General features: G+C 40.1%; 3 protein-coding genes across 13 annotated transcripts; 2 read left to right on the top strand and 1 right to left on the bottom strand.

Moving 5' to 3' along the window:
- Positions 1-1428: 1428 nt before the first annotated feature.
- On the top strand, positions 1429-27136 carry LOC124113008 (putative per-hexamer repeat protein 5). 11 transcript variants are annotated; one of them, XM_048398768.1, is made up of 25 exons: positions 1429-1586; positions 4067-4178; positions 7015-7142; positions 8083-8100; positions 8484-8594; positions 8839-9003; positions 12148-12258; positions 14394-14627; positions 14882-14992; positions 15280-15609; positions 15917-16027; positions 16340-16693; positions 16999-17109; positions 17516-17839; positions 18147-18257; positions 18584-18799; positions 20276-20392; positions 20987-21184; positions 22339-22400; positions 22443-22485; positions 23108-23218; positions 23676-23789; positions 23935-24021; positions 25603-25720; positions 26961-27136. In XM_048398768.1, exons 1-25 carry the CDS (start codon positions 1508-1510, stop codon positions 27085-27087), a joined length of 3603 nt encoding a protein of 1200 aa, XP_048254725.1. In that variant the 5' UTR covers positions 1429-1507; the 3' UTR covers positions 27088-27136. The 11 variants fall into 11 exon arrangements, with proteins under 11 accessions (XP_048254725.1, XP_048254727.1, XP_048254722.1 ...); XM_048398770.1 differs by having other exon boundaries at positions 8839-8885; positions 12144-12258; positions 22339-22485; XM_048398765.1 differs by having other exon boundaries at positions 20990-21184; positions 22339-22485.
- A 1564-nt stretch (positions 27137-28700) lies between these two features.
- Positions 28701-58006, bottom strand: LOC124116266 (translin-associated factor X-interacting protein 1-like). The gene is made up of 15 exons (XM_048398775.1): positions 57844-58006; positions 56444-56558; positions 54353-54598; positions 53517-53651; positions 53008-53077; positions 52143-52419; positions 51382-51493; positions 42785-42846; positions 41767-41856; positions 37983-38145; positions 37365-37493; positions 35036-35206; positions 34136-34378; positions 32801-32907; positions 28701-30996 (listed from the first exon to the last, which is right to left on the bottom strand). The coding sequence occupies exons 1-15, from the start codon at positions 57888-57890 to the stop codon at positions 30798-30800; spliced, it is 2166 nt and encodes a 721-aa protein (XP_048254732.1). The 5' UTR covers positions 57891-58006; the 3' UTR covers positions 28701-30797.
- Positions 58007-61403: 3397 nt separating this feature from the next.
- Positions 61404-109676, top strand: LOC124116233 (ran-binding protein 9-like). The gene is made up of 12 exons (XM_046477487.2): positions 61404-61610; positions 62648-62759; positions 89291-89343; positions 93903-94070; positions 94521-94543; positions 95192-95293; positions 97105-97187; positions 98023-98135; positions 99098-99664; positions 101001-101152; positions 103216-103327; positions 104552-109676. The coding sequence occupies exons 1-12, from the start codon at positions 61421-61423 to the stop codon at positions 104680-104682; spliced, it is 1806 nt and encodes a 601-aa protein (XP_046333443.1). The 5' UTR covers positions 61404-61420; the 3' UTR covers positions 104683-109676.
- The last annotated feature ends 3286 nt before the right edge of the window (positions 109677-112962 follow it).

The following is a 112962-nucleotide window of genomic DNA, read 5'->3' as shown; positions in this document are numbered from 1 at the left end:
CGTGATTCCTATTCGTATTGAAACTGGGCGCTATCGAAACTTCCGGGGGCACTGGTGGCCCAGTCGCTGTGCTGAGTTGCGTCCCTAGGGCACGCCAGAACCTATGATCGTGGGTTCGAATCCCAGTTCGCTCGGATTCTGTTTCTAGGTTTGTCAGCACCATGTCCATGCTCGTGGGTTTCACCAGTGGTAAACGTCTAAGACCTGTATGACTTCGGGCTTTCCTCCCACATAAAGCTACCAGATAAATGGTGCATCTCGAGTCATGGTTCTATGACGTCACACGTTATGCGTTATGCGCATCTGTTCAGACAACATACCAGTATGTTCGTTTGTGCATCGAACTAATCTAATATCTCTTGAATATGAGTTAGTCGTCATATATTAACCAACACGTATGGTATTCGCGTTTCTTTTGGTGGTGAGTATAGTTTAAGCTGGTTTTATTTTATCAAGCCCTTTATGTGCCAAAACCTGCAAACGTATTTTAGATAAACGTCAGTAATTCCTGTATCGAAGCTAGAATTCTACGTTTTTATTCTATTGTATTTTATATTCTTTTACTTTTGTCCCTTGTATATAAGATTTGCTGTGTTGTATTCAATACATTATAAACCACCAGTTATATATATCACCAATTGGAGTGGCTCTTTTTAGTTCCTGTGAATTTTATTTTATATATGTATATATGGAAAAATGAGACTTTAATAAATTGTCTATTTGTCTGTCTGTCTTCCTAACACGGCTAAGTGATGCAATTCAGCACTGTTTAAAAGTGGTTCTATGCCATATTTGGAAGAGCTGGAATCACTCTTTTAAATTTGAATTTTGAATTTTGAATATTTCCAACTACCAAATACTGTTTTGAATAAAACAGTATTTGGTAGTTGAAAATATTTTATTGAAGCAAAAGACAACGTGAATATAAAGGCTAGTATTCACTTTTGATAATTATATAAAAGACATCAGCTGATCAACATTAACCGACGTGTATTATATTACAGCCACGTCCTGAAACGTCAGTCACTCTGGTGACAGAAAATATAACGAAACGCGCTCGGTTCCATACTACCAAGGATGAATATACAGAAAAATACCTCGAGCATCTCTCTCTCTCTCTCCCCTCCCCCCCCCCCCCCCCTCTCTCTCATTGTTATAATTACATCAACATGGGTATACAAAATTTCCATGATTCTTGAGAAATATCAATAAAACTAATTGTAACATAGCCAGGTTTTACCTAGCACAGTTTCAGGACATACTAGGCGGCTGACCATATTTATACCGCTAAATAAAGGAGTGCCTGTCTGGTTTATCGTGTCATTTTGATAAGTACCTCTAGTGAGACCAATGGAGTCTTTTTTCTTTCAGTAACGGTACAATGTTTAAGCAGGCTTTGATTACGTCATTACTTTGCCAGACGTGCCTATCTCTCGTGCCGTCTACGGGTAGGTCTATATCAAGAGCAGCACACGGCGTTAAGTTAGATATCTAAGGTAACTCCAGTATGGCGTCCCGGATAATCGCCGTGCTGTCGTGCTGCCTCGCCGTGTCTCTCGGGGCCGACGTTGTCAGGCAGATCACAGGTTAGTTAGGTGACGTCACTAAGACATTAACTTACGCCTTGGAGAAAATTGCTGTTTGCGAGTGTTTACGTGTCACATATACTGTACGCTTAATGTGTATCTGACAAGGCGCGCTATCTTTTGTTAGTCATTGCAAAGCGATCAGGAGTCGAGAATATTAATTGTCACTTAATTTGGCGAACGTTCTAAGCCGGTAATTATTTTAATAATATAAAAGTTTCCTGAAATCGATTTTGAATGTGTATGAAATTATTTTGAATTTAAAAATTAACGAACAGTTGTTCCAGATCCAAGGATTTTAAATTGAAGCATATTTTAGTTCTTAAAGCCGTCGTGCCATATATGTTACCTATTTGATAAGAGTACATCTGCTTTCATATCGCAGGGTATACCTATTTCGCAAACGTTTTCTAAGTAGTATTCACTCACTCATTCACTCTATAAAAAACAGTGTACGGTACCCAGATAATGGTAGATTGCATTTGAAAGCAATGACACTTGCAAACCCACAATATAGAAATATTTCAATCAGTATTATGAAATCAACTCAATGGAAAATTATATGCCCTTGTCTGTGACTCTCCTAAGAAAAAACTGAAACATTTGGCTTTGCAAAAGCGGACATGTTTTGTTTAAAACAACTATGATTTTTTAAAGGTAAGGTTTGAACTTTGTTCATCAAAACACACAAAACCTTTTTCTCTCTTTTGACAATATTTAATAGATTACCCATTTGCAGTCGAGCTTTATGGAAATAATTAAGGCCTTAATATTTCAAGAAGACTTGCAAATGCATGGTATATGTGTCAGTATGTTCGTAAAATCTTTCTTAAAAAGACACTAATGGCTAATGTATCGCTCGTTTGTTTGTTTGTTGTTTAACGCCGCACTCAGCAATATCACAGCCATATGGCGGTGGTGCTAATGTTTTGTGACTCCCCATAACAAAACAGAAAAGCACACATTCCGTGGGTAATATCCGGTTGTTGCTCTTAATCACACAACTTTTCATGCAGAATGATATTAAGATCTTTTATATTTTTCACATAAACATTTTAAGTAACCGGTATCATACCATCATCACAGGGATTGAGTTCGTGAATGAATGTAGTTTTACGACGTATTCTTCAATATTCAACCTGCAAAGTATGGACAAGACAGACCAAGGGTTGATAGTATGAACAACAAACCTTTCCGACACAAAATCAACAGTTTTACACTTTGTAACAGCAACTCATTCAGTACTGGGAATGACCCTATGGACTGTTGAGTGGTATAACCAATGATCACGCGCGTAACCGGGTGTCCCGCGTGCGCTATCTCATCACGTGGGGTCAATGAGACACCAAGTCCCCGAGTTCTGGCTTGGGGAAACTTGACTTCAGAGTGAAGTTAATTGGTCTTTATCTTTCGGGATGATAAAATCCCTACATCCCATAAGATGAAGACACCCTGGTCTGTCCCTGCCGTCTCTATATGTATTCAGTTTGTGAGCGAGTGAGTGAGTATGGTTTTACGCCGCTTTTAGCAAAATTCCGGCAATATCACGGCGGGGGACACCAGAAATGGGCTTCACACATTGCACCCATGTCGAGAATCGAACCCGGGTCTTCGGCGTGGCGGGCGAACGCTTTAACCACTAGGCTACCCGACCGCCCCTATTCAGTTTGTAGGCGCACAGGTTGTACATTGGTTGTTTCCCTTGGTTGTACCAGGATTCGCACAATGCCCTCGCTGGTTGGTTTCACCAAAGTAGTACCGTCTAGTATCTAGTTTCGGTTTAACAAACCTAGTTTAAAGCCAAAAATCTGGTTTACATTCAAGAATCTAGTTTACATTTTACATACCCAGGGTACACACATGTATCTGTTTACATTTTACATACCTAGGATACACACAAGTATCTGTTTACATTTTACATACCTATGGTACACACACGTATCTGTTTACATTTTACATACCTATGGTACACACAAGTATCTGTTTACATTTTGCATACCTAGGGTACACACAAGTATCTGTTTACATTTTGCATACCTAGGGTACACACAAGTATCTGTTACATTTTGCATCGTCTAAGGCGCCGCGATTCGCTGTGCAGAGTCGCGTCCCTTGGGTACGCCAGAAACCTAAGATTGTGGGTTCGAATCCCGGTTCACCCCGTTTATGCTTCTAGGTTTCTAGACCTGCATCACTTCGGGCTTTCCTCCCACATTCAGCCGACACGCCGTGATTTAACTGGAATAATGTTAAAAGCGGCGTTAAACCCAACTCATTCCATGGTACGCATTTCTTATGGCGGTGAGTGTAGTCCATTCTCTGTGTACATGTATGTAGTTTATATTCTACGTATCTATAGTTTAATCCCAAGTATCGGGTTTATGCTCTCTGCGCCTAGTTTATGGTCTACACATCTGGTTTTCGTTCGGCCTAACTCTATTACGCTTTGTGTGTATAGTGGGCGCTATACTGTGTTTCAGTCTGTACTTACAAGGGCAAGACGTACCAACAGGGGCAGACATGGACTGAGGGCTGCGAGGAGAGCTGCGAATGTGTCGACGCTTCTAAAGGCTACTACAAATGCAAATCGCTGTAAGAATTTTCAGGCCTGAAGAATATCAGATTATCCTAACTTGTCTCTTCAGTCGGATATAATGAACCTTATTCTAAATTCCCAGCGGTAATCGACGTTCTTATTCCATCCGACCGCCTCAGTGGTCTAGAGAAACAGCGTCCGCCCGGAGATCGCAAGGTCCGGGGTTCGATCCCCGGCCGCGTCATATCAAATTGTTACCCTGTCTGGCGCTCGGCATTAAGGGGCTAAAACAAGGACTGGTCGGCTCGGAGTCAGTATACTGTGTTTGAGTGGGGTATTCATGTTAAACTGCGACAGTCCGGACTAGTACAAGCAGCCGAAGGCGACGTTAAACCAATTTGACCTCACCTCTTATTCCATCCTCGATTATCCAGTGTATTGTACCTCTATTCCTTAAGAATAAATATCCTGAACATTTCCGCAACTATATTCGAAAGATAAATAAATGGCAAAACAGATCTCTAAGCAGATTACTGAGCGAGAGAAATGCTGCGCTAAGCTGCTGATAAGTGAGACGGAGTTGGTGACGTCACTTCCGTAATGAAACTATAATGGCGAATGGGATGTCCAACGCACCCAGCAATGCTTTGTACACTTCCATGTATATTGTAAATATGTTACCATATTGTTCCTAATGACTTTAGTGTATCAATTTCATCTAATTATTAATTACGCGACCTTTGTATTAAAAGTGGTTTTAATTCCCTTAATTTCTTGCGAACTCTGCAGTCCAAAAGACCATCTTTGTCTTAAAAGGGTACTAGGTTCAGGCAATTTTTATTCAAGTCGTTTAGACACCATTTTGTTTTAAAGTTCATGAGGTGTGTTAATCTGGCTGCAAATAATTATGCTAATAAAAACACGATATCCGTGTTTCACACAAAAACGTGTTCATCTGAACTGAAAAAGTACAATGTACATTTGTGGCGCGTAGTCCCTCGTTGAGGTTCAAACCAACACCGGTGGCCCAGTTCGCCGCAATTCGTCACGCAGAGTTGCATCCCTTGGGCGTACCAGAATCCTGTTAATTCCAGATTCGCCCTGATTATGTTTCTAGATTTGTTAGCACCATACCCCAAGTGGTAATCGTCTGAGAGCTGCATCATTTGGAGCTTTCACCCAACGTCATCACTGTCAAGCTGACATGCCGTGATGTAACTGAGATTCTGTTGAAAGCGTCCTTTAGCCTCAATCACTCTCTCAACCCAACAGATACAATGACCTTTAGTCAAGAGTGACGGAAAGGTTGCCGAAGGATAGGTTTAAAGAAATATCTTATCTGCCCTACTGCCGTAACCGCGAGCTGCATATGTAGGTGTCCTTTGCTATATTTGAAATGCACTATCTTCACTATCTGTATTTTAACTCTGTGTGAGAAGGAAATCCGATAAACAGGTGTTTGTGAGAGTGGACGGGTTATGAAAAACCCAAAATGAAGATAGCGCATTTATAGTTGAGTGTAAAGAGGTAGAGTAAAATATGAAAATTGAATATATTTTTGATGAACGCAGAAGACATCTGCTAAATGTATTAGGAACAAAAGTGGAGAGGTCATAATGAAGGGCTATTTTCCATACGTGCGTATGTTAAATTATGTTAGAATATTGTTGTGAAAAATATGTATGTATGTCATAATTATTCTCTTTGTTTCAAAGAAAGACACACACGAATATGTCATTTGATAGCCTCAGCTCTATAAATAATATCATATTGGGGAAAGATATATGAAATTGCAGTTTATACATTAAAAATATAAACATAAAATTCAGTTTCTCTTTTCGAATCCGGCTTTGCCTTAAACATCGAAAAAAGACATAAATGTGATACTGGTTTCTAGATTTAGTTACTTTTTATTTCGACCAATATCTCTCTTTACATTCGTTTTCATAAGAATAAAGCGTTATGGGAGAGACGCCTTGTGTGGAGATATGGTTATTATCCTCAGTGGGAAATATTCCAAACTGCTTCTAAATCATCTTTTATTTATTTCCGATACCCGAAATGTTCTACTGATATTTACATGTATGCATGGCCGTATCATAGTGTACATCGCTCATCATGCTCAGAACGAGAGATATTCATTAGGAACTCCTTGTTATATGAGGTAGGCGATACAGTTTGAACCTGATTTAGTAATTCAATCATACCAAAGAAACATTTATGAATCAACAATGAGGAATCATGCTGTTTCCAACTAGTCTTTGATATAGGCTAGTGGACACGCTGGTGGTTAGAGGAATCACTGGGTTGTCTAATCGAGATTCGATTTTTTATAGGCCGCTATCATATAACTGGAGTTGTGCAAACAATCAAAGCAAAGAAGGAATCGGGTGTCTACACTTTGTCACGTGTGCCACGGCAGCGTTTCTCGACAGTAGTGGACTGTTGCTCATATTACTTTGCCTGGTCCAGACTCTTTTGTTTACAGACCTGGGCCCCGTTACACAAAGCGATCGTAGCGCTAAGGTGATCGTAACTACTATACTTAAACATAGACTTACGACAGTCGTAGCGCTTCGATCGCTTTGTGGAACGGGGCCCTGCATGAAATAGCTGGAATCATATTGATTGCGGCGTAAACCAATATGCACCCCCAAGTTTTTAAATCATAGACGTATGGGAGATTGATACATATACATTCCAAATTGCACTCATTAGTGACTCATTAGTAGCATATGTTCACGTGTTTTACAGGTGTACACTTGACTTGCCTTTGCATGTGTTTGGGACGAGTGCCACCTATGGGGCAGGATGCGCTCACTTTTTCGCGAACACTTTGTATCATCACTATTTGATAGTGATTCACAAATAAATCTTTCCTTAATCGTACAGATGCCAAGTTTACAGCAATCTGCCTCCGAACTGCCCCCTGACCAAGGCCCCAGGGGAGTGCTGCAGTAAGCCCTCGTGTGGCTTCACCGGTACTGGGGGCACCTCTACTGGCACTGGACAAGGGCAAAGTAGGTTTCCTAGCATTAGCGCCATGGTTAATCTATCGCCTCCATTTACTTTTTACTCAGTCGGACTCTCCTGACAAAGACATGGCCGCCGTGCCAACAGCTGAAATACAAGCCATTATACTCCTCTTCAAAAGTTAAGACTGCATAAGTTTAATTGTGCACCACCCTTTCTGAAGAAATATATACCATATTATATCAGTATTCTATAACCAGTTTCTTAATGTTGAGAAAGTTTGGGTAGATAGCTGAGATGATTCTCGATCATGTGAACGGAGTTATCGCGCTGCGGTCAAGGTCACAGCCAACAGGACGTTGACCACGAGACAGGAATTTTGACCGTCTGTCTGTTGAGCACGTGCCTGAATGAACTGATAACAATATGTATGTGTACTAGAATTGAACCGATGATAAGCTATGATTCGTGCTGGAAGATACTCCATTATCAGGATTCGTGGGTACCAAACCATTCCATATAACCATTCTTAAAGTTCATCAATGTACTGGGTACAATGTGTCAAGCCCATTTTTGGTGTCCCCCGCTGTTATATTGCTGGAATATTACTAAAAGCGGAGAAAAACCATACTCTCTCACTCACCCAACAATATACGTCCTCATCTATACATGCTGTTTACAAGTAAATACCTATGGAATTTATTAAAAATATTCTTATGATGAGAAGGGGCGGTTGAGTAGCTTAGTGGTTAAAACGTTCGCTCGTCACGTCGAAGGCCCGGGTTCGATTCCCCATGTGGGAAGCCCATTTCCGGTGTCCCCCGCCGTGATATTGCTGGAATATTGCAAAGAGCGGCGTAAAACCCAACTCACTCACTCTTATGAGAAGAAACGTTTCAATTTATAGAACTAAGCCGGTTATTAGAACTTAAGTCAACTCAGACTCTAATGTATGGTGATGATGAATTGTGATCCTCGTTGTTTCAGTGACCGGAACAGGCACAGGTAGGCCATTTCATAATCACAATTTACACACCTGGTCTTTCCCACATTTTGACCATAAACATGTTTAGCTGTTAAACTCAATCCTAAACACGTCAAAATTATGGGAAATGGAGGAAGTTTAGGTTTGTGTTTAGAATCTAAAACTTTTTTTTACGTGTAGGAGTCGCGTGAGTTTTCAGACATGGCGTTATATGGTGATCAGAAATACAAACGTAAAGTTAAAGTAAACTCGGGCTAGGTCTGGGACCTAAACTTCACATACCTTAACAACTATGAAGCTTTATGTTTCTTTACAAGGTGGCTATTTTCCAGCAATAGAAAACATGTCGCCATCATCGTATTTTATAATTTTATAAGACGTTAATCTCAGGTCTCTCCAACAGTCAACTGTGTGGATAAACTCACCAACTGCAAGACCTATGGCACCACCACTTGTAACGACCCTCAATACGCCACGTGGGCGGCCGAGAACTGCGCCTTGACCTGCATGAAATGTGAGTTCAGCCAGAACGGGTACAGACTTCTTGTCCGCTATCCTGTGACCAGTGATATTGTAGCCGGGCTAGTCTCTATCGCGTCTACAAGGTAATATAACACTGCTTCAAGAGCTTGAACATATTGACAGCCATCATGGTTAGACAGTTTAATTCACTGCATGTGTGTAAGCATGTGTTTACCGGAAAGATACTTCGAAGGATGACTACGTGGTAATATATATTCTATCCGACATTATCTCAGGTGGTACAATGACGGGAACTGGAACCGGAACTGGAACGATGACAGGAACTGGAACTGGAACGATGACAGGAACTGGAACGATGACAGGAACTGGAACCGGAACTGGAACGATGACAGGAACTGGAACCGGAACTGGAACGATTACAGGAACTGGAACAGGAACCGGTACTGAGCAGGACTACACTGATAATATTGCATTTAATGTATATAAACTAGTAAAACATTGCTCAATGGTTCTCAGACTAAATATCGGTGTCACCAACTCCACCAACTATTGCCCAACATTAATGTAAACATTTAGTTAAGTTCTCCAAATCCAATGATATCCTAGCGATGTTTTCTGGGTATATAGAAAGTAATCGCGGAGCTTGTTTTCGTATCGCAAATAATCATATAATATGAACAACATGCTATGCAAAATGTAAGACATATGTTTTATTCCTTATATATGATATTTATCATACGGAAAACACACGACTTACGTTTAAGACTTACTGCTGTTCTCTAGTGTAACTTAAGAAGCCGCGTAGGAATATAACACTTGAGTGAACCACCTCATTTATGATAGTGTCACACTGATTTGCAGCCATGCTTGTTTACATAAGCACTCACACGTCGCGAACCACTATTTAATCATTTAAGAAACGCTTTTTTGCGATAGTTATTGAGAAAGTAAACACCATGTCGATGTTCAGAGCTTACTAAAAGTAGTTTCTGCTACGTGACCTCATATTTATCTGATTGGTGTATCGCATGGATAACACCACACTCAAGCGCACTGATGACTTAACGCCCATAACACCACTGCCACAGGCTAATTTACATATCACCTGACCGGACTGGACTTTTCTCTTGTTTGTAAACAAACGCGTATATTCTGAAAACAAAATAGACTGGTCTAATTCAAGTCTTTTGGGGCGCTTTGCATATTGTTCACCATAGTTACATAATGTATATAGATATGCTAATACAACTGCGACAGTGAGGTGCATGGCAAAATATCTTTGTACATCAAAGTGGCCGTATCGCTACCTCGACGTATGGCTTCGACGACAGCACGTGGCATTCGTTGCTAACTCGTCCCATTCCTGAACAAGCCGAATGTAGACTCGTGCCCCTTTCTGAGCATTCGTGACTAACTCGTGTTATTCCGGGACAAGCCTTCTTTTCGTGACTAACTCGTGTTATTCCGGGACAAGCCGGATAGCGACTCGTGCACCTCTCATGGCCATTTTTGCGACCGGGTTCCGTCTTAGCGCAAACCGGCATACCTAAAACAATTGTCAACTCGTTGTGTAATGGTTCACATATATTTCCCAATATATTATATATATTTCAGATACAATTTAAAGCACATCGGGTCATGCGGAATTATACAATATGATTGAACACATTTAACTGTCACCGTGTCTTGGGTATATTTTTGGATATATATCAAAATTTATTTCTGAGGGATTCTTTGACGAAGAACTTGAAATCATACGCGCATTCTAATTGGTTTGTCGTATTTTTGCACATAACATTCATCGATAGGGGGACGAGTCTTTTTGTAGGTTACGGAAAGGGGCGAGTGGTGACGAATGCAAGCCTTCTTGCAGGTTACGGAAAGGGGCGAGTGGTGACGAATGCCTTTCTAAGGATTCTGTATTGGCGTATGAACACGAGAAATACTCCGAACAAGAACGATGGGGTGGCGAGACCGGCCATTTGGTTGACTGGTGCCATCATACCTCGACCGCGTGGATCGTTGCTTACAATATCAATTACTGGTTTGCCTGGTGGTGTCTCGATGATGTACGGTCAGCCGTCATAGAGGAGGAACTTTGCTTAGTGCGGCGTTAAACAGCACACAAGCTTTAATATTCAAAGCTTGTTCAAATTTGAGATGTTAAAAAAGGAAGCATTACAATCTTATCAACTAATGTAAAGACATGTAGCTTTTTAAAAAAATATGTGCTAGATATAACATAAATATCTTTAACCGATTTAATTGTGTGGGAGTAACATACGAGGCTCTTACAGGTTAGATAAACCAGAATATATGTACGTCACCCATTTAGGTAATTTAAAAGCCATAATATATATTAAATTAAGTTTTCATTAACAATTTCTGTCAATATTTAATGGTGATCTTTTTAAAAGAGCTTTATTTTCTTTTACAAACTTCGAAATAATTCGTTCGAATCTTATATATCTTTTCGTTTATTATTTGTGGTATATAAACCATCATGTGGTTGTGCATGTTAATTGAGGAATCCATTTTTCTTCTACCAAATCTGCATTTGTTTTTAGTTATCTCTTGTTAATGTAATAAGGTATGTGACGCGGATCTAACATCCATTAATTTAACATTCTATTCTTATTCTATTCTCCGTATACACTGCAGTGTGGAACCGAAATCTACATTTGTCCACATGTTATAAACAAAAGCGTTTTCCAAAAATTAATTTAAATACTCGGGTTGATATTGATCGAAGTACTCATATCCTGACGCGCCTTCTGATTGGCTTGCAGCGTGTCGACGCATGGCGGCCTTCGAGAGGGACGGGTCGGGGCGGGGAGGGGTCGAGTCTTGTTGTAGGTTACGGAAACATGCGAGTGGTGACGAATGAGCACGTGCAGCCGTAAAACCAATGTAAACAAAGGATAACTACGCAAATGGAAATAGCTTTTCGTGTTGAAGGATATTTTGTCAATGAAAGTTAACCTTTCTAAGACAAATGTTTATCTAAATGTTTAGACTCGTCAAAATTGAAACCGATTAAACACATATGCAATATCTTGAATAGATTGTAAGATGTGACGAATCGTCACATGGCGCTGGCCTGTGACTAGGGTACTCTGCATTATTGAACTCTGGGTAGGCGAGTGGGATAACACTAACCATTATTTGAAAACAATATTTTTTATCGCCCTAATCAAATTATAATTGTCCTATGGGTAGTGTTATTTAACAGTTTAGAATCATTATATTCATGGGTATACTAATTGATAACTATCAATGTTTCATCTCCAAATCTAAAAGAAAGGTATAATCATTATATGAGTTATTGAAGTGTTTTATACCATGTTCAACAAAGTGTTACGGCTGTACATACCCATATCTGATCATGTTTTAAGATTCTATGAAGTGCTACACGTATATACCTCATGTACCAATGTTACATTTATGTCTACTGAATTGAAATGAAAATATTAAAAAAAGAAGAAAAAAAGGTGTTACCGCTGCATTCGCTGTTGCTTCTGATGTTAGCAGATGTGCCCTCATGTCAAATTTCCGGATAACCTTATCGCATGTCTCTGCTACAGGCAACTGTGTGGACAAACTCCCCAACTGCAAGACCTATGGCACAACCACTTGTACCGACCCTAAATACGCCACGTGGGCGGCCGATAACTGCGCCTTGACCTGCATGAAATGTGAGTTCCACCTGATTCATATACATGGGGAGGGATGAACTTTTTTTTTATTATAAATTTTTATTCAGTCATATACACAGGATACATATGCACTTGGAAAGCAATACAGCTTTATGAATACAGGTACTTCTCAAAAGGATATGGTACAGAGGAGGCCTAAGGCATAATCCACATTATGGTACAGATGAAGGCATAATCCACATCATGGTACAGATGAAGGCATATTTATGTATACAATTAAGAAGATGCGGTATTTATGGTACATCAAATTATGTTGCAAACAACAAGTGAATAAGTTATTTTGCAGTTTGAGTAAACAAAGCCCATTTTCTATTAAAGGCAGAGAAGTCGTTATTTCTACGTGCAATATGATATTCAACGTCATAGATACTTCTTATTGTGTTCTTAAAAGCAACAAAGTCAACATTTTCATTCTTAATACACTGGACAAAGATAAATCTTTTAGCAGCTACAATCAAATGGTTAATTAATACATCAGAGGTACCAAAGAGGAGCTCGTTGTCAGTTATAAGGATTTTCCTATGCAAGATATGAGTCAAGTAAATACAGAAATCTGACCAAAAGTTCTTAACAACATGACATTCGATATAAACATGAAAAATATTTTCTTTGTGAGTATGACACATAGAACACTCATCGTTATCAATAAGTTTCATTCTTAATAACTCACGTTTAGGGAGGGATGAACTTATATGGCGACACGTAAAAGCTACGGCCTCGAAATGCAATGTGGTAATATGTAAAGTGTCTGCCGGTGCCTAGATGATACACATCCCAGTGCCATGTAATCCAGTCTCTCATATATGAAATGGAGTTTAACGTCGTCCTAATGTGTGTGTGGCTACTTGAACTAGTCCGGACTTAGGCCAGTTTTATAGTGCTAGCCCACTGAGAAATCACGACGCAGTTTGACATGGAAACCCCACTAAGACACATTATACTGACTTCGAGCAGACCAGTCCCTACAAACCAACTGCTTGTTGAACACAAAGATACTTGCTGTCTAATTAGTAGATGTACCTATTGGGTTTTTAATGTAGATGTTTCGTAGATACCTGTAAATTTCATTCAAAACTAAAAACGCGACATCATGTCTCCGTTGAAAATGAAAATTAAGAGGTATCAAATCTATATTGGAAACCTCTATTTGAAAATACGCTTGGTTTATTTCCATTCTACCATGAAACAATAACAAAAGGTCTCGATTTTGAAAATTAAGAGGTATCAAATCTATATTGGAAAACTCTATTTAAAATACGTTTGGTTTATTTCCATTCTACCATGAAACAATAACAAAACAACACAAACTCTTTGGTTATAGCGGAAATGATTAGTGATGTGGCATCGGTTGAGCCTTATATTTTCAGTCGGTTGAAAGTCCGATTTCAGGGATCAATGGCTTTAATCTACATTATGTCTGCTTTATGTACCCATACCATAATTGTCACCATATTACTTGAACCACTTCCCTGAGACACTACACAATCATGTAGGCAGGTGTCCAGTAAGCATTATTCAAACTAACATCACCAGAGAAATTGAAGCGACCTTTGTAATGTTTTGTTCTGAAGTACACACTATTACGAAGTTCTACAGATGGGATGTCTCAGCATTGTAGCACGGTAGACATGACACAGTACGTGATAGAGTAATGCCAAAGTCAAGCTGTGTTGATGTAACTGAATTGTACAATACGCTCTCTAAATATTTGTTCGTCAAGTTAATATATCGCCATGCTTGCTGTAAACAATGTAGGAACCACAACATGTTATTTAGCAACGTTAAGGGTGCAAGATCAGTATTAAAACTGCAAAATGGGCTGGATTGCGAAAGAAGTTGTTTTGAAAATATGTTTTCTTTCGCGGTTGTTCGGCAGTTAACGTAGATTAACGGAGAGACAAGGTCATGTACTAACGTAGATTCGATACCTCTGGAGGACCAAAGAGAATGCAGGATTTTAGAATGTCATTGTAGAATGTTTGCTTTCGTCATTAAACCTGTGGGTATTATGGTCAAGCTCAGTGACTTGCCAATGTCACCTATTGGTTTGAATTATTGCAATAGCTAACTGCGGCATTAAAGTACATTCACTCATGCTATGGATTCGGACACAGGTTATGGGATTGGAACTGGGACGGGTACAGGAACAGGAACAATAACTGGAACCGGAACTGGAACAATAACTGGCCCTGGAACTGGAACTGGTACCGGAACAATCACTGGACCTGGTACTGGAACCGGAACCGGAACGATTACAGGAACCGGAACAATCACTGGAACTGGTACTGGTACCGGAACAATCACCGGACCTGGTACTGGAACCGGAACCGGAACTGGAACTGGAACAGGTGCAGAAACGAATCAAATCTACTTCAACATTCCGTTGATTATATTTATGTTCTAAAATTTTGTTTTAACAAAAGTATGGCAAGCTAAAAATAAAAAATAATATCAACCTGACAGTGCACACATCAAAACGGAGGCTTAGTTTTACTTTTGATATTCCATTCTGATTTTGTTGAACTATTCCTTTCTCTAATAAAAGTTTTGTTTTAAGAATTTTAAGAAAAAAAGGGTTTGTCATGAGCGTTCGTTTTGACAGGTTACTGTGTGGATAAACTCACCAACTGCAAGGATTACGACACCAGCAAGGTCTGCAGTGGAGAGTACCAGCAATGGGCAATCGACAATTGTGCCTTGACCTGCATGAAATGTTAGTTTCGGTGATTTTATGACACATGCATATTTGTGACATGTCCTTCAAAGTATACATAGAATAGTCATACTGTTGTTACAAATACCATATTTATCTCAATGAGTGAATGAGAAAATACGAATTTACTATCTATCTCATTGTCTGTGATTTCACTGATAGATCAAACTGTTTCTACACCTTTACTCTGCCTGTCAAAGCTTTTGTCCTTATGTATGATTTGTGTGAACAATTACTTTTGAACGTTTATTTGAAATATTGTAGTTGAGTATATGGTTTGTATTTAGGTACTGGAACAGGAACAATTACTGGACCTGGCACTGGCACCGGAACTGGAACAATCACTGGACCTGGAACTGGAACTGGAACTGGAACAATCACTGGAACTGGAACTGGAACTGGAACTGGAACTGGAACAATCACTGGACCTGGAACTGGAACCGGAACCGGAACCGGAACCATCACTGGACCTGGAACTGGAACTGGAACCGGAACCATCACTGGACCTGGAACTGGAACCGGAACCGGAACCATCACTGGACCTGGAACTGGAACTGGAACCGGAACCGGAACAATTACAGGACCTGGAACTGGGACAATTACAGGAACTGGAATAGGTACAGAAACGATACGAATTTGATTCAACATTCCTGAGATGCAATGTTTTACAATTTTGTTTTAACGAAAGTATGGCAAGCTAGAAAATATAATATCAACCTGACAGTGCAAATACATTTAAAAGGAGGCTTAGTTTTACTTTTGATATTCAATTCTGAGTTTGTTTAAAAATTCCTTTCTCTAAAGAAGTTTTGTTTTAAGTATTTCAAGAAAAAAATGTTTGGTCATGAGCTACAAGGATAGCATCGACATCAAAATAGACAAATATAAAACTGAGAAAGGTCAGCCGAGCGTTTGTTTTGACAGGTAACTGTGTGGATAAACTCACCAACTGCAAGGATTACGACACCAGCAAGGTCTGCAGTGGAGAGTACCAGCAATGGGCAATCGACAATTGTGCCTTGACCTGCATGAAATGTTAGTTTCGGTGATTTTATGACATATGCATATTTGTGACATGTCCGTCAAAGTATACATAGAATAGTCATACTGTTGTTACAAATACCATATCTATATCAATGAGTGAATGAGAAAATATGAATGTACTATATATATCATTGTCTGTGTCATTAATGCACGTACAGGGGATTGATTTCACTGATAGATCAAACCATCTCTGCACCTATACTCTGCCTGTCATATATTTTGTCTTCATGTATCATTTGTGTCAGCAATTACTTCTGAACGTTTATTTGAAATATCGTACTTGAGTATAGGGTTTGTATTAAGGTACTGGAACAGGAACAATTACTGGACCTGGCACCGGCACTGGCACCGGGACAATAACTGGACCTGGCACCGGCACTGGCACCGGGACAATAACTGGACCTGGAACCGGAACTGGCACCGGAACAATAACTGGACCTGGCACCGGAACAATAACTGGACCTGGCACCGGCACTGGCACAGGAACAATCACTGGACCTGGAACCGGAACTGGAACAATCACTGGACCTGGAACCGGAACTGGAACTGGAACAATCACTGGACCTGGAACTGGAACCGGAACTGGAACTGGAACCATCACTGGACCTGGAACCGGAACCATCACTGGAACTGGGACAATTACAGGAACTGGAACAGGTACAGAAACAATACGAATTTGATTCAACATTCCTGAGATGCAACGTTTTACATTTTGTTTAAACGAAAGTATGGCAAGCTAGAAAATATAATATCAAACTGAAAGTGCAAATACATTTAAAAGGAGGCTTAGTTTTACTTTTGATATTCAATTCTGAGTTTGTTTAAAAATTCCTTTCTCTAAAGAAGTTTTGTTTCAAGTATTTCAAGAAAAAAAGTTTGGTCATGAGCTACAAGGATAACGTCGACATCAAAATAGACAAATATAAAACTGAGAAAGGTCAGCCGAGCGTTTGTTTTGACAGGTAACTGTGTGGATAAACTCACCAACTGCAAGGATTACGACACCAGCAAGGTCTGCAGTGGAGAGTACCAGCAATGGGCAATCGACAATTGTGCCTTGACCTGCATGAAATGTTAGTTTCGGTGATTTTATGACATATGCATATTTGTGACATGTCCTTCAAAATATACATAGAATAGTCATACTGTTGTTACAAATACAACATTTATCTCATCGAGTGAATGAGAAAATATGAAGATAATATTTATTTCATTGTCTGTGCCAGTAATTAGCGACGGAAACTGCTACAGGTGATTAATTAATCTCAATGAGTGAATGAGAAAATATGAATGTACTATTTATCTCATTGTCTGTGTCATTAATGCAGGTACAGGGGATTGATTTCACTGATAGATCAAACCATCTCTGCACCTATACTCTGCCTGTCAAATATTTTGTCTTCATGTATCATTTGTGTCAGCAATTACTTCTGAACGTTTATTTGAAATATCGTACTTGAGTATAAGGTTTGCATTAAGGTACTGGAACAGGAACAATTACTGGACCTGGCACCGGCACTGGCACCGGAACAATCACTGGACCTGGCACCGGCACTGGAACAATAACTGGACCTGGAACCGGAACTGGAACTGGAACTGGAACTGGAACCATCACTGGACCTGGAACTGGAACCGGAACCGGAACCATCACTGGAACTGGAACCGGAACTGGAACAATCACTGGACCTGGAACCGGAACTGGAACTGGAACCATCACTGGACCTGGAACTGGAACCGGAACGGGAACAATCACTGGACCTGGAACTGGAACCGGAACGGGAACAATTACAGGAACTGGAACAGGTACAGAAACGATACGAATTTGATTCAACATTCCTGAGATGCAATGTTTTACAATTTTGTTTTAACGAATGTATGGCAAGCAAGAAAATATAATATCAACCTAACAGTGCACATACATTTAAAAGGAGGGTTAGTTTTACTTTTGATATTCAATTCTGAGTTTGTTTAAAAATTCCTTTCTCTAAAGAAGTTTTGTTTTAAGTATTTCAAGAAAAAAATGTTTGGTCATGAGCTACAAGGATAACGTCAGCATTAAAATAGACAAATATAAAACTGAGAAAGGTCAGCCGAGCGTTTGTTTTGACAGGTTACTGTGTGGATAAACTCACCAACTGCAAGGATTACGACACCAGCAAGGTCTGCAGTGGAGAGTACCAGCAATGGGCAATCGACAATTGTGCCTTGACCTGCATGAAATGTTAGTTTCGGTGATTTTATGACATATGCATATTTGTGACATGTCCTTCAAAATATACATAGAATAGTCATACTGTTGTTACAAATACAACATTTATATCAATGAGTGAATGAGAAAATATGAAGATAATATTTATTTCATTGTCTGTGCCAGTAATTAGCGACGGAAACTGCTACAGGAGATTAATTAATTTCACAGATAGATCAAACTATTTCTACACCTATATACTGACAGTCAAAAGTTTGTCTTCATGTCTCATTTGTTTCAGGCATTACTTCTGAACGTTTATTTGAAATGTTGTAGTTGAGTACAGGGTTTGTATTAAGGTACTGGAACAGGAACAATTACTGGACCTGGCACCGGCACTGGCACCGGAACAATAACTGGACCTGGCACCGGCACTGGCACAGGAACAATCACTGGACCTGGCACCGGCACCGGAACTGGAACAATCACTGGACCTGGAACCGGCACCGGAACTGGAACAATCACTGGACCTGGAACCGGAACTGGAACTGTTACTGGAACCGGAACTGGAACAGGTACTGTTACATACCCGGGTGGAGCTGGTAATGATTGCACACTGAAAAACTGAGTATTTCTAGACAACATATGTTGCGGATAAACTGAAGACACATGTCGTTTCAAATATAAACCTATGCTTTATTACACATCCATGGTAATGCTATTCCGTGAACGGGTCCCCCCCCCCCCCCCCTTTGAAATATAAAAAAAATCCAAGACCACAATCTGAATAACATAGCTGTGATAGCTAAGGGAATCGTTTAAACGTATAAAATATGTATCTATTATGGACGTTACCACCCAATCAACTGTTCCTATAAATCTTCATAATCCTGTTGTGTCGTCATAATTCATGATGGCGCCCTCCCTTGACGTCCCATGTACATGACGCTACGAACAACAACTCTCTTGTGTATTCGCCTTATAGAAAGAATATCGGTTTACTGTGGCGGAATGTTGGTTTTACAACTGATATATTTCAAACTGTATTGTGCATGTAATCGAAGCATGAGCAGTGGAACTATGCCATATAAACACGCCTTCCCGAGGCAATTACGTGAACTGACTATAAAAGTCAAGTTTCCAATCGTGCCGATCTAGGCTGGAATTTCCAGGCTCGATCGAAGCGCCACCAGTGGATGTTACAAGTTATGTCCCCTCTATGTACCCCTATTGACCAATCAGATTCCAACTCTCACATCTCTTGCATTTGTTTTAAACAAAATAGCGGCGCCCAGAGAAGACGATTCCATAATCAAGATCGATTTATTGTAATAAAACGGGTCTTACCCCGCGAAGTGCATCACATCCCGTGAGCACCTTGATTAAAACATGAAAACATTTGGAAAATATCTTTCGACGCCTAGTTGACGGTACACATGCTTTGCAAATCCTGCAATCGACCGAAATCTGCACGTTGAAATCCATGTTGTTTATAAACCGGATGTATAGTTCGTTACCCTAGTTTGATTGGACTTCGCATAGACTCGTTAGTCCAGCCAAAATGTAACTCCGGAATTCCAGCCTAGTTCGGCGAGGGTGGAAACTGGACTTTTATGGTCAGTTAAACTCGGGAAGACGTTTGGAGCACTCTCAAATTGGTGTGTTTGTTTTGTGTATTGTTCAATCCCGTGACGTCAGTGAATTGTTGCAAATAATTAAATATTACATAATCTCTTACTCGTGACGTCATGGACATTTTCAGTAAACTTCTTCAAACGATAGATCGACTGAGGTGATATTTCTTCTTTTCTTAGATACAAGACTATAGGTATTCAGTTTATAGAATAACCATGATATTCTGGAAAATAATTAATTTGTTAAAAAAACAACCCGGTATTAATATTATTAAACGTTCACTGGATGTCTTGAAAAAGGTTTTGGGTCCTCACAAATCTATTTCGTTCCTCCTCTCCTTCTAAAGAATAACTTGCGTATTAATAAACGAAATATAGTGTCTCTAAAAAGCCCTATTTAATCTCCTGTTTATGCAGGCGCATGCGTGGACAAGATGCCGAACTGTGCTCAGTTCGGAAAGGCTGTTTGTACCCAGGCAATGTACGCGCAATGGGCGATCAACTCATGTCCGCTGTATTGTAACAAATGTCAAGGTGGGTACAACATATACTCAGAGGTAAAATTATGATGACATACAAACTACATAGAGAATTTGTCCAAAAGATTTACTGTCTTGGATGGAATTAACCACATGGAAAGAACAATGTCTGAAGTTCAGAGGCAGTTCACAGTCTTTAGCGAGTGTGTCCATTGCACTGATTCAGGCCTGACACTTTCGCCAGATTGAGGACTCTAGATGTTGAAGGCAGGCCTTGAAAAGGGCAATTCGTTGAGTTTCTACACAGAGACCTTACTGTATTCAGGGGAAACATAGGTTTCAAATATGCCATGTGTCAAGAGCAGACTGAAAAGGATCCAGTGACCAGGCTCAGTGGCTGATTGTGGGCCACTGTGCCCCCATCGTGCCCCGATCGTCACCTTGCTTTCAGCCACTGGGTCGATACAGTCAAGGATCGATTACTTACAGGCCGCTGTGATATTGCTAGACTTGCTGAACATATTAAAGATTGAGAATTAATGTCTCAAATATGTAACGGATCAGACTGAAAGAGGCTCCAAGATAGATGAAAATGTAAAGTCCTTTAATGTTTTTATGTAACAGCTTGAACACGTTTACCCTTTCATAGTAGGTACAACTGGTACCGGAACTGGAACCGGCACTATTATCTACCCCGGAACAGGAACTGGAACTGGAACAATAACTGGACCCGGAACCGGAACTGGTACTGGAACAGTAACTGGACCTGGAACTGGAACCGGAACCGGAACCGGAACTGGAACAATTACTGGACCCGGAACTGGAACTGGAACTGGCACAATGACCGGTAGTTTGATAACATTATCAGTGTGAACATAGAAGGGTGGCATGACATGTTTAGGATTTAAACATATTAAGATTCAGATCAGTTCTTAACCTACGCGATTTAGATAGAGGTGAAGTGAAATGGGGTTTAACGTCGCGTCCAAGATTATTGCATTTATATAGCGACGTGCATGCACGTGTGTGTGTGTGTGTGTGTGCGTGCGTGCGTGCGTGCGTGTGTGTGTGCGTGCGTGTGTGTATGGCTGCTTGTACTAGTCCGACTAAATTCTCCTTGAGTGTATTTGTTCGGACGAAGAAGATAGACACAATTTAATGGATAACAATTTCTTTAATACTGTGAAAAGCGATGTTTCGGTATAGATCCTTGACAACGGTATAAGGATCTATACCGAAACGTCGCTTTTCACAGTATTAAAGAAGTTGTTATCCATAAAATGGTGTCTATCTTGTCATCCGTCAACTTCTAAGTAATGCCTATCAAACAATTTCGGACGAAGAAGGCATATAGTTGTACACAACTAAGTACGTTACCAAGAAAGGGGCTAATAACGTGATCCGTACGAGGTACTGACGCGTCTTGTCAGCTTTGATGCTCATGTCATATAATTCTCTAATGCAGAGTTGCGTCCCTTAGTCGTACCAGAATCCGTTCCATTCCCGTGCTTGTGTGTTTCACCAACGCCTCGGACCTGCATCAACTTTGGTTTCCTTCAGCATTAAGCTGACTTTCCCTGATCAAACTGAAATACTGTCTAAAGTGGCGTTGAACCATATAAACTCACTCACTCACTCACTCACTCACTCACTCACTCACTCACTCACTCACTCAAAAAACCCTTGCAATTGGGTTCATAAAGTTTGTCGATTTGGTACGGACGGGTAGAAACATTTCCACACACAGTCAGATAATCAAACAAATGTTTTAGATCAAATAATGTGGTAGACAGATAGCGCCACTATTAAGAATTAAACACTGCTGAGGGGCGGTCGGGTAGCCTAGTGGTTAAAGCGTTCGTTCGTCACGCCGAAGACCAAGGTTCGATTCCCGACAATTTCTGGTGTCCCCCGCCGTGATATTGCTTGAATATTGCTTAAAACGGCGTAAAATCATACTCACTCACTCACTCACTGATACACGTAAGAGGATTTCTGTAGGCACCGGAACTGGTACTGGCACAATTATCTACCCTGGAACCGGAACCGGAACTGGAACTGGTACTGGTACCGGCACTGGACCTGGTACAGGAACTGGAACTGGAACCGGAACCGGAACTGGCACGATCATATATCCAGGTGGAACAGGTTATATTACAACGGGGCACAAATTAAACACAGGATACTTTTAAACACAAACCAGTCAAACGTCCTTTCTTCCAGATAGGAAAAGCATGTGTGATGTCAATACAGATTCTTACAGAATAGTTCTTCAGCAACCCATTCTTGCCATAACATGCGACTATGCTTGTCGTAAGAGGCGACTAACGGGATCCGGTGGTCAGGCTCGCTGACTAGGTTGATGTATGTCATCTTATCCTAATTGCATAGATCGATGCTCATGATGTCAATCAGTGCATTGTCTGGTCCAGACTCGATTATTTATAGACCGATGTCGATTTGGTACAGACGGGGAGAAACATTTCCACAAACAGTCAGATAATCAAACAAATGTTTTAGATCAAATAATGTGGTAGACAGATAGCGCCACTATTAAGAATTAAACACTGCTGAGGGGCGGTCGGATAGCCTAGTGGTTAAAGCGTTCGTTCGTCACGCCGAAGACCCAGGTTCGATTCCCGACATGGGTACAATGTGTGAGGCCCATTGTTGGTGTCCCCCGCCGTGATGTTGCTGGAATATTACTAAAAGCGGCGTAAAACCATACTCACTCACTCACTCACTGATACACGTAAGAGGATTTCTGCAGGCACCGGAACTGGTACTGGCACAATTATCTACCCTGGAACCGGAACCGGAACCGGAACTGGAACTGGTACCGGAACCGGAACTGGCACGATCATATATCCAGGTGGAACAGGTAATATTACAACGGGGCACAAATTAAACACAGGATACTTTTAAACACAAACCAGTCAAACGTCCTTTCTTCCAGATAGGATAAGCATGTGTGATGTCAATACAGATTCTTACAGAATAGTTCTTCAGCAATCCATTCTTGCCATAACATGCGACTATGCTTGTCGTAAGAGGCGACTAACGGGATCCGGTGGTCAGGCTCGCTGACTTGGTTGATGTATGTCATCTTATCCTAATTGCGTAGATCGATGCTCATGATGTCAATCAGTGCATTGTCTGGTTCCGACTCGATTATTTACAGTCCGCAGTCATATGGCTGGAATATTACTGATTGCGGCATTAAACAATTAACAAACAAACAAAAACAACTTGGTCATTACATGACCACCACGATTTCCTCTCTGAAAGTGGGACACTGAGGACTGTGTGTATAACCTTCATGCCCCATACCTACACAGGTGCTTGCACGGACGTGATCCAAAACTGTGCTGCGTTCGGCACGTCTGTTTGTTCTGAAGCTACCTACGCTGTATGGGCCAAGGCCAACTGCGCCAAGACTTGTAACCTTTGTTGTGAGTACTTTTTCACGTATCGTTTCTGAACATTTGTTGTTATACTTGGTAGTTTTACAATGTAACACCAAGGGTAAGGGCGAATGTATGCACTTGTTGATACCACCTTGTGATTAAAAAGTAAAATGTGGATTGCATTTTACAGCCCAAACTGGAACCGGTACTATGACGGGAACTGGAACCGGTTCTATGACGGGAACTGGAACCGGGAGCGGAACCTTTACAGGAACAAGTGAGTGAGGAATTTACTGTGGGAAAGTGTATATTTAATTAGTAATACTGATGCACACTTCACTTTTAATTGGAAAATATAATGTTTAAGTTAGAAAATATATGTGATACCGACCTCCCTTACTAAAAGCATTGCAAATGAACAGATATATTTTTGATCAGGACTTCAACATCGCCATTCAGTTTATCTGGTGACAGTTTTGTATTAAGGAAAAACACTTAGTATCTCAAATGGTATCTCTTAATGAATACAGATGTTATCAACAATTCATGCACCAAATATAGATTGAAATGCCCCGGGAACACAATGATTTGGTAACCACAGTAGGATCTCAGGTTCATGAGTGAGTGAGTATTGTTTTACGCCGCTTTTAGCACATTTCCAGCAATATCACGGCGGGGGACACCAGAAATGGGCTTCACACATTGTACCCATATCGGGAATCGAACCCAGGTCTTCGGCCACCCGACCGCCCCTCTCAGGTTCATGATCAGCGGACAGAGGCATACAGCATCTCGCATACAGTCATGGGCATGATGTGTACGAGGTGCTTGGAAACCTGTGGTTGGATGTATCGTGGCAGATCGTTGCAAATTATTATGAGAGAGCACAAGAACATTTGCTACTAAATATTTTGGGCTGCAGTACTTTTCACTCATGAATAGAGATACTGTCTAGACTTCAGATTTCAGGATTCCAACGTTGCCGAACATAACCACTATAGAGGGGGCTCAATCATGATTTGGGGGGGATCAGTAGAGCTTGAAGAACCGATCACCATGTCCTACAGCGGTGCACGATGACAGGTGTGCGCTATGGGTGATGACATTCTGGATGTATACGTGAGACCGTATGCTGGTGCATTTGGCCCGGAATTCACAGACTTCATCCTCATGGAAGATAACGCACGACCTCATCGTGCCAGTGTCGTTGATGCCTCCTTAGAACAGGAGACCATTGTCCGCATGGAGTGGCCAGCAGGTCACCAGACCTCAACCCTATCGAACACATGTGGAATGAGCTGCAGATCACGACACCCTGTTCTTCCGGCAACTCTACGGGAACTCTTCAAGGCTATTACTGAAAAGTCGTATTTTGTCTTGGCAACCATCCAGACACTTATTTGGAGAATGAGAGGACGGTGCCAGGCTGTGGTCGCGTCACTTGGATCACATACGTACTACTGAGAATTGTCGTTTTTTCACAATGAATTTGTTTTCGTGATTTTTTTACGTTTCAGTTTTGGTCAGATACTCTTATTTTGACGGGTGATCTGACCGATTATTGGTCACGTGTTGTTTGTTGGCATTGTGTGGCACATGACAAAGGACTTTTGTTCATTGAACGTGTCTTCACGCAATATTGTCTTTAGCCGTGTCAACAGATGCACAGATACCTTTTAAAGTGGTGATCCTTAGCAAAATTTGCGTAATATATTGCCATAGGTGGCAGGGTGGCGAGGTAGCCAGATGATTAACGCTACATGGTTACAGCATGTTACACCAAGGACGATGTTACAGTATATGTTTTAACTAGGGCATGGATACAACATATCTCTCAAATATTGTTAATCTCCCCCAGGTTCTGGCTGTGCGTTCAAAGGTCAGGTCTACCAACAGGGACAGGCATTTGTAGATGGATGCAAGCAGAGATGTACGTGCCAGGACGCTAAGACCGGCCGATATACATGTGACGATCTGTAAGTGCTTGATTGTTGAAATAATTACTTGCTTGTTGAAATAGATGCTTGAAATATAGGCTGGCTTGAAATAAATGCTTGATTGTTAGATAAGTGCTTGCTTGGTGAAATAGATGATTGCTTGGTGAAATAGGTGATTGCTTGTTGAAATAGGTGATTGCTTGTTGAAATAGGTGATTGCTTGTTGAAATATGTGATTGCTTGTTGAAATAGGTGCTTGCTTGGTGAGAGAAGTGCTTGCTTGTATAATGACGCTGGCTTATTGAAATAAGTGCTTGCTTTTTTAAATAGGTGCTTATTTGGTGAAATAGGTGCTGGTTTGATGATAAACTTACTCGCTTGATGAATACCACCTACTGATGTAAGTGATAAAATCATTATGATTTTTTCCATGTGTATATAATGGTGCGATATCCCTTAATGACATACCACAAGATACTGTCATCACTGCTGTGACACAAGTTACCTATGAATGTCTGCTGCTGGTGAGGGCACGTCTTAGACGCTGATATTCGCCGTCCAGAGTTGCATATCTTGTGCACGTCAGAAACCTTTGATCGTGGGTTCGAATCCCGATTATGCTTCCAGGTTTATCAACACCATACCCGTGCTCGTGGGTTTCAACAAAGTGATAAACATCAAAGAGCTTTCCTCCAACATCCAGCTGACTCCCTTGGTTGTTTGTTGTTTGTTGTTTAACGCCGCACTCAGCAATATTCCAGCTGTATGACGGCGGTCTGTAAATAAATCGAGTCTTGACCAGACAATCCAGTGATTAACGCCATGAGCATCGTTCCACGCAATTGGGATCGAGGACATGCATCAACCAAGTCAACTACCAAATCCCGTCAGTCGCCTCTTACGACAAGCATAGACACCTTTTACGGCAAGCATGGGTTGCTGAAGACCTATTCTACCCCGGATCTTCACGGGTCTGACTCCCTTGAACTGTAAAACTGTTCAAAGCATTTCACTCACTCACTACTACAGGGGAAAATGTTTGATGCTACAGGTCCTAAATATGTCTGCTACAGGTGCTATGTACGATGCAACAGGTGTTATGTACGATGCTACAGTGTTATGTACGATGCTACAGGTGTTATGTACGATGCTACATGTGTTATGTACGATGCTACAGGTGCTATGTACGATGCTACAGGTGTTATGTACGATGCTACAGGTGCTATGTACGATGCTACAGGTGCTATGTACGATGCTACAGATGCTATATCTCCTTCAGGTGCTATGACTTCACACTACCAGCATCATGCACCATGTTGGCTCCCAAGCCCGGCAAGTGCTGCAAGACTCCCAGCTGCCCCTCCAGTGTGACCATCAGCTACCCACCAGGCTACAAGGAGGAGTGAAGCATGCCCCCTTCACATTTTGTATTGTGCAATAAACTCATTAATAATTGCTCTCATTTTAACTGGCCACCTCATACCGGTACAGCAGATACATTGCCCCAGATGGTCAAGAGACAGTGCAGATGTGGCTTCAGATAGTTGTAGGAGTGAGTGAGTTGGACAGTGTGTATATGCTCCTGGTGGTAATTGGACAGTGTGTATATGCTCCTGGTGGTAATTGGATAGTGTGTAAATGGGCTGATGGTAATTGGATAGTGTGTATAAGACACAGATTGTAATTGGATAGTGTGTACATGGTCCTGGTGGTAATTGGATAGTGTTTATATGGTCCTGACGGTAATTGAATAGTGTGTATATGGTCCTGATGGTAATATGAGTGTGTATATGACACATATTGTAATTGGATAGTGTGTATATGGTCCTGATGGTAATTGGATAGTGTGTTTATGACACAAATGGTAATTAGATAGTGTGTATATGACACAGATGGTAAATTGGACAGTGTGTATATAACACAGATGGTAATTAAATAGTGTGTATATGACAGATGGTAATTAGCTAGTGTGTATATGACACAGATGGTAATTGGATAGTGTGTATATGCCCCTGGTGGAAATTGGATCGTGTGTATATGGTCCTGATGGTAATTGAATAGTGTATATGGTCCCGATGGTAATTGGATAGTGTGTATATGGTCCTTATGGTAATTGGATAGTGTGTATATGACACATATGGTAATTGGATAGTGTGTTTATGACACAGATGGTAATGAGATAGTGTGTATATGACACAGATGGTAATTTGACTGTGTATATGACACATATGGTAATTGGATAGTGTGTTTATGACACAGATGGTAATTAGATAGTGTGTATATGACACAGATGGTAATTGGATTGTGTGTAGATGACATAGATGGTAATTGGATAGTGTGTATATGACAGATGGTAATTGGATAGTGTGTATATGACACAGATGGTAATTGGATTGTGTGTATATGACATAGATGGTAATTGGATAGTGTGTATATGACAGATGGTAATTGGATAGTGTGTATATGACACAGATGGTAATTGGATTGTGTGTATATGACATAGATGGTAATTGGACAGTGTGTATATGACACTGATGGTAATTGGATAGTGTGTATATGACACTGATGATAATTGGATAGTGTGTATATGACACTGATGGTTAGTGGACAGTGTGTATATGCTAATGATGGTAATTGGTTTAGACGGTCAATGTATGACCACTTATTGTTTAGGACAGTCAGTGTATGACCCCTAAAGGTTTAGGAAAGTGTGTATATGACCCCTAATGGTTTAGGAATGTCAGTGCATGATCCCTAATGGTTTAAGACAGAGTGTATATGACCCCTAACGGTTTAGGATAGTGTGTATATGACCCCTAACGGTTTAGGATTGTGTGTATATGACCCATAATGGTAAAGGATAGTGTGTATATGACCCCTAATGGTTTATACAGTGAGTAAATGACAGGTCTTGTCAATCATGCATGAAGGTCGATGTTCTCTAGGCAGTTTCTGTAGGACATAAACACGAACCAGAAAGAAGGCCTTGTTCCAACTTCTTTGCACTTGATGAAAACAGTACACTTAACATATTTATTCATACCAACTTCGTTTTTAAATACATAGATCACAGTATACATATATATATTTACAACACTGACACCAAAACGAACAAACAATTTCAGGGGAAAAGATATAATACTGTTGTCACTGGGTCCTAGCTTTCAACATAGCCTGTTTAGAAGCCAGTCTTCAAAGAAGCACACATTCCGTGTCATAGCATCATTCCAGCAATATCACAGCGGGGTACACCAGCGGGCTTCACAAATTGTACCCATGTGGGGAATCGAACCCAGGTCTTCAGCGTTACAAGCAAACGCTTTAACCACTAGGTTATCCCACCACCCCGGCTGTCACGGAAGATATTATGTTTATATTTTGTATGGTGTATTTTCTGTACTCAATTAAGTTCAACAAATATGTTATATCATTAGTTTCCCAAGTGCCCTCATACCCTCATTATTTCTACAGTGGATTCTGACACTCACATGGTGAAGTCTGCCCCTACATGGACTGACCACATTCACCAACAGTCAGTAGGATTCCACAAATATAGTATAAACTACACAATCACAGTACATATACACATAGATAATATATACAGAGAGGCAAAAGAATGCATACCAAGTTTATTTTTTATGTGATTCAAAATTGAAAGAACTGTTGCTAATTTGACCATGCCTATTTAACCCTCCCTCATTCCTATACAGTTTGTAAAAAGTAATCTGTGGCTGGATAATCTTGTGTAAAAGAATATTGAGTCAATGAAGACTGGAGTACGAAATGAATTTGCTACCACTGACCCTACATGTTTGAAATTTTGTAAATTTCAGCTGAAATTATTTTTTATATTGATTTTCAAAGACAAGACACCCATTATCAGTTGTGTTCTATACACACAAAAAACATTATATATTTTTAAAAGTTTAAAATCAAATTATGTTATAAAGAATGAAACAATATGGAAGTATTATATGAGTGCTGACTAAGTTTGGATATGATATTGCTAACTGAAGATATTTTCAATCGAAAATCAATATGATAACACCAACAGAGAAGTATAGTTTCTTTGGCTCCTCCGTCCATCTCCTATTGCAGTGATATAGGAACGTTATTACAAAGCCATTAACACCCCAGACTTTGGTCAAGAATAAAAGCATACATGTTGTTCAATTAGACATTTTACAAAATGTCACTGGACAGAAAATGGATCTCACTTTTAAAAGCATAATAAATACACAAGTCTGTTATACACTTCTTTGGCAGTAATATCACATATCAACAAGGGAAGGAATTACAACGTAACTTTGGTGAAGACTTTCAAAAGTAGTGAAGTCCCTGGTATAATGCTGAATCTTTGGTGATAGAGCAATGACATTACTAAATAACACAAAGGACATAGTCATGTGAACTTTAGGTTATGTAATACTTAATTCATAATCAGTATACAAACAGAGAAAGTGTATACCATCAATAAAAGCTGGAGGAGATATTTAAAGCTTGCAATATTTATTTAATGGAAGTGGATTATTGTAAAAGTCGCTAAAATACATTAAAATGTCCAATAGTGTAAACTGAGCTTCATGTTCACTTTGGAGTTCAACATCATGAGCAGAAAGTATTGGTACAATATCATCACAGCCAGTACATGGCGTCTTTGGAAACAGGAAGAAATCTGGACCACATGGCTAGATCATTTCAGTTCAACATTTTTGTCTAAAGGCACAAGTAAAATATCACCTGAAAAGATTAAAGCTGCAGATAAAAACATCCTCATCAACATGTATAGGGTTATTTTAACTGTTAACTTCAAGTATGGCATCTTTTACCAAAACAATATGACTGTGCTTATCATATACTGTCGTGGGTAATAATTAGCTTAGAGATCAACCTCTTGTGACTTCATTCAGTAAAACAGATGGTACCAGTCCGTGCCTTCAACATCTAGCCAAAGACTCAGGCAAATATATGTTCTGTTGAGTAAGTAACTATGGCTTCAGAAGCAAAGAACATTGTTGGGTTCCAAGGAAAGGGTCACAGACTCAAGGAAACCTCCAACTTCTAGGGCCATAAAAACAGGTGAACATTATAAAAGAACTTGCAGGAATGTGGTTTATTACATCTTCTGGCCGACTCGGAAGACGTTGCCGTTCTCCAGTCTCTGTAAGATGGTGGCTTGTTCCAGAGGGTTGCAGTCGTAGACAGTTTCTGGCGGGACGCGGAATGCCCAGGCCAGATATGAGTCCATCTGCTGACTAGTGATCTCGGGGTCAGCCAGGCTCAGTGCTCTCTTGAGGTCATCAGGGCTCACAGGACTGAAATACATAATGACGTACGGTTGGTTGGAGGTGGGAAATTGGGTTTAACATTTTGTTCAAGATTATTGCAGTTATATAACGATGTGCATGCACGTGTGTGTGTGTTTGTGTGTGTGTGTGGTTGCTTGTTAGTCCGGACTAATGTCGATTTTATTGTGCTGGCCCAACGAGACACCATGCCGCAGTTTTAACATGAATATCCAAAACTCAGACACAGAATACTGACTCAATCGCCAGGCAAGGTAACACAAATACCATCTTTTAATGTCTTTTAGTATGACACAGCCGGGGATTGAACCATCACCATTCCACTCTCTGCATGCTCTCCCACTAGACCATGGAGGCGGTCTGGTTGGGAGGATATATAGATGGTAGGATGTATGGTTAGTTTTTGTTTGCTATTTAACACTGCACTCAGCAATATTCCAGCTATGTGACAGTAGTCTGTAAATAATCTAGTCTGGACCAGACAATCTAGTGATTGACATCATCAGCATCCTACGCAATTGGGATACAATGACTTGCATCAACCAAGTCAGCGAGGCTGACCACCCGATCCCGTTAGTCACCTCTTACAACAAGCATAGCCGCCTCTTATGGCAAGCATGGGTTGCTGAAGACATATTCTACCCTGGATCTCATGGTTGGTAGAATGTATGGTTGGTAGGAAATGTGGTTGGTAGAATGTATGGTTGGTAGGAAATGTGGTTGGTAGAATGTATGGTTGGTAGGATATCTCGTATGGTTGGTAGGATATGTGGTTGGTAGAATGTATGGTTGGTAGGACATGTGGTTGGTGTGATAGGTTGTTTTATTTGGCATTCATGTTATCTGACTGTGAGCTGATTTATATGTACATTTTCCATTGTGTGATTATTATCAGTTGGATTTGAATTCATCCATGCAAACTGTCCACTCTTTTCACATCAGCAGTCAGTTATCTGTTCACAACACTGCATCATTGGTTGCATTACCTTCAGATTACTGTTTACCATTTGTGTTTTCTCTTGCCTCGTTTGTTTTTTGTTTAATGCCACACTCAGCAATACTTCAGCTCTATGATGGCAGTCAGTGAATAATCGAGTCTGGACCAGACGATCCAGTGACTGACATCATGTGCATTGAGATACAATGACATGCAATAAACCATGTCACCTAGCTGCAACCTCCTGATCCATTTAGTCACCTCATACAACAAGCACAGGCTGCTGGGGACATGCATTCTTACCAAGAATCCAAACATTGTTTTTTCTTGAATGTAAGGAATTAAAATAGAGTTTAATTCTTCTTTGACAGTCCTCCAATCATATGAAAAGGTGTAAGCTTGAGGTGAGGGAAAGGTTATAATTACATGTCTCAAGACATTTACTTTGGTGCTTCCACCAGCAAGCCCTGCTGTTGACAAAGGACCACATCCATTTGTTTACAAATGACAGACCTTCATTAGCTCCAGTAAAGCAACAAATGTACATTAATCATATCATCCCTAAATGGTCGCCATCTTCCTACAACATTGTTTGTTTCTTGTTTAACGTCACACTCAGCAATATTCCAGCTATGTGACGACAGCCTTTGAAAAAAACGAGTCAGGACTACACAGTCCAGTGATTGATATTATGAGCAATGACCCATGCTGTCGGGTCAATGACACTTTCAACCAAGTCACCGAGCCTGACCACCATATCAATTACACTTCCTCTTACAACCGGCCTAGGTTGCTGGGGACCACTTCCAACTGGTAACCCCACAGGGCAACACAACACCAGTCATGGATGTTCCAGGTGTACAAGCTTCGACCTACTCTGTGTCTTCCAGCTTCACTTTGATGTCTTCTACATAAACTTTGCGCTCATCTTTCAGCCATTTCTTAACTGAATCCAAGAATGGACCAGTTCTACCTTCATCATCCTACAAAAAAATAAAAACAATGAACAAAATTTTAAACCTTCTGAAACACAAATTCAGCTACATGCAATAATATTAAACATGACGTGAGGTGAAATGGGGTTTAACGTCGCGTCCTAGATTATTGCACTTATATAGAAACGTGCTTGCACATATATATATGTGTGTGTGGCTGCTTGTACTAGTCCGGACTGATGCCTATTTTATAGTGCTAGCCCACTGAGATACCATGCTGCAGTTTATCATGAATACCCCACTCAGACACAGTTTACTGACTCCGAGCCGACCAGTCCTTGTGTTATCCCTTAATGCCGAGTGCCAGGAAGGGGTAACAACAAGTACCATATCTTAACCTCTTTTGGTATGACGTGGCCAGGGATTGAACCCCCGACCTTCTGCTCGACGGGCGGATGCTCTACCCCTAGACCACTGAGGCAGTCTTTATGAGCCATGAAAGATATATCTGTGATAATGGGAAAACATGTGATACTATTAACCTGAATATGTATGAAATGTTTTCAAGCTAAAGACAAGTATCATCAGAATATGACAAATACCCCCAGCCCCTACAATGGCAAATGGCACCACTTCAGCCACTGGTTAATTCCTGGTACATGTTCTAGTTTAGATGAAAACTCTTTTGCGTTTTTCAAGTTATGCTCTCGAAATGAAGTATGGAGGGACGGACAAATGATGACTATATAATGTAGGGGGGACGATGGGGCTTTAATGAGCTATAATGATCTCCTGCAATACGTTTGGTTAGACTGGGGCATCAGGGAGTTTGTGTTTGTGTGTTTGTTGTTTTACGCTGCACTCAGCAATATTCCAGCTATATGACGGTGGTCTGTAAATAATCGAGTCTGGACCAGACAATCCAGTGATTGACATCATGAGCATCTATCCACGCAATTGGGATATTTGACATGCATCAACCAAGTCAGTGAGCCTGACCAAGGGAGTTTGTGAGTCAATGTTGTTTACTGCCACAGTCAGGACAATAAAAACCAGTGACTGATATTATGAGTAATGTCACCTACCATTAGGGTATGCTATGACACTCAATCAACCAGGTCATCCTGCCTGACCACCGGAACCTAGTCACCCCTTTTGACAAACAATGAAGTGCTGGTGGCCTGTTATAACCTGGGAACCCAGGTTTCAGTTTGTGGCTGTAACTGACAAAATACACAACTTCTCATTCCCAAATAGCAAACTAAAATCTACTGACCTCCATGAAGAGATTCTTATACTCCAAATCAGGTGATTCCTTGGCATCCAGCTCGACCTCGGCGGCATGCACCATGGCTAGCACGGCTTCCTCCTCTATGCCAGAGAAGAACTCCTGCAGCCCCGCCCTGAAGTCCTCCCGGGACAGCTGGCCCTGGTTGCCCTGCTCCGAGTCCATCTTGGTGAGGGCTGTGATGAGTTTCTGGATGAGGAGCAGCTGCTTGTGGTAGACCTCCTCATCAACCTGACGAACAGGGAAAGGTCATCAATGTGGCAGGGAATTCTCTTTCTGCACTGGAGCTGATACCCATGTAATAATCACCATCTTGATTGTATTAAATAGAATACACCCATGAAGACTGTTAAGCTTGCTTCACATTAGGGTAAGTGAGTGAGGTTTAAAGCTACTTTGGACTGTATTCCAGATATATACTCCAGTCAGCCCACTGTGGGAGAGAGCCCTAAACAAAGCAGGTCTTAGACATTTACCAGTTTCATGACACACAAGCCTGGTATGGTGCTGACAAACTCAGGACCATTATCAAGGTGAATCAGGGATTCATACCCACAATCTAGGTTTCTGGAACACCTAAGAGATGCAACTCTGTAGAGAGAATTATGGTTCTCAAAGACAATATATTAGGGCTTCAAAAAGCAAGCATCACTTTCACATACTTGGTGGCACAGAGCCATAAGTGTCATAACAATCTTATCCGTCTATAGGTACTTGGGAACAAGAAAAGGATGAGAGGTTGGTGTTTGCTGGTGATGAAAATCTAATAATTAAATTACCCAGGCCGAATATGAACCTCTCATTAGGATCCAAAGTATGGATCACTTTTCTGTCTGTGGATGCATCATAAATCCTCAGCACATGATGCAGGAATTCTGCAAGACTTACCTCCCCTGTGAGCACCCCCCAGAAGAGTCCAATGTTGTCATCATTGGCATAGCGCTGCAGGGCGTCATGCAGGTTGTAGCCCCACTCCATCACCATGGTATCCAGGGAGAAGCGACGCTGTAGGTACATGTGCAGGAACTCTGCCATATTCTCACGCTTTCCATCAGTTTTCTGGGGAATAGAGTACAACATGGTTGTAGTACTTGGTTGTAATACACAGTTGTAATACACAGTTGTAATACACAGTTGTATTACTTGGTTGTAATACATGGTTGTAATACATGGTTGTAATACTTGGTTGCAATACTTGGTTGTTATACATAGTTGTAATACTTGGTTGCAATACTTGGTTGCAATACCTGGTTGCAATACTTGGTTGTAATACTTGGTTGCAATACATGGTTGTAATACTTAGTTGTAATACATGGTTGCAATACTTGGTTGCAATACATGGTTGTAATACTTGTTTGTAATACCTGGTTGTAATACTTGGTTGTAATACTTGGTTGTAATACATGGTTGCAATACTTCGTTGTAATACATGGTTGTAATACATAGTTGTAATACTTGGTTGTAATACATGGTTGTAATACATGGTTGTAATACTTGGTTGTAATACTTGGTTGTAATACATGGTTGTAAATACATGGTTATAAAACTTGGTTCTAATACTTGGTTGTAATACATGGTTGTAATACATGGTTGTAATACTTGGTTGTTATACATAGTTGTAATACTTGGTTGTAATACATGGTTGTAATACATGGTTGTTATACATAGTTGTAATACATAGTTGTAATACTTGGTTGTAATACATGGTTGTAATACTTGGTTGTTATACATAGTTGTAATACTTGGTTGTAATACATGGTTGTAATACATGGTTGTTATACTTGGTTGTAATACATGGTTGTAATACATGGTTGTAATACTTGGTTGTTATACATAGTTGTAATACTTGGTTGTAATACATGGTTGTAATACTTGGTTGTTATACATAGTTGTAATACTTGGTTGTAATACATGGTTGTAATACATGGTTGTTATACTTGGTTGTAATACATGGTTGTAATACTTAGTTGTAATACTTGGTTGTAATACATGGTTCTAATACATGGTTGTAATACTTGGTTGTAATACATGGTTGTAATACATGGTTGTAATACATGGTTGTAATACTTAGTTGTAGTACTTGGTTGTAATACATAATTGTAATAAATGGTTGTAATACTTGGTTGTAATACATGGTTGTAAAACATGGTTGTAATACATGGTTGTAATACATTGTTGTAATACATGGTTGTAATACTTGGTTGTAATACTTGGTTGTTATACATGGTTGTAATACTTAGTTGTAGTACTTGGTTGTAATACATGGTTCTAATACATGTTTGTAATACTTGGTTGCAATACATGGTTGTAATACATGGTTGTAATACTTGGTTGTAATACTTAGTTGTAGTACTTGGTTGTAATACATGGTTGCAATACATGGTTGTAATACTTGGTTGTAATACATGGTTGTAATACATGGTTGTAATACATGGTTGTAATACTTGGTTGTAATACTTGGTTGTAATACATGGTTGTAATACATGGTTGTAATACTTGGTTGTTATACATGGTTGTAATACATGGTTGTAATACTTGGTTGTAATACTTGGTTGTAATACTTGGTGTAATTTCATATCAATGCCTTGGTGTTTTTGTAAATTAGTTACAGAAGAATGTGGAAGACAAATATATATTGCTGCTCTGATATTCACTTGAATGTGTGGGGGCTGTCTAATGACATGCCATCTGGAAGAATGAGTGAGTGAGTGAGTGAGTGGGGTTTAATGCAGCTTTGAACTGTATCCCAGTCACATCACAGATGTGGGATGTAAAGTTTGCAGGTCTCAGACATTTACCAATTTGGGGAAACCCTCGAGCAGAGGTTTGGTGCTGACAGACCTAGAAACATAATCAGGGTAAACTAGGATTTGAACCCATGATCATAGGTTCCTGGCGTGCCAAAGGGATGCAACTCAGCACAGCAAATTGAGATGGCACACACACACATCCGGAATACCTCATCCTCAATGCAGTCAGCATTCTACAACAGCTCTTGAAAACCTGGCTGGGCAGTCTAGAGGTACTTGTATGCTTTTGAAGTAACATAATTGTGTTTGGTAAAAAAATTAGAGCGCCAACAACATTACTTTTGTTGTAACCAAACTAAGCACACTTTGTCATCCGCAGTATCAGGTCTCGGACAACCAGAGTTTCTCAATTATATTATAATGATGATGATGATGTGTTATTTTACTTTAATTGTTAAAACAATCACCTGGGCATCATGGGCGCCCTTTTCCCTCCAGATATCCTTGATGAGGAGTGAGCAGTCTCTCTTGCCAAGACGCCGGTTGCGGACCTGACCATCTGACCTGAGGTAGGCTGGAATGTCCGCACCACTGCCCTGAAAGGAGGTCAGGAAAAAATATAGCTAAACACTAACACAATGGACTCAATTTCAGATTGAAATCTTCTGCTAAATGTGATAATTACAGCGCTTTGCAAAAATAGCTGTAGAGCCGACTAACACCTGAAAACTTTCAGTAGCTTAAACCATATAAGTGCATTTTGTTTAACGTCACACTCATCAACATTCCAGCTATCTCATGCTGAAAAAATAATTGCGTCTTGTCCAGACAAGTCAGTGGTTGATATTATGAGCAACGACCCATGATGACTCCTTTCAGTGAAGTCATCACCTGATTCCATTAAGTTGCCGAAAGAGTACTTGGGACATAACACTAGGAAGCCAAACAGTTCAAACTACAACCAAAACCACTTTTAACACACATCAACTTGCACCTTTTGTTACATTTTTTCAGTTGATCTTCACCTAAATATTCTCGCTATATTGAAAGAAAAAAAAAAAATTCATCAGATGAAATCATTCCACCTTTGAATCGAAGAAGTCTGCCCCAGCGGAGTCGACAAGTCCACCTGACCCGATCTCAGTGAGCAACACGTCCACCAGCTCATTGCTCCGCTTGCCCTCCGCCATCTCCTTCCATCGTGCCAGGCCACCATTGATGTGGTCGGCACATCGGTCCCAGTCCGGCCTGAAGCAATGTAAGGGCAGAGTTCACTAAAATGTCTCTTTCAGTGAAGGAGTCTGTTGGGTTGGACACCTCAGTAAATGTCTGTGTTCATGTTGGTGTGAAGGCAGTGTGTTGATGTCTGATGTTGGTGTGAAGGCAGTGTGTTGATGTCTGATGTTGGTGTGAAGGCAGTGTGTTAATGTCTGATGTTGGTGTGGAGGCAGTGTGTTGATGTCTGATGTTGGTGTGGAGTCAGTGTGTTGATGTCTGATGTTGGTGTGAAGGCAGTGTGTTGATGATGTGTGAAGACAGTGTGTTGATGTCTGATGTTGGTGTGAAGGCAGTGTGTTGATGTCTGATGTTGGTGTGAAGGCAGTGTGTTAATGTCTGATGGTGTGAAGGCAGTGTGTTGATGAAGGCAGTGTGTTGATGATGTGTGAAGGCAGTGTGTTGATGATGTGTGAAGGCAGTATGTTGATGATGTGTGAAGGCAGTGTGTTGATGATGTGTGAAGCCAGTGTGTTGATGATGTGTGAAGGCAGTGTGTTGATGATGTGTGAAGGCAGTGTGTTGATGATGTGTGAAGGCAGTGTGTTGATGATATGTGAAGGCAGTGTGTTGATGCCTGATGTTGGTATGAAGGCAGTGTGTTGATGTGTTGATGATGGTGTGAAGGCAGTGTGTTGATGATGTGTGAAGGCAGTGTGTTGATGATGTGTGAAGGCAGTATGTTGATGATGTGTGAAGGCAGTGTGTTGATGATGTGTGAAGACAGTGTGCTGATAATGTGTGAAGGCAGTGTGTTGATGATGTGTGAAGGCAGTGTGTTGATGATGTGTGAAGGCAGTGTGTTGATGTCTGATGTTGGTATGAAGGCAGTGTGTTGATGATGTATGAAGGCAGTGTGTTGATGATGTGTGAAGGCAGTGTGTTGATGATGTGTGAAGGCAGTATGTTGATGATGTGTGAAGGCAGTGTGTTGATGATGTGTGAAGGCAGTGTGTTGATGATGTGTGAAGGCAGAGTGTTGATGATGTGGGAAGGCAGTGTGTTGATGATGTGTGAAGGCAGTGTGTTGATGTCTGATGTTGGTATGAAGGCAGTGTGTTGATGATGTATGAAGGCAGTGTGTTGATGTCTGATGTTGGTGTGAAGGCAGTGTGTTGATGATGTATGAAGGCAGTGTGTTGATGTTGTGTGAAGGCAGTGTGCTGATGATGTGTGAAGGCAGTGTGTTGATGATGTGTGAAGGCAGTGTGCTGATGATGTGTGAAGGCTGTGTGTTGATGATGTGTGAAGGCAGTGTGTTGATGATGTGTGAAGGCAGTGTGTTGATGATGTGTGAAGGCAGTGTGTTGATGATGTGTGAAGGCAGTGTGTTGATGATGTGGGAAGGCAGTGTGTTGATGATGTGTGAAGGCAGTGTGTTGATGATGTGTGAAGGCAGTGTGTTGATGATGTTTGCATGAAGGCAGTGTGTTGATGATGTGTGAAGGCAGTGTGTTGATGTCTGATGTTGGTGTGAAGGCAGTGTGTTAATGTCTGATGTTGGTGTGGAGGCAGTGTGTTGATGTCTGATGTTGGTGTGGAGGCAGTGTGTTGATGTCTGATGTTGGTGTGAAGGCAGTGTGTTGATGATGTGTGAAGACAGTGTGTTGATGTCTGATGTTGGTGTGAAGGCAGTGTGTTGATGTCTGATGTTGGTGTGAAGGCAGTGTGTTGATGTCTGATGTTGGTATGAAGGCAGTGTGTTGATGTCTGATGGTGTGAAGGCAGTGTGTTGATGTCTGATGTTGGTGAAGGCAGTGTGTTGATGATGTGTGAAGGCAGTGTGTTGATGATGTGTGAAGGCAGTGTGTTGATGATGTGTGAAGGCAGTGTGTTGATGATGTGTGAAGGCAGTGTGTTGATGATGTGTGAAGGCAGTGTGCTGATGATGTGTGAAGGCAGTGTGTTGATGTCTGATGTTGGTATGAAGACAGTGTGTTGATGTCTGATGTTGGTGTGAAGGCAGTGTGTTGATGATGTGTGAAGGTAGTGTGTTAATGATGTGTGAAGGCAGTGTGTTGATGATGTGTGAAGGCAGTGTGTTGATGTCTGATGTTGGTGTGAAGGCAGTGTGTTGATGATGTGTGAAGGTAGTGTGTTGATGATGTGTGAAGGCAGTGTGTTGATGATGTGTGAAGGCAGTGTGTTGATGATGTGTGAAGGCAGTGTGTTGATGTCTGATGTTGGTATGAAGGCAGTGTGTTGATGTCTGATGTTGGTGTGAAGGCAGTGTGTTGATGATGTATGAAGGCAGTGTGTTGATGATGTGTGAAGGCAGTGTGCTGATGATGTGTGAAGGCAGTGTGTTGATGATGTGTGAAGGCAGTGTGTTGATGATGTGTGAAGGCAGTGTGTTGATGATGTGTGAAGGCAGTGTGTTGATGATGTGTGAAGGCAGTGTGTTGATGTCTGATGTTGGTATGAAGGCAGTGTGTTGATGTCTGATGTTGGTGTGAAGGCAGTGTGTTGATGATGTATGAAGGCAGTGTGCTGATGATGTGTGAAGGAAGTGTGCTGATGATGTGTGAAGGCAGTGTGTTGATGATGTATGAAGGCAGTGTGTTGATGATGTGTGAAGGAAGTGTGCTGATGATGTGTGAAGGCAGTGTGTTGATGATGTGTGAAGGCAGTGTGTTGATGATGTGTGAAGGCAGTGTGTTGATGTCTGATGTTGGTATGAAGGCAGTGTGTTGATGTCTGATGTTGGTATGAAGGCAGTGTGTTGATGATGTGTGAAGGCAGTGTGTTGATGATGTGTGAAGGCAGTGTGTTGATGATGTGTGAAGGCAGTGTGCTGATGATGTGTGAAGGCAGTGTGTTGATGATGTGTGAAGGCAGTGTGCTGATGATGTGTGAAGGCAGTGTTTTGATGATGTGTGAAGGCAGTGTGTTGATGATGTGTGAAGGCAGTGTGCTGATGATGTGTGAAGGCAGTGTGTTGATGATGTATGAAGGCAGTGTGCTGATGATGTGTGAAGGCAGTGTGTTGATGTTGTGTGAAGGCAGTGTGTTGATGATGTGTGAAGGCAGTGTGTTGATGATGTGTGAAGGCAGTGTGCTGATGATGTGTGAAGGCAGTGTGTTGATGATGTGTGAAGGCAGTGTGTTGATGATGTGTGAAGGCAGTGTGCTGATGATGTGTGAAGGCAGTGTGTTGATGATGTGTGATGTGTGAAGGCAGTGTGTTGATGATGTGTGAAGGCAGTGTGTTGATGATGTGTGAAGGCAGTGTGTTGATGTTGTGTGAAGGCAGTGTGTTAATGATGTGTGAAGGCAGTGTGTGAATGATGTGTGAAGGCAGTGTGTGAATGATGTGTGAAGGCAGTGTGTTGATGATGTGTGAAGGCAGTGTGTTGATGTGTGAAGGCAGTGTTGAGATGATGTATGAAGGCAGTGTGTTGATGATGTGTGAAGGCAGTGTGTGAATGATGTTTGCATGAAGGCAGTGTGTTGATGATGTGTGAAGGCAGTGTGTTGATGATGTGTGAAGGCAGTGTGTTGATGATGTGTGAAGGCAGTGTGTTGATGATGTGTGAAGGCAGTGTGCTGATGATGTGTGAAGGCAGTGTGTGAGGGTGTTTGAGACATACATACCTAGGTGTGGAACTCCTCTTGAGAGTCTCCAGCTCCAGGTAGAACTCATCTCTCTGCTGTGTCACCTGCTTCTGTACATCAAGCAGAGCCCTGAAAACATGTGAGTCATGTACTAGTAGGTCGCACTAGGTCCCCACTAAAACAATAAAACACACTGCATACAGACGGGTTATTTCCGTCATCACATTTTATTCAAATTCAAGAAATAGTTTTACAGTTACAATGCTGACTACAGCACATCTCTTTAAAATATAGTGTGAATGTTTGAGTGAATGCTGTTTAACATCAATATTTCTGCTTACCATGGCACTTTGTACATTAACATGTCTGATTTGTTTGTTGTATAACACTGTAAATGATTGAGTCTGGACAAGACAGTCCAGTGATTGACATCATGAGCATCATCCAAGTCAGCGTCCCTGACCACCCAATCCTGTTAGTCGCCTCTTACGACAAAAATAGTCGCCATTTACGGCAAGCAATGGTTGCTGAAGACCTATTCTACCCCAGAACTTCACGGGTCTAAAGCAGTTTGAAACCAGTGACTGAAATCATGAGCAACAATCCTCACCTTTAGGGTTCGATGACCAGCAATACAACAAATTATAGAGCCTGACCAATCAATCCCCATTTTAACTGGCTCTTACCACAAGATGGGGTACAATGAACCTATTCTGTAGGGTTCTCAGTTAGGTGGTTTATTTGCTATTCATTGTAGACTTCACATCCAAGCAAATGTAATGAACGATGACAGAAGCTATTTGAAATAATCCTCCTCCTAACCTTCCACTTAACCTGACCCTGAGCACAGAAATGGATGCCCTAGGGATACAGAACCAAGGACAACAACCACCAGTATACAGAGAACGGGATGCAAACTAAACACTGGTGTTGTCTCCTTAACCCAAAGATGGATTGTGGACTTCTGGATATTGGCAGGTCATTTCACATTTCCTTGACAACAAGTTTAGACTCCTCTACAAGGAGGTCATCCCTGGAGTACTTTGACTACACTTACTCATGCTCAACCTGCAGTTTCCTGAAGTCATCCTTTGAGACTGCACTCTCCTCCTCCAGTTTCTGGAACCAATGTGACATAGTGTGATGACATGTGACATAGTGTGGTGAAATGTGACATAGTGTGATGACATGTGACATGGTGTGGATACATGTGACATAGTGTGGTGGGTGACATGTGACATTGTGTGGTGACATGTGACATAGTGTGGTGAAAGAAGTGACAAAGTGTAGTGAAATGTGACATAGTGTGATGGCATGTGACATGGTGTGGATACATGTGACATAGTGTGGTGACATGTGACATGGTGTGGTGACATGTGACATGGTGTGGTGACAGAAGTGACATAGTGTAGTGAAATGTGACATAGTGTGATGACATGTGACATGGTGTGGATACATGTGACATAGTGTGGTGACATGTGACATGGTGTGGTGACATGTGACACAGTGTGGTGACATATGTGACAAAGTGTTGTGACATGTGACATAGTGTGATGGCATGTGACATAGTGTGGTGACATGGTGTGGATACATGTGACATAGTGTGGTGACATGTGACATAGTGTGATGACATGTGACATGGTGTGATGACATGTGACATAGTGTGATGGCATGTGACATAGTGTGGTGACATGGTGTGGATACATGTGACATAGTGTGGTGACATGTGACATAGTGTGGTGACAAGTGACATAATGTAGGGAAATGTGATATAGTGTGATGACATGTGACATAGTGTGGTGACATGTGACATAGTGTGATGACATGTGACATAGTGTGGTGACATGTGACATAGTGTGGTGACATGTGACATAGTGTGGATACATGTGACATAGTGTGGTGACATGTGACATAGTGTGATGACATGTGACATAGTGTGATGACATGTGACATAGTGTGGTGACATGTGACATAGTGTTGTGACATGTGGCATGGTGTGGATACATGTGACATAGTGTGGTGACATGTGACATAGTGTGGTGACATGTGACAAAGTGTGGTGACATGTGATATGGTGTGGATACATGTGACATAGTGTGGTGACATGTGACATAGTGTGATGACATGTGAGATAGTGTGGTGACATGTGAGATAGTGTGGTGACATATGTGACATAGTGTGGTTATATGTGACAAAGTGTGGTGACATGTGATATGGTGTGGATACATGTGACATAGTGTTGTGACATGTGACATGGTGTGGTGACATGTGACATAGTGTGATGACATGTGACATAGTGTGATGACATGTGACATAGTTTGGTGACATATGTGACATAGTGTGGTGACATGTGGCATGGTGTGGATACATGTGACATAGTGTTGTGACATGTGATATGGTGTGGTGACATGTGACACAGTGTGGTCATATAGTGTTGTGACATGTGACATGGTGTGGTGACATGTGACATGGTGTGGTGACATGTGACATAGTGTGGTGACATGTGACATGGCGTGGTGACATGTGACATAGTGTGGTTACATGTGACATAGTGTGGTGACATGTGACATGGTGTGGATACATGTGACATAGTGTGGTGACATGTGACATAGTGTGATGGCATGTGACATAGTGTGGTGAAATATGTGACATAGTGTTGTGACATGGTGTGGATACATGTGACATAGTGTGGTGACATGTGACATGGTGTGGATACATGTGACATAGTGTGGTGACATGTGACATAGTGTGATGACATGTGACATGGTGTGATGACATGTGACATAGTGTGATGACATGTGACATGGTGTGATGACATGTGACATAGTGTGGTGACATATATGATATAGTGTGGCAACAGAAGTGACATAGTGTGGTGAAATGTGACATAGTGTGGTGACATGTGACATAGTGTGGTGACATGTGACATAGTCTGGTGACAAATGTGACATAGTGTGATGACATGTGACATAGTCTGGTGACAAATGTGACATAGTGTGGTGACATGTGACATAGTGTAATGACATGTGACATAGTGTTATGACATGTGACATAGTGTGGTGACAGAAGTGACACAATGTAGTGTCTGATGTGGATGTAACATCATGCGGTGTGGATGTGACATGTTGTGAGCTGTGGATGTGACATGTTGTGAGCTGTGGATGTGATGTAGTGTTGAAGTGATATCGTGAGATGTGGGTGTGACATGGTGTGAGCTGTGAATGTGACATGGTGTGAGCTGTGGATGTGATGTAGTGTTGAAGTGATATCGTGAGATGTGGATGTGACATGGTGTGAGCTGTGGATGTGATGTACTGTTGAAGTGACATCGTGAGATGTGGATGTGACATGGTGTGAGCTGTGGATGTGATGAAGTGTTGAAGTGACATCGTGAGATGTGGATGTGATGTAGTGTTGAAGTGACATCGTGAGCTGTGGGTGTGACATGGTGTGAGCTGTGAATGTGACATGGTGTGAGCTGTGGATGTGATGTAGTGTTGAAGTGATATCGTGAGATGTGGATGTGACATGGTGTGAGCTGTGAATGTGACATGGTGTGAGCTGTGGATGTGATGTAGTGTTGAAGTGATATCGTGAGATGTGGATGTGACATGGTGTGAGCTGTGGATGTGATGTAGTGTTGAAGTGACATCGTGAGATGTGGATGTGAGATGGTGTGAGCTGTGGAAGTGATGTAGTGTTGAAGTGACATCGTGAGATGTGGATGTGATGTAGTGTTGAAGTGACATCGTGAGCTGTGGATGTGAGATGGTGTGAGCTGTGGATGTGATGTAGTGTTGAAGTGACATCGTGAGATGTGGATGTGAGATGGTGTGAGCTGTGGATGTGATGTAGTGTTGAAGTGACATCGTGAGCTGTGGATGTGAGATGGTGTGAGCTGTGGATGTGATGTAGTGTTGAAGTGACATCGTGAACTGTGGATGTGATGTAGTGTTGAAGTGACATCGTGAGATGTGGATGTGACATGGTGTGAGCTGTGGATGTGATGTAGTGTTGAAGTGACATCTTGAGCTGTGGATGTGATGTAGTGTTGAAGTGACATTGTGAGATGTGGATGTGACATGGTGTGAGCTGTGGATGTGAGATGGTGTGAGCTGTGGATGTGACATGGTGTGAGCTGTGGATGTGATGTAGTGTTGAAGTGACATTGTGAGCTGTGGATGTGATGTAGTGTTGAAGTGACATCGTGAGATGTGGATGTGAGATGGTGTGAGCTGTGGATGTGATGTAGTGTTGAAGCAACATCGTGAACTGTGGATGTGATGTAGTGTTGAAGTGACATCGTGAGATGTGGATGTGACATGGTGTGAGCTGTGGATGTGATGTAGTGTTGAAGTGACATCTTGAGCTGTGGATGTGATGTAGTGTTCAAGTGACATTGTGAGATGTGGATGTGACATGGTGTGAGCTGTGGATGTGAGATGGTGTGAGCTGTGGATGTGACATGGTGTGAGCTGTGGATGTGATGTAGTGTTGAAGTGACATTGTGAGCTGTGGATGTGATGTAGTGTTGAAGTGACATCATGAGATGTGGATGTGAGATGGTGTGAGCTGTGGATGTGATGTAGTGTTGAAGTGACATCGTGAGATGTGGATGTGACATGGTGTGAGCTGTGGATGTGATGTAGTGTTGAAGTGACATTGTGAGATGTGGATTTGATGTAGTGTTGAAGTGGCATAGTGAGCTGTGGATGTGATATGGTGTGAGCTGTGGATGTGAGATGGTGTGAGCTGTGGATGTTACATGGTGTGAGCTCTGGATGTGATGTAGTGTTGAAGTGATATCGTGAGATGTGGATTTGAGATGGTTTGAGCTTTGGAGGTGACATGGTGTGAGCTGTGGATGTGATGTAGTGTTGAAGTGACATCTTGAGCTGTGGATGTGATGTAGTGTTGAAGTGACATTGTGAGATGTGGATGTGACATGGTGTGAGCTGTGGATGTGAGATGGTGTGAGCTGTGGATGTGACATGGTGTGAGCTGTGGATGTGATGTAGTGTTGAAGTGACATTGTGAGCTGTGGATGTGATGTAGTGTTGAAGTGACATCGTGAGATGTGGATGTGAGATGGTGTGAGCTGTGGATGTGATGTAGTGTTGAAGCAACATCGTGAACTGTGGATGTGATGTAGTGTTGAAGTGACATCGTGAGATGTGGATGTGACATGGTGTGAGCTGTGGATGTGATGTAGTGTTGAAGTGACATCTTGAGCTGTGGATGTGATGTAGTGTTCAAGTGACATTGTGAGATGTGGATGTGACATGGTGTGAGCTGTGGATGTGAGATGGTGTGAGCTGTGGATGTGACATGGTGTGAGCTGTGGATGTGATGTAGTGTTGAAGTGACATTGTGAGCTGTGGATGTGATGTAGTGTTGAAGTGACATCATGAGATGTGGATGTGAGATGGTGTGAGCTGTGGATGTGATGTAGTGTTGAAGTGACATCGTGAGATGTGGATGTGACATGGTGTGAGCTGTGGATGTGATGTAGTGTTGAAGTGACATTGTGAGATGTGGATGTGATGTAGTGTTGAAGTGGCATAGTGAGCTGTGGATGTGAGATGGTGTGAGCTGTGGATGTGAGATGGTGTGAGCTGTGGATGTTACATGGTGTGAGCTCTGGATGTGATGTAGTGTTGAAGTGATATCGTGAGATGTGGATTTGAGATGGTTTGAGCTTTGGAGGTGACATGGTGTGAGCTGTGGATGTGATGTAGTGTTGAAGTGACATCGTGAGATGTGGATGTGACATGGTGTGAGCTGTAAATGTGATGTAGTGTTGAAGTGACATCTTGAGCTGTGGATGTGATGTAGTGTGTAAGTGACATCGTGAGATGTGGATGTGACATGGTGTGAGCTGTGGATGTGATGTAGTGTTGAAGTGACATCGTGAGATGTGGATGTGAGATGGTGTGAGCTGTGGATGTGATGTAGTGTTGAAGTGACATCGTGAGATGTGGATGTGAGATGGTGTGAGCTGTGGATGTGGTGTAGTGTTGAAGTGACATCGTAAGATGTGGATGTGAGATGGTGTGAGCTGTGGATGTGATGTAGTGTTGAAGCAACATCGTGAACTGTGGATGTGATGTAGTGTTGAAGTGACATCGTGATATGTGGATGTGACATGGTGTGAGCTGTGGATGTGATGTAGTGTTGAAGTGACATCTTGAGCTGTGGATGTGATGTAGTGTTGAAGTGACATTGTGAGATGTGGATGTGACATGGTGTGAGCTGTGGATGTCAGATGGTGTGAGCTGTGGATGTGACATGGTGTGAGCTGTGGATGTGATGTAGTGTTGAAGTGACATTGTGAGCTGTGGATGTGATGTAGTGTTGAAGTGACATCGTGAGATGTGGATGTGACATGGTGTGAGCTGTGGATGTGATGTAGTGTTGAAGTGACATTGTGAGCTGTGGATTTGATGTAGTGTTGAAGTGACATAGTGAGATGTGGATGTGAGATGGTGTGAGCTGTGGATGTGATGTAGTGTTGAAGCAACATCGTGAACTGTGGATGTGATGTAGTGTTGAAGTGACATCGTGAGATGTGGATGTGACATGGTGTGAGCTGTGGATGTGATGTAGTGTTGAAGTGACATCTTGAGCTGTGGATGTGATGTAGTGTTGAAGTGACATTGTGAGCTGTGGATTTGATGTAGTGTTGAAGTGACATAGTGAGCTGTGGATGTGAGATGGTGTGAGCTGTGGATGTGATGTAGTGATGAAGTGACATCGTGAGATGTGGATGTGACATGGTGTGAGCTGTGAATGTGATGTAGTGTTGAAGTGACATCGTGAGATGTGGATGTGATGTAGTGTTGAAGTGACATCGTGAGATGTGGATGTGAGATGGTGTGAGCTGTGGATGTGATGTAGTGTTGAAGTGACATCGTGAGATGTGGATGTGAGATGGTGTGAGCTGTGGATGTGATGTAGTGTTGAAGCAACATCGTGAACTGTGGATGTGATGTAGTGTTGAAGTGACATCGTGAGATGTGGATGTGACATGGTGTGAGCTGTGGATGTGATGTAGTGTTGAAGTGACATCTTGAGCTGTGGATGTGATGTAGTGTTGAAGTGACATTGTGAGATGTGGATGTGACATGGTGTGAGCTGTGGATGTGAGATGGTGTGAGCTGTGGATGTGACATGGTGTGAGCTGTGGATGTGATGTAGTGTTGAAGTGACATGGTGTGAGCTGTGGATGTGATGTAGTGTTGAAGTGACATCGTGAGATGTGGATGTGAGATGGTGTGAGCTGTGGATGTGATGTAGTGTTGAAGTGACATTGTGAGCTGTGGATGTGATGTAGTGTTGAAGTGGCATAGTGAGCTGTGGATGTGAGATGGTGTGAGCTGTGGATGTGAGATGGTGTGAGCTGTGGATGTGACATGGTGTGAGCTGTGGATGTGATGTAGTGTTGAAGTGATATCGTGAGATGTGGATTTGAGATGGTTTGAGCTGTGGTGGTGACATGGTGTGAGCTGTGGATGTGATGTAGAGTTGAAGTGACATCGTGAGCTGTCGATGTGATGTAGTGTTGAAGTGACATCGTGAGATGTGGATGTGACATGGTGTGAGCTGTGGATGTGATGTAGTGTTGAAGTGACATAGTGAGCTGTGGATGTGAGATGGTGTGAGCTGTGGATGTGATGTAGTGTTGAAGTGACATCGTGAGATGTGGATGTGACATGGTGTGAGCTGTGGATGTGATGTAGTGTTGAAGTGACATTGTGAGATGTGGATGTGATGTAGTGTTGAAGTGGCATAGTGAACTGTGGATGTGAGATGGTGTGAGCTGTGGATGTGAGATGGTGTGAGCTGTGGATGTGACATGGTGTGAGCTCTGGATGTGATGTAGTGTTGAAGTGATATCGTGAGATGTGGATTTGAGATGGTTTGAGCTGTGGAGGTGACATGGTGTGAGCTGTGGATGTGATGTAGTGTTGAAGTGACATTGTGAGCTGTCGATGTGATGTAGCGTTGAAGTGACATCGTGAGATGTGGATGTGACATGGTGTGAGCTGTAAATGTGATGTAGTGTTGAAGTGACATCGTGAGATGTGGATGTGAGATGGTGTGAGCTGTGGATGTGATGTAGTGTTGAAGTGACATTGTGAGCTGTGGATGTGATGTAGTGTTGAAGTGACATCATGAGATGTGGATGTGAGATGGTGTGAGCTGTGGATGTGATGTAGTGTTGAAGTGACATCGTGAGATGTGGATGTGAGATGGTGTGAGCTGTGGATGTGATGTAGTGTTGAAGTGACATCGTGAGATGTGGATGTGAGATGGTGTGAGCTGTGGATGTGATGTAGTGTTGAAGCAACATCGTGAACTGTGGATGTGATGTAGTGTGGAAGTGACATCGTGAGATGTGGATGTGACATGGTGTGAGCTGTGGATGTGATGTAGTGTTGAAGTGACATCTTGAGCTGTGGATGTGATGTAGTGTTCAAGTGACATTGTGAGATGTGGATGTGACATGGTGTGAGCTGTGGATGTGAGATGGTGTGAGCTGTGGATGTGACATTGTGTGAGCTGTGGATGTGATGTAGTGTTGAAGTGACATTGTGAGCTGTGGATGTGATGTAGTGTTGAAGTGACATCGTGAGATGTGGATGTGAGATGGTGTGAGCTGTGGATGTGATGTAGTGTTGAAGTGACATCGTGAGATGTGGATGTGACATGGTGTGAGCTGTGGATGTGATGTAGTGTTGAAGTGACATCATGAGATGTGGATGTGATGTAGTGTTGAAGTGACATTGTGAGCTGTGGATGTGATGTAGTGTTGAAGTGACATAGTGAGCTGTGGATGTGAGATGGTGTGAGCTGTGGATGTGATGTAGTGTTGAAGTGACATCGTGAGCTGTGGATGTGACATGGTGTGAGCTGTGGATGTGATGTAGTGTTGAAGTGACATCGTGAGATGTGGATGTGAGATGGTGTGAGCTGTGGATGTGATGTAGTGTTGAAGTGACATAGTGAGCTGTGGATGTGAGATGGTGTGAGCTGTGGATGTGATGTAGTGTTGAAGTGACATCGTGAGATGTGGATGTGACATGGTGTGAGCTGTGGATGTGATGTAGTGTTGAAGTGACATTGTGAGCTGTGGATGTGATGTAGTGTTGAAGTGGCATAGTGAGCTGTGGATGTGAGATGGTGTGAGCTGTGGATGTGAGATGGTGTGAGCTGTGGATGTGACATGGTGTGAGCTCTGGATGTGATGTAGTGTTGAAGTGATATCGTGAGATGTGGATTTGAGATGGTTTGAGCTGTGGAGGTGACATGGTGTGAGCTGTGGATGTGATGTAGTGTTGAAGTGACATTGTGAGATGTGGATGTGATGTAGTGTTGAAGTGACATCATGAGATGTGGATGTGACATGGTGTGAGCTGTAAATGTGATGTAGTGTTGAAGTGACATCTTGAGCTGTGGATGTGATGTAGTGTTGAAGTGACATCGTGAGATGTGGATGTGATAGAATACCTCATAGGAAATTACGATAAACTCAAATCATAATAATGTTATTGTTCAAATACTAGTAATGACTTATATTATAGGAAAGTTATTCTAAAGGTTCCTTTGACCTGGTCCAATATATAATGTATCCACTACAGGGTATTGTTATACCTTATGTTTAGCTTCTAATGCCTCAAAGTCTCGTCGGGGTATCACGTCACCATAGTTAGCTACCATCTCATTCAGCCGCTGGGTCGCACTTTTCTCATCCTCACGAGCTTTCCTGTAACCAGTAGTATCAGTTATACATGAAACAAAGATACACCCCCAAGGTTCTGTAGCTCACCTCCATCAGGAGTATTTGCACTAATAAAGGTTATAATGAAAGGTGAACAAGAATATGCGGCCATAAGTAACAGAAGTTCTGATGCAACAAAACAGCATTAATATTTAATGACAACTTTAATAATATGATAGTAATGATAATAATGATAGACTTTAATAATATCCAAGTCCACATAAAACTGATGTCAACTTCAGTGTAGCTCCTTGTGAGCTGAGGAGAACTGGTCTGCAGACCTGTGGCTAAAATATGTCAAAAACAATGATTTTTAAGGTTTTTAGGGAAACAGCTGTAATATTTGAAAATAAGCATGTCTCTGATCCATGTTAATTTTCTTATTGCAAGTAAATAAAGAACTTCAAATATATTATAAGAAAATAGGTAGTCTTGTTTATCCATACTACCCATCTCACAATCTGAAGTCTTGATTATTGAATGAAGAAGTACTATGTCAACAGTACACATACACATAATTTTGGCCCCAATAGGTATTGCAATATGTATCACAATACAGCTCTCCGAATAGTGATATATTGCAATACGATTATGTGCCAATCCGCCAACCCTACTCGTAGTAACCCTATCTCACCTAAGTGCTATTTTAAGTGTGACGGGGTCTTCCTGGGCCTCCTGTGCATCCTGGAGGCTCTGTTTAGACACAAGATAGTCCTCCTGCTGGTAACGGAGGTCATTGATGTCCGACACAAGCAGTTTCCGAGCATCAAACTCATCCCGATATTTGCGGTACTCTTCTTGCAGCTTGTCCTGCAGTCTGACCACCTGTTCCTCGAGGTCCTTCTGCTTGTTCCTCATGGAGGAGATCTGCATCTGCAGTCCTGTGTTGTGTGCTTTCAGCTCGATGATCTCTGCAAGGAAATATGGTGTGTGAGTGAGTATGTCTTCAAGTCTTCCGATGGGCCTATAAAATTCCAAGGAGTCTCATGACAAAGTCTTCACAAACTCCAAAAGATAGATTTGGGATTGTCATTGCCTGTCCAACTGTATCTTATCTGGACTGCATGTATCAGTCAGTGTGTGGCTTTGTCACTCCTTTGAACAGTGTTTCAGTCATATCACAGAGTGTTTCCTTGATATGGGATGAAAGTGAGTGAGTAGGGTTTAACAGCGCTTTGAACAGTATTCCAGTTATATGACAGCATGTCAGCTTAATGTGGGAGGAAAGACTGAAGTGATGCAGGTCTCAGACGTTTACCACTTGGGTGGAACCTATGGGTACGGACATAGTGCTGATAAAATGAGAGCCATAATCAGGGTGAGTCTAGGATTTGAGCCCCCAATCATGAGATTCCAGTATGAGTAAGTGAGTGGTAAATGAAGCAGCTCAGACAAGAGTGCGTCCCCTGCCCCACACAACAGTCAAGCCAGGCTGCCAAAATAACTTCAAGTGTTTTAAAAAGAAGAGTGCCAGTTTTAGGCACAGATCGAAGTCCTACCTTGTTTCTCTTCTTCTCGGAGCGCCATGACTTTCTGGTCACACTGCTCCGACACTGTCACCAACATTTGCTGCAGGAAAGTAATCAGGTTGTTATGCTTGAAGATGTATGTAGTATATAGCTACTGCATGACATCAAGACGCCAACAAATGACTGTGTATTCAGGGATAAATATCTTGCTGGAAGGTATGCACAGTCACACTGACAAAACTCAACTGAAGTGGTTCACAGTCACAGTGTAAAGCGGTTCACAGTCACACTGACACAACTCAACTCGAAGTGGTTCACAGTCACACTGACACAACTCAACTGAAGTGGTTCACAGACACAACTCAACTGAAGTGGTTCACAGTCACACTGACACAACTCAACTGAAGTGGTTCACAGTCACACTGACACAACTCACCCGAAGTGGTTCACAGTCACACTGACACAACTCACCCGAAGTGGTTCAGTCACACTGACACAACTCACCCGAAGTGGTTCACAGTCACACTGACACAACTCACCCGAAGTGGTTCCAGCTCCCTGATCTGCTGCCTCTGACTTGCCAGCATCATCTCGTACTCGTTCTTAATGGCTGCCAACAGGTGGCGATATGTCTTGAAGTCTTCAATCAAGTACTCAAATACTTCACGATGGGCCTAGGAAATTACAAGGACACTTTCATTACAGTCTCATGATGAAATCTTCACAAACTCCAAAAGATAGAGCTTCAGGCTTGTCATGGCCTGTCCAACTGTATCTTATCTTGACTGCATATATCAGTCGGTGAGTGGCTTTGGTTGAGTCCCATATTCCAAGAATGAGCCATCTAATGGTGGCCATCATATGTAATGTAACATAACACAACATAACGCAATGCAACGTAACGTAATATATATATAAATCTTAATCCCTCTCTTCTTATACTGGCTTCCAATCAACTATTCCATATCAATCACTGTATTGTTTTACCCATCATGAGTTGTTAATGCTATTTATGTACATCAATCAGGCTCATACTTTATACTGCACTGTTGTGTAAACATCTTGCATAAACATCAATTATCCACGTGTATATTAAACTCCCTTCTTCACATATTTGTTCATCACTTGATTGGTAACAGTGTTAGTATCTTCACTGAAACATTGCAGTCATTGCAATAAAGAAGTTGTATATCCTTATAATTATCTCCCTTGTTCATCACACCAACTAAATGCCACTTAAAGAAGGTATTTTCCAAACTTTAGTGCCATTTGAATTTAATAATTATATTTACTGAAATCATCAAATTTTTACAAGGTCAAATATTTCATGTGCAACTCTACAAAATGTTAGTGTGTAGGTGAAGGTTGTATGTACCTGGAGCCTCAGTTCACTTGGTAAGACTTCTGTGACGCCAAGGGCTCTCAACTCCTTCTTCAGAAAGTTCTCCAGCTGTTCCAGGAATCGGGGCTTGGGGATCATCTTGGGTTTGCCGCTCTCATCCTCACTGAGCATCACCAGGCTCTTGTTCTTGGACAGCATGGCTGATGTTGCAGCCAGTGCCTGACCACTGGCATGTGCTGGCCATGTGTCCAGCTCTCCGGCCTTGGTGTCCACATAAGGCTTGAATGGATGAAATATGTAATGAGCATTGGCTTTAACAAGCGCTTCACGGGTAATAAATTAATCTGGTTTAAGGTAATACAGTTTTCAGTTTGCATTTCACAGGCCCACCACCCCTACTGAAAAGCAGCAGGTCAAGAAATAAATTGAATATGAAAATATTTATTTTTATTATGTCACCCGTTTGTAATATAGACCCTCTTATACAATAAAACATGTTACATAAATTCCATGTCTACATCACTATCATAGATAAAACATAAAATTAAAAAAGGGTGGCTTAATTAGGCCATATGAAATATTATATCTTTTCAAGCAGATACCAGAGATTGATGTAATGAACAATATCCCACACTGACAGTGTATGAACATGTTCCCGAGGCAAAGGAGTTAACTGACTGTAAAAGTCCAGTTTTCACCCTTGCCGAACCAGGCTAGAATTTCTGGGCTAGAAAGTTTCACCACCAGTTGCTATTATGAGTTATGTCCCTTTTATGTCCCTCCTACTGACCAATCAGATTCCACCTTTCATATCACTTGCATTCACTTCAAACAAAATGGCAGCATCCAGTCAAGACAATCAGATCGATGAAAAAAGATCTATATTGTCATAAAACTGGTCTTACATCGTGAAGTACATCAAATCATGTGAGCATCTTGATAAGAAACATGAAAGGAATTGGAAAATATGTGTTGACGGAACACATGCTTTACAAATCCTGCGATCGACTGAAATCTGCACGTTACGAGATTTTGATTGGACCATGCATTGACTTGTTAGTCCAGCCAAAATATAACTCCATAATACCAGCCTTATTCAGGCAAGGGTGGAAACTGGGCTTTTATAGTCAGTTAACTCCCTTGCCTCGGGAAGATGGGTTAGGAATTCCCAGTGTTCAAAATTAAGGGTGTCCTGGGGTTCTTAAGGCTGCATCAACATATATTTAAATCTAGAGCCCCTTCAATATTTAACTTTTAAAATACAGGCAATGATAAAAAACACCTTGGATGTTTAACTTTGAATGCTGACTGAGTGAGTAAAATGGGTTACATGACATTTAAACTGTATTTTGTATTTGAGTTATATCATGGCACGTCAGTTTGATGTTGGAGGAAAGTCCAGGTGGGGCCTTGTGCTTTTAGCCCCTAAATTTGAAAAAAGGCCCACATTTCCAAAAACAATGGGGCATTTTAACATTGTGCTGTATAGGTGTACCTCTGAATTATTTAAGATTTTCACAAAAAGGGCCCATGTCAGAAAATTCCTAGTGTGAACCCTGTCAGGTCTTAAGACTCTTTCCACTTTGGCAAAACCTACAAGCATGGGTATGGTCCCGCAGTTTAACATGGATACCCCAGTTTGATACAGTATACTGACTCCAAGCCTACTAGTTCTTGTATAGCCAATTAATGATGAGCACCAGGCAGGGTAACAACAAATAACCATCTTTTAACATTGTTCAGTATGTTATGACGGGGGATCAAATGACCGACCTTACATACTCCGGACAGACATTTAATCCTCAAGACCACAAAACTGGTCTAAATACGGTGAACTGGGATTCAAACACATGATCCTAGGTGCCTGGCATGCCTAAGGGAAGCAACTCTGCACAGTAAATTGCAGTGCCTTAGACTCCAGTGCCCCAATCCAGGTAATTGAAACATGTTGTCCTTGTTGAGCTGTCTACCATGCAATGCAGGATAAGCACAAAATATGAACATATAACTGACAATCTGTCTCCACCTGTAACTTTACACATCAAGTATACTCGTCTCTTGGGAATAACCACAGATAAATACAACTTCTAAACATATGAATAGGGAACACAAATTGACACATACCTTGAGTGCTTTTGGCAGGGGAAGTGGATAATCCTTGTTTTCTAATCTGTAGCTGGGGCCACCGAACACATCAAAACGATTGGTAGCTCTTGGTGATATGCTGGCTATTTTCCCACTGAAAGTTTAGATCATCTCATTTGTCAACGCATGTGTGTTTTGGAATGCCTCTAGGCATTAATGTAAACACTAGGGGGTAAACTTTATATGTATCTGTAAGAGTGAGTGAGTGAGTGAGTTTGGTTTTATGCCGCTTTTAGTAATATTCCAGCAATATCACGGCGGGGGACACCAGAAATGGGCTTCACACATTGTACCCATGTCGGGAATCGAACCCGGGTCTTCGGCGTGACGAGCGAACGCTTTAACCACAAGGCTACCCGACCGCCCCTTTCTGTAAGAGACTGACTCATGACAAATCCTGTGAATTGTCAGTTTTCCAAAGCCAGAGTCAAGTAAAATTTCTGCTTGTCCAGTAAGATCAGACAAATACTTGACCATACATTTAGACTAAATATACTGAAAATAATGCTAAAATACATGTTCGGAGTAGACTCAAAGGTTTTTCGGAACAGACTGCAGCCTAAAATTGTAAATATTGTATTCAAACGTATTGGGAAAATTCTAAATATATTTAATTTAATCCTTAATCATATTGGTGAAATATGTTTCAAAATATCATTATCATATGAAATCATAGAAATCTTATGTTTAGCATCTCTGCATAATGTATCAAATCTCAACTTTATCCCTGTGTTTTGGGTTTTCAGATGCCAAAGAAACATTCATAGTTTTCTCAGTAAATCACAAGAACAATCATAAAACATCTCACTCATTAAAGACAACTATATATTAAAATCAAGCCATCATCGAGTATTTACAATGTCTGTGTGAGGAACAACCCTTGTTATAATGAGTGTACTCGCGATAAAAACATGGCCGTCGGAAAACATATGAGGACAGAAAACATATGATCTGACGATAGAAATCGTTTTAGAATTGAATATTCCATTATTTTTTTTATATTCAGTCTGAACCACTAAAATAAGACTGCTGGTCTTACCTATTGCAGTAATGTTATACAATGACCAGTTACTACATCATCTTGTTCACAAGTCTGTTTACTGAGATAAAGATCTAGTCTAAATCAAACGCCATTGTGGTGATTTATTAATAAAAGAAGTTAATGAAATAACCTCATTAACCATATTTGTGTAGCAGGCTTTGCAAATTAGTTAAAACAAGTCCAGGTTTGTGTTTAAGGTACTGGCAACATCCATTATTGAACCACGAAATGATATTCAATGAATTCGCTGTGTAACCGAAGACATTTTGGAAACTTTTGCAGTTGGATAATAAGGGTCATAAACATATTGACCATACTATTTCTTCTGACCACTTACCCTGATAATGGTGGCAGTCTCGCCAAGGCAAATTTAGTTTCCGCCATTTCAATTGCTATTCCGTGTCAGTCATCATTTTGTTTACAAAACACGAAAGTTTTCGTAGGAATCCTACTTCGAAAATCACAACCTTCGACGATTGTTACTCGGCGCCATCTTGAATCACCATGGGAACTTTGTATTAACGACATTATGTCCCAGGATAAGTTGCCTACTATAGTAAATGTAATAATATCTGTTTACGATTTTACACATATATATAATATATTAAAGGATCATGGTCAAAGAGACCTTTTTTGCATTTATCGTGAATGCTGTAACAACAAAACAACGCACTCATTTTTGGCAAATATCATGTACTTTCCTTAAGCCAAAAAGCCTACTATCTATAACACCTAAGCGAACAACCAAAAACGCGTGATTTTTCATATCCCTTTTCAAATTCAAGTTAAAAGAACGGGGAAATCATTATCTGCTTTATTGGCAAACACCGTAAAATTTAAATAAGCACGACTTTAATGACTTGAAACAAACCTGCTTGGTCTGGTTCGACGCGAGTTAGACGTTTATATTTAACAGTCAATGGCTGAAATTTTCACTTTGGCATTTTACAAAATGCCAAAATATTTGAGTCATTTTACAATTATTTCCGTCAGATTGACTTCAGGTTATTAAGAAGTTGAAAAGGGTAAAAAACCCATCACATTACACTAATAATGCTAGGATTAGAAGCCAAAATATTAAAACAATATACATTGACTTTCGTTTCCTTTTAATCCTATCATTTTCAGTCACTTGGTGATGAAATAGAGCATAGAAGTGTTTGGAATAGAAGTGTTTGGAATTCGTTATCATAATATAATAAATGGAAAAATAATTGAAAAATTATTCAAATATTTTCATTTTACACATTGACAGTACCATAATATGTTATGAAATATATATTATAAACCACTGAAAATAAATTTACATAAAGTATTTCATATTTCTCGAGAGACATTAGACCATTCATTTACATGTAGATTTATTACCAACCGCTTAAAACAAAAGCCCACGCTGTTTCGGTCGACACCACTGACGCTTGTAACCTACGGTCAAAGGGAGACAATCCTGAAAGTGACGGTTAATGGGAGGTTGTGTCCTGCAAAGGATCATACTCGTTTTGTAAACATCTTACCTGTAAAGGACGATGTATTGACAAAATGACAACCTAGTCTAGCGTGGAACAAGCAAATCTGTTCTCACAAGGAAAGGGTTAGTGACACAGGAGAGCAGTATTTGGGAGTTTACAAACGTCGCTTAACACGATCTTAGCAATAACTGAGTTACGTCCCTTTGACCGTTCATCAACAATAATAGCAAAAAGTCCAATTCCCATTAAACCGTATTTATATAAAATTTGGCAACATCGTCTACACCTCACACCCAATATATCTACTAAACAGGCCCAAATCCGAGACCCAGCATTTATGATCATTTCACAATGCATTTAGAAACCAGATGTCTTATATGATCAATGGGGCACGGGTGGCCCAGTCGTCTAAGGCATCAGAGTTCGCCGTGCAGATCGTGCATTCGAATCCCAGAGTCGATCTGATTATGAATCAAGGTTTGTTAGCACCAAGTCCGAGTTCGTCGGTTTCATGAAACTAGTAAACGTCTGATACTTCGGGCTATGTTTCCAACATCAAACTGGCATGTCGTGAAATAACTAAAATTCCAAAGCGACCTTACCAAACGCATTTATTCTTAGATTATAAAACACAATTTTGGATATTTTGTGGGCGAAGCAAATGGAAACTGCGTTCATAAGTAACAGCAGATACAGAAACAGACAGATATTTGTCTCAGGGTTTACTGTGCTATATACATAAGCTTGTCGATGCAAACTGACGGGCAAAAGAAGAATGAATACACTTGAAAATTGAATTTCACAAAAGCTAATTTACAGGTGTTATCAAAACGTTACTAGGATGACAATACCAGTTGTGTGGTATTCATGGGTGCGGTGCATGTAATACCGCCTACGATACCCGTATCAAATACCAGTACATCACAATGGAATAACCAGTTCTTGTTTATTTTTATTGTTCAGCCACCATGGGTGTATCCTTTCTTTGGCCGGAAGTGTAGTTGCTCTTGTTCTCTTGCACACTCCGAAGTAACTAACACTCCGTATTCTACATAATAAGCGCCCAGGGCGCTCTCAAAATTAGCATAGAGGGCTCTTATTAGAATATTATTTTGGTGGGGAAAAAACCAGAGTTGAAAAATCGTTAAGTTCGTGATTTATGCTGACAGCCTGAAATGTTTATATACGACAGATATATTTTTCAAGAATTTAATTGCCCATAATTAAGTGTATATAACACATGGTCGAGTGTGTATTAAACACGAATGTCTTGTGTACATTGATCAATCGGAAGGGGTGCTAATTGGGATTGGTCACTTGCCCATACATCAGCAAATATCACCGTGCGCGCTTATTAGAGCGGGGCGCTTATTACGTCGAATACGGTATGCACAGTACACAGATTCAGACACCTTGTGACGAGGAAGGCCACAGTTCACCACTACCATCATCATCATTATTATCATTATGTCATAAGTAGATTTGAATAGTCCCAACGTACTGTGGTGATGAATTGGTTTGCTTGGAGTTTCAGATAAATGCCGATGGAACATTTTACGTCCATTTATTTCGAAAATTGTAACAGATTTTTATTTATTAAAGAAGCAATTTGAATGAAAACTTGATACAAATGCAGCACAATAATCACAGTAAATTTTAGTTGCACGCGTGTAATTGATTGTAAAAAGTTCTTGAATTAATTTACTGATTATTGAGCATGTACAGATTTTGACTGTCCAATTGGCCGTAAATACACAACATTCAGAATTCTGGATATGTTGATAAACTGCACACAAGCTGCATATTGGGATTTGTATATAGATGAATGGGAAACACCTGAACGTATGATAATTTACAAACGTATAATATTGTCATCTTTTCTGAAAAGCTACATTGTGATTTTTTAATTGTTTTACGATTAAGCCTATGGTATATCAGGTCAAATATATTTTTTACATTTAAAATCTCACTTATCCTTTAACTTTTATGTAACGTCAAAGTTAAAAGTTGGTTGTTTTGATGACGTAATGACGACGTCATATAATAAATCTTTGGTGGATGTAACAATCACCCAGAAGGCCACTATTTCTTATATGGCTATGGGTATTGAAGATGATACATATTTGATACCGAATGGGTATGAAGATAAGAACCATATGAGAAGTGTGCAAGTTCTACGGCAGATTTCACCCCAGACCATATACAGATATGGTTTCTGGTTTCGCAAATAACATGACAGTATAAACACAATACTTGTTCTTTTGACGATTAATAAGCCCCAAATAACTTCTACATAAAAGTACTCTTTATAACTTACCAAAACTCTTTACGTACTATTTGATTGGACTGTTGAACTTGGTCAACCAATAGAATAATGTGTTACAAAGTACACAATATTGAATTTTTGCGTCACATCCGGGTTTTGTTTCGAGTTAGTAAAGCAAGATGGCGACGACGGGAGAAATTTCTTCGTCTGAAAGCCCTAATTCTACCTCGCAAGATATGACAGATCGACTGAAGCTTCTTTACCCCGCAGTGAACGAGGATGACACTCCGATACCCCGCTCATGGAGCCCAAAAGATAAATACAATTACATCGGCCTTTCTCAAAATAATCTGCGTGTTCATTACAAAGGTATAGTCACAAATTCGACATTTAGGGTTACTCAATAAACAGCTGATAAATGCGACATTGTGTATGTAGTTGATAATATGAACGTAGTTAATACAATGCACTAGGAATGGTTAAGAATTGTTTTTTTTGCCATCTGTAATATCGCACAGCCAGTTTAAGTCTATGAAATAATGATTTCCGCGTCGGCCAGTCCGATACCCTGTGCTGTTGGCATAATTGATTCCTGAGCTTGTTTGGACATATTGACAACTGTGGTCAATGGTGAATGGAGATTCTCCATTCTATCTGGATCATTTGCTGATTTATGTGAAGATGACCATGGCTTGCTAACTTGATTGATACCAAATAGTTATTATTGATTAATTAACCTTTTATGTCATAGCCCATGTCATTATTTAGTCATTAAATGACAAATAGACATCCATGAAACAGAGCAGTTAAATTGATTGCCCATGTTTATCTTGTCTATGCCTTAGAATATACATATAACTTTAGAAATTCCTTGTATTAGAGTGCCAGCTGCAGTTGAAATTTTTATGGCACAGTTAATAATGTATTACAAGTGCCCGATGTCTGAAGGGGTCATGTAGTATCATATGTTTTGATAACAATTACCCTGTGAGGAAGTTTACCATATGACACCAATGATAGAGTTTTACACAAGGAAACTGGACAAGCACTTGGTAAATTATGACTATATGAATGTGCTTAGTTCACTGAATGATTTACAATATAAACAATATAAAGGTAAGAGCTCATGGTGAACATGGTGAAATGGCATTCAAATAGTTTCAAGATGGATGAAAACATATGACCCTTGTTGGCGTACTTGAATTCCATAGGGCACACCCAAATAACTTTATGAGTGCAAAGTTGTACAGGTGGAAACTAGTCCATACCATATTCAGATATCGCTCCTTATAATTTATGGCACATATGAAGTGAAATTAGTGAAGTGGCACTTTCGATAAGAACTTTGGAACTAGATAAGTGTTTTGTGTATACTTATTGTCCTATTTTGTGTTTATGTATTTTAGGTGTGGGCAAAACCCCTAAGGATGCTGCAAGCGTGCGCGCTACCCACCATATTCCTGCAGCATGTGGAATATACTACTTTGAAGTGAAAATAATCAGCAAAGGCAGAGATGGGTAAGTTTGTTATTAAACATTTTAGATATTTGAAAATGGTACAAGAACAAAACCATTTCAGTAAGCATATGGCATGAAGAAGACCACAACAACTTCATAACCGATATCCCTGTGAAGATCTAGGTTATAATTGGTCTTCAGCAACCCATACTTGTCGTAACAGGTGACTACAGGATCTGGTGGCCAGACTCACTGGCCTAGTTGATGCATGTCATCGTATCCCAAATGTGTAGATCGGTGCTCATGATGTCAATCACTGGATTGCCTGGTCCAACACGAGCCATCATATGGCTGGAATGTTGCTAGTGTGGCTTTCAACAACAGATAGAACATCACAATAGATAATAAAAAACCCATTAAAAAATGCATTCTTTTATTTAGATATAGAAAATGTATGCATGATGATTGATAATGCTATGTAGGGTTGTTAATCATTAATCAGTAGGTTTTGGCTCTGAGGCCATTTCTAAGTGAGTGATCATGGTAATATTTCTTATTTGTCTATTCAATCATTTTTCATGAATTCTCTTTCATCTTATTTACTGTTGATATGTGCTTGTAATCCAAGTGATAACGGAAAGGAGTGTTACATGCAACACAACCATTGGTTTCATCGGAGTAATTGGATGCACTTTCATAACTAACGCTGATTTCATAATGTTTGATATGTTGATCAGACTGAGTTATCATGGTTATATATGATGGACAGAATGAAGTTCAGTGAAAATAGTCACAATCACAAAATATATGTAGTGGAAGTCAATGATAGCTTCCGTGATAGCTTAGGTTGGTCAGTCACTTTATTTGCAATACATATTATATATGCTACAGTGAGTGGGTTAAAATTTAACGTCACATTAGCATTATTTCAACCATATAGAGATGAGAACAAGTTGATATAATCACAAGTGGTTCATGAATACAAAGTTATTATATGCTACAGTGAAGTTACCTGAGATCAATGGCAACAGGATGTTTTCATGACATTATCAGCTTTTGAAAGGACATTCTTCTATATCATTACCGACTGCCTCTGTGGTCTTGTGGTAGAGCGTCTGCCCAGAGTGAGAAGGTCGGGGGTTCAATCCCCGGCCGTGCTATACCAAAAGACGTCAAAAGATGGTACTTGTTGTTTCCCTGCCTGTCACTCGGCATTAAGAGGTTAAATCAAGGACTGGTCTTCTCAAAGTCTGTATACTGTGTCTGAGTGGGACATTCATGTTAAACTGCAGCATGGTATCTTGAATGCAACGTTAATCCCCAATTCATCTCACCTCAAATATGCCGCTGTTCAGCAGTGAATGGGGTACCGGGTAATAACGGGTCATGTCAGTGATAACCTGGTGCCTGATGAAAAGAAATCTTTGTAACTGATGATCAATTTGGTTATATGAGTCATAAGGCGTTGTTAGCTGCCTGTACAGGAGATTTGAAGCAAACAACTGTCTTGGGGTGCACAAGACGTTTTAGCTTGTAAAATCCTGTACACTGTGCTAGTGACCCATGTAATTCACATTACTGATTACTAAGAGTACCCAGTGATAGTTTGAATGAGTGCCAGTGTATCTAGGATGGAGTCTTGTTTTCTGTGATGTGTGCCATTCTTCAACCATGTTTGACTATTATTTTTTTATACAATATCTATTTATAATGAAAAGCAGCAATAGAAACTAACCTTTTCAGTCCACTAGTTCATAAATGATAACAAATAGCAAAACCCTTAAAAATGGCAAATTTAAACGAGTCCACGGAGTCCTTATGATACTTAAATATAGGGCAGTTTGGCTAGTACTATAGGACTAGTGCCAATTTCTAACCCTGGAAAAGGTTGTTGATGATGTTACTAAGCATGTGAAATTATTAAGCATTGATTCAATTTGTATGGGTAAACCTCATGCCTGTGTAAATGCAAGTGACCTGTTTGTGATGCTAAGGTTGCAGCCTTAGAAATTCTTTTTTTTTTAGACTTGTCCAGAGGACGAGTTTTAACTTCAGAGTTTGTAGCTAGTCTTACGTGAACAATTGTTCACTATGTTTACAATTTCTGTCTTTTTTTTTGTTCCTATTTTTAGCAAACTTGAAGCATTGAGAACTGGTTCAGAAATAAAGATATTCAAAGCTATAGATAGCTTTTGGTTATTTGGGTATTTTACCAAGGGATTTGATTTTGATTGGGTATCCAAGTTTTGAGGGTATTCAAATTTGTTTACCCACTTGTTTCTTGACATTTGGGTATTTAACTTAAAACCTGTTTAGTAACAAACCCTGTAAATTATTTAAAACTATGAGAATAGAAGTATACCCATCTGCGTCTGCTTGCAGCTCCCTATCCGGGAAGCCATTTTTTGTTTACAAAACCTAGCATTGTAGGAAAGGCGATATTGTTTTTATTACCAATCAGCGACTGATTAAAGTATGACATGTACATTGACTAGACAAGATGTGCTTTTCAATGTGGCATCTATCAGTATGTTTGTCTCAGAAGCTTTTCCAAATGTAGCTGTCAGTAAGTGAATTTGGCAATCGTCTGATACACAATCGTTTTATCTGATAGTCATAATATACACATTAATTATTTTTGAATAATGATTTATAGTTGTTGAGTATTTGATACGCTAGGATTTGTTTGTGTATTTGAGTAATGTAATGCATATTTTACGCAAATATGCAACTTATCTCAAGCTCTGATATATAGGATTTGTACTTGTCCTCAGCATAATTTAGTAGTCTTGGTCTAGCATGAACTGTGAACGCAGAGTTGGGACTGTTTTAGTTGGATGAGTAAAATTCAGGATAAGTTGATATTTTGATGATGTCCCTCTGTGTGAGTAGACTGTATTTGAATGTAATATCAAGTCCGAAAGGGTGTGGTCGTCTGGAGCACTGCAGTTTGTTGTGCAGAGCTGCGTCCCTTAGGCGGCCCAGGAACCTACTATCCTGAATAACGAAAGCAATTTGTTTCCCACTTTCAAATAGAAACAATTTCACTTTAGGCTGTAAAAGGGGTAGGGTTCGGTTCGTTTCCGGGCCATATTTTGAAAACTGTTGAACATATTTCAATGAAACTTGGGATATGCATATCTCATCAGTTCAACTTAAATCTGTCTAAATTTTATTTTGTTGTTACATTTCTTTGGAAACAGTTTGGTCTCAAACAACTCAAGGCTTGGTTTCTGAGCCATAACTCTGAAACTAATGAATTATTTTGCATGAAACTATACATGTGCAATGACCACATGCTTAACTATTGCCTTTTCATATTTTTCAATTTTTGATCTTTCCATGGAAACAATTTGGACTTTGTCTCAAACCAGTAGTGTTTGTTTTCTGTCAAATCTGTACAGCTAATGAATATTTCTGCATAAAACCATTATCTTTCCAGTCTTTAATTTGCTGTTATTGTTCTTTTGATTTGCAAACACATTTTAAGTAACTACTTTAACTAATGCATAAAAAAAAGGAGGGGAGACATATGTTTTTGAGTAAAAAGACTTTGTAGTTCATAATGAAGTAGCCAGGTGGGGATTCAACATCAGAATAGGCCCCCAATAACCCCATGTTTGGCCGTAATAATACTAACAATAACAATAAAAAGGAAGCTCGGATCGTGTGATATATTGGCTGATAGTGTGAATTGTTGTCATGCTGTTGACCATGAGTGTGCCAAGTCCAAACACTTCCAGTCATATGCACCTGTAGGAATTCAGTTTAACTTTCATTTGGTGATTTTTAGGGTGGCTGGACTGGATCCACTTGACAATCTTCTTAACAGGGCAAGGGAGTTAACTGACTGTCAAAGTCCAGTTTCCACCCTTACTGAACTAGGCTGGACTAATGAGTCCATGCATAGTCCAATTAAAATCGCGTGACGAAATCAACATCTGGTTCGTAAACTGACATGCAGATTTTGGTCGATTGCAAGATTTGCAAAGCATGTGTACCATCAACATACCGTAATCAGAAATTTTCGAAATTGTTTCATGTTTTTACTCAAGGTGCTTGCGTCTCCCTTCTCAGCCGAAATGGTGCTACTTCTATCAACAGGAAATCACCTCGATCACTTTTCCGTGTTGTTCATTATTCTCTATGTGAAATGTTGATAAGTATCTTATTCTGTTTGTGCCAATCGATAAATCTTTATTTTGATACATATTGTGGGATGTCAATTGTTAGATTAAGAAATAAACTCCATAAACAATAGTCAAAGCTTTCTTAATACCGTATTCACTGTAATAAATGCCCTAGGGGTGTTGAAAATTTATAAAGGTGGTGCTCATTATTACAAAGCACATGGAGTTAAATTTGTTGTCAGTGACTATTCAGTAGTGAAGAAATAGAGATGAAAGTTGATGAAACTAAAACTAAAAAGATAGAAAAAATCTGCACTTTTTCAGTAAGAAATCTGTAGCTTAGAGACTTTTAAGTTGCCAGAAGATCCATAGCTGCAAGTAGATATACTTAGCTGATATTAAATGAGGAATGGAAGAGGGGCAATCATAACTGCAGATGGAAATTTTAATCATGGGACGGATAATTTCAAGTGAGTTGAAGAATGACTAATATTTCAATTCTTGCTTGACTATTTATAAACTTTCACTGCACTAGAAGTACCTTGGCGTAGCAGTGGCTATTGTATGTTGTCATCAGGTTTGTGTGTGATGCCCCATGGGTCGATGACCAACACCTGAACTTTGACCTTCTGGGGTGGAGTAAGTAGCTTACTGGGTAAACTAGTTTGCACCTGACAATGGACAGCAATGTATGCCAAATATATCAATGTTTGCACTTGTGGCTACATACTGAGAATCTCTCCTGGGTGTCTTTTGATGTCAAATACAGCGTAAGAAGTTTTGCACTAGTCTTCTAGTCCTTGCCAAACTGTCCAATAGTTAAGGTATCATAAGGACCAGTAGAAATTTGTCCTTTTTAATACTATCTTTATAAGGACTATTACCTGTGAAGATACAGTTTAGAAAAGGTCTTCGGCTTGCTTGCTTGCCGTAAAAGGCGACAATGTTTGTCTTAAGAGGCGAGTTTGGGATCGGGAGGTGAGGCTCCCTGACGGGGTTGATGCATGTCATTGTATCCCAATTGTGTGGATCGATGCTCATGATGTCAACCACTGGATTGTCTGGTCCAGACTCGATTATTTACAGACCGTCGTCATACAGCTGAAATATTGCTGAGCGTGGCAATATTCGTACAAACAAACAATATAAGGACAAGTTGACTATAAATGTTAGTTTCTACTGCTGAAATATATATCAGCAAAAGTCAATCAAGGTTTAAAATGCCATGGTGATGATGCCATGAATGTCATCCTGACTGGTATTGATTAAATCAAGTGCGGATATTCTGCTGTGAAGGTTCAGGATTTAACTATCATGACTATGCAGTGTGGATCTATTCTAATAACCAGGATAATTATGTCTGCAGGGTTTGAAATCCCTTGTATTTCCTGCCAATGGCTGTCACAACTGTCATGACATGGTAAGATTAGGTTACTGCTTATTATCAGCAGATCAAAGTTATTCTTTAATTTGTTACACTTTTATTTCAAAGGGCACACCTAAATGCGTTCATGAGTGCTGCATGGCACATGTGGAAAAACATGTCTATCCCTGCAGTGGTTTGACAGGTTATTACAGGAGATCATGCCATCGACAGAGGTCATTCGAGGCAACGCCATTGGCGCATTCAATTTTCAAACGGCATACATTGAAATAACGAATGGGTCTTGATGGTACACTGTGTTTGACTTCATATTCCATCAGATGTTCTGAATGGCCCACATGTCCAGATAAACTCTGATCTGTTGACAGTGAGTGAGTTGGGTTTGACGCTGTTTTTAAGAGTATTCCAGTTATATCACGGCATGTCAGCTTTAATGTGGGAGGAAAGCCTGAAGTGATGCAGGTTTCAGATGTTTACCACTTTGGTGAAACCCATGAGCTCTTGTGACAAATAGAACTGCAAACAAACATTTTGTCGGACCTGCATATTTTTTTCTACATGTCTTTGGCCATCTTGACCCTGTGCAGTGATAACAGAACAGACTACTTCTCTGCTTTCCCATCACTAGTACACAGGTCAACTTAAATGGAGATGAGATAATTGGAGAATGTGAGCTGGCTGCTTGTATATTGTGTACCCTTATGGAGGGGATCTATGTTCATGCTATCTACCATTGGTTTCTCCATACAGACTCAGTTCTTTACAGTCCGCTGTGCTGTGGATACTATTGCTGTGGATACTATTGCTGTTGACTGGCAATGATATGGAAAGTAGACACTACTTCTGCCTTAATTGCTGACGAATCAGTCGTCCTGATCTAGTTATTGACCTGTTATTTTGAACCAATTTTTCACTTTCAACCAGCAGCACAAGGTATCATGTAAACATGCTGAAGCATTAAATCAATATTATGTTCCTCTGAACAGGTTGAATAGCATTCTCATTACCAAGCAATATGAATATTCATCTGCCAGTGCTGACAGCCCAGTAAGGATGTTCATGATGCAACACAATCTGGGATGCTGACATAATGTGCCATGCAATATTACCTGGATTGCACCTATTGATTTTTGAGAAGTTTCTGCGTGAAAAGTCAGCACTGGTGGGTTGTTAATCAGTCATTTGTAAAACAGGCTGCGAGTCTGGATCGAAGCCAGCAAGCCTTTACCCATGGTGCTCTATTCCAGCCATACTTCAAATTCATTGCTGTTCACCATGTAAGTACAGGTGAGAAACAGGAGGGCTAATCTTGGATCATGGGGTTTACCGTGTTTACAGATTAGAAAAACATGCATTGAGATCATTGATACAGAAACTTGGAATTCTGGTCATGGTGTTTTAGAAGCCTAGATTCTGATTGGTCTGACAGATTAGAAAAACATGCATTAGTGTCATTGAGACAGAAACTTGGAATTTTGACATGGCGTTTTTGAATCCTAGATTCTGATTGGTCTTTCAGATTAGGGAAATGTGAATAATGGTCATTGAGACAGAAACTTGGAATTTTGTCATGAAGTTTTAGAATCCTCGATTCTGATTGGTCCTACTGCAGTATGCTATCAATGTTAAACCATGATTAAGTTGGAGATCATATGTTGGAAAGAAATATTTTTGAAATGATGTAACAATCACAATGCTCCGAAGTCATCTCTCTGAAATATTACGTCATAATAGTGTCATATGTTCGAGAACTAAATCCTGTACCGTTAACTTCAAGTCTGTATGGTGGGTTGTATATGAATTAATTCATTGATTGGTGAATCTTAACTAATTGCTCCCTTGAAGAAAGGTGACTAAGTTAAACTAGTTGATTATTATTCAAAGTACTTCGCACGTTTTACCTACCAATGTAGATAACTCAGATCAATGTTCTGAATTTTCTAGAGACCTCCAAAGTTTAATTTTTAACATTAGGATAATTGCAAGGACTTTCATGCTTAATTTTGAAGAGTGTTTTTTGTTTAACAATTACGAAGGCAAACTCAGCCTTTTATAATGCTTTCGGAGTAACTTTTCCATCATTCTGAAACGCGAGAAGCCCTTGTCTTCAGTACTTGTTGAATTAGGAGCAGTGTGCTAAATTAGACATGCGAGTAGTGGGTATGGAAATGTAGGAGATGGGATTTGTGAAGCTATAGCACACAGCACCAGCAACAGGCAGGCGGATTGCTGACAGGTTTCAGCACTTGTACTTTCAGCTTGCTATGCAACTAGGCTGTGGAAGTGTTCCGCTGCTGGCTATTTATAGTGCACAGGTCAGAGGAGCAAGGCTGTACACATTACCCATCTCAACAGTGCAACTTTCTGAATGGTTCTGTGCTGGATCTGTGCAGCAGGGTTGTTCAATCAGTGTTTCATTCTTTGTGGTTCTGTAGACAGAGCCTAGTTTGGTTTCCTTGTATTAGCTGTCTTGTGTATTATGGCAAAGGATCTGTGTATGGTGGATTAAGTTCATGGCAGTTGAGTGTTTGCAGTGTCGTGATCTCAGATTGTGTGACCTGTAATTAGTAGTTCATTCTATTGATAGTGCCTACCGGTAGTTTAGTTTCCTTGTAGCATGGTTGGAAATTAATTTTTATTTTCATATTCTGCAAAAATGATCTACAGAGTCTACATGATAGCAGATACCATAAAATAATAGGACGGCCATCCCCACCAGTTTATCATAAACAATCATTGCTACAGTCTGGCATATAACTGATGCACCCTGCCACACTTCTGTTAACCTCTCGGTACTGCTGCAGATACGCAGTAGATGCGCACACATTCGCAGTTGACCATTCTTGTAACCACATAACCTTATTACATAATATCCAGGGCTAGAGTTAATTCCCTTAGCCGAGATTGCTCCAATCACCACCAGCGAAATCCAATAAAAGGACGACTCCTAGCGGATTACAATGATTTTTGTCTTATCTCTCATTAGCACATGTCAGTTGGCTGCAAATTATTCACTGAACTTGTGTGTCTTCTGGGAAATATGTGTCCTAACAAGCCCAGGACATTTATTTCAATTTACATTCGGCACAGCCATGGACGACTTCATTCGCCGGGATGGTTTTGTTTTGGACCTAGATATTTCACTTGGAGAACTCCCACACTACCACCAGGGGTTGGTTTTGGATAACTCTTGGTCTGAAGAGAATGACAGCGATGTTACTGCTGCCAATCCGTCGCTAATATTTTCCTAAAAAGTTTTAATCAAAGAAAAAGATAGGAAAAGAAGATATGACGACTGTCTAAGACATGTTTGGGTGCAGGTTTTCAAGGCATGCGATAAAAAAGAGTAAATGATCCGATGTCAAAAGTATTATACAATTTATTGTATTTAAAAAAAACAACAGTATATATATCTTATTTATGCACAATTGTATATCTATTATTGATAAACAAACTTACAAAATCTACTACAAACAGCATAGAAATTATGATCCGGTAAATTGCACATGCACTCGGGAAGTGAAAATAAAACTTGTCTAGTCGCAAGCAAGAGAGTTGTTACAGTTTACCATATTCGCAATGTTCACAAGATATATCTCCAGATTGTACTCATATCATATGATAAATCCAGGCTGGATTTACTTGCAAATATGCATGCATGGCCACTGGCTGGTGTAAATGCTTTACTATTAGCCTGAAAAATTGGTGCTATATTTATCAATGGATCTTGTCTTTTTTTTCATGTAAATAATGCTAATAGTTACAATGAATTAAAATTTCACATTAAACTACAAGCGTTGTTAAACGATTTTTCAATGTGACGAGAATGCGCTTCTCAAGTAATCAAGTGTTATTAGTTAATGCCAGTTTGGTGCTAGCAGTGATTATAAATGCTATTTGCCGGACTTTCATTTTTTTCAAAGGGAGGCTACTCTTAAATTCCAAAGCAAAGAGGATGATTGTAATTTTACAATTGTTATTTACTATTCCCCGATTAGTTTGAATAGCTCAGCATATTAATAATTAGGTCTTTCAGGTATAACAATATAGCTTCAACATGCATGGTACCAGATATACTGAACGTAATGTTTATAATTTTCTGAATTGTTTCGCCATGTTTCCAATATAGGTAGATGTATTTATTATAGAAAAGAACAATAGACCATCTATATCTTTTATTGAATGACACCTTCTTGTTGTCTCAAACTTCTCTTAGAGTAACCCTTCCGATGACTGGCGATATAAACTTCTTTTTTCTTTGCCGGGTTAGAACAGGTCTTCAGCAACTCATGCTTGTCGTAAGAGGCGACTAATGGGATTGGGTGGTCAGGATGCTGACTTGGTTGATGCATGTCATCGTATCCCAATTACGTGGATCGATGCTCATGATATCAATCACTGGATTGTCTGGTCCAGACTTGATTATATACAGACCACCGTCAAATAGCTGGAAAGTTGCTGAGTTCGGCGTTAAACAACAAACAAACAAAAATAATTAATTTTGAGAGTCTTAGCTGTCAATATGAGGGTCCTGTAGAGTAATGAAATGGTGAAGTGTACTGTACATTTTGATAATTACTTTAGAGCCTGGAAAGAATCAATGATCATGTGGACAGTAGTCATGATTGATGGATGAAATGACAGACACCCATAACTGCTCTTGATGTGCTGTGGGTACAATGTGTCTTATTACGTGTCCCTTGGGACTCAGTATATTGCCTTTCTGTGTCCAATCTCAACATTTTTGCATACTGGATGCTCATTTGTGAGCTAATGTTGGGTGGTATTTGAAATTGAGCATGAAGTCAAGGGATCCTTGTCACTGCTCTATTGAAAGTTAAAGATTTAGGTTATCTCCATGTTCTGGGAGAATATCTTAAACTCCTTGGCCCACATGCACAAAGTGATGTCAGTGCTACAACTATTGTAAGCCTATGTGAAAGTATAGGAGTTAGTTCCTCTTAGCTCTAAGATTGTTTTGTGCAGGTGGATTCAGGACCTCCTTAAATTTTGAACACTTGATCCAGTGATAAGCCCCAAAAGATGAAATTCCACAAGTCTGAAGGTTACGATGAATAGGGCGGTCGGGTAGCCTAGTGGTTAAAGCGTTCGCTCGTCACACCGAAGACCCGGGTTTGATTCCCGACATGGTGTGAAGCCCATTTCTGGTGTCCCCCGCCGTGATATTGCTTGTATAATGCTAAAAGCGGCGTAAAACCATACTCACTCACTCACTCACTCACTCACTCACTCACTCACTCACTCACTCACTCACTCACTCACTCACTACGATGCTGAATATTATATCTCTGGACATGGGACCAGCTGTTTCAGACACATAGGAGTAAGTGACCTGGGCGGGGCAGCCCGATTAACATGGTTGGTAATAACCAAATAACATGGTTGGTAATAACCAAATAACATGGTTGGTAATAACCAAATAACTTGGTCAGTAATAATCAAATAGCTTTGTCAGTAATAATCAAATAGCTTTGTCAGTAATGACCAAATAACATGGTTGGTAATAACCAAATAACATGGTTGATAATAACCAAATACCTTTGTCAGTAATAACCAAATAACATGGTTGGTAATAACAAAATAACTTGGTCAGTAATAACCAAATAACATGGTTGGTAATAACCAAATAACATGGTCAGTAATAACCAAATAACATGGTTGGTTATAACCAAATAACATTGAGTTGCTGTCAAACATCGGCAATCAATATCAACTCCTCCCATAGGCAGCGTTATAAATTGGCACAAGTCCTATAGTCCTTGCCAAACTGCCCAATAGTTAAGGTATCATAAGGATGAGTAGAAATTTGCCATTTTTAAGGGTTTTGCTATGTGCTATCATTATAAGGACTAGTGGACTAAAACAGTTAGTTTCTATCCCTGCATACGTTGATGCCTTGTGAGGCCATGGACAAACTTCTATAGTATCTGTTATAGCAGCGTTGTTGACAGACAGAAGCCCACCTCTCCAGGTCAATAAATACCAGATTCAGATGTCAAATCATGGGTTAATGTCAATACAGGCTGTCGTATCAGCTCTGGTTTAGGATATACCTTAATTCTTGTTCATAGACACAAGGGATGATCTGGGCTGTGTATCCAATCTACTGTATAATTAGTGCTGACTCATGCAATGTCATATAACCTGAAGGGCAGGTTTGTATTACAGGAAAAGGATTGTTGTGATGGAAAATGTCTTTTTCACCAAACACATGTTGCTGATCATCCAGTGGATAATTGTGAAAAAAAACATTGGAGTCCTTGTCAGGCGTAATGCTGTGTTATTTCAATTTCAAGGGCTTCTTGATTTAATACTTGACAGCTTATGTTAGGAAAAAGCAATTGTGATTTCATTATCAGTAATATTGTACATGAATTACATCTAATAAAACCATTTTTCAGGATTTAGAATTTTTTGGAAGTTATTCCTTCAATCTTGTAAATGAAATGTCTGATTTGCTGCATGCTGCATGCTGATTATCATGATGATGATCATCATCATCATAATATTTTGATGGTAATCATAAAGAATAGTAATAAAATATCAAATGACATGACTATCGCTGCATGTTGGCATAAGCTGAATGATCAATAATCCATTATTCAATTTGTTGGGATCATAGGAGACTGTTTACCAACTGATTATAAGGTTGACCAAGCCACAGCAGATATTTTAGGTTTATTAGTCGGTAATGTTGTGTTGTGTGAATACATAACCTGACCCAGTCGTGACTAAACACGGATCCAGGTATTCCTGTACCTGAGTTACCTGTCCCAGCCTTAATCCCCAGTACCCAGTTTTTTAAAAGGAAGACAAAATAGGGGATAGGTGTTCACAATAGTAGCTGAGGATGAACTACTTTGATGGGGAGGACAATAAATGACAAGCTCCCAGCTGTTATCTTTCTGATCATACTCAGGACTTGTTGCTTACTATACAGGTCAGTGGGCCACACTTAAGTACTTGGTCACTGTGATAAGCTGAGATACTGACACCTACTGCCACATAGAATCACTCATGTTTGTTTTGGAAGTCATATCTTGAAAAGTAGGGGTAGGTTTAACAACAAATTTGTATGTAGCCAGCAGGGCTTGCTCCTTTAAAAGTTACCAATGGCCAATGGGCCAGAAGTTAAATCGACCCCTGAAAAGTGTTTTAATTGTTGCTTAAAATCATCATTGATCATTATAACGTTCCAGAAACCTAGAATCTTAGGTTCATATTCCAGATTGTGCTTCTTGGTATGCATACTCTTGCAGGTTTCAGCAAATTGTTTGTAACACCTCAGACCTGCGACACTTGGGCTTTCTTCCAACATAAAGCTGACATGCCATGATATTGTTTACAGTGTCATTAAATCTCACTCACTCACTCACTCACCCACATTTTTACACTTTTTATAAACTTAAGTTTTACACTGACACAATATTTTTTCCCCATCTCAAAACACATTATCAGCTGATCATCTGCAAACACGTAACACCGGAAATACCAGTCAACAAATCTGAATTGAAGTAACGCAATTAATCCCATTATCATGCTATCTGGTTCATTAAATGTGTTCATTGTATATCTGGACTTATGTTTGTAATATATTTTATTAATATATTTAAAATTTCATTCAATATTGTTAACATTAATTTTGGTGAAATCATGTGTGAAGTGCACAATTCACTGTTATTTACAGCAACCATGGTCAGATTACCGCTATTGACGCGTTGAAACGAACTTTAGTTGCCAGAGAATGGATACACATATCATACATACTTGGACTCCTTAAAAGTCATATTTGTTGCAATGTGACTATTATATGTCAACATTACGTTTTCGCAATCAAAATACATGAAGCGCGGGAAGTCACTATGGTGAGTGGTCAAATTGGTCCATGCGTAAAAATATCCTGCAATAGCAATCAATAGTACCAAAGTGCTACACTTATGGTTCTTATAATTTTAAATATATGTAGTAGAACTAAAAGCTGCAACTTCCGATTATTGCATCAAAATTCTCTTGAAGTTGTCATTGGGTACTTTTTAACTGAATCACCGGTAGATTGGGAGAGAACGTGTGTACAGCTGATTGCTATTTCCGGCTTAGTTTACAAGACAATACACATGTTACCAGTAATCTTAATCTCAGCATATAAAAAAATGCCTTGGAGAGCAGGAAATAATATTTAAATGGTAAATCATCATGTCTAGCTGTGTTTTATATCAAATTTAATAAAAAGAATTTGACCAAGTTTGTTGTACCTGTTCGTTCACCTTAATTCGCTGAAGAGATACCATGTGTTTTTTTTATAGCGCACAACTGTCGATGAATATTTTTTCACACTATGAATAATAAACAACTATTGTTTTCAAACACTGGCAGAGCATGTACTGTTGTACTTAGTACATGTTGGTCATCTACCCCGCTAAGACTCAACCTCCGTTAATCCGCTGATCGTCTATAACGCTCATCAATTATTTGGACCCCAATGGTAGCGTTGTAACAAGTAATCACTGTAAATCTGAAATCCAGAGTCGGAAGGATCTGGTCTGGGCTTAACCATCCCCAACTTAAGTTCAGGATATCTCAAATCTAGAAGGGGAGGATCTGGCCTAGACTGAATATGCCCCATCTTATGTTCAGCATCTATAAAATCCAGAGTGGAGAGGTTCTGGTCTGGGCTGAAGCATCCGCCTCCTATGTTCAGCATCTATAAAATCCAGAGGGGGAGGATCTGACCTAGGCTGAACCTTCCCCACCTAGGATTAGTTTAAAATTTGAGGGGGGAAGATCTGGCCAGGGGTGGGGAAGATCTGGCCAGGGGAAGGTTTAGTCTGGTACACCGGTACACAAGATGGAAGCCATGTTTACTGATTACTGTAAGAACACTGAAAGGTTGTAAGACAGTAGGCCCCACTATGACTAACCAGAGGAATCACATCCAGCATAAACACTGTGAACGTGGTTTGTTCCGTACCCGAGGCATGATCTCCTCACACAAGGACTACCCCCTGTCTACAGCTCGAACTCTACCCTGACTGTGTTGCAGTATCAGCTGCACAGACAGCTTGCACCTCACATGTTACACTCTAGCCACAGTGTATAATGTTTCAATTGCCCAGGCTTCAGCTTGAAATAGCATTGAAATAATTCATTGAGATACGGATGTCTTGTATATGATTATTGATTATGAATATATTCAGTGTTCACCATATGGAGCACACTTTGGTATGAATTGGTGGAGAAATTGTCTTATTATCAATAATAATGACATGAAATTTGAAAGTGGACAAGATCCTGTCACCTGCTGATTCTGTGTTCTTGGTCTGTAATCTGACTGACCTGGCAAAAAGTGAAACAAGCGAGTTGACTGAATTTTATGATAAAAGAAAAATCGACAGGTTCAAATAAATGGCTTGTTTCACACTGAAAATATATTTGATTTGTGCTGATTGTATGATCTTGCGTGATGTTCCATTGTTTCAATAGTATGTGAAGAGGGCTGTAGCAACATGACATCAGATACAGGATTTGTGAGTGCAAACACCTAGTGTTCATGACACCACATTAGATTCACGGAATATTTAATATGAGACCAGGCCAATTTGTTCTCTTGTGTCACAGATTCTTTGGATAAATTGGGTGGATGGAGAAGGAAATTGTTTTTTTTAAAATAAGCCCAAATCAAAAGGAGTGTTCTTAACATATTTTCTACATTGCCTCTATGTTCGGAAGCAAAAATGTCATGGAGCTGAAGTCTGACAGAGCACATGGCCATGACATTTGATGACAAATCCCTAATTGTGTCCACAAGATTCTTTGTAGGTATTTTCTGAAGTAGACAGCTTTTCTGTTTTGTGACTGTTATGCGCAAAACAACATTGGGCAAAACTGTAGTAGAAATGGCAGAATAACAAATTCACAACCCTGCCTTGACTAGGTGCCATTTTCAATTATGTACAAATGTGCATATGACAGTCATCAGCAAGAAGTGATTTGCTTTGCAGAGATGCAGCAGTGGTTCAATGAATGTTTTTTACACTTCTGCTGATAGCAAGTGACAGTAGTGGAAGAGTTGATTGATATTTTTTGTGTTGTTGGCGTCGAAATAAATCGTCATTTTTCATTTATGATGTTTCAAAATCAGGGAAAAATTAATTTGGTGGATCTGTATTATGAGAAAATATAATGGTCTGGTCTGACATTATTTCCACAATAGACTGACCCATGTACTTTCTTGGGGATTTGTATTTTTTAAATGAAAGGCCATGGGTAATATTCAGAATAGTTCATTTGCAACTCACAATTACAAATTAATTAACCCTAATTTAATTTTGAAAGTTTCTTGCCAAGGCTCAATATTTAAAAGATATATTCAGGTCAGGACAGATGATCTGTAGCTCCTCCTTGTATGACTATTTCTTCATCTTCTTTTTTGTGTATTTTATTACTTTGACAAAGGACCCATGCTTATCATAAGAGGCGACTATTTTTGTCGTAAGACGCAACTAGCGGGATCATGGGTGGTCGTTTTTGTTGATGCATATCATCACATCCCAATTGCGTAGATTGATGCTCATGATGTCAATCACTTGACTGTCTGATCCAGACTTGATTTTTTTACAGACCACTGTCATATACCTGAAATATTGCTGTGTGTAGCGATAAACAACAAACAAAACAAAACAAAACAATTTGATATAGTATTTAAGTTATAAAGTTCTGACTGGACCTAGCAAATTCTTACTATGTGTTTACTAGATTCAGGCTTCAGACAAGTGGTTTAAGTCACAGACTGTTGTTTTGTTATTGATGTGACAGTCACACCCATGGTACATTGAGGAGTGTAATGTATGACCCGAAACAAAGTTTGGTTTTGACAATAATAGTTAATATCAGTTGATGAACACTGTTAAATTTTCGTCATAGAATGTTTCCTAGTTCATTAGTATTTTGTATACATTTTTAGGCAGCCTACATCAACATGAGTGGATGAATGTAAATGTAATTACATCAGTGCAGGAAGTGATGTAGATATATTTGAATCATGACTACTTCAAGTATTTATAGACCTGATACACAAGCTGTGTTCAGGGAGTGTGATCTACGCCCCAAGTTAACATTGAAAAAGTAGAAAGGTAACATAACTAGACGATAAACGTGTCTACAGTTAGTCCAAATACGACCTTTTGACCTGTATCCATTTTCTTTGTCAACTTTGCTGTTGGATCAGTGAATTCATTGTTTGATGAATAAGGGTGATGTTGGTTAAACTGCTGGACAGTGTCAATCTGTTTGTGGACCAAGTTTATAGGTCTTACTGCCAGACAGTGTCAAACTGTTTGTGGACCAAGTTTATAGGTCTTACTGCTAGACAGTGTCAAACTGTTTGTGGACCAAGTTTATAGGTCTCACTGCTAAACAGTGTCAATCTGTGTGTTGACAGAGTTTATAGGTCTCACTGCTAGACAGTGTCAAACTGTTTGTGGACCAAGTTTATAGGTCTCACTGCTAGACAGTGTCAAACTGTTTGTGGACCAAGTTTATAGGTCACATTGCTATACAGTGTCAAACTGTTAGTGGACCAAGTTTATAGGTCTCACTGCTTGACAGTGTCAAACTGTTTGTGGACCATGTTTATAGGTTTTACTGCTGGACAGTGTCAAATTGTTTGTAGGCTAAGCTGAATTATCAAACTGCGAGACAGTGTCAATCTGTTTGGATCAAGTTTCTAGGTCTCACTGCTAGATGGTGTCAAACTGTTTGTTGACCATGTTTATAGGTCACATTGCTAGACAGTGTCAATCTGTTAGTGGGTCACAGTGTCAAACAGTGCATTTGGTGGTGAACACGGGTCGTAGAGTTTTATATGATAATGCATACGGTATAAGAATACATTTATAGAACTTTGACTGTGTTTATGATGCCTTGTACGATTTAATTCTATTGATCACTGATACAGTCTTTGTTTATCTTTCAATTGATCATGTTATTTTGACTAAGGTACAATGTTTGACAAGTGTCATCTAGTTGGCTCTCAGTAAATACACAGATAACTGGATCTTTTTGTTGTGTCGTGGCCAAATCCTTCTTTATTTATCGTCATTCATTTCTGATAACTTGAACTGATCGACCTGGTGACAGAAAGTCTCAAAAATGGTGGATAACAAGACCCATTTACTGTATCCCACGAATCTTTTTAGTAAACTGGACCTTGTTAACTAGATATGTCATTATTGCCCCCCCACAAAAAAAATTCCTTTTTCCACAAATCACCGATTCCAAATATTAAACTTAGATTTTAGACCTTGTAATCTATTAACTTGAAGACAATTCAAATTTACATACATACATACATACATACATACATACATACATACATACATACATACATACATACATACATATATATATTTATATGCATGATTGAATCTGTCATGAATCATCATCATCATCATCATCATTATCATTCTTATTCCAATTATCCTGACTTGCCTGTGGACAAGAAGGGCTGTTGTTAATAGCACAGCCATCTGAAAATCGACAATCTCGGGGTCCTAATTTGACGACACTAATGGTCTTTTCAGGAAGTGTTTGTGACTCTAGTTTTGCCTGCATTAGTCTCAGTTGAACAACATGTTTTGATCGCCCCAGCTGTGGAGGAAACATGGCTTGTGACTGGATAGTCATTAACTTGTTTTGTAGTCACATTTCTTAGACTCTTGACTTGGCAGAGCCTTGTCCCAGCCTGCTGATTAAATGTTAATAGTAGTATTGTTGCAAGTAAGGAGAAACAACTTCACGACTCAAGTTAAGATCAGGGGTCAGCATTTACCCTCGATACCGCACTTATCCAGATACTAGTAACTGCTCAAATGCGGTTGATTTGTTACCCAATCAGTGGATCCGTATACATTCCAGTTATCATTCTCAACTCCCTGGGGAGTGTACAACCCAAGCTACCTTCGGGCACTAAAGGGTTTATGACATATTGGTCCCTCACTACATAAACAAATCTGTAAATATCTATATAAGTGCCCCATACTAAGCCTGAACATTTACCTGAGGATCCCAAATTTTCTTGTGTATAATACACCATTTTTTACAGACAATACAAAGCTATGTAGGTGTGTATATTATACATGCAGACATTAATGTTTTGCTTCCTTCCCTATCTGAGAGCATTAACACTGGTATGTGACGCCGAAAATAGCATGTCAGCACACTCATAAAGCATGGTTTAATTAAGCGCTCCCTTTGTCAATTTTCAAAGCACCAAGAACACTTATTATGGTGAATATGGTAATTCAGTTTCCAGCTGTACAGTGTTGCCAAGGGACAGAGACTGACAACAGTGACAGGGACATAAACAACATCTTCACCTCAGCCTCAAAAATAAGGCATTTGTGTGAAGCACTTATCTGTTATAATTTGTGTGTGGCTGTTTTTGAACAATGGGTTATTGTCATGTTATCATGATAACTGCACCCATTGCCTTCCAAGTTTTCTTTGGGATAACATATCTTGGAAGAGATTATAGCCATTATAGTTATTGCATCTACAATTATATTTTTAGAAATCTGAGTATATGTTCATGATGTTACTGTAAATATCAATGATTTCATATGGTTTCTTGAAAATTGTTGATATCTTTATATGCGTCAGGGGGAAAACAAGTCGACAAAGATTGGGGAATTTAATTTCATAGCGCCTCAATTTGAGTATCTATTACCATGAGGCTATGAAACTGATACATGTGTACTGCTATGTTAACCTTTTCCCTTATAACGGGCACTGGTGGCCCAGCTGTCATTCGCTGTGCAGAGTTGCATCCCTTGGGCAAAAAGAAACTTATGATTGTGGGATCGCATGGTCGTTTGCCCTGATTATGTTTCTAGGTTTGTCAGCACCATATCCGTGCTCATGGGTTTTGCCAAAGTGGTAAACAACTGAGACCTGCACATTAAGCTGACATGCTGTGATATATCTGGAATACTGTTAAAGGGGCGTTAAACACAATGCACTCACTCATGCTGAAGACCCAAGTTCGAATCCCCACCTGGGTACAATGTGTGAAACCCATTCTGGTATCTCCTGCTGTGATATTGCTGGAATATTATTGAAAGCGGCATAAAACCATACTCACTACAGATTTATTGTGAAAAAGGATCATCTGATTTTTTATTTACCATCATGTTTGATCTTTAAGAGTGTGATCTTTGCTGAGCTGATTTCAAATAGAAGAAAAGGAAGCAGTGTGAAGGAACAGCAGCTGAATAAAGACGAGGGTTATTAAACTTTCATCCGGACCTGGAGTTGATGCTATGTCCATCCTCTTGGTGCCTGGATGGAGAATGATAAAGCTTTATGAAACCTATAACGTTTTCCTTGTAGAGTGCGCCATTGAAGCATTGTCAAGACTTGTAATTTTGTTGTAAGGAATATAACGTATGTGTGTCAGTTGGATTCATGGTGAGCAGTGCAGATCAAGGTTAAAATAGGTCTTCAGCAACCATGCTTGTCGTAAGAGGCGACTAAAGGGATCGGGTGATCAGGCTTGCTGACTTGGTTGATGCATGTTATTGTATCCTAATTGCGTAGATTGTATCTAATGATATTAATCACTGGATTGTCTGGTCCTGACTAGAATATTTACTGACTGCCGTCATATAGCTGGAATACTGCTGAGTGCAGCGTTAAACAACAAACAAACCCAATGGATGCATGGTTTCTGATACAAAGAGATCTGATATTGTAAATAATGTTGTTACTAATAACATTCAATTTGTCAGCACACTACAGGGTGTGTTAAGCGAACCGTGTCCATATGGCACGTTATGATGCAAGCTCCACCCCACTGCCACACACCTTCGTTGTCCTAGTATGGAGTGCAGTTTTCACTGTGAGGAGCTTAGTTACAAAGCTATGGCATTGACAGGCCGACTGCAGTACCAAAGTCTTGAAAGACTCTTATCAGCTATGCTATCGGGAGTAAAAATAATAGGGTTGATACAGGGATGTATCTTGACCTGTTCAGATATTTGGCCCTAAGTCTGCAGCAAATGTTATGTATATCAGTTGAGCAATTACAAAATATTCTCTTTGCAGGGAGATAATACCTCAGTTTAAGGATAGGACGGGTCCAAAATCACTACCCACATACCCGACCCCCTATTACCCAGCCCGACCTGAGTACCTGCTGTAGGTCTCAAGAGATAGGTACAAAATGTCTGATTGAAAAATCTTTTCCAGAGCTCTAGCTAAAACTAATAGATACATGCATAAAATGATGTGATCATGCTTACACTGAAGTTTACAGAAGCTTTATCTTTACTCAAACATATAAAAGTAAGAAGGAAGCGAACATTTAATGACTTCGATGATGGAGTTTGATAGTTATTGTCATTAAACAATATATCATGTAACAATCCATAGGTCCGGGTGGTCCTGCAGGTACCCGGGTCCTACTCAAGTACACGCGTACAGACCTGTGAACATCCGGGGTAGAATAGGTCTTCAGCAACCCATGCTTGCCATAAAAGGCATTCAATTGAGTTGATTGATGCTCATGATGTTAATCACTGGATTGTCTGATCCAGAGTCGATTATTTACAGACCTCTGCCATACAGCTGGAATATTGCTGAGTGCGGCATTAAACAGCAAACAAACAAAAACATGAGTACACGAGTACACGAGTACACAAGTTACCCGTTCCAACCTTATCTCAGTTCCATTAAGGGCATTCATTTCAAAGTCCAGATCAAGACTGGAAATACACTTCTAACCATGGGTCATCGTCCTGCTTTAAGAGTTCATAATGTTCAAATTCCAACAGCTCTTTGGCAACCCCATATTATTAATATACAGTTTTTGTCAGTAATTTTTGTCCCCTTCTCCTCCACACTCTGCCTCTTCCCCTTTTGCCCCAGCAGCTTCTAGTGTTGCAGTACTAACAAAGCCTTTGTTCAAATACAGGCACCAAAATAGAACAAACAGGACACAAGGCTTCCGAGTAGGATTCAGATAGCATTGAGGTCTTAGGCAACTGTACATTACTTACTCAAACACAATTGTAATGACAATAACTCGCATGTATTTGCCATTATTAGATTTTTGAACAGATGAAATCGACTATTACTTGAGATAAAGTCATATGTGTGATAACATCCAGTTCTGTTTTATCATTCATATGAAATTAGGAAATGTCATATTCCTGTACAAATAGAAACAAGATATGATATCACTTACCATATTCACCATAAGAAAGACCCTGCAGGTTTAGAACATTGACAAATTGGCTGCTTATTAAAACCATACAATTTAAAAAAAAATTCTGAGATCAAGCAGTAATGAACACAGTGAGTTCAAACTTCAGTGAAACTAAAACATTTTTCATAATAGTTACTAGGTAATTATATACCCCTTGTGCACTGCTGTTTTCTGTGAAAAATGTGTAATATATTCAGAAAATTGGTCAAGTGAATTTTCTGTCTTAGTAGGGGGCATTTGAAAGATTACTTACAGATTGGCCTAGAAGTAAGACTGGAGGTGCTTATTGGAACAGGGTGCTTAATACAGTGAATATGGTATGTTATTTGTTCATTAAACAAAGAAACCAGATGTTTTGGTGACCTACCTTTGTGAAAACTCAGTAGTGTCAGTGAGGCACTACTTCCTGCATTGACAATACTTCATACATGTTTTCCTTAACACTTGCACAATAGATGATGGAAAATGCGCTTGATAATATTTTGTGTAGATTTTTGGGGGCAATGCAGATCTTAATGAATTTTTTTGTGAAAATGAAATGACATTTCATGTTCTTGATAACATCATGATTTAATTTTTGTGGTGATGCAAATTTTCCTATTTTGTGAAGTATTCTTATTTAAGTCAAGTTTAATTGTACAAATCAATCATTAAAAGTTTTTTGTAAAACATAAACATAAAAAAATATATTATTGATTCCATGGCAATGCACTGATTAGTTCATGTATTTTGCAAAATATCAATACTTAAAAAATTTGCATACATCAAAGTTTATGTAAACATAAAATGTTTAATATTTTCCAAGAACTTTGACTTTTATTATGACCAATGTAATTGTACCAAGAAGTATGATTTCCAAAGGTTTTTTGACATGGTGACCTGATACATTTCATTAGACAAACAAATGTTAAGTTTCTCTTCAAGATGAGAGGGCAGAATGTGCTTAGTCATGATGATGATAACGACAGGATCATTGTATGTGATGTCTCCCCGAATGTACATACAGACGACTGGTGTTTGACGTGACTCATGGACTATCACTAGGTGGACTCTACCTTTAAGAAACCCGCCTAGAGACTTGCGCTATTTATAACGCTGACATGGTTTGCTGTTTTGGCATCATGCCATCCCTCCTTCGGCTCCACCTGTTGAATATTACTTACAGGAGTTAGTGTTTTTGTCCTATGTTGCTGGCTCAACACTGTAACACTTGACCTGTCATCCTGGTGGTGTGAGGCCATTATCATTACTGTTTCTGTGTGTCTGTAAGAATGGAGAAACTATGAGGATCATTTCCACTTTCTTGATCTTCATCACTTTATGGACGATGTAATAGTAAATGCAGTTAAAATAACTGATGTCAGTGATAGAATCTAACATTTTTAGTCCACTAGTTCCTATAATGATAACATACAGCAAAACCCTTAGAAATGTCTAGTTTCAACTTATATAATAATAGTCCCCATGATACCTTAACTATTGGGCAGTTTGGCAAGGACTATTGGGCTAGAGCCAGTTTCTATTGGTGTATGTATACATTTCTAGTCTGTCTCACAATCCCTGAACCATATTATGTTCCCTTCTGCCCAGCACCTACTGTAAAGGTACTGTCTTAATGAAGCATGTCTAGATTTTCCAGAGATACAGAATCCCAATCTAAGTCACTCCTTTTCAATTTTAATGTAGATGCTTTTTTCTATCAAAACTATTAAGGGTTAGTCTTACATTATTTCTAGCCAGAGACTTTATCTCTTGCCTGAAGCCTGTGTCTAGTTAAATGTCTTTGTGTCTAGTGAGTTCAGCAATTAATAAAAGGATTTTGTTTATTTTTAAGCATTTTTAAAAAAAATTGGAAATAGAAACTTAATCATGTTAATTACAGTCCATATATTGATACTATTATCAGCTGAAACTGATGCCATGAGGCAAGTTTTAGCTTACAGACTTAATGTTTATGATCGTTTCTCACAGTGATCAAACCGATTTTGTAGACCTATTGATTATCACAAATCTTTGAGAGAAACGTAGGATTTTGAAGCTTTTTATTTTGTTGAAAATGATGACGACTTCTGTGATGCTTGACATTGATCTTCCCTCTACACAAGTGCAGCATCATTGCCGGAGAACTGTAGGGAATCAATACGTGATCAGCAGTGGTGGCGGCCAAGTTGTCTAGGATACTACAGCCAAGCTGCTCTAGGTTATGATGGTGTATCTGTGACCCTGTATTCATTGAATTATCGAAGGACTTTCTGCTGTTGAAGGGTTAATAGCTACAATTGATATTGCCAAGTTTAGGGAAGAAGAAAATAGTGCCATAAACATGGTGAGAGTTGTTAGGTCTGCTAGTCCCTGGATGATTGAAGACCTTGAAGGATTATTTTCTCTCAAAATCTAGTTTTTCCTACTAATTAAGATCTGTGGACTAATTTGATGTACAGCTATTTTGTGGCCTCCAGGAGAGTAATTGGATGTGGATCCTATAAACCAGTGGTTGATAGTGTGTGTCTAGTGGTCTTTGGGGACGTTCCACAAAGCGGTCTGAGCTCTATGACTGTCATAATTCAATGTTAAGTGGATGGGAGTTACAATTGTGTTGCGCTGAGATTGCTAGGTGGAATTGCCTGATTTTCATGCTTCATTACTCTTGTGACAGGTATGATTAAACCTTGAAACAGTAGATTTCTACCTTTGGTTATCATGTCATTGTGACCTGATGGCGTGAATCGTGTTCACAATATCAAGCACAGGATCGTCTGGTTCAGACTTGCTTATTTACAAGCCAACGTCATATTACTGGAATACTGCTAAGTGTGGCGTTAAACAATGTTAAATAACAAACAAACAAATTAGCTGACCACATGAAATTTTACTAGACAAGGGGAGATGAGTCCCAAACCTGCCATTTGTAGTTCTAGGTGTAGATGTTGCATTAAGTGCTGTGTGTGAGCTTGAGGCATTGTGTCTTAACTATTTGGATAATGTTTAACTGCGAGATTAATCAACATCATAAGATTTGAGTTAGCAGACAGACTGACAAAGTGTTGTAAGGTCTTTGGACCAGGGAAGGACGACTCAGGCCTAGCCACCCCAGTGCAAGTGCACCATTGAAGCATGCCAGTGGTAGTGTTCCAGATGGACTGGTTGTGGAAGTGTGGCCTATATACATTAAATGTTTAGGGCGATGTGACCCAGTTAAAGGGTGTTAAGTAGTTTTTTTATCCAGCCCATGAAATGGTCATTGTATGATAGACAGACATGCTGATTAAGAGATGTGTAAGAAAGGAAAAGAATAGGAATACACTGACAAACAACTTTTTTCAGCAGGGTTGGGCGGGTTGCCTCAAATGAAGGCTGTTTATCATTGTGGCTCAATCACCTGTCAGCTATGTCAAACACTTATGAGGTTTTTAGGATGGTTACACAATAGCAGAAATACAAGTTACGATTGCAGTTGTGATAGATAACATACCATAAACTCACTGCTACTCCCTTTGTGAACATGGTGAAATGAATTCATGAGTGACTAAGTGTGCTTCAGACGAAAACATGGATAGTTAACTTGTGATTGCTTCCTATTTGTCGTTCGTTTGAAGTCAATATCCTAAATAGCCTTAGATGGCTTGAAATAAATTATTCAAGACATTTACAGTATTTTGCCTTGGCTAGAAATAACCCCTAGACTGCTGGTTATTGTGCCATTTGTTCACAATACCCATGGTATACCCCCCAGGGAGCTGAGAATGACTGAATGAGATTCTGAATCGAGTCTTTACTCCGACCCATTGACGGGGGTATTAGTGGTAAATGAAATTGGTTGTTATCATCATCATCATCATCATCATCATCATTACCCAGAGAGTTTTGGTATTATGTTCTTTCTGTTTCTTGATCCTCATGACATGATTGTCAACTTTCTTCTTGTTCTGCCCATGCCTAGTTTGGAAGACTGTGTGTTTTAGTGCTGCCGTTTCCATGTTTTCAGCAGCATGCTGTCAGATTTATGCTGCAGTTTCTTAGTTCTGGGTGAAGTTCTCATCGTTTTATGTTGTGGATTCCTTGTGTATTGTAGGCATGTGACAGTTTTTCATTGCAGTCTGTCAGTTTTCATTAGTAGGCCTGGGATAGCCCAATTATTGTTATAACCCATGTTAGGAGTCAAACCTCAGAGGTTGTGGCATGACGAGCAAACACTTTTACCACTAGGCCACCCATCATTTGAAGTGACATCCCCATCTCATTCTCTCCTATCACCAACTTAAAACAGAATTCCTCTCGCTCATGAGCTTGAAAATGACTTTTACGAACGTGAGTTTGACATAGATCTACTTTTACAAACTGTGGCCTTGTACGAGTGAAAATTCACTACTCTTATAATGATCTTTGAACAAGAAAATATGTTGTCCTGGGTAGTGTGATAGGGGAAGGAAGTTATTATGCTATCAGGTGTTCCCATTTGTGTTGGAGATGGTATGTAACAAGACGAGGCAAGTACTGCCGATATCGCCGCTTGTTTCAAACATGAAAGAACAGGGTAATTTGATTGTACAGCAATTCTTGTTTGTACGGTTGTGACATGCAGATTGGTCTCAAAACAAGGACCAGACATTCACTATTTCTCATAATAGAATGGAGATCTAGACATGGAAAATCGAGGATTGGTTTTCTCATACCTTGTCGAAATTGTGTAGACTCCAGTTAGGCCAAAATAAGAAACGGCTTGCTTCAACAAGATTGACTCACATGAGTAAGTGTTGTGTCGTGGAGTACTCATGTTTTTGTGTTTCTCTTACAGATATATGGGCATTGGTCTCTCTACCCAGGGAGTCAACATGAACCGGCTGCCAGGTAAGTCTCATGCTCAGTATCATTGTTCATTTTGGTTGTAGATCCCTTTGCTGCTCCAGTGGTACCTGGGAATAATGCTGCCCCAGTGGCACTAGGTAATAATGCTGCTTCCCTGGTACCTGGGAATAATGCTGCTTCCCTGGTACCTTGGAATAATGCTGCTCCAGTGATACCTGGGAATAATGCTGCTTCCCTGGTACCTGGGAATGATGCTGCTTCCCTTGTACCTGGGAATAATGCTGCTTTAGTGGTACCTGGGAATAATGCTGCTCCAGTGGTATCTGGGAATAATGCTCCTTCCCTGGTACTTGGGAATAATGCTGCTTTAGTGGCACTAGGGAATAATGCTGCTTCCCTGGTACCTGGGAATAATTCTGCTTTAGTGGCACTAGGGAATAATGCTGCTTCCCTGGTACCTTGGACTGATGCTACTTTAGTGGCACCTGGGAATTATGCTGCTCCAGTAGTACCTGGGAATAATTCTGCTTTAGTGGTACCTGGGAATAATGCTGCTTTAGTGGCACCTGGGAATAATGCTGCTCCAGTGGTACCTGGGAATAATTCTGCTTTAGTGGTACCTGGAAATAATGCTGCTTTAGTGGTACCTGGGAATAATGCTGCTTCCCTGGTACTTGGGAATAATGCTGCTTCACTGGTACATGGGAATAATGCTGCTTTACTGGTTCTTGGGAATAATGCTGCTTCAGTAGTACTTTGGAATAATGCTGCTTTACTAGTACTTGGGAATAATGCTCCTTATCTGATACTTTGGAATAATGCTGCTTTCCAAAAGCATGAATTTGGATATTGCCTTGGCTATCAGGAAAATAATGAAATTTTAGAACCCAGGTGGCTTTCTTGCGAAAATGAGGCCTGCATTATATAGTCCTTTTGTTCAGATCCATACATCAATTTTTGTACATATAAATGTTGCTCAACTTAAAACATGCAATAATTTTGCTGTCTTGACAGTTGAATTTGCATTAAAGACAAGAAATGCCCCATTTGTCATGTTTGTATGGACTCATTTGCATATTTGTATTTTTATGCATCATATACATGTGTACACTTCTAAAGGTATGCAAAATGGCATAATCAACGGTTTTACTTACATTTATATACTTAATGATATTAGGTAAGTATGCAGCAGCATGTCAGAAGGTAGAGCAAGTTTATGTTTAACTGTCTGCAGTTTTGCTACGGGTGTTTTTTCCCCTGTTTTTGTCTAAATATTTGCATACTTGTGTTATATATATATATGTGCGTGTATATACAATGTATATACAAACAGGGCGGTCAGGTAGCCTAGTGGTTAAAGCGTTTGCTCGTCACGTCAAAGACCCGGGTTCGACATGGGTACAGTGTGTGAGGCCCATTCTCGGTGTCCCCCACCTTGATAATGCTGGAATATTGCTAAAAGTGGCGTAAAACCATACTCTCACTCACTCGCTCTTATACATACGTATACAAAGTGGCCTGGTCATTACGTTGTCGTGTTGTCACGACATGCAGTCAGGTGTCCCACACAGAGACAAAATGAAACAGGGTAGTTTCGGATATGTTTCGGATATGTTTCAGTCATATCCAACTGTTTTATATATTCGAGAAAAGACCCCAAGACACAAAAGTCTACAAGGGCAGATAAGGAAAATAATCCTCCAAGTGTCCTCACTTAATTGTTTTACGGTTTCTATGTCCATTCTTGCCTTCACTTGTAAAAGGCCTCAGCTATGCCCCAAACATGTGTGACTATCTGGCACTGACAAGGCCATCCCATAATATATATGTATGTATACTACTCAAAAGAAGTTAAAGAACACCTGATTTTTTCACGACTATAGTTGATCTGTCATGCCATCATGTCATGTCATTACTATAATCAAAAGAAAGTAAAATACAGTATCAGGTGTTCTTTAACATCTTTTGAGTAGTATACATTGGTGTCTGTTTCACCCATGTTCATAGTCAGATGTAAAAAGAACTTACAATACTTTAACCTGTTGTATAGAAATGACATTATGGGGCATAAAAACGCATAGTACTTACACTGATGCTCACGTGAGGCATTTATACAGAGTGTATGTGTGCATTAATAAGCACTTTTGGGCTATACATGAGTCTTTGGTCATAATGTTTATATATGTAATCAAATATATACAGAGAATTCCTGTTAATCAGACTTGGTTGGTTGCATATGATTATGTTGGATTCATGAGTTTGTAGGATAAATGAAATTCAGTAGTATCAATGTTTGTGATTGAAAATCGGACAACATGATAGATAGAAAAAAAAATGATTTGCAGAATATGTTTGTTAATCATGCAGCCTCTAATGCTTAACACAAGACTGCTGTTATGCTCTGTTTGACTCATTCAAAATACTTTTGAAAGCGTATGGTGGAATGGAAGTCAGCAGTTTGAAACTAGAAATCTGCTTTCTTAGTGACTAATGTTGACTTCCTGTTAGTCATTTTATTGATCGGTCAAAGTTCACAAAGGTTGTTCTGACATGACCTCTAATGGGATGTCCTCATTGGTAGTGAGTACTTATATCTGATTTTAATGAGATTATGGTAATCTAAACCTGTAGTTTATCCTGTTTTTATTTAAAGAATTAGTTATCTATTGTTAAGCTAGTTTATCTCTGCAGGTGTTGTAAGATGCAGCTACTAGCCGACTTGTCTTGCATCAAAACACGGGCTGTCTACTCACGGGCAGGTGACCATGGAGTATGCTGATCACTGTGTCGGATTAACGAGGCTGATTAATGATCGATTTCAGTAATTCGTTTGCAAATCAGGTTTGCAGAGTCAGAGTGCAAGACTGTTGGAATAACGGGTCTAAATAGCACTGATTTAATCGGTCCCTTCATTAGTGTCAGAAAACCCCAATTGTCAGATTAACAAGGCTTGACTGTATGTGTTTACCTTTAGAATAGGAATGCCCTCTGAAGTGGTGGTGGGAATGTAAATGTCTGTGCAGCATGACTCTTAACGAATCACTTCTTCAATTGGCATTTAGAAGTTGGTGTGATGAACAAGGGAGAAATATAATGGCTATACAACTTCTTTATTGCAATGACTGCGATGTTTCAGTGCAGATACTAACACCATTATCAAGCAAGTGATGTACAGAACTGTGAATTAAGAAGGTTATATGCATGTGGATAATTGATGTTTATACAAGATTGTACGATCATAGATTGATGTTTACACAACAGATAAGGCTGAAGTATGAAGCCAGATGATGTAAAAGCTATACAGTGATTGGTTTAGACAAGTTGATTAGAAGACAGTATTAAGATGAAAAGGATTAAGATATATATATGCTAGACAATGGACAATGGAAATGAGATTAAGATTGGTTAGTGATGAGCTCATGGTAGGCCATGGGGACATAATATCCTTGATCTCTGTTGATGACTGGTTGGGACTTTTGATGTGGATGGCTTCTTGGAGTTTCCTGACCTTGCAGTTGGTATGATTTTTGGTGAGGTTGTTCATGTTGTTCCAATGGATGTTGTGGTCTTGATGGGCTTCGATATGGTCACAGATGGAGGACTTGTTTGATGTTCCTTAATTCTTGGGAGAGGCCTTGATGTTTCTCCAACATAACGAATCATCGGCCATTGTTTTTGTGTGATCTATACACCTCATGGCTGTCTGGCATTGACAAGGCCAGCCTTGTTACATGCAGAAGGCATCCTAAAACTTTCAAAACCTGTAATTTACATATGTTATTGTGGGACATTAAGTTAAAATGCAGCATTATGCTAACAAGTGTACATCACACCAGTGTACATGTGTCTACATTGCCATATGGACACAAACTAAGATCAGGAGATGTGAGGAAGTGAATACTTATATTGGGCGACAGTTGGGCCCTCACTCTATGAAGATTCCTACTCCAATGTACATCACACCAGTGTACATGTGTCTACATTGCCATATGGACACAAACTAAGATCAGGAGATGTGAGGAAGTGAATACTGATATTGGGCAACAGTTTGGCCCTCACTCTATGAAGATTCATACTCTAATGAACTCACACAAAGTTGAAGTCAATTCTTCATTATGTTGCCTCCATGTCAGATATGATGATTTCTCAGTGGGAGAATAAATCCCTTACATACCCTGGATTTTTGAGTAAGAGAATATAACGCTTATTCCCACTATGAAGCAAAAAAGCTGCCTGTTGTTAATGTGTCACATTAAGGTCATGTGACATAGCACAAGTTAACCTCAGCTCATTCTAAGGGCTGTTTTCTATCAGTTTTCAGTTTCTTTTAATTCTTTTACAATGGCTGATTGAACATGTCAGTAAGATAATTTCGTTGTAGCAGTATCATTCGGGGTATATGTCGTTTTATCATATAAAACCACATATGCCCTGAGTGATACTGCTACAACTTATATTGTGTTTGACTGTTGAATGAACCTGTGGGAAATCTAGGTAAGGATTAGCAACCTTTGTGTTGTTGTAAGAAGCATCTAAATGGATCGGATGGTATTAGCGGAACTATTGTTGGGTAATGAAACTAAACTATTTTTATTTTTTAGGTTGGGACAAACATTCCTATGGTTACCATGGTGATGATGGCAACTCATTCTGCTCTTGTGGAACTGGCCAACCATATGGCCCAACCTTCACAACAGGCGATGTGATTGGCTGCTGCCTCAACCTCATTGACAACACTTGTTTCTACACCAAGAATGGTGTAAACCTTGGTAGGCCCTCATTTATTCATTATGGTGATCAGCTCAGATTATCATGTACAACATATGTCTATTGAATGATGATGATGATGAGGAGGTTGATGATGATGATGATGATGAGAAAGCATAATATGCCTATGAACGAGCACTCTGTGCTAAGTTAGTGATAAGGAAGTTGGAGGTAGGGACGTCACTTCTGATATAAAGCAAAAGCAGCAGGGTATTTGTCTTAAAAGAAGGGGGATATGTCTTGATAATAGAGGCTGGATATTGATGATAATTATCAGAGTTTCCCAGTTTCAATCTGGGGATGGTGATATGGCTGGAATGTTGCTAAAAGTAAAAGTGACAAAATTATATTCTCAGTTTCACTGAGATTTCAGACAAGGTTGTGTTGAACTTTAGTTGCTCTGAGGCAGATGCAAGACTCAAGTCCTCATGACTGTGTGTCTGCTGTTTCAGGTGTGGCTTGCACAGACCTCCCGGTACGTATACATTCACATTATTCATGGACAGTTGTTGATGTCTTCCATGTTCTTGGGGCACAGGTGGCCCATCAGTCTTATGTGTGACAATTAGATGTACAGAGTTGTCTCCCTTACCTGTGCCAGGATCCACAGGTTATTTGTTTTAATCCAACATTTACTCTTATTTGTCCTTGGCGTGACAGTACATGAACTATGATAAGTTGTTCATGGTAAACCTTTTGAACCTTCAGCCTGTCTTCACATATATAGCTGCAGTTCTGTTGAATGGGGCATCACTCATGGACACTTGTTCTGATCGCAATGTTCTGATGTCAAATGGGGCGGTCGGGTAGCCTAGTGGTTAAAGCGTTCGCTCATCACGCCGAAGACCCAGGTTCCATTCCCGACATGGGTACAATGTGTGAAGCCCATTTCTGGTGTCCCCCGCCGTGATATTGCTGGAATATTGCTAAAAGCAGCGTACAACCATACTCACTCACTCACTCACTCTGATGTCAAATAAGAGATTGAGTGAACCTAAGGCCAGAAATGCCTGTCTGTCAGTTAGCTTTGTTTTCAGTACAGGGAATTCCACGTAAACTTTTATAGAATGGGATGCATGACATTACAAGTCAAAGATTGTTGATTTTGTGTTTTGTGTTTCAGCCCAAGCTGTACCCCACTGTGGGCCTGCAGACTCCAGGAGAAGTTGTGGAGGCCAACTTTGGACAGAGTCCCTTTGTCTTTGACATAGAGGATTACATGAAGGTCAGAACCACGTATCTCATTTCCTTACTGACAATCGAGAAAGTCAAATCACTGTATCTCACCTCCTTACTGACAATCTTGACAGTCAAGTAAATGTAGCTCACCTCCTTACTGACAATCGTAACAGTCAAATCACTAGTTTACCTTCTTACTGACAATCGTGACAGTCAAATCACTGTATCTCACCTCCTTACTGACAATCTTGACAGTCAAGTTAATGTAGCTCACCTCCTTACCAATAATCGTGACAATCAAATCACTGTAGCTCACCTCCTTGCTGACAATCGTGACAGTCAAATCAATGTAGCTCACCTCCTTACCAAAAATCGTGACAGTCAAATCACTGTAGTTCACCTCCTTACTGACAATCGTGACAGTCAAATCACTGTAGCCCACCTCCTTACTGACAATCCTGACAGACTAATCACTGTAGCTCACCTCTTTACTGACAATCGTGACAGACTAATCACTGTAGCTCACCTCCTTAATGACAATTGTGACAGTCAAGTTAATGTAGCTCACCTCTTTACTGACAATCGTGACAGACTAATCACTGTAGCTCACCTCCTTAATGACAATTGTGACAGTCAAGTTAATGTAGCTCACCTCTTTACTGACAATCGTGACAGACTAATCACTGTAGCTCACCTCTTTACTGACAATCGTGACAGACTAATCACTGTAGCTCACCTCCTTAATGACAATTGTGACAGTCAAGTTAATGTAGCTCACCTCCTTACTGACAATCGTAACAGTCAAATCACTGTAGCCCACCTCCTTACTGACAATCCTGACAGTCAAATCACTGTAGCTCACCTCTTTACTGACAATCGTGACAGACTAATCACTGTAGCTCACCTCCTTAATGACAATTGTGACAGTCAAGTTAATGTAGCTCACCTCCTTACTGACAATCTTCACAGTCGAATCACTGTAGCTCACCTCCTTACTGACAATCGTGACAGTCAAATCACTGTAGTTCACCTCATTTCTGTCAAATCTAACATTCAAATCACTGTAGTTCACCTCGTTTCTGACAAATCTAACATTCAAATCACTGTAACTCACCTCATTACTGACAAACTAGTCAGACAAATCACCATAGCTCACCTCCTTGATGAAAGTCATGATAGTCAATTAATGTAGCTCACCTCCTTACTGACAATCCTGACAGTGAAGTCACCCTTTAGGCCCCCGTATTTAAGTTTTGTCATAAAAGCCAAAATATGGGTGGTTACATTGTGTGAATGGGATAGCAACCTATGCTAGCCATAAGAGGCAGTGCTTGACACTAACACTGGTCCACTGGTCCACTGGTCCAATTCTAGTATTTTTTCGTAAGGTTCAGTTATATTAATTAAATGGTGGACTAGTGTTATTTTGGGGACGAGCAAAGTACTTTAAGTTTGTACGACTTTTGAAATCAGCGATAGATTGTGCCTGAGCACTAAGCATCATTGTGACTAGTAGAGATCCAACAGGACAAATTTTGGTAAGTGTCAAGGACTGAAGAGGCAACATGATGGATGAGGTGGTCAAGCTCAGTGACTTGGTTGACACTGTTTCATCATACACAGATGGCGTTGCCCATTGCTCACTACTGTATTTTCAGTCCAGATTTGACTTACGCGCTCTCATGCAGCTTTAACAAACCAACAAGCAACAGATTGTCTGCTATCAACCAGTGGCCAGCCTTGTCCAAACTCAGAATCATAAAGAGTTTGATGTTTCTACTGTTGATATAATATGTACATGCCTTGAAGCAGGAGTATAAACTAAGTTAAGTTAACCATCTGATTTCTTTTGTACAGGAATGGAGAATGAAGACTGGCCTGACCATCTCTCGTTTCCCAGTGTCAGACCGACGAGGGGAGTGGTCAGCTGCTCTTCACAGGTTAGCAGGATTATTCATTTGGAGTTTTCTGTTTTAAACCAAATAGATGGCATTACATAACATTAAATTTTAGAAATAATTATCTTTGCACGTGTCTGATATATCTGATTTGCAATCTGTTAAATTCAGATATTTCTTTTGCCTGAATAATACCATTAATGGCATTGGAAGGGAACGTTTTATTGTCTGAAGGAAATTGAGCAGTTTTTGGCCCTCATACATGGCTAGGGTTTGAAATCCAACATTAGCATGTTGAAAACTGTATCTAAAATCAATTAGTATCAAGTCTTTCAAATTTGAATGAATTAAGACTTAATCAGGCCAGAAAAGTATTATCACTTTTTTATCACAAACTTTCTTACTGCATTGTGCCTATTACTATATCTTCTTGTCCTTGATACACTGATTATTCTTTTTAAACCTCTAAAGGTGAATTTATAACAAGAAATTAAATTGCTCTGGCCTTATGAACCCTTTCAAAACAAGTTTTTTTAACTCAAATTTGTGATGATTATGGTAGGATTCGGCCTATATATATCAACATAAGAACTTTGTAACTAAAATTAGTTTCTATCCCTAACTATTGTCAAAATTGCGCTGTGGGGCAGTGGGTAGCCTAGTGGTTAGAGTGTTTACTCGTCAGGCTGAAGGCCCAGGTTAGATTCCTCACAATGTTAAAGCCCTGTCGGCATATTGCTGGAATATTGCTAAAAGCGGTTAATACCATACACACTCACTAATCAGTGCATCATAGTGTTTGGAATAGTCAGTATTTTGTCCTATGTGACAAGACACAAGTGAAGGAGGCATTCTAGTCAGTATTTCTTGTCTTCAGGATTGTGTCGACATACCTAGTCCACCATGGCTATTGCTCAACAGCAGAAGCCTTCACCAAGAGCACCAGTCAGCCCATAGATGAAGATCTCGCTTCTATCAAGAACAGACAGAGTAATGTCGAATGCTGATGTTGCTTGTTGATAGTTACTCTCAATTCTTGAAATGTGATGTATTGTTTATGTATCTGAAATCTTGTGTAGCAATTGAGTTGATTGGATTCTGATTGGTAGCTTATAAATCATGTATTAATGACGTGACTTTCATTGACTTGTAAACAACGTGCAGCTTTTCGCTTTGTAGCAGGGTGCAAGAGATTTATTTTTCTAGTCAGAAATCCACGTGCAGCCTGTTTTTGTGGTGGGGTATAAGGGATTTATTCTCTCGTTAAAAATATATTTACATCACAGGCGGGATACCTAGTAATGTATCAGGATCATGTGAACCAATCAGATCTCAATATTCTGACATGGAGGGAAGATAATCATGATGTGCCTCTGATTGAAACAATGGCGTATCCATGAAAAACAATATTAAAGAATCATACGTTTTGTCTGAAATTGAAAACATTTGATGAAGGTGTCAAGTCTGCTAATACCAAGGCAACAAATTGTAGTTGATACTCCCTCAAACCAAATTTTTGTCCTCTGGTCGATGATTATCACAAGTAAATTTATGTTTTGTGTCTGCTAGGGATGGATAAGCTGTGACCCCTGTTGGTTTTCAATAGCAGGATATGCCCCCATTACCCCATGAAAAGAGTATGAATCCTGTTAATAATTATAAATGAGAACTTTTGCTATTTTCGGGGAAAGAAATCATAGGGGTAGTTGGGTCCTTGATATTTGCTACCTTAGTATTTGAATCTACAGACCAGGGCCCCATTCCTCGAATGATCGTAGCACCAGGTGATCGTAACTCCCATACTTTAACAGAGACTTATGACTTATGACTTACCATCACTTTCTGGAATAGGACCCTTTTATGTATTTAATGTTTTACAAGGGTTATGACAAGGAACACTTTAATTTCATGTTTGATTTTGAGTTTGAGATGTTTAATTTTGTGTTGTGCAGGAATCCAAAAACTGGTACTGGCGGGGCGAATGGGTGAAGCCATCGAGGCTACCCAGCAGCTGTACCCGGGACTCCTCGAGAGGAACCCCAACCTTCTCTTCACACTCAAGTGCAGACAGTTCATCGAGATGGTAAACGGAACAGACAGTGAAGTGCGCGGTGCAGCAATCCGAAGCCCTAAGTCACGACACAGTAGTGGTAGCAGTCGGTCCTCCCCCAGCATGAGCCCAGTGCATTATGGGTGTGGCGGGAACACACTCCACCCCCAGAGGACGTCTGGGGGGTCGGGGAGCAGCAGTCCAAGCCGCTCGTCTACAAAAAGTCACAGCTCAGGCAGTTCCTCCTCCCAAAACTCCCACAATCAGTCAGACTCTCGTCGGGGGGAGGAGGAGATGAACGCTGCAAACTCTGATCACATGTCAATGAACGGCAGTTCGCGACTAATTGACAATGAGGACGTTGAAATGAGCGAAGGTCATGTAGAAGATGGTGTGATAACCAATGGCACGTCAGGGGGAGGGGTGTGCATGAACGGGAACTCACACCCATGTGATGATGAAGATATGGGTAAGATGAACATCATTAGGATGCTGTTGGATTACCGTTGTGATATTTAGGTTATTTATTGGAAATGTTTATATTCAGTGTTTTCAGTCTTTTGACATATAGAGTGATGTTTCGTGAATAATGCTGTTAGTATCCCTGTGTTATGGGTTTTCGGACGCTTATTAACCATTTGCTCTTTTCTTACTTATCATGCTAATCACAAGAACAACTGTAAAACACCTCACTCACTTATAAAAGATGACTTTAAAAACAGGCCATCATCTGAGTATTTACAATGTCACAGCGTGAGTAATCGTGATGAACATGGCTATATGAGAACTGATAATCTCCTAAAACCTATGATCAGACTATATATTTGATTTGAATCCTTTTTATGCAAATATTATTGGGGATGTATTCATTCCATTTGGATATTAAGACCATTACTTAGTGTTCAGTTCAATAAAATTCTGAAGCAGATTTAGACCCTCAGAATATGTCCTCAAATGGCTGCATAAATTATTGTACATGGATTGATGACCACCAGGGAAGACAAACTTTCAGCTGTGATGTCAGCAGATAGTTTACTTGGATACCATACCTGTGCATGTACCCGTGAAGATCCAGGTTACAATAGGTCTTCAGCAACCCACGCTTGCTCTAAGAGGCAACTATGCTTATCGTAAGAGGTGACTAACGGGATCTGGTGGTCAGTCTCGCTGACCTAATTGTTTGATGCTTGTCATCGTATACCATTTTTGTGGATCAATGCTCATGATGTCAATTACTGAATTGTCTGGTCCAGACTTGAGTATTTACAGACCACCATCATATAGCTGGAATATATCTGAGTGCATCATTAAACAAACCTCTGTGCATGAAGATCTGAGAACCCCTCCTTAAAGCTTGTATTTACAGTATGACAAAATACCTTGAAAATGCCTTAAATTGGCAACCAAATTCAACACTGTCAAATAAATATGACGTTTCACATGAAAGTCAAGTGAGCTTATATCATGGCACATTGTACATTGTTAAAGTTTATCTCCCTTGAAACCACATGGCCTATGCAGCTGAAACTTGTATGGATGATGAATAATGGCCTCAGTATTTTTATAGTGTATTTAGACATATAAAAGTAGCCATTCTGACAATGAAATAAATCTGTTTAAAAACACAGTGGGATCCTGACTTGAGCCTTTAAAAGAGTGAAAGGTGGCTTGAAAAGGTCTTAAGAGGTAGCAGATGTTGTGTTTGGACCATGTGCTGTAATGTAAAATCCATTGTACTCACTTTCCCATATACAAGGCTTGTCAGTTAGTTTTGAATTGACACGATGGTTCACTGGATGTTGTAGAGGTTGACTCTCCCTCAAGTCGCAGACAGATGTGTGGAGGCAGCCAGGCTGCTGTACAGAAGATGCTTCAGTTCGGCCGGGATCTCAAGACCATGAGTATACACCTCCGCAGGCAGTATGGCAAGAATGATGCAAACAAAAAAGCATTACAAGTAAGTGCTGAAGCAATTGGCCCTATGATGGAGAGTAGTAATACTACTGTGCTGAAGTGACACTGATATGGATAAGGGACAAGATTGAATTTCTGGTCTTACTGCCAATTAATTATTTGATTAAAATGTTATGGCTACATTTAGAGTCCAATTTACTTACTCGGTACTCAACACCTTATTACTCGACCCAACCCAGGTACCCACTGTAGGTTTCAAGTGTTGGGTGCATAATGTCCGATTGGGGACTGTTTTGCCTGAGCCTTGGCAAATGCTATTTACATACACGTATAAAATGAACAGATCATGCATACGCTGAAGTCGACTGAAGTTTTTTCTTTACTCAAATGTATAAAAGACAGAAACAGTGCGTGCATCGTCAGAAAGAAATGGAAACATAAGTGACTTTTATTGTTATTGTATTTAAGCAATATATTATGTGACTAACCACGGGTCCGGGTAGTCCTGTGGATACCCTGGTCCTACACAGGACCCACCCGACCCGAGTACCCGAGTTACCCGAGTTACCCGTCGCAGCCCTACTAGAGTTTACACATACAGTATTTGAAAAGTATACTGAAAGTCAATCTAAATGGAGTTTGAATGTCAAGATGAGAAGGTATCTGTTGTTTTATTGCGTGAATAGGAGCAAAAAAACAAAGATCACACTGAACCCATCACTTTCACCATCTTACTGACTTACTTACTGATGTCAGTTTGTTTGTTTGTTGTTTAACGCCGCATTCCGCAATATTCCAACTATATGACGTTGGTCTGTAAATAATCAAGTCTGGACCAGACAATCCAGGGATTGACGTAATGAGCATTGATCCACGCAATTGGGATATGATCACATGCATCAACCAAGTCAGTGAACCTGACCACCCAATTCGATTAGTCGCCTTTTACGACAAGTATAGTCCCCTGTTACGGCAATCATGGTTTGCTGAAGACCTGTTCTACCTCGGATCTTCACAGGTCTACTGATGTCAGTACACCAATTTTGGTGATATCATTTCAAATCAGGAAAGCAATCTGTAGGTGTTTGAATCCTGGATCAATCATCTTTGTCAACTGATGTGTGTTAGCAACTAGCAGGTGCTAGTGCTGAAGGGTTTAAATATAGTGTTATCATCACTTTGGGGTCTTTTTGTCAGATAGGTTGACATGTTCCCTTAAGTAATTCAAAAACAGTTTAAAGCAGCATCAGACCCAACACATTGAACCAGACTGCCATTGTCTTTGTACTGTTAAAAACTTTGTTGATCCAAATTTTCTCACTTTGTTGTATGAGGGGGCACATGTTGCCAAGTAAAATATCCTGTACAGAGTTGCATTCTGTAGGCATGATTGGGGGTTTGAATTACAGATTTTGCTACGATTGTGTTTCTAGGTTTATTGGCAGCATTCCCATGCTTGTGTGTTTTACTGAAGTGGTAATCATCTTTGAGCTTTCATCTTACTTCATGCTGACATGCCAGCTGAAATACTGTTTAGCTGTGTTAAACCCCTGAATCGTGAAGATCCGGGTTAGAAATAGTCTTCAGCAACCCATGCTTGTTGTAAAAGGCGACTAACAGTATTGGGTGGTCAGGCTATCTGACTTGGTTGATGCATGGCTTCGTATCCCAATTGTGTAAAGTTTTGCTCATGATGTCAATCACCAGATTGTCTGGTCCAGACTCAGTTATTTACATTATTTAACAGTGTCACTCACCTGGATAATTGGTGAGCGTGGCATTTAACAACAAACAAACAAACAAACAAAATTTAAACTCACCTCACTCATTCATATCAATACCTATTCTTTAAAGCCAAGGGGTGGTTGGGTAGCCTAATGGTTAAAGCGTTTGCTCTCACGCCGAAGACCCGGGTTCGAATCCTGACATGGGTACTATGTGTGAAGCCCATTTCTGGTGTCCCCTGCCGTGATATTGCTTGAATATTGCTAAAAGCAGCGTAAAACCAAACTCACTCACTCACTCTTTAAAGCCAAAAATGTTAGACCTCTTACACAATAGGACAGATTGAGGAGGGTGAGCTACATGTGTTGTTGTTGTGTGCAGGATGCCTTCAGCTTGTTAGCATACGCCGACCCCTGGAGCAGTCCTGTCGGTGTGCAGCTGCAGCCGGTGCAGAGGGAACCTGTGTGTGCTGCCCTCAACAGTGCCATTCTAGGTCAGTACACGGGGGACTTGGTCATGATAAGGACCTTCTTTGGTCCACTGTTTACAAATGGACAGTTTGATACATACATAAGTTTTTGACAAATTTTTATGCAAATCTCAGACATACTCAAATGACTGACAACTGGCTGCTTTTAGTTCCTACTCTTGCACATTTTGGACTTCTGATATGACAAGTACATACATGTGGCTTAAATGAGTTAAATGTTGATTGTTTCCTATGAACAAGTCTGAGACCCAATATGATTATTTTACCAGATACTTGCTTAATCTACATGTCCTTAGGAGACTCTTAGGAAAACCAGTTTGGGGCAAGAATTTGCTCATGTTCAAATATAATTCCCCAAATCCTCAACTGTGCATTAGTGTTGTTATTTACATGAAAGTGTTCCAAATATTATTCATATGAACGCTTCTGATAACTTCCCTAACTGTTTTTAACAGATTTGATCGAATTCTCAAATTATACAGATCCTGTGAGCCAAGAAAGGCCCTTTTGTTATCCCACCGTGTTGAATCAGGGGGATGTCGTGATCACAATGTCCGTCAGTCTTTCTGTCTGTTTTCCATTTCCGGAGCAGAACTTCCAAACCGTTAAATATTTCTTGTTGAAACTTGCTATTGATCAGTCTAGTGGGGAACTAGTGCCTTTTGATGATTTGGGATTTTTAATTTTTTTTACAAGTTGGACTTTACTGAAAATGAGTATAGTGCTTGTTTGGAGCAGAACTCCAAAACCATTGAATATTTCTAGATGAAACTTGTTATTTAGACCAGTCTAGTGCTGAACTGCTGCCTTTTGATGATTTGGGATTTGGAAACTGAAAGCATTATTTTCTTCTTCTCTATGCTGAAGGTATCCATTGGCAATGAAATCAAAATTGGAGTATAAGTAGCCAAACTCCATTTCTGATTTGCACCAGATTTGCATCTCCTGATGACTCTTTTTTGTTTTGATGTATAATGCCAGGGGTATCTTATGTGTAAGCACTTTTCTAAACAGGCTAACTGGTTTTTGCTGACATGTTCCATTAGATATGACTTTGTAATATCTCAGGTATTAAGGTGTTAATCTTTGTAAGTATCAAACTTATTTGTTAAGACAATGTCTTCAAGGTAAGTATTGCACAGTTCATTAGTCAGATACAGGGGTGTTTGTAGCATTTCTTACCTGTGATGACATGTGTTTGATATTTTTTTTAAATTACCATTTCAGAATCCTATGGATTACCAAAACAACCTCCATTAGAACTAGCCATAGCTCAGGCCACCCAGTGCATGAGGCTTATGTCCAAAGAGGGCCTAGGAGCTTGCGCCTTTGCCAGTGTATCAGACTTTCTCCACTAGTGCCAGGGTTAGGGTCACGCCCACACATGTCAACAGGGTTGGCCTCGATCTGATAAACATTGAAGCCTTCCTCCCTCCCAGCACTTATGAGTGGCTCTGGTTGTTAGGAGAGTGACTGTGGTAACTCTACGTGAGTAGCTCTGGTTGCTGTGTGAGTAACTCTAGTAACTACATGAGTGACTGGTGATTACTTGAGTGACTACATGGGTGACTGGTGATTACGTGAGTCATTCTACGTGAGTGACTCTGGTGGTTATATGAGTGACTGTACATGAGTGACTGGCGATTATGTGAGTGTCTCTGGTGATTACGAGAGTGTCTCTGGTGATTACGAGAGTGTCTCTGGTGATTACGTGAGTGTCTCTGGTGATTACGTGAGTGTCTCTGGTGATTACATGAGTGACAGGTGATTACGTGAGTGTCTCTGGTGATTACATGAGTGACAGGTGATTACGTGAGTGTCTCTGGTGATTACGTGAGTGACACTACGCGAGTGACTCAGGTTGCTAAGTGAGTGACTCTATGAGAATTACTCTGGTAATTACGTGAGTGACGACAAGGGTGACTCTGGTTACTGTGCGAGTGACTGTCAAGTATGTGAGTGACTGGTGATTACGTGAATGACTGTGTGTGTCGTGTCTGTTGATTACGTGAGTGACTCAGATTGCTATATGACTGACTCTCATAATTACGTGATTGACTGGCAATTACATGAGTGACTGGTGATTATGTGAGTGATTCTGGAGACTATGTAACTCATGAGTGACTCTACGTGAATGACTCTAGTCACTACATGAGTAACTCTGGTGACTGCATGATTGACCGGTTGCCATGTGAGTAACTCTATGTGAGTGGCTACCAAGGATGGTGATGAGTGCACCAAGAATGATCATCAACTTGATGGCAAACACACTCCAAGTTCAGTGGTACAAGTTCCTGTATGATTGTACCTGTTGGGATGTGCAAGCTGGATTGCGCTGGCCACATTCAGCGTTCATAACGATGCAGCATTTAGCCAGGTTACCAGAAGGACGGCTGGGATAGAAAGGTTCACAGACACAAGGCCCTGTGTCTGACACACCTGTGATAATCTAAACGTTTTGATGTGCTTTGGAATCTTTGGGCAGCAACACAAAGGTAGAGAATGAGCATCTTGCTGGACTGGCCTCTCAAGGACAGCTGAATGACTGTGACCTATGTACACAAACACTTGAAAGTTTTTACAATTTTAATCTAAAAGAAGCTGTGTCAACAAATATATTTTCAAAATTAATTATTAACAGGAAAACACATTTGACCTACCAGCACACCATCCAGAGTGATTATATTCAAGATGTACTTTATCCACTGATGGTATTGAGGAATACAGGTTGTAAAGCAACATGCCCTATCATGAGATCTTATGTAAAGTGTATGCATTAATGATACATTTCACCATGATCAAGGATTAACGAAATAAGTATCAATATGGTCAGGCAAAATCATGATAGACAAAAGTGGAAACCTTGGTTTCATAATGCATCAAGCACAAGAGGTTTTGAACCAGCTGTGGTCCAAACCTTGATAAAATGATACTGTAAGAGATATAAATTGCGACCTGCCCCATCTCCCACTCCATAACTATTATGCTTTTGTCAATTAGGAAAATACATTAAATACATGTTTTGACAGATCACTTGGAAAAGTGTTTTTCATTTTACTTTTATTTGACGAAGTTGTATTGGTGAAATAACACACTTTCGCAAACAGTGCTTATAAAAAAGAGCCTACATATTTGGATATAAAGACAAGATTTGTCTTTTGTGATGCAGATAAACACTAGATGGAGGATAACATCAAAATGATCTGTTGAATTGTCTGAATAAAACAGAATGGTGCTTCAAGCATACTCTCTTTTCCAACAAACACCCCACCCCCACTCCCACCCCCACTCCCATCCCCATCCCCATCCCCATCCCCTGTCATGGGTTGTATTATGAGTTCAAAATATTCCCATTTTGGTTGCTGTTTATGTTGATTTCAGTATCAACTATCTTTTTGTTATTAAACATAATAACATGTTATCTGTGTATGTATCATTGTATTGATACAAGTTTTCATGATACAATAGTTGTATCATTCATGGCACCAAGTATCACATTGTTTGGACATGTGGGAGAATCATTACAGCCGTAGGATTAAACCACAGAGCAAAAAAAATCTGCTGCTGATGCCAAGTACTGCTAAGCTGAAAAAAAATACTGAAAAAAATGCAGTGTAAAATAGTTTCCATTTCCATGTCAGGGACAGGTTGGAATATCCAGCATGACACTATGCTATGCATAGTCACTGAGAATATATTTATTACATGTTTGTTACTTATGAAATCATGTGTATGAGTGGCATTAACTGACTGCCCAAGAATTGTTTGTGTTTTGAAAGACGGAAACTTCTGCACTGTTGAGGTGTTTCAGTCTCCTCAGAACTTACATGATAGGGTGTGACCATTTCTTCTGATTGATGGGATGTCATTTGTGTGCTGCATCGTAGAGCTATGAAACATCCCTAGGATAAGGTTTTATTCTTAACATTGCTTCAGACTAGTTGTAATAAACACAATATGGATAGCTGAAATAATTCACGTTCTACTCCACAGCATGTGCCTGTCATTCAGTCAGTTTGATGCAGTTACATTGGATTGGTTTTGTGTGAATATACATGTGCTAAATTTTCAAATATTTGATTTTGCAGACAGTTCATATTTTGCATTTATGTGGTCAGTGGGTGGTTAAAGGAAAGTGCCAGTGACTTCACTCCCATCTTTTCCCAATCCGTAGTCCACCCTCATCCACAGCCTTTCCAGATCAGCGGCTCATCCATATCAGCTGCCCCCCCATCAGCAATCCACCCCATCTCCAATCAGCAATCCACCCCATCCCCAATCAGCAATCCACCCCATCCCCAATTAGCAATCCATCTCATCAGAAGCCCAACTCCCTCAGCAACTCCTCCCCTAGTCAAGAATCCATCTCAGACCACCCCCATCAGTAGCACACCCCTTCAGTGACCCACCCACATCAGCAGCGACCCACTCCCATCTGCAGTCCACCCCATCAGTGACCTACCCCTTTAGTGCCCCACCCACAGCAGCAGCGACACTCGCACCCCAGCAGCTACCCACTCCCATCTGCAGTCCACCCCATCAGTGACCCACCCCTTTAGTGCCCTACCCACAGCAGCAGCGACACTCGCACCCCAGCAGCTACCCACTCCCATCTGCAGTCCACCCCATCAGTGACCCACCCCTTTAGTGCCCCACCCACAGCAGCAGTGACACTCGCACCCCAGCAGCTACCCACTCCCATCTGCAGTCCACCCCATCATTAGCGACACACCCACCTCATCAGTGACCGTGACTATTGACAGTGCAGGAGCTTCCACCTCATTGTTTCGTACCTGGATTAACATTACTGCTATGTATTAGCTGGATGATCTTTGTCTATCGATTGTACAGATTCTAGTGATATGCTGACATGTTGATATTATGGGAATGTACAGGGAATTGTTGACAAATGTTTTGTTTCTCCAAATGTTTTTTCCTTCTTCTAGTGTAGCGATGCTGATGAAGCACCTTTAGATCAGACCTTGACACAGTTGACGGATTAACCATTGGCCTCATAATTCTCAGGCCATACCCCTGTGTAAATCACGGCAACTGAGATTCATTATCATTGTTTGACATTATGTCCAGAAAATGTTCTAGTCTAGCTGAACCAGAGCTAGCCTTATACTGGAAACAGCAGAAATATAGTAGACATATCATGCGAACAGTAAATCTGCAGTCTTGAATTGTGGGCAGAAACTCCTGTACCAAGAATAGATGTAGCCTGCAGAAAATGGTAAACGTTCCCAAATTGGAATTAAAGATTTCCCAATTCAGGCTATCATTAAATTTAACATAACATGTTGTAGCTTTGCTTACCGGTATTTGACTTTGTTAGACATTATTGCTTTGAATGCAATGTTAGAATATTTCAAAATGTAAGTTTAGCAGAACTGTCCAAAATTCCCAATTTATGACCGAAACATTCATCTCCCATTTTGCCAGTTAAGGTTCCTTGATATGAAATTCCTAGATAAGTCCCAAAATATATGCAGAGCTTCAGATTTATTTGAATAAATATTCATGACCAATTACCCTTTCCAATTGAAATATAGGTGATAGAAGTATCAGAAACATAGGGCTAAGTTATCAGAACTATAGGGGTCAGATATTGGACATATTGGTGTCCGGTGCCAGAAGGATAGGGGTTGAGGTATCGGACATACCGCGGTCAGGTGTAAAAAATATAGGGGTCCGCTACCATGAATGTAGGTCAAGACACCTAAAATCATCAGAAACGGAGGGTGATTTTTTTTGTCTGGGGGTCAGTGACCAAGACTCCAGTGTAATCTGAAGCACTGTATATATAATATGCCAAATATGTTTCTATGGTTTTCTTTTTCTCCATGTAGGTTTTAAGACATATAGATATGATCTGGTTCAAATAAAAAAACTGAAGGTGATCAGCTCAGTGAATATTTTCAACAGCTGATTTCATCCAAAACAATCATGTTCAGTAAACACTTGATTTACACAGAGCTATGGACCAGAAACATACCACCTATGTGACACTTTGACATGAAGAAGTCATTGTTAATACAGCATTCATCAAACCATCCCTGATTAACATCCCAATGTTGGAGTATCCCGCTGCCGCAATCACAACTAGGACTCCAAAAGACTTCCTTCTCCTCATCCACTGCAAGACTCCCATGGAGCAGAGACTGTTATGGACGAGTGTTTAATTTATTAATTTGTGATAATGATTTTAATTAGACTCATTGAGAATGTATGTAGTTTCAATATTTTATTATCCTGATTACACCTCTGAAATGGATAAATTGAGGGTTACTATTATGCCTATTGTGAGAATGTGTGATATATGATAATAAATTACAAAGTTTGTACATGAGGTCTCTTGTGATTGTCCTTTTTCTATTGTTCACAGTTGTCAGGGGCCAATCAAAATCTTGGGTGATCTGGGAATGTACCCAAACCAATCATTTTGCTCAAAGGAAAGCGTGGGAGGAACATTTTTACTGTTTTCTCAGACCCCTACTTCAAAGAGAAACATGTTGTGTTGCCACAGTTACTTGATTTCCACCCTGTAGGGGAGTCTTCAGCGACCTGCTTTTAAATGGTGATTTAATGGATCGGGTGGTCAGATTTTGGTGAATTCGTTGGAAGCGTGTCAACATACCCCGATGGCATGATTGTTGTGCATTATATCAATCACTGGGTTCCAGTCCAGACTTGATTATTTACAGGCCGCCTTTCATATATAGCAACAAACAAGAATGGCAATTAGAAATATCTCTCTCTCTCTCACACACACACACACACACACACACACACAAACAATATCAGATGCTTGGTCCTATTAGCAACTGTCATACATCAGTATCCTTTGTCTGATTGGTGAAAAGAAATCTACAAAATGTCATATCAGCCATTGTCATACTTCCTGTGTTAAACTGCAGTATCAGTTAATGCAGAATAAATATTACATGCCTTCAAAAGTGATGGACTGATGCTACCTTAGAAATTTTTTGATGCATTATCGCATAGCTAATTTCAAATAGCTGTAAAACTACATAAAGCAATATTCTACCATGACATTAAGGTGATAAAACTACTCTTTAGAAATCTGAGGTAGATTCACTGTTGTTTCGATACCTATTATTTTTAATTTGGAACAGGGGTGGTCGGGTAGCCTACTGGTTATAAAGCGTTCGCTAGTCACGCTGAAGACCCGGGTTCGATTCCCGACATGGGTATAATGTGTGAAGCACTCTTCTGGTGTGCCCCGCCATGATATTGCTAGAATATTGCTAAAAGTGGCATAAAACCATACTCACTCACCTATTTAGAACAGAGCATTCCATTCCACCATGACGGCAAGAACGCATTGGTAGTTACACAGGGGTACACAGGTCAGCGATATCCGAACAATATGAAAAGAGGTTGTGATAAATGTAACAAATATTAGTCGTTCAAGATTATTTACTGATATTCTTGACTGGTTCAAAATACATACGACCCGTGAAGGTCGGGGTTGGTTACATTAGATCTTCAGCAACCCATGCTTGCCGTAAAAGGCGACTATGCTTGTAATAGGCGACTGACTGGATCGGGTGGTCATTTCAGAAGAAAGGTGCATCACGTCATGACTTCAGAAGCCACAGCCCGCTGAGAATAAATTGTATGTCAACATTTGTCATACTGAATACTTGACAAAATGGTGTTCACCATCATGACCACCACAACACCTCTGTTTTCATCCGTGCTGGGACAGTCGTGGAAAGTTGAAGTGTCTCCAAAGTAGAACAATTAATATCTTTGACAGCAGAATTGATTCTTTACAACACAAATACCAGCTACAGCTGCATGGGATTCCATCAGGCTTTCATTTCTTATCTCCAGACCGGTATTAAACGTTTGCTTTTATGATAAAGTAAAATGTTTTTTGAGGCCAGTAATTAGGGGAGAGATAGGATTTGTAGCCAATTTGATGTTTGGATTTGTGCTGCGAATTCCACACAACACGTTCACAGTTTTTATCTGGATTGCTGGCAAGGTATGATTTGTTTGTTGCCAATCTGCAATATTTCAGCTCTTATCATGACAGACAGTAAATAATCAAGGTTGGACCAGACAATCCATTGAGTACAGTTTCAACTTCGAAGCTTGAAGACATTTACGGAGTAAAGCATTATGCTTTCATGAAAAGTTCAGCAATGAGCCTTATGCAAACACGCAAAAATGTCGACACTAAGCCAATTGCCTAAACAAAATCTTTCAACACTGAACCTTATGCCGTCATGTAAAGTCTCAACTTGGATCCTTAAATATAACTTCACATAAAGTTTCATCTCAGAGAATCATGCCTTCGCGTAGGTTACAACTCTTGAGCCTTTAGTCAACATGTAAAACTTCAACTTGAAGTCTCTGCGGTTGACCGTCTCCCTTGTCTAGTGGAGAGTGGGTCTGTCCCGAGAGCGGAAGGGCGGTGGTTTTATCCCCGGTCGCGTCATACCAAAATTCTTTAACAGAAGGTACTTGTTGTTGCCCTGCCTGATGTTCGGCACTAACGGGATAAAACAAGGACTGGTCAGCTCGGAGTCAGTGTATGCATGTTTAACTGCGGCATGGTATCTCCGTGGTGCTATAAATCGACTGGTACAAAAACACATGCACGCACGTGCGATATAATTCCAATAATTACGGATATGCCTTCACGTTTTAATATTGCAATGGTGACAATATTGAAAATGGTATTGGGACCTCTTGAACTATTTCAAGTTTCATCAATGATATATGAAGTTCTTCATCTTTAAATCGTTGTATCCAACATGAATGAGCTACCGTTTGCAGATGATCAATGCCATATTACTCAAAACAACCTCAGCTGAGGTAACTTTAACCACTAAGGTTAACTAAGTCTGAGGTAAGGTGAAATTGGGTTTAGCGTCGCGCCCAAGATTATTGCACTTATACAGCGACGTGCATGCACGTGTGTGTGTGTTTGGCTGCTTGTACTAGTCCGGACTGATGCCGATTTATAGTGCTAGCTCACTGAGATACCATGCCTCAGTTTAACATGAATACCCCACTCAGACACAGTATACTGACTCCGAGCCGACCAGTCCTTGTTTTAGCCCCTTCATGCCGAGCGCCAGACAGGGTAACAACAAGTACCATCTTTTAACGTCTTTTGGTATGACGCGGCCGGGGATCGAACCCCGGACCTCCCGCTCTCCGGGCGGACGCTCTACCACTAGACAACGGAGGCGATCTAAGTCTGAAGTTAAGCCCGTTTCACAAAGCAACTGTAGCTAGGTCTTAAGTTAGTCAGTATGGTACGTGTCATTCCTAGCGCAAAGGTTGCGATCGTAAGTCTATGACATCGCCTGCTGAAACCATTACTCGATATGCTGTTAAGAACACAACAGTTAAATATTACTTTGCCTGTTTTTAACATGATTTCTGAGTGCCAATGTTTTAGACCGATTTACATAATCGTCAAATGTAATATCTAAACATGTCTACCGCTAACTTCATTGTAATCTACCTTTCTTAATATGCCCTACGCATGTTCTTTGAAATCCAGCTTTTTACAACTAATCCAAAGGAAGATCGTATGGCACAATAAAATCTTGATTTACACGTTAGATCAGTTGCTAGATTTGAAACCAATC

Source organism: Haliotis rufescens, unplaced genomic scaffold, assembly GCF_023055435.1.
Source record: "Haliotis rufescens isolate VD_foot unplaced genomic scaffold, xgHalRufe1.0.p SCAF_19, whole genome shotgun sequence".
NCBI classification, from domain to species: Eukaryota; Metazoa; Mollusca; class Gastropoda; order Lepetellida; family Haliotidae; genus Haliotis; species Haliotis rufescens.
Note: the sequence above shows the minus strand (reverse complement) of the source record. Positions and strands in the feature narration are given on the sequence as shown.

Coding starts and splice junctions, on each gene's coding strand:
- LOC124113008 (XM_048398764.1), top strand. CDS start 1,508: ATGGCGTCCCGGATAATCGCCGTGCTGTCGTGCTGCCTCGCCGTGTCT. Junction 18,800..20,275: donor TGGAACCGGAACTGGAACAG/GTACTGTTACAT, acceptor CTGTTTATGCAG/GCGCATGCGTGGACAAGATG. Junction 23,219..23,675: donor CATATATCCAGGTGGAACAG/GTAATATTACAA, acceptor ATACCTACACAG/GTGCTTGCACGGACGTGATC.
- LOC124116266 (XM_048398775.1), bottom strand. CDS start 57,890: ATGGCGGAAACTAAATTTGCCTTGGCGAGACTGCCACCATTATCAGG. Junction 51,494..52,142: donor ACACTTAAAATAGCACTTAG/GTGAGATAGGGT, acceptor TACTGGTTACAG/GAAAGCTCGTGAGGATGAGA. Junction 41,857..42,784: donor AAACTGCAGGTTGAGCATGA/GTAAGTGTAGTC, acceptor ACATGTTTTCAG/GGCTCTGCTTGATGTACAGA.
- LOC124116233 (XM_046477487.2), top strand. CDS start 61,421: ATGGCGACGACGGGAGAAATTTCTTCGTCTGAAAGCCCTAATTCTACC. Junction 62,760..89,290: donor ATCAGCAAAGGCAGAGATGG/GTAAGTTTGTTA, acceptor TTTCTCTTACAG/ATATATGGGCATTGGTCTCT. Junction 97,188..98,022: donor TGGTCAGCTGCTCTTCACAG/GTTAGCAGGATT, acceptor TCTTGTCTTCAG/GATTGTGTCGACATACCTAG.